The 101,736-nt window shown below is 30.7% G+C and overlaps 1 protein-coding gene across 13 annotated transcripts; it reads left to right on the top strand.

Moving 5' to 3' along the window:
• Positions 1-870: 870 nt before the first annotated feature.
• Positions 871-93,015, top strand: LOC129907413 (bromodomain adjacent to zinc finger domain protein 2B). 13 transcript variants are annotated; one of them, XM_055983601.1, is made up of 22 exons: positions 57,740-58,201; positions 58,903-59,088; positions 64,504-64,880; positions 67,416-67,649; positions 67,847-68,256; positions 73,759-74,288; positions 74,486-74,503; positions 74,741-74,826; positions 74,896-75,797; positions 75,859-76,131; positions 76,201-76,557; positions 76,679-76,744; positions 76,908-76,952; positions 78,999-79,040; positions 79,737-79,906; positions 79,968-80,116; positions 80,182-83,720; positions 86,789-87,444; positions 87,502-87,819; positions 87,915-88,788; positions 88,953-89,074; positions 91,990-93,015. In XM_055983601.1, exons 3-22 carry the CDS (start codon positions 64,751-64,753, stop codon positions 92,147-92,149), a joined length of 9,081 nt encoding a protein of 3,026 aa, XP_055839576.1. In that variant the 5' UTR covers positions 57,740-58,201; positions 58,903-59,088; positions 64,504-64,750; the 3' UTR covers positions 92,150-93,015. The 13 variants fall into 13 exon arrangements, with proteins under 13 accessions (XP_055839579.1, XP_055839582.1, XP_055839576.1 ...); XM_055983604.1 differs by lacking the exons at positions 57,740-58,201; positions 58,903-59,088 and adding an exon at positions 871-1,083; XM_055983607.1 differs by lacking the exons at positions 57,740-58,201; positions 58,903-59,088 and adding an exon at positions 30,742-30,760.
• Positions 93,016-101,736: the final 8,721 nt, after the last annotated feature.

The raw sequence follows: 101,736 nt of genomic DNA, 5'->3' as shown, positions 1-101,736 counted from the left end.
TCCTTCTATATCATTCCTATAAGACACCTATAAGGCGTACCTACAAAGTTTCTTCTGAAGCCAGTAATTGGACACTCTTTTGGAAAAAAATAAACTTGAAAATATCAATTTATAATTATATTCGCCGTGAAAATAAGTGCGAAATACTTTGATTTAGTGGTTAAATCGATTTAATCCGATAGATACTTTGGTTTTGCTAAAGTTTAGAGGATTTGAGTTGGTTTTTTTTTCCTCTCGCAGATATAACTCTGATGCTTTTTGGTGGTGGAATTGGATTTTTGAAAAATCGATACGCCAGTGCTTCGTCGCTCTATTTTTGGTCTTCTCGGTGTGTTATTATTATTATTATTTGTTCGTTGTTCTTCTTTGTATCTAGATACATTTGCCGAGAGTATAGTTGTATTTCTTAGTGTATTTTAGAGATAGTTCCGGTTGTTGTTGAGAGTTGAGGTTGAATATTTGTTGTAGACGACCAACGAGTACTCATTTTCTATCTATCTATTTCGTTTCCAATTCGAGTTTTAGATTTAATTCAATCTTTTTTTTGTATCTTTTTTTTTCGTTGTTTTCTTTGTGTCGCGCGAATCGGTTTTTCATCCGTTCGGTTTGGTTTTAGAGTAGCAGCCAAACAGAGTGTGTATGGTGTTTTTTTTGCTATTGCTATTTCGCTCTGATGTTTGCCAGTTTAGCACAATTAAGTACTAAAGTCTAGTATAAAAATAGTGTGGAAGAGGTGTAATAAGAGTATTATATGAATAGTTGGTCCGGAAAAACATGAAATAAAAAGTGAAAAAGTTGATTTTCCACTTAATTCTCTTTTTGTTTGTTTTTTTTTTTTTTTTACATATTCGTATATACCTAATAGCGATAAAATAAAATTAATTTATTGGATTACACCTATGCCTGCATGTCGTGAAGTGGTTGAGTGTGTCGCACGAATATGTCGGGGTGGTTTTTAAAGATAAAACAAAATAAAAATTGCAAAAAATAAACGATACAACGCAGCAGAAAAATTTTAAAGAGAAAAAAATAAATAAATAAAAAAAAATATCTTTGGAGTATAGTGGCGGTGGCCTGACAAAGGTAGGTTATAGGATTTTTATAGTAATAAATTGTATTTCTATTTTTAAACACAATTAACATAAATTTTTATAAACAATTTAATTCAATTTATAAATTAATAGTCTCATGTCAATTGTAGGCAAGTGTTGAATAATAATTTATAATTTAAATCATCATTTTTATATGAATATTTTTTTTTCCTCCAAATGCAAATAAGGGTTATCAAATATTTAAAATAAAAAAAATGTAAAGGAATTTTTTTTTTTTTTAATTTGTTGTGTAAGTTTATTAATTTATTAGTTTAAACGATGAACAATTAGTGTCACGAATAGGTACACCTATCTCATAAATTATTTTGATTTGATTTTAATAGGTATAGTGTGATATTTTGTAGGTAGGTTGTTGTTGGGTTGAGTATGGAATGGAGGTATGTATTTATTTGTGTGTTTGTATGCGTGTTTTGTTTGTATGTGTGCATTTTTTCAGTGAAAAAAAAAAAATAATTCTTATAGGTAATATGTTTTGAGGTCACTCAAAAAAATGGGACAAACAATGTTTGTTGAATAGAAAAAGAGTATACAAAAAAAGAGAGGATTAACAATAACGTCTTTGTCATATAATATGGATTGCTTCAATGGGTTAATTGTTTTTTTATTTTTCTCATTACATATTTGGTAATTTTATTTATTTTATTTTTAATTAGTTATTTTTTTTAATTTTTTAGGTGATATGGGTCAAGATTTTAATAATATTTTGAGTTTCCAGATTTTAGACACAAAAATTAACTTGGATTGTAACTTGTCATTACTATGCCATGTATCGCTCTTAATGACTACTTCACTTACATTAAAACATCGGTTTCTACTATGCCAATATTAACAATGAATTTTGAATGAATGAAAACAAACAGCCACCCACGGTGGTCTTAAAAACGCGGCAGGTTTTGTAAAAATGGATCCCAAAAGTAATGATGCAGATTTGTTCAAAATTATCTCAGGATTCCAAATTTGTAAGTTTCAAAATCGTACCTGATCCCTTTTTTGAGTTACAGGCATTATACATATATATACATTTGACTTGCAATGAAAAAAAAAAAAATTAAACAAAAAACATAAGCACATTATAATGTCCTATACCTTTTTGGAAAGCTAAAATATACTCCTTGAATTTGATGTTTATTTGAAGTTGATTGAGTAAATAGTTTTTGAGAAATTTAATTTCAAAGTCAAATTAAAAAAAAAAATAATAATTTTTTTTTTTTTTGAATTACAAGGTACAAGTTTTTTCAAAATTGAATGTTCTTTAGTTCTTAGTCAAATCCTTAAAAAAAGATGCAAAAAACTATTCTAGTTTTTCAAAAATGGAAAGAAAAGATAGGCACTTTTATTATTGGTTCATTTGTTCCTAAGGAAAAATGTGTATAATGGTTATTTAATCAACAGATTTGTAAGTTCTAATCACACTAAGTGTGACTCAGAATCAACCCCAAGAGCGAAGTGGTATTTTGGCACCTTTTTTGAGATTTTTTGTTAATTTTTGGTGTTTTTTTTAAATGTTTTTTTTTTCAGAGTTTTGTATTTTTTTTTTTAATTTTTATATATTTTAAAGTTATTTTTATTACGTTCTGAATATTTCAGGACTATTTTTGAAATGTAAAAGTTATAATATTACGTATAACAGAAAAATATCCCATATTACATAGATTTCAGGACAGCTAAGGTCCTCAGGGACCACAAAATCTCTTCTCGATTTTCATCGTGAGAGCCATTTTTCATGAATCCTCGTTGACTTTTCGCGTTAATTTAAAAAAAAAGAAGACGTCCTGATCAGCAGCGTGTTACAGTGACCTTTTTTCCATTTAATTTGAGGCTAATTTTTTTTTATTTGAAAAAAAAATTTAAAAAAAGCTAAAAAAAAATTGGAGAAAAGATACATTTTTCTTAATTCTCAAAAACTAAGATTCTTTTAAACATGCGGTTTTTTGTTTTTGACTTAAAATCAATGAGAGCATTGATTTGTGTAAAAAAATTTTACCTTTTATTAAAAACAATAGAGTAAAATAAAGTAAAAGAAAAAAAAAATATTTTTTTTCTAAAATAATAACTTTAAAATTAAATTTCTCAAAAACTATTTACTAAATCAACTTCAAATAAACATCAAATTAAAGGAGTATATTTAAGCTTTCCAAAAAAGTATAGGACATTATAATGTGCTTTTGTTTTTTGTTTAATTTTTTTTTTCCATTGCAAGTCAAATGTATATATATGTATGTATAATGCCTGTAACTCAAAAAAGGGATCAGGTACGATTTTGAAACTTACAAATTTGGAATCCTGAGATAATTTCGAACAAATCTGCATCATTACTTTAGGGATCCATTTTTATAAAACCTGCCGCGTTTTTAAGACCACCGTACACCATCAACTGAAGAACTTTATAAAAATAGCATAACTTAAAGAAAGAGTTAAGAATTTTAAAGCACTTGTGGCATTTTCCTTTCAGAATGATCTTATATCATGTTAAGTAGATAGAATGATCAAGTGTTAAAAGGAACTAAAAAAAAAAATAATGATACAAAGTTAAAAAAATACATACAATTTAAAGACTGAATAAAGAATGTTTTAAGTGTCATACATAAATAATATTATTTTGTATTTTTGATGAATGCGTTCAGTGCAGAAAAGACGCTAATGTATAATAAATAAAAACCTACCCCAAACCGTTTTATGATCTGACAATTTATGTTCTGTTTAATAACTTATCTACACACTTTTCGGCACATACTTTTGATGCATTGAGGTAGGCAAAAAAGGAGGTAAGTGAGAAATGTTGCCGCATACATTTGGTCCCTAACTTCCTAATATGAACCAAAATTAAAATTTATTTACAAATTGATCACCACCTATGACACGACACCAACTTAAAAATTTTGAAAAACGTACTTTAAACAATAAAACTTTTCTTGAAAAACCTATACCTACATATATAGCAGAAAGCTCACTTTAAAACAAGATGATACTCATCTTAAAACCAATCTACTTAAAACAACAAGATTTCTTATTAAATCAACTTCATTTAAAATCCGCTAAGAACGTTAATGTTTGATAGCTATTTTTTTCTAACAGGTACCTACATTGTTTAGTAATCCCTTTAATTTAAAACAGATTCCATTAATTTTTATCATGTCTTTTTTCTGCGTGCGAGGATCATATTATAACTTTTAAAAATACTTTACATTTACTTCCATCATGTATAGAATGCCCCAAATAAAAGTTCATTTAATAAATAAAAAGCACTTTTCATTAATGATAAAGTCTTAACCGCTTAGTTGAAAATGTTTAAGTTTATCATTTTTTTAATTTTTAGTTTTTGAGAATTGAATGAATACCTCTGGTCCTTTGCCGTTTACGTTGTGGCTTGACTAATCACTGTAAAATCTAAGGAACACAAGTCTTCTGCCTTCTTCATAATATCAAGTAATAGTAAAAATAGATAAGAAATAATGCAAAATAAATTTTAAAATAGCTTTATTTTGAAATTTATTTAGTCAATTTGAATTTATTTGAAAAAAAAAAATATAGTTTTTGGAGATTTTAGGGGACTTTGAATTTTTCAGTACAATTTTTTGTTTTAATATCTTCCTTAAGTATGGTGGAAAAATGACAAAAATGTGAATTTTTGAAAAAAAAATAAAATATTTTTCAGGAGACTTTGAAATTTTCATAGGTACACTGTGGTGTATGCGTAACTTTTGTTGGGAATTTGAAAATTTGTATTTTTAATATCTCCTGAAGATAAGGTGGATGATTTTTGGTTTGGGATGGCCGTTTGAATATAAAAACATAAATTATTTTTTGGGGGTTTTGGAAATTTCAATTTCAATTTTGTTATCGTTTACTTAACACTGTAAGGTAGTGAGAAGCTATTATTACAAATATATAAGGATAATACAAAATAGTTAAAAAATTTCAAAAGCAAATTAAGTTAATTTTAAATAAAGATTAAACATTAATAGTCGTATTTATTAGATTTTTGTCTACTACACTGTATAAATTTTTTCAAATTGTTAGAAATATGCTTTATTTAATAAAAATAATAATCACATTATTCGCGGCAAGTCTTATATTCTTTTTTTTATATATTAGGTTGTATTTTGTATAAATATTTTTCATTAAACATTAATTTTTAAGCTTGATATTTAAAAGAATTAAGTTCACAATCTGTGATAAATCTGTGACAACAAGGTTTCTAAGGTATCTAATCACATTTTCCAAATTTAAACAGTTGTATAAAGTTATACGACGTTTATAAATACTAGGATAATTGTTTGTAGGTTACTTGTCTGTTCAAACATTTTAAGATGATATCGCGTTTAAGATTATTCCATAGACGAACACTATTTATAAAAAACTGAGGTTCCGATGTTAAGGATGAGTATCGTAGATGTATAAGTTGATGGGATCTACTCGACAACGCCATTTGTATTCTTTCATACAGAGCAAGATATCGGAAAATAGAAATAGAGGCCGCAGTTCTGGCTTCAGGGAGCTAAAAACTTCGCAGTTTCTACGAATTAAATTTATAATTCATTAAAATTGTGATACTTCCTAAATAGGTAGGTGCCTACCATTATTATTTTTTCCCTTTGTCAGACACGAATAAAATTGAAATGACTTTTGTTTATCAAACTAAAAAGTGTTTCTGAATTTTAAGTCGAACTCACTCCTTTGATATTCAAACAAATTAAAGAAAAATAAGAAGTTCGAAAAGTCCCAAGGTTTCATTCATTTTTGCGACATTTCTACCATATCTATCCATCTATCCAAAAAAATAGGAACAAAAATAAAATTCCCTCGAAAAAAAACAGGGAATGAGATATGAGAGACAGGACACAATGCAACTTTTACCCATTTAACCGAAATGAACCACCATGTTACCTACCTCTATCCTATCTCTACTCGCTCTAGCTGAGCTGACATATTCACCGCACCGCATTTTATATCTTCTAAAGAGAGCGGCCGACAACGATTGTTGTATTATTTTTTTTTTCATCTTTTGTTTCCAATATAAAACTGTTTGTATCTGTATCTTTTGTTTGATTGTATTTGTGTTATATGTGCACAAATTCAGTTTTTCAACAAAATTATATTCTCTTCGCATTTTATTTGTAAATGTCGTGTCGTCGTCGTCGTACGACGATTGTGTCGTTTATTTTCCCGTTTTACAATATAACAAATCCCACCGCACCACACCACCCTGTGCTGCTCTGTAGTGTTCCCCATCAGTGGTACCTCTACAGTAAGTAGTATAAACCCGTGGGCTTCAATCTCAATCTGTGTATTTTATAAGCGCTCTGATGTACTCTCGTATGTTAACGTTTTTCGTTTGTGTGTCGTGCCGTTCTATAGCCGTGGTGCTCATTTAATATAAATTGTACGACGAAGCGAGTAGAGGGTACATTATATGGTTTTTCTGTGTCCGTTTGTTTTGCCGCAGCAGAGAAGAGTATAAAATTTATATCTAGATGTGTACTCTGACTGCGTTCAACTTCCATCCAAATCCACAATATTCCAAATTCCATTCCAACCAACCAACCAACTTCCATTTCCATTCACAATCGACCGACCTCTCTTCCCTGTTTTTTCACACACAGTTGAAATTTTTATCTCGTAATGGTTAGGAGTAGGTAAAGATTTTTCCTCATAATTCTATCGGATTAGATACAATACGGTCAGGTGTTTAAATTAAAAAGATACAAATCAATCCAACTTAAATGTACTTAAGTTAATCCATTATTAATACTCAAAAAAAAGTACTCAAAAGTATCTTTCTTTTTTTTTTGCTAAAAAGTGATTTGAATTGAAAGTATCTAAAATGAGCTCAATAAAACTAATCAAAATCCATTTATAGTCTTTAATTGAATAGAGTTATAGATACAAGATAAAATTTTTGCTGTGCTCTCATAACGCCGCGACACAATAAAAATATATATAAAAATCATCTTATCCCCAATTCAAGTCGAATCGAATCTAAAATTCATATTTGTATCTTTAAGTGGTAACGCTGCTGCCGTGGTTGCCGGATAAAGTGTATCTTTTTTATGTTTTCTTAATTTTTATGAATTTGTTTTTATTTTTTTTTGTTAATTTTATGAGAAATTATAAACAAAAAAAAAAACAAAAAGACAAGAGTTGAGTTGTTCGAGTACAAAGTGGAAATTATATTTCTTCTTCTCATGAGACAGATACAAAAGTAGCGAAAAGTGGCAGCAGTTGAGTAAAGTGAGTGAGTTTTGTGGATGCGAACGAAGACGTTGTGTGGAAAATTATAGGCAAGGGGTATATCTTCTTGCTTTAGCTACCTACATAAATATTATAGAGAATAAAAGATACAATAAAACGTTGTATTGTATCATATCATCATTCTCACAGAGAGAAAGATATTGTGTGTGATTGTTTGTTGAACGGTTCGGCCCGTTCGTCATTCGTCGTAATCGTTGTCGGTTGGTCGTTCAATTGGGTCGCCTTGAGCGCATTTTGGTCGATGCGTCGTCGTCGTTGTTGTTGTATTCGTCTTGGTTTTTAACGTCTTCTCTATATGGTAGTCGTCATTGTCGTTTTGTTGTAAAAGTAGCCAAGCTATCAGCGTGGTCTGTCTGTCAGTTAGGAAGTCAGTCATTCAATCATCCGTAAGTCGGTGACACGCAATTGTATATACATATACAACTTATTACCAACCTACATACATTTTTTTTTTGAAATTATAATTAGGCATACAATCACCTCGAAACTATACATAAAAGTGGATTAATAAATTTAAAATGCAAATATGATGGGATTACCTGTGCATTTATAAAAGAAATAAAAAAAAAACAATTGGTAAGTTCATAGAAAAAAAAATGTATATATTTTCTACACTTATTAAAAGGTACAAAGGTATATTAAAACTACGTTTATACTTTTTTCTTGGGTTTTTTTTTCTAGGTAGATAGGTTATGTGTACTTGTTCTTACTTGGATGGAATTTTTGTTTTTTTTTTCTTTTCTTCTTTTTTTTTGTATATTGTTTGGGAAAGAGTGGTGGGAACGTGTATTCCATACCTACCGCTATATCTGTCATACATAAAGTACATTTGCCTTCTTTTTTTTAATATTGTAGGTAGGTACATATTCGAATATGTTGTGAGTGGAAATAAAATGTACGAGGTGGATTATGTTTTAATTTTTTTTTTACATAAATTCGGTATGAATTGTCGTCAACTATATTTACTTTTTTGTATTTTCTGTTGATCTGAACTGTGTGTCTGCATGTCTAGAATTTACCCTTTGCCCATATATTCCCAATAATGTTGTTTGGTCAGTGCTGTCGATTTAGTAATGAGGATAATTGTTATTAATATGACATGCGAAGGTTACTTATGGATTTTAAATAAGTGAAAGTTCACAATTGAAAAATTCGGTTAAACATGTGTATTTAATAGCTCATTAAAAAAATAACAACAATTTCACAACTGACAAAATTATAACGGTCTCCAAGCGTATGAACTTCTAAGTCTTAGAAAAAGGAAACGAGTCTAAAAAATTAAGTATTTTAATACCTCTTTGGGACCAATTGCAGATTTTACTGTCTCTTCGAAAAAAAAAACACCCTTTCACCAAAATTTTTTTAAATGAAAACTCTTTATTCTTGCTTTCTATCCCAAAATCAATGTTTTTACCAAATTTCATTAGGGTGACCCATCATTTTTGTTTTCACTAAAAAAAAAAAACACCCTTTCAACCATGATATTTTTATAGACACTTTACATTCTTGTTTCTTATCTTAAAAGTAACATATGTAATTGCTAAATTTCAATAGGGTACCACTAATATTACTCTTGTAATGCACACTTTTTTAAATAAACCCATATTTTTCTTATTTAAAAAAAAAACACACTTAAACATAAAAAAAAATTATAGACTTACATTATTCGTAATTCCCATGGGAAAGAGAGCATATGTATTTAATGAATTTTGTAAGGGTACCATTTATACCATTGATTTTATGGGACTTATCGCGGATTTTTCCCTATTTCCCAAAAAAACACCCTTTAACCTAAAATATTTGTATAGACTGTTCGGGTTCTTGGTTTCTGTTATAAATTAAACATTTTTACCAATTTTCATTGGTGTAACAATTTTTTCCTAGTTTTTGTGGAACTAATTTCGAATTTCATCATTTCTTAAAAAAAAAAACACCCTTTCACTCAAGATAATTTTGTGCACTTTATAGATTCTTAATTCTTATACCAACCAAAACATTTACACCAAGTTTTAAAAATTAATAAAACTTAAGTCAGCTGTTATGATACCTTCCTCACACACAACTTAACCCATCAAAAAAACACCCTTTCACCAAAAATAATTTTAAGATTTTTATGAATCCCTTCCTGAATTTTATCAGTGTAGCATGTTTTTCACATGGGTTTCGGTTATATTTTACCTGTTGAAGTAAAAAAACAAGCACCCTTGTTTTTAATCGGCAATAACTTTTCTTAGAGCAATCGTATTGACTTTATTTATTATGTCATTATTATGTCATTAGATTCAGCATCAAAAAATACCTTGAAAACATGTGTCATATGATGATATTCGACAAATAATTTTTTTCACTATATTTTTGACCTTCAACCCCTCCCTCTTGTCCGCGAAAAAACACCCTTCCACCCAACTTATTTTTATAGACTTTTTTTTGTACTTGGTTCTTATCCCAAAAGCAAACTTTTTGCCAAGTTTCATGAGTGTAACAATTTTTTTTTATTTCTTGATTTTATGTACTATTTTACTAGTGAAATCAAACAGAAAAAATCAAAGTATATTTTTCTAATGGTTTTTTGTGCGCTGAGCTCGAATCTGAAGTCAGAAAAATTCTATCACATCACGTTTTTGACATATTGCCATGCCAAAAATCAGAAAAATAGAATTTGGGACGTTCAAAATTCAATATCTCAAAAACTTTGCACGTTAGAGCTATTCTAGTGCTATTCTATTCAAATTAAAAAGGTCAATGACCATTAGAAAAGTATGGTTTGGTTTCTATTTCTCGCCAATATTACTGTCATTTACGGAAAAATCAATTTTAAAAATCGTTTTTTTGTTTTATTTCAATTTTTCCCAATATTTTCTAAAACAAAAGTATAGTTTTTCCACACAATCCTTAAAAAACGGTTTTAAGCTAAATAATTGCATTCTAAACTTCAAAATCAAAATTTTTTTCGGTAACTTTTTTGATTGAAAAATAGGCTATTTTTCAAATTAAATTCGTCAAAAATCCAAAAATTAACTTTTTGCTCAAAAAACATTTTAAATAGATAGAAAACATAACAAAGTAATTTTTAACCAAGTTCAAACCAAATCAAAAAATCGTATTTTTACATTTTTTTCAATATTTTTGAGGTTATAGAAAAAAATTGTTTGAGTAAAAGCTGTAGACATTTATACTACCTACAACTTTTGCATTTGACTTTTTTCGATAGGGCTTCTAATTTTGAAAGAAATCGTAAAAAAACATGATTTTTGACACCCACCCCACTTCTTCGCCCACCCACCCCCTTTCCCCCAATTTTTTTGTGGGCAATTTATTTTTCCCCTTTCATATACCATTTATCCTAAATTTTCCCACCACCCATATGCTGCTAATATATTTTTTATTTTCAAAAATTATTGGCACTGGTCTATTATTTATGGATGCACTCAATGATGCTTTATCAAAACTCATGCTCTGTCCACTTTGGTCTGTTAACTTAAAGAACATAAAACTGAGAGAAAAGTTCAGAAACTTAGGTAACTCTTTGGCAAAATATACTACATCATCTTATAACTTTAGAGCTGCTTAATAAGCTTATTAAGAAAGAATGCCGGTCCAAAAACTTTTACTTCTACGAAGATATGAGTGAATATCCAACTGTTTCAAATAAACGAAAATGCGCAAAAATGAGAAAAATGTACCTATGTTTTGAAAAAATGCCAAGAAACACAAAAAAAATAAGAAAACAAACAAAATTCTTTTTTTTTTCATTTAATTAATAAAAAAAAGAGAAATAACGGTTTGGATAGTCGGAGCATAATTTTTTTTAGCAACATCGTCATAATGAGAGTTTGGATTCCTGTGAACCCGAAATACTCTTTCTTGGCAAATTAATTTGTGTTGCTCTTCATCGTCGAACGAAGATGACCAATATTATTCTAAATAAAATGTCGCGCAATGTCGAAATTTATTTGTTTCATTTTGTATTTGTAACTAAAATGTTACAAAAACAAAATATCAAGTTATATTCACTTCTTTACTGCATCTGATCATCTGATGACATTTTTCAAACTAAATGAGCCAAAAATAGTCATTTAGTGTTAAATTAATTGTTTAGTTTAGCGTTTGAAGGCTTGTTAAATTTAAAAGTACTTGGTTAAACAAAAAAATCTCATTTTAAGGTTTAAAAACATGTTAAATGTTTAATTCTGCCCGTTTTATAATGTCCATATATTTAGTTCCCAGCATTTGTGTTTTATCAATTCTAACAATGCCTTGACATTCCATCTATCAAATTGTAAAGAAATAAGATGGAAATAGGTGGAAACTTTTTCAGTTTAATAAAATGCCAAAAGTCATCACTGTTGAATTGGTGGTTTTTATACCTACTGCTCTAACAATTGCTTCAAAAATCAGCTTGAGGCAGGTCCTTTTACTGACCATTTACATTTACATTTTACATTTACATTTATTGATTGAAAAATGATTTCACATTAAGAAGAATCTTATAGGTAGTGAATGCTTTACAGTTATATATATTTTTTTGGAATTTAAATTTAAATTAAAATTAAATATTATGTTTAAAAATACATTATTAATTGATAAAAGCTTGAGCTAATAAAATAAATAAATAAGATCTATCTATGTATCACTGGCCAAGTGAATGAAAAGGTTACTTTTAAAATTACTCATGTTTGTACTTCTCCTAAGTGAAAGGGGTAATGAGTTCCATAAAGAGACGGCGTGTACGAAGAATGAGCGCTCCGATTGCAAACAATAAAAACGAGGTAGAATAAAAGAAGATGTTCTTTGCGAACTTGCAAAATCTAATCTGCTGTACAAATAGTCAGGTTGCTTAGTCTGCTTTATATTATAAAAAAGTGTTAGAGTTCTGAACTTTAAGAGGTTTTCAAAGCTAATGCCCATGATCTGCATGAAAAAGTTTGATATACGATCGAACAAGCGTTTTTTGAAAATGTATCTGGACAGATTATTGTAGACAACGTTCAATTTCCTTCTAGTAATAGAGTCGACACAGCAAAATATCTCGCATCCGTATAACAAGATTGGCAATAATAAAGACTTTACAAGTAACATTTTGGTATTGGGAGGCAATGAACTTTGCGTGGACCATAAAAGTCGAAGACCACTGTAGACCTTGCCAATTACAGCCGAAACATGATCAGTCCAAGTGAGAGAATCGTTAAAGATAATTCCAAAGTTGCGAACTTTAGATACATATTCTATAGAAGACTGACCAAGTTTCATAGGCGGAAAAAGTGAAGTATCTAGTTTTCGCTTAAATATGCATATGGTTTTCGACTTTGCTGGATTCAATGATAGATTATGTTTAATTGCCCACTGTTGAATTATCTCTAAATGTGCATTCATTTTCTGGATAGCGTTGCAAACACGGTCTAAGTTGAAGTTAAGATAAAGTTGGACGTCGTCCGCAAACATATGGACGGTGCAATACTTAGTGACTTGAGGAAGCTCTTTTACATAAAGTGTGAATAGTAGCGGCCCAAGAATAGATCCCTGCGGGACTCCAGCCGGGACGCCAAGCAACGATGAAATATTATTTCCTACAGCCGTGCATTGCAGGTGACCATTTAGATATGAGCTTATTAGTTTCACTGCCAGGGGAGAAAAACGAAAGGCATGCAGCAGCTTTTTACAGAGGAGAGAATGGTTCACCGTATCAAAGGCTTTGGAGAAGTCTAATAAGGTTAGAAACGTAGAGCAGTTGTTGTCCAAGCTTTTGCGGATATCATCTACAACAAGCAAGAGGGCAGTTTAACAACTCCTTTGCGCTCTAAACCCAGATTGCGCTGGGCTTAAAAGTGCGTTGCTTTTGAGGTAAACTTGCATTTGTTTCAATATAGACTTCTCAAAAACCTTAGATAAAAAAGGCAAAATTGCTATAGGTCTAAATTCAGAATTAATTTGAGATTGAGATTTTGATATCGGAATAATCTTAGCCCTTTTCCACGAAAGAGGATATTCACACGTTGTTAAAATTTGATTGAAGATGTGAGTGATATATTTTAGGATGATGACCATGATCTCGTCTGAAATTTCTGATTTCTGTAAGTTGAAAAATGATATCAGACAATATGTTCCTAGCCTTCTGTTTCCAAAACATTTTGTAAGTTTTATCGTTTATCCTTGTGCATTGTTTCTTCAAAATTCAAGCTGCACTTTGTTAATTTTCAGTATTTGTATCCACACATGTTTGGAACTATGCAGGTACCTAATGTATGAAAATTTTCGTTAAGTTTTGCATTAATTCACTTGAAGATGGTTTTATGACTTACCTTTTCGTTTTTACTGAAATTTCTAATAAATATTTTTAAATGTAAATACATACAATATCAATTCGATGAATTTAGTAGATCTAGGTACTTACTATATTTGGTTCTTAAAATGTTTTTATTTTAATAAAATTAGTACCTACTTGCGATTAAGAAATGAGATGACTTTATCTCTTTTTAATTCATCACTTCTCAATAAATTACCAACATTATAAATGATTCCATAATAATTACAATTTCGACAACACTGTTCTGTGTCACTGTGCATGATTTTCATATTCTTCGTGTGCACACACATTCTTTTTCATCGCCACCGACCAAACCGAGCCGACCCAACCTCCGACCGTCCCTTCGTTCGCTCTGCTTAACGTATGAACAAAACGGATAACCAGCTATAGCAATAATAAAGAAAAAAAAAAGTATCTTTAACTGGATATCCATCCAACGACAATTTCATAAGTGCATGAGTGAGATAGCGGCAACGAGTTCGAGTCGAGTCGAGTATACAATAAATCGAAGATATCGAGGGAGACCAAATAACCAGAGACAGAAAATATAAAGCAAAAACCCCCATCCGTACCCGCATCATGCCGAGTCAACCAAGCAAGCGAAGCATTGCCCGTGCGAAGTTTTTTTTTCAAATTGAATGGATGATTCTGATTCAATAAAAGTTAATAAATTATTGCAATTTACTTGCAAGACTTACGAGTATAGTAGATACCTCAACCTACTATAACGACGACACGACACACGGGTATAAGTTACGACAAGTTGCTTCGTTATGAGAAAAAATTAAAAATAAAAACTGGACTTTTTAAACAAGAAACAAATTAGATTTTATTTTTTTTTTTTGCAATTTGCTGGTTTGCTGGATTCAAATAACATGACTTGCGCCACCTCCAAGTAAAAGTTGCATCAGATTAATCATGACAAATAAACATTGTTTGAAGAAATTCGTATCCATCGAATCTATACATTTCTTATGACCATTTCCGTATTTCCAATTAGATAGAAGCTATTCCAATATTATATTCTCTCATCAAAAACATTGCCAAATATCAATAATCTTAAGATATATCCAAGAAATAACCACACCGCTGAATTGCTTGTAAAATTCTACCCTAAAATGTGGTATCATACACCTAAAGTACCTCGCACTGGCATCAAGATGTTGTGTATAGAAAACAAATCTTCGAGGTTATGGACATCTCAAAAGGCAAGCAGCAGCAAGCTACACATAGCGCGCGCAGGGCACACCACACACATAAAATGATTCACACAGAATCGGAGAGTAAAAGAAAATGAGACAAACATAGAGAATTCCACAGTGGAGAGAATGAGAAAGAATAAATGAGCGAGTGAGTTTCATTTGAACAAAGAAAAAAAAAAAAATAAAAAGTAAAAGATATTCATTTTTGTCCACCACCACCGTCCACCCCCTTTGTTCTGCTCCACCTTTTAAATTCCCCCTCATCTTCATGTTCTTATATGTCTTTTGTTGTTGGCTCTGCTTTAGTGCTGACTGTGTATAGGTTTTTCATATCCAACTTCATTTCGGTTCGCGTATCTTTGAGATAAAAATGAAAAAAAAAAAAAAAAAACATCGACAATGTTTAACCAAAGAAGCAAAAGATACATTTGTCGGTGATGGCAATGTCGAAGAAGACGATTTATATAAATAATGGGAATGCGCGATGGTACTTCTGTCTGCTCGATGCTTGATGTGGATGTCGTCTTTTTGCCCTGGTGAGTTCTCTATGCTTGAGGTGTAACGCTGGGATATGTCGAATTATAGAGTCGCTTCGATTGCATATACATACGTTCCACATATTTTGTTCGGTTGACTAAATATATTGATGACGATGCCATGGTGATGTCAAATTGTGAGCCGATGCTGATGTGTTGTTTGGTGACGATGACTATAAATGCCAATTGCACCCCCTTTATTTTGTACACTGTATACAGGCCCGGAGGTCAGCAGCTCATTGTATTGCTTGTTTTATGCTAGCTATGGCTATCTACCATCATTATACACAATAACAAAAACAACAAACAACAAAACTTCTCAGCTCACTCATCAACGAAATAAATTGCGAGCAAAGAGCGCACAATGAACATCGATAGAAATCGGAGAAGCAGCAGCAACATGATGTATGTATGTTAAATGTGCAGTTTACCCTGTTTGATGCAATTAGGGTTACCAGCGTTTTTGTTAGAAGAACTTCAAACATTATGCATTATGTGTTGTTGTATCTCGAATAATCTTATAGTCCAAAATAATCCAATGATTCGCAGTATTCGCATATAAAGTAGCAAGATTTGATAGCAGAAAGACAAATTCATCATTCGCGCACTATCTATTTAGCATACGGACTTTGTGGAAACGAATTCCTTATTGGGCGCATATTATTTTCGGAAAAATTATAGGGGTTAGAAAAGTCTCAAAGATTTTGAAGTTTTGAAGCCACCCGTTTTTCAGAAAAAAAAACTTCCAAGTCCATATTTCGAAAGCCAAATTTGAAAAAATTGAGGTACAAAAAATGCACTGAATCCGAAGATAGTAGGTAAACAAAATCATACTTCACTTTTCCTTTATGATGGAAAAAAATTTAATAACTTTCCCAATGCTTGAGCACGTAAATAATATCAGGAGGATTATTCGTTTGTATCTTAACCCTCTGTCGGCACACGGGTGCGAATTTGGCAGGACAAAAATTAAAAGTGGTCACAAAAAAGTGTCTTTATAAGGGTGAAAAAGGGTGAGACCGAAAAAAGTTCTAGCGACATGAAAAAGTATAAACCAAATTCGCAAAAAAGAGGTGTGCCTACAGAGGGTTAATAGAGACAACAGTACATGAAGTTCTTGATTCAGTTTTTGTATGTCTATGTATTAATTTTGTATGTATTTTTTCACGCTGGGAAAACCACTTGCTAAGCTTTTCCATCTTTCCTTTTTGCAATAAAAATTATCCATATCGATTGACTAAATCGCTTCTTTTTGTTATCTTTTTAAGGTCTTGTTATCGGTCCTGATATCACCGAATTAAGTGTTTTGAATAACGAAAGCTTCTTAATAAATCAAAAGCAAGACAAAATAGTGGTGACTTCTAAGACTTTTTTATATTATGCCTTTCAAGGCGGAATTCTAGCTGCAATTGTATGAGAGCTAGACAATTATTTTTTTTTTGTTCAGAAAAAGTTGTTTCGTATAAATTGGGTTGATAAACACTCAAAACCAAACTTTTATCCACCTTAAGTTCTTTATACTTATAAACAAAAATGTTTGTCCAACCCTGTTTAGGAGATCTTCAAAAAACAAATTAAAAAATGCCCACATTTTTTTTTTTTTTTTTATTTGAACTGCAATCGTTTGACCATCTGCACTAAGGTTGAAAAATGATAATTTTTAATATTTATCAAGATCTTGAGGTGGACGAACGTCCACCACGCAGTTTGAATTTTTGAAAAAAAAATTATGATAAAATACATTTTTGAGGACAATTTTCAGCATAAAACTTGTATTTTAAATTCAGCGTATAATATTCCTTCTAGCGCATAGAATAAAAAATTGATTAAACTTTTGAGAAAATTAAAGGTTGATTATTATTGAAAAATTCTTCTTTTAAAAAAAACAATAATTGTTGAAAAATGTATTCTCATTGTTAATTTATTTTTTTAAGCAAATAGAAAATAGAAAGAACAGCATTGTGTTAAAAACAGCATTATGTTAACATTCTTTCGACAAATTGAATAAATATTTTTCAAAAATGGACACACTAAAAGAGAAAAAACTTGCTTTAATTTTTTGTCACTATGCATTGGTTAAAGTTTTGTTCAAATATAATTTATAATTTGTCTTTTTCAACATTTTGTATGTTTCATTAATTTTATCGTAAATTTCAGTATTTTTTTTTTTAAGATCTCATGAGGCATAGTACATTTTTTCCTCCCTTTTACCTATTTAGAAAGAAACTTTGCCAGAAAAATAATACGAAGAGTAATATCGTAAAAATTAAGTTTTTTTTTTACGAATTCTGAAGACTATTAGAAGAAATCGTTTGGAAGTGCTAAAAAGTACTTTTTAGAACTTCATAAGTGAAGTTCCTTTACTATCAAGCTTGACGGAAATTGCATCCGAAAAAACGGAATTCAAGTTTAGAAATTAATCCAGTCAAATAAGGATTTAATGAATAAATGTTAGTAGAAATTTTTTTTGCTCAATATCTTCCTTTTGCCATTCTATAACATAACTCAAAAGTCTAGAAAAATCCGCTTGTCGCGATTTCAAGGTCAAATCGCGAAATTAAGATTTTCAAAATTAGCAAAAATAGGCTATGGTATTATATACACAATATGATACATGATTTCAAGGTATATTTGCTGATTCCAAAAAATCTAAAATCAAGGCAATCTGAAATCTCTGAAAAAAGTTATACCTGTTTTTCATCTTTCAACCCATATTATTATAACAGTTGCTAACTTACTACCGAAAAACCCTTAAAAGTAATGGTAGCGGAATCATATTTTGCATGAGGGTTTTCATATCCATTATCATTAAGAATCAAAACAATGCAATGCAAAAAAAACATTTATATCTATGACAAAATGGTATTTTTTGAGAAAAGGGGAAATTTTGGGATGTGCACTAAAAAACATCCTGGTACAATCTTGGAATTAGTGCTAATAGGCTAATATTTTTGTTTCTATCTTTGTTTGGATATTCTACAACTAGTGTCAAAAATCTAAAAAAATCTCATGACCGCAAGTTCTTATTTTCCAGGTTAAACTAAGTTAGGTGCAGATTTAAAAAAAATAATAAGAAAATTTTAGATTCTTATATGTATACCAACATAACCCATATCATTTCAAGGTATTTTTTAACGCTGATTCCAACAAAACCCACAAACAAATCAATATGACCATCGCTGAAAAGTAATGTACCTTATTCATGTTGATCTGACACAAATATCTGAAGAGTAGTTTTTTTCAATTTTTTCAAATCTGCACCTTATCTTCAAACCAAGAAAATTAGGACTTGCGGACATGAGATTTTTTTAGATTTTTGAGGGTAGTTAAAGAATATCCAAACTAAGATTAAAATGAAAAAAATAGCCTATTAGCACTTATTCCTAAGATGAACAAGAATCTTCTTTAGTGCATATCCTAAAATTTGCCCCTCCATCAAAAAATACCATTATTTTGTAGGTATATATATTTTTTGTAATGGATTGTTTTGATTTTTAATAATGATGGATTCTAAAATCTTCATGCAAAATTTGGTTCATCTACCATAACTTCTAAGGGTTTTTCGGCAGTAAGTTTGCAACTGTTATAATAATATGAGTTGACAGATGAAAAACAGGTATAACTTTCCAGAGACGTCACATTGTCTTGATTTTAGATTTTTTGAAATCAGCATTAAAAAATACCTTGAAATCATGTATCATATGTGTATATAATACCATAGCCTATTTTTGCTAATTTTGTAAATCTCCATTTCGCGATTTGACCTTGAAATCGCGACAAGCGGACATGAGATTTTTCTAGACTTTTGGGATATGTTATAGAATGGTAAAAGGAAGATATTGAGCAAAAAAAATTTCTACTAACATTCATTCCGAGATTTACCCCTTTTTTCTCCTTATTTTACTGTATTAAATCGTCATTATTCGATTCGAATTCTGAAACGTGATGACCAAAACTTTTACTCATTTTAGTTTGAACTGTGACCCTTGGGATCTCCACGCAGATTAAAAAAAAAATGGATTTTATCTTTGAATTAATTTTGAAAAAAAAAAAAAATAGTACCTACTTATAGTACTTTTTCAAAGATTTTTGTTTAAACTTTGTACTTTCTACTTTGATATTAATATAATTTTTAAAATACTGCCCAGTCTACATTCTGTTTAGCATTCTTATCCAGAAAGCCCGGTCGGTTATTATAAATGATCACAGCTTAGGTAATATTTTCGAAAAAGTCATTTTCTTTTTTCTTACTTTTTCAATTTCCATTGCCAAAATGCATTCTCAAAACTGTTTCATTTTCATGAAATAAGAAAACATTTCATTTCAAATCTAAAAAGTATGAAATTTACAAAATGGTAACCCCTTTTGCAATATCTAAACTACATGGTGTAATAAAATGAGTATCTATAGAAGTCTATCAAATGAGACACATAAAGATATACAGACAACAACAAAAACAAAACAACAAAAAAAAAAACCATCCTACTTTATGTTTGATTGTAGAGATGGTGTGTCGCTTGTTTTTTTCTGATACAGAAAATGCAAAATACCTCATTCAATGCAACAACACAACAAGCAGCAAGCAAAAGTATATCTAGATAGAGAATGCAGTGTGATTGTGAGAAAAGAGAGCTCTATAAACGAATAGTTCAGCACATTCTAGAGTTCTAGAACTCAGCATACAGCAACTATACACCAAGAAAACTGCCTGCTTCAAGATCTTCGTATATAGTGATGGATTTTACATGTTAATAGGGCAATAAACTTGAAATACACTACAAGAGAGACTCTGAGCAATGAGTTGAGGTACTGACTAAACTGACTCTACAAAATTGAGTAAGCAACACACATTGCTCTATCTTATACTCCCGGTCTCAATCTTAGATTTCTCCATATAGTTGCAGTTGGGGAACTCTTTTTTAGACAGGCTTTTGGATTTCATATTGTGAGACAAATATTTTAAATCAATTTATAGATGCAGCCAGCTACTTAGTCTAAAGTTGCTTTGTTTGCATAACTTAAGGGCAATTATGAATTCATTTCATGACTGGTGTTTGAGAGCACTTTGTTCACTCTTGAATAAAGTGTATTTATTTACAAGTAGCTTGCTATAGTATACATACGATATTTATATATCATATCTATCAATCTATCTATAAATGTTTGTTTAAAAAGAAAACAAAAATAATAGTGAATGTGAATAGAGGGACATATAATTATGATATGAGTCAAGTAGGTATATGGTTCGAGCAGTGCAACGATCTTGTTTGATGATGTTTGAGTTAATTAAATAAAATTCGCTTCGATATCAATTATTTTTTTAAATTTTTTTGTTCCAAGTGTAATTACATAAATTGTCATATAGAGTATATATATTTGAGACAGATTAAGTTGCGATTGAGAAATCACATTTAGAAAAATATTTACGTAAATCGTTCTTTATAAAAAGGAAAATAATATTCATACTTATGAGTTATGACGGTAGATACCTACATATTGTGTGATCTGTTTTAAAAATGTAGGATATATTAGAAATTTTCATTGTACCAAGTGTTTTCGTACAAGATCAAACAATCTACAAATTGTGAAAAAATTGTTTACACCGAGGTAATCAAACAGTTTCCAAGATTTTTTAATAAGTTTTAATGAAATACAAAATTTAAAAGTGCCAGTTATTAGAAGTTTTTTTTTTATTTTATTATTTAATTTTGTTATTTAAAAGAAAGAGCAATGAATCCATAGCTAGGCAGTTGTTTAAGTTTGTTTTCTTACAGCGGTAGTAATTTTTGTATCACTTTTCATAATTAAATAATAATAATTAAAACTTTTTAAAATGCTCTCTATGGCGTATACGCAACTTTTTTTTTTTTTTGGTTAAGAGAAATTTTAATATTTGTTAAATATTTAATGTAACCATTAACCATAACCGTTTTCACAATTGAATCGGTGATTGTTAAAACAACAAAAGAGAATTTTAGATCTTTTTTACAGGAGACACAAAAACTCATATAATATTAATATTAGGTACATCATGTGGTCAAATTTACAATGCACTGGCAATATTCAACTTAAAAATTGACATTTAAAGATTGATACTGACAATTTTATCATTCAAATCGATAATTGTAGTAAAAAATTATATACCTATATTCAAATTAAACTACTCAAAACAAAATTGGGCCTTATTTTGAAATTTGCCTAAAAATTTCTTAGTTGGTAAATATCGTCAAAGTGAAATCCTGTTTTGTTGAATTAAAATTATAATATTTTTATACTTTTTTTCAAAACTGCAATACCAGGATAAGTTTTTAAAATAATAAATGAATGTCACAACATACACTTTTTTTTCGGCATGTTGCTCTGAAATAAAAGTAAGAAATTGAGTTTTTATAAAACTTGAAACTGTTAATTAATTTGCAGCAAAATAGCGTATGATATAAAAAAAAGATCATGTGTGCAATTCACATGTGGTAGAAGTGAAACCTTAAAATATCATTTTTCTTGCAAAAAAAAAATCGAAAAAATGTACCTTTTTTTTATTCCATCACCTTTAAATCCATATTTTTTATATGACAACCTATAATAAATTTTATATTATCTAAAAGCTTTATGTTTCAGCCCAAGATATTTATATCGAACATGTCTATACAACATCTACAAAAAGAGATAGAATTTTTTTAACCCAATCACTTTTCATCAAAAAAGCAAACAAATCAATCAAACCTATAATTAATTTCATATCATGTAAAAGTTTATTATTTCACCTTTTATATGACACTTCAATCAAAAAAATTAAAATTTTTTAAAGCCAACCATGTCGAAATTTCAAACTGAGATTACGGTACCTCGTACACTGCAGGCTGGTCATCGACAACAGATCTCAACAACAGATTAAGATTGTGCAACTTTTAGAGCACGTACCATTATGTGTGATATATCAAATGAAAGGTAATATTATCAGAATTTGTATAAAAGTTAAATAATATGTATAAAAAAACATCTTTTTACCGTTATCTCAGGGTTTTAAATATGAAATTAATTGAAATTTTGTACAATTATAGCTTATCCTATTATCTATCTGCAGTACAAATTTCATTCATCTATTTATTAAAACAAAAAAGTTATAATCAATTGATTTTTCCTGTCGCTTTTTCGTTTCATCTTGTTTCAAAATACTACGATACTAAAGAAGTTGTAACTTCAAAAATATTTTGAATAATTAATTGTTTCTTATATTATTAGTAAATGTTTTAGTGAAAGAAGTAATTTTTTGGAATTTCATAGGAACTGCATTCAATCGAAAACCGTAAGGATATCTTTTTATCAAAGCGGTCGGCACCGTTGGTATCCATTTAAAATTTGAATACTCTATCAATATTGACGTATATAACAGTGGCGAAAAGATTTTGTATACCAGTTGATTCTAACCACACAAGGAAAAACCATTATGAAATGCTCATCGATTTTATAAATAAATTTCAATCGCACCAAATCTAAAATTACATCGTCACTTTTTCAAGATAATTTAATTCAAAATGCATTTTGATGTTCCAATATCTCGAAAACGTAAACGTTATAGATTTTTACTTGCGATATAGGTACTATATATCAAGTTATGCATTCGTACAAAAAAAAAAAAGTTGAGATAGCATTTTTCCATAACATTACGATGGTAGATAATGCCAAAAAAGTGGGTCCCGGAAGTCCGTCTGTCAGTCTGTCTGTCTGTCTGTCTGTCTGTATAAGGAGCTACAGCCTAAACGGATGGACCGATTAATGTCAAACTTGGTATGTAGCGTTATTTAGCGACTCTCCAGAGGGGTTTTTGGAATTAATTTTTTTGGACCAAAAATAACGGTACTTGTCATATACCGATTTTAGTAAAATTGAAATATCTCGAAAACGGCTCCAACGATTTTGTTTAAAAAATTCAAATGTTAGTTTTAAGCTAAGGTCTATATTTCAATGAAAATTTTTTTTTTTGAAAATCATTATTAACGGTACCTGCCATAGAACCGTTTTTTTCAAATTCGAATATCTCTGAAACTTCTTATTCGATTTCAAGGAAACTTTTTGTGAAGAAGCATTTATATAATTTAAATATAAACCAAAAATTAAATTTTCAAAAAAATAATTTTTGGATTTTTAAAAAAATTTTGAATTTTTTTTTTTGAAAAATCAAATTTTCGATAACGGGACATTGAATTTTTTTGAAATTTTGTTTTTAGATGTTGATTAGTGATTTCTACAAAATGGCATACCAATTTTATTTTAAAACTTTTTTTCCAAAAAATTATATATACAAAATTGTTTTTTTTTTAAAAACGGCTGTAACGATTTTGAAAATTTTTTTTTCTAAAAATGCACGTTAATACATCAATCAAAACTGCATACTTGTTTTGGAGGGCAATTTAATTTCAGATTTTATTTTATTTTATTTTTTTTTTTTAAACGAATTTTATTTTTTTTTTTCCAAATTTCTATATAAAAAGTCTTAAAAATTTAAGCAACTTTAACTCCAAGAGCAAGTTCGTGCGACCCAGTCGTGCATTTTATTTTTTTCTGGTTTCAGATTATAATTCAGTAAAGCAAAGAAAAAAGTATTTTAATTGGTTTTAACTTCAAAAATTAAATATTAAATTTTGACGAACTTGTTAAGTTAGCAGGAACAAGTTCAGCAGAGTAATGTTATGTTACTTAATTTAAAACCTATTCAATAAAGAAGCCAAGAAGTAAGTGCATAGCTAAAAATCAGCAGAGCAATAACGGGGAAATTAAAATAAAAAAAAAAAAGTTAAAAAATAACTGGGAAATTAAAAAAAAAACGTTCAAAATCTGTTTTGGCAGCTGCTTTTAATGAAGGCCCTCATATGACAAAAAAAATATTGTTTAACAAACAGGTCAATTGGTAAAAATAACTTAAATTTGAATAAGTAAAAAATTACTTTTTTTGGAAACTATATGAGTCTTTAAATTAAATGAAAGATAAAGAATTATTTTCTTATACTCATATATTATATGTTGTTTATTTAACAAACGTTTTCGGGAATTCTTCCCATCTTCAGGTTCAAGCAAATAATAAATATTTTAAATATTTTAAATTTAAATTTACATAAAAATCAATTTATCAAATCTCTTAAATTAAAAAAAAAAATTAAAGTAATTTTTAAAAAATATCAAATAAGAATGTATGAATTTTAATTTGGTTTTAATACAAAATAAGATAAATGAATAAATGCGTTTTAGAATTTTGTCTCAAATATGTCTTTAGTTGTAAAGGGTTTCAAAAATGCATGTAAGGAAGATCGTTCAAATAATCTGTTTTTATTCATATTATTCGTATGCATTTAATAATTTTGGGTTATTTATTTGTTTTAATAACCGAAAACCTGCTAGGTTATGATTATTGCTAATCATGTGATCAGCTGGTGTTGATTGATCAACTGGATAGATTTGTAATGTTCTGACCATCTTATTTTAGCCGTTCTTCTCGTTTGACCAATGTAAACTTCATTACAATCTTGACAAATAACGGAATAAATTCCAGATTTGTAAAGAGTGTCAGTCTTGTCTTTTACAGTGCCAATCAAAGTTTTTACTTTATTACCAGTACTGTTCGGTGATAATTTAATTGAATAATTATTAAGCACTTTCATCAAAGAATATGTCAACCTTTCTACAAACGTACCACCCATGTAAGTGATAGCTTTTTCTTTATTAGATACTAAAGTTGTTAAGTCTCTCAACTCCTTTTTTCTCATATGTTTTTTCAATAAAGAATTGACAATTTGTATGCTATAACCATTTATTGTAGCTATTCTATGAATAGTGTCCACTTCTTTGATGAAATTGTTTTTGTTAAGAGGAACATGAACAGCACGGTAACAATAAGAATTAAATGCTGCAAACTTAGTTTGGTTTGGGTGGTAAGAATTTGATGGAATACATCTTTCAGTATTTGTTGGTTTTCGATAAATATCAAACTCAATATAACTCTCAACTCTTTTTACCATAAGGTCTAAAAATGGTAGACAAAAATTCACTTCTGTTTCAAATGTGAATTTTATTATACCATGCATAACATTGTTCATATAATATATGAGTATAAGAAAATAATTCTTTATCTTTCATTTAAAAATAACTTATTTTAAAGAATTTAAGGGTTGTTCTAGTACATTCAATGCAAAACTAACAAAAATGTTTGTACTGCTTCAACTTCAAAATAATTGTTTAAACTTTAGCCCTTTACTAATTCTTTCAAATATTGACAACAATAAACCTAAAAGATCCACAGCGCCACAGCCGTTGAAATGAAGCTATGAAGTCAATGGGGCATATTCATAGTCGTTTTTAAACTCGAGTTTGAACAGCTACGAGTACGATTAAAAAAGCGTCTTTCCCAAACATATCTGACTGTTGCTGTAAGACTCACCCAATTAGGGAAAAAGGAACTCTGAATTTAATACTCAACCGAACTTATGACGGCTACTGACAATAATCCTCCTAATCAATTTTTATGTTATGTCTCCCCGGAAAAAGTTATTACAATTTTCAAATGAGTCGATTTTCTTATTATTATCGTATTCGGTCAAGGTCGACTACCAAAAAATCGATGAACACATAAATTCTATTCAAGGATGAAAAAATATTGTCTTGACATACCCAATCTAAATGAACACGAACAAAAATTGCAAATTTGGTAGGTATTGAAAAATTTATCAAACGATTTCAAGGAATACGAAATACGTTGATTCTCTGGGCAAAAAATTAAATTTGACTACCAAATGAAAAAACACCAGTACTCGTACTGGTTGGTAGCCTTTATGTAACACCCTTCATTTTCCATTGCTTGCTCCAAATTCATTTCTTTATGGTTTGGTTAACAAGCAGGCAAAAAGTTAAACACCGGAGCAAGTGCAAGTTCTTCTAAAATTGTTTCTTCCCCAATCCTTTCAGTTTTTTTTTCGGGGAATGTGAAAAAGAATTTTTTGGGAAACTGCATCAGCTTCAGCAGCTTGGTGTTGTGTTTTGTGTGTTTGTTGGAGGTATAGGATGCTCTTCCACTTTTTTTTTGACTGATGGGTATGGAAGATGCAACGGACAAACGGCATGCTCCAACAAATGTTGAATTCAAAAAAAAATATAAATACATTTAAAACAAAAACGACAAGAAAACAGTTTTTTAAAGCATAAATACCTACAACTTGCACACACTCCTCAACACTTTATGCTCAAAAACTCATAGCTCTATGGCTCTGAGGTTGTGTGTTGTTGTTTGTCCCCTTCCATATAGATGGGGCTTAACTGAGCTCATGCTCAGCAGCTCAACCGACCTGCTGCTGTTGCTAGTGGTGGGCCTCGCACTCACCTCCTCTCCTCAACCTCCCCAGCTTTGGAAACATAAATTACACATGAAACATAGGTACTTTTATGCATGCATCATCCAGAAGAGACCCAGGCCCGCAGCAGCAGCACAATAATTCTACATGTGAGAGAGGCGGGTGGATGGACATGGATAACCAAATGGACTCGGCGTTTGGTGGGGTATAGAAAGGATAGTATCAGCAGCTACAGGGTACAGGGTACTACTACCTACACCCTGGAACAGAGAAAACCCAGGGATAGGGACCCGGGGAGTTGCAAAAAGCACCTCATTTCGGTGCACATGCATGGTCTATGATGAAGGAAAAACCAATGATGATGATATTCGTTTTGTGTTGGAGATGGAAAAAGGAGAGGATGGCAAATGGACATGGGGTTTGGGTATGGAAGGCGCGCATAATATAAAATATACGAACTACGAACACAACATACATCGGATTTAGTTCGTTCGGGGTGCTTGTTGGCTGGCTGGCTCTGGGTTGTGTGACTCTCTACTCTACTTCCATTTCTACCTTCTACCTCCTGCTTTGCTAGTGGCGTTTTTGTACCTTTTGTGAGTTTTGTATCTGTGAAGTCGTCGTCGTCGTCGTTCTCGTCGTCGTCATTTGTTGTGTGTACACAGAGTATAGAGAGTCACCACCATCGAATTGGAATCGGAACAATAACAGAAAAAAAAAAAAAATTATTATGAAGATAATATAAAAGTGGTTTTTGCTTTAGGAGTAACTCTGTGCGCGCGTGAGAAAGAGAGAAATGTACACATTTTCCAACAGCAACTCGGGACAGGATTGCCATTGCTAGCTGGTTGGTAATACTGGTGCTTTTGGTTCAGTTCTTTGGGAACAAAAATTGCCGCGGCAGCAATGTTGTTCATGATGATGATGATAGTGGTGTTCCACACTGCTTCGTGTATATTTCGGTACGACAACGGCGGTGGTGGGTTGACTTTTTTTTTTTTTTTTATTGTTTTGTATGCTCTGCGGCAACACAACGACACAACGGCAACGATGACTTCTAGAGCGCGTTTTGTAGTTTAGTTTAGTTCGATAATTCCACATGAAAGGAAGAAAAAATTATAACAAAAGCGAAGAAAAAGTAGGAAAAAAGAAAAGATACTTATATGCAGACCTAACCCCAATTGACACCTACCCCTTCATACCCCCACCTCCCCTTCTTCGTGAGAACAAAGAAAATCTATAATAATTCACATCCAAACAACAATAATAATTGTGTGTGTAGGTTATTATTTATCGATGAATTATTTCCGGTTTGTGTATTTGATAGAAAAGTTCATATTATTATAAATTGTATCTATTACTCTTCAAACTGATGTATCTTTTGCACTTTCTAATCGATAATAATTAAACGAAGGAAGAAAGAAAAAATTGTCTCTCATCGTCGTATATATATATAATCGTGTGTGAGTGCAAAATTGAAGAAGAAAAAAAAAAAAAAAATAAAATACAACAAGAGTTGGAATAAATTAAAGAAAACCAATAAAAACGACCTCAAGAGCAAGTGAGAAGGAGCTAGCTAGCTTGTACAGAGATCACCACTACAACACAAGGTGTAGAATAGAGACTCTGTGTATAGTGTTTGCTTGCGCTCCTCTGTGTCACATGCACACTTAAGCAGAAGCAGCAAGAAAATCTTTAAGAGTTTTTTTTTTGTGTACTACACTAGTACATTTCTTCTGAGATTCAGATACGAATTTGGATTCGGATTCAATTTTTTTTTTTTGTATTGTCGGTTGTCGTATTCTTCGGATTCAGCCAGAGACGCGCAATCCACAATTAGTCCAGTGCATTTATATTTTGACCCAGCAGTTTGTACCACCCCCAAATTTTTTTTGCTCATTCGATAGAGCACTGGCTGAGTATCATTACCCTGATTTTTCGCACTCGTGAAATTCACCTTTCCGCCGCCATCTTGGATTTTAGTTTTTGTTGAATATCTCGATTTCTATTTATCCTACATAAAAGTTGTGTATACAAGAAACGTAGGCAATTAAATTTCGCGTCTTTTATATTAAGAACAATTTTTCGATATTCTGAATATTAAAAAAGTTACAAGCCAAAAAAGTAAAAAAAAAACAAAAAAATGACAATTTTAAAGTTTTGAGCACTTTTTATCAAAATTATGAAAAAACGTTCCGAGAAAAGATTATTCACCTTAAAATTTTCTATAACTCTGCTCTACAACTTTTTTTTCTATCTCTATAAATACAAAAGTTATTAATACTTTTTTGTTAAAAAATACCCCTTTTTTACGAAATAAAGAGACTTAAATATAAAAAAATTGCAGATCCTGAATTTTCTCTTGTAAGATAAAGCTATAAAATACTCACTAATCATTTAAAATTTAAGATTTGGTAAAAAAAAAATTTAAGAAAAAAGTAAAGATAAAAAACACAAACAAAAAAGAGCATTTTTAACAAAAAAAGTATTAATAACTTTTGTATTTATAGAGATAGAAAAAAAAGTTGTAAAGCAGAGATATAGAGAATTTTAAGGTGAATAATCCTTTCTCGAAACGTTTTTTCATAATTTTGATAAAAAGTGCTCAAAACTTTGAAATTGTCATTTTGTTCATTTTTTTTTACTTTTTTGGCTTGTAACTTTTTTAATATTCAGAATATCGAAAAATTGTTCTTAATATAAAAGACGCGAAATTCAATTGCCTACGTTTTTTGTATACACAACTTTTATGTAGGATAAATAGAAATCGAGATATTCAACAAAAACTAAAATCCAAGATGGCGGCCGAAAGGTGAATTTCACGAGTGCGAAAAATCAGGGTAATGATATTCAGCCAATGCTCTATCGAATGAGCAAAAAAAATTTGGGGGTGGTACAAACTGCTGGGTCGTCCATATATGAACATCCTAAATGCACTGGACTAAATAAGATACTGAGTACCTACATTTGTTTTGTTTTTTTTTTTTTTTTTTTTGTATAAAAAAAAAATTGTACTAAATTTTTTTTTTTTATCATTGTTGGATACTTATCTTTTGGATTCAGATGGATTGTTTTTTCTTCTTAATTTGTGTTACATTTGTCTCAGAAGTCGTATCTAATTCGTCGGTTGGAGTAATTTAAATTTTATATATCTTTTTTGTAAATTCAAGCTAAAATAAAAATACCTAAACGCCCTGAAGAAGAAGAAGAGACACGATAAAAATTATTATTTTAATTTTAATTTTTTTTTGTCTTATTTGGTCTCGCGTGTATCTGTGTACATCTTTTTTTTTCCCTGTAAATTGGCTTGGATTTTGTAGTTTTTTTTTTTTTTTTTTTAATTTCAAATAAATGAGTGATTCCGATGGATGGATGTAAAATAATGTTTAAAAAATAAAAAAAAAAAAGATATATAAAAATTAGTTTTGTGTAAAAATGTGCGTTGTTTGAGTTGTTGTCGGTTTTCGGTCTTCATCGGTATTATATAGTTTGATGTGTTGATGATGATGATGATGATGGTCAGGTCATACACATTTATATAGATAGAAAGATAGATATTGTATCTGTTGGTTATATTATTTCATTCAATTGAAATTTTTATGTAATTTTTTGTGTGTAAAATTGAAAAAATATATAAATTCGTGAAATGGCGACATATTAATATTGTTTTTTTTTTTTTATTTTTTGTTTTAAGAGGTGATTTTTTTTGTGCAATTTTTGTAATAAAATATTCACTCATTGAATGGTTATTTTTTTTTTTTATTAAAATAGTGTGAGTGCGTATGTTTAAAGCTTCTACTTAAATAAAAGATACATATTAAAGCAAACAAGCAAGCAAATAAAAAATAATGCATAAAGTGGATTACACACATACTGGATTTGCAAATCAAATCAAGTTATTTTTTTTTCTAATTGGATATAAATAAATAATCAAACAAAAAATAAAAAAAAAAATCAACAAGAGAAGGAAAAAAAAAATCAAATAAAAACATCAAAACCACAATTTGATGAGTAGGTATGTATTTTTTTTGAGTGACTACAGTTCTTGTATTTTTTTTTTTTAAATGCGTTTATACATATTTTATGAATCATTTAGTTTCATAAATATTTTTTTTTTTGATATTTTTAATTTTTTCTTGGTTTTCTCTTCTCACTTCAAAATGTGGTTTTTATTGTTTACTTAATAATGAAAAAAAAAATATAAGAAATAATTTTTTTGGTTGTTTGTTGATAATTTTTGGTTTAAATAAGAAAGAACTTGATGATTTATGGTATCTTTTTGAGTGTTTTTTATTTTTTCTTACGAATTTGGGAAGATGAAAGAATATGAATTTTTAAATAATTTATTTGTATAGATTTTCTACTTGTAGAAATAACGGTTTTATGGGTTTTTATTGTTGTAGAAATTAGAGCGTGACAACAGAAGAAGTGCAAATTAGTCATTCATCATTTTGTATTATTATTATTTTTTTTTTCTTTTTGAAAGGTTACCTACTTCCTACTTAGTATTGAATTTTTTTTGATGTCCTTAGGTACCTGTACCTACCTAGTTTTTTTTCTGGTTTCGAGAATTATTTATTATTTTGAGCTTGTTGTTGTGAGAACCGTTTATGGTTTTAATACCTAGTTGTTTTTTTTTACTGGATATTAATGTGTAGTTAAAGACAGAAATATTTCAGGATATTGTTTGTTTCCTGGTAGGTAAAAATGCCCAGAATGTTTTTTCTCTGACAAATTTTGATGGCAATTAATTAGATGACTTATTGATTTCTGGGAATTTCAATAATGCTATATGCACATTAATCTATCAGATTTTAAATTTGATCGTTGGCAATTTTTAAAGCAGTAATTATTCCAGTTCTTGTGAAATAAAGGAATAGAGTATTTGCTTGTGGCATTTTTAAAGAAAACGTCAATGAGATAATTTATTGATTCAAATATTGCTAATTCTTTTAGTTTATTTTCTCCTGAAGATCTTCAAGTTGAACGAACTCTAAATTTTCAAACTGCTTGTGTAGGTGAATATTATGTATTTTTTGTGTGTGGGTGGATAAACGTAAAATGAGTGCTCATTGGAATGTGAGATTTTTAACCCTCCATATCCCATGACCGGATCTTTAATTGAAAATTCGGTTTAAAACAAAAATTAATAACAAATTTTTCACATGTTTTTCAAAAAAAAAAAAAATAAAAAAAAAACAAAACAATATTTTTTAATGGAGACATACGAAATTTTTAACTTTTGAAAAATTCTTTAAGAAACTAAAGTATCGCGTGTAATTTTTTACAATACGTTCGGCATTCGGCAATCAACATACCAAAATTTTGCATCCTGGGCCAACTTGTCTTAGGTACTTGTGACAACGTCGATTAAAAGGCTGAATTAATTTATCTCAGTTATAATTTTTTTTCTGTGTTCTATTTTCATTACAACATTTGTTCTTTTTAATTTTATCCAAATTTGAAATAATTTTCTCAAACAATCTCTAGTCGATTCATATGATAAATATTTTCAGATTCTGACCGTAATCAATTTATTTATTGTATAAAAAGTGTCTTTAATATTTAAAATTTAAAGTTATTGATTTTTTCTTTAATTTTTAGATTATTGTATTAACATGTTTTTACATACAATGTCACACCCGTTACATTTTTTAATATTTATAAAAAATACAGTTTTTTTTTATAAATTTCCTGCAAACGTAATTAAATCTTCGTTCATATTGAATTCGATATCCACGACTAACCATTATAAAATATGGCATCTAAAAGTCACTGAAGCTGACTGAATCGATTTTCTAACGTCACACACCTGTTACATCTTATCTTAGGTGTTTTTGACATTGAAATACAAGTTAGCAAAATGTAATTTTAAAAATATATATATTAATAGCTGCGTTCCTTTGGAAATATTTATCTACTGCTTAGTACTTAAAGCTGCTTTGAACTACTTTTTCAGTATAGCAAAAGTAGTTCAAAGTAGTTTTAAGTACCAAGCAGTAGATAAGTATTTCCAAAGGAACGCAGCTAATAACTAAATTGAACTAACTTATTAAGTGAATAGTACGCAATCCAGAAACGAAAAAACTGTCACACCACAATGGATATACCCATTTGTGGTAAAAGTGCAGCATTTATAACCGACATTTTTACAATAACGCTGATGAACCCCATAGATAACTGCTGGTTAGAAAAAAGGAAAACACCCTGTAATTTTTGTATTTAATTATAAAAACATTTGCAATTTAAAAGAAATTTAGACATAATATTCTTGATATGTTATGCACTCATTTAAAAAAAAAAAAACACAAAATTTTAAAACCTTTCCCTGACGCACAGTGCGTTGATTGTATGGAGATGTTGGAAAAAAATCAAATTTTTAAAAAAAAGTTGAGTTTGGAAAAAAAATTGTTTTTAAATGTAATAACAACACGTTTTACAAACTTATTATATCTAGAAAACGGCTTGCACAATTTGAATAAAATTGAAGAAATTTGATTATCTAGGCGAGTTCAAAAGTACAAAATAGTGTCGACCCTATTCGCCCCCTGCCACGCCTACTTTTGTATACATGATTCGATCCAGGAACTTGTATGTATGGTAATTCGGGAAAAAAATAAAAAAAACAAGTGTTTTGCTAAGATTTCTTGATTTTCAGGCTCTAAATTTGATTGCATATTTAGTTTTGACTTCATTAACTGCAAAACACCACGCCATCGGGCTGTTGGGTTGGAAAAACAAACATCAAAAAGCTCCCTAGCTGAACACATTATGTAAAAAATACTCGTAAACAAACACTTGTTGCAAGAGAAAGCGCAAGTTTCTGCAGACAAAACTTACTTTTTTTAAAAGATATAATTGTTTTCTTTCTTTAAATAAAAACACTTTTTTCCCATCTGACCTCTCTCAAAATATATGGCTTATCAAAGTTAGTACTTACCACGAACAAAGAAGCTTTGATTTGGACTCTCAAAAAAATTTAAATTTACATGTAGAAAAAAAAATATGCAGAATAATTATATTTTCTCTCCTGAATGTGAACCTAGCAAAAAAAATATCATATGTTCCTTTTTTCTTCAGTAAATGGTCTTTTAACCGGTAACTACAAATCTTACTCTAATTGTTTGTTTTTTTTTTATTGATCTTCTGAGGATCTCTGACAACAGAAAATTGAACTTTATCATAAATTAACTGTCGATTTATTCATTCAGACTTATTACCTTGAATTTGGCATACTTGCTTCACATTTTGGGCAAATTCTTTTTTTTGATTTTTTTCCACTAGTCGCCGCACTGTGTGGCGTAGAGATCAAATTTAAATTTGATGGTTGAGTCTTGTATCTCAAATTGATTTTCCTCAATAAATTAACATTTCATTTATGTTCTTCCAAAATTATTCGTTATTGAAGCTTTCTAAAAAATAACAATTAAGGAGATTAAAAAAATGTTGCAAATGAAATTTTTTGACCAGTTTTTTGCAGTTTGTATGGAAACCGCAACTCATCGGTTTTTAAATCTTTATTATATCAAAAAAAGCAATATGTTCGTGCTATAAGTTTGAATATCCCGGCCTTTTGTATTTGCTTTGTTAAGCAGGATATCTATCATCTCAAAAGTGTTGATAAACTTTTCTTTTAAAGTACCAAAAGACATTACACTATTCTTTCCCTGTCCTTTGTTTTGTATTGATTTTTATTTAATTTCTATTACAAGTTATGAAACATATTCAGGTACTTGTATGAATAAAATCAATTGAAAATCAAAGTAAGAGTTAAAACAATTCCAATTCTATGAATCTCATTATCAGATAGTAATAGGGTATTTTTATTGCAATTGCTACTATTGCTACATTTAAAAACTAAGTGGAAATCAAAAAGTACGATAACTATTTTATTGTTTGATTGTTTCGCCTTGTTATATTGATATAGAATTATAGATAAATATCAAATAGTGATAAAAAACTACTTGAATTATCTCTGGATTTTTCATTTGTTATCTGTGTTATGAGGAAACAACTTGTTCACAAAACTGCCAGTGCCAATGTCACACAAATTTTACCACAATTATTGTATTAAGTTGTTGACAATTTATTAGAAAGTGTGTCGTTTTGTTTTTTTTTTTATTTGTAGCATCTGAGATAAAATGGTTAATAAACTTTTAAATACAAAGTTAGAACAATTTTTTTCTTTTTTTTGTTGAATATTTCATAACGGTTGATAAGAAATACTTGTTTATGCTGATTTTGATCATTGAATTAACAAAAGAAAAATAAGATAGCGAGTTTTGATGTAGAATGAAACTTAAATTTCTTACAGAATTTTTTTTTCGAGATTTATCGAAATTCTAATCCGACCTATTTTTTTTTTCTAAGCCAAGTATCTGACCCCGAATTCTGTAAATTCGACTTCAATATTTTAGTACCGAATAGATAACCATCAAGAATTTTGTTCACAGCAAAAGTAAAATTCGATTAGAGATTATTTCAATAAACTCGTGCATTTCCATCAAAACCTCATGTTAAACTTTCTATAAATATGTCCATTACGACAAAAAAAAAATAGCTTATAGCTAATTCAGCACAAACTCTGCTATAGGGGTGACTAAAAGCCTAGGGTTTATACACAAATACAATTAAATTTTGTGCAAAATAATAAAAACAAAGTCCACCCTCATATTCCATCTGTCAACCCTGAATTAGTTAACATACTGACTGTCAACTTGCGCCTGGCCTGGCTTGACATGAGTTTGGGTTGGGTTTGGTTCCAATCTAACCATCCATCCATATGTGAAATTGTGGATTGTTGGATATCTATGTATATATTTTTATAAATTATGTACCTTTTCAGATATTTTTACGTAGTAGCATCGATTTGATACCACCTATAGGTATTGGAAATAAAAACCAACAACAATCAATTCGACAGTATAACAGCAGCAGTGCAAGTTTGTATGTAATTAAACGGCCATATATACAAAAATTGGTATTTATGTGTATAACTCTATCGCTACCTACATTTGAATGTCGTATTTTCATTTAACGTGGCAAATATAGATTCAAAAAACATTTATAACGGAATATATACATATATTTTTTGTTTTGTAATCATTTTCGTAGATATGTATGTATTTACTCTATAGCACTTTGGCGTTCGGCGGCGTGTTTGAAAATTGTCATCAATATCAAATGAAGGGGGTGCATTTAAAAAAAAAAAAAAAAAAAAACGGGTACATGATGATGGTGCACAGATATTTATTGATTGAGAATAGAAAATTATTTGAAATTGCAAAACTTGATTAATATGCAACAGCGTTGCCACTTTACAAATGGCGCAGACCCACAACATTAATACAACTAATGCCACTAATTAAAATCTACTGCGTTATTCATTTATTATTTGCTCTCCACAAAGTTGGTATGGAATGCTGTCTCTCTGGTTTATTTTTACGAAACTGATAGTTCCTTTTTTCTAGGAATTTTCGAATTAAGCAGAAATGAAGATTAAATTTGGAATCACGTAGGTAGTCGTTGTTTGAACATTTGGGGCTAAATTGCAATTTTGTCAAGTTTTCATAAATCCATTGAGATGGTTCAAGTGAGGACAAGTATTGGCTATGAAATCATGGAAAAAGTGATTGTAAGTGTACCTACAGTAGACCGATTAAAAAAAATTTTTTTTTTTTTTGTTCAAAGTAATACCGAAAATATTGTTGGAAATGACGAAAAAAAAATACTGTAAAAGTTTCAGCTATTAATATTAACATTAAGTACCGCCGCATCGCAAATTTCTATTTCCCATATGGTTTACATGGGAAAGATTGTGTTTTTGAGTTTGGAATTTTATAACTTTTTAATGGTTCATCAAAAAAAGGCTAGATTTAATAATTTTCTTGTATACACGCTCTACAAAATTGCATTTATAAAATTTAAAAAAAACCGACTGGAAAAATTAATTAAAATAATGAAAAAATGAATAATTCGAATTTATTGAAGACATCTAATATGATAATATTAGGGGTTTGAGAATTATATAAAAGGATCTGTGTAACCAAAACACAACATAGAATACAAATATTCGAAAAGTTTGCAAAATTTTTTAAAAAACCTAATAGTTTCGTCAAAAAATTGAAAAAAAAAATGAAGAAAAAATTACATTTTATATTTTAAAGTTGAATAACTTCGAAACGGGGGAGTTTATAAAAAAAATTTACAAGGGCTTTTTTTTAGAGCGTTCAATTTGAACGCTTTTGATGAACCATTAAAAAGTTATAAAATTCCAAACTCAAAAACACAATCTTTCCCATGTAAACCATATGGGAAATAGAAATTTGCGATGCGGCGGTACTTAACGTTAATATTAATAGCTGAATCTTTTACAGTATTTTTTTTTCGTCATTTCCAACAATATTTTCGGTACTACTTTGAACAAAAAAAAAAATAAAAATTTTTTGAATCAGTCTAACCTACACTGTATCGTCTTATAGAACAAAAGTGAGTGAATATGCGTATTGAATATGCATTCATTATGAACAAAATTGAACTACTTTTTGGTGAATATTCATTCACTTTTGATTCGCATACTGCAGTTTAATTACGAAAACTTGACAGCTGATTGTATTTCTCCAGTGATTGGAGTGAAGTCATAGCTGTTCAAATAATTGAAGGGATTAGTGCCAAAAAACCAATTTATTCTAAAAATTTAAAATAACAAGTTTTGTTGTTCATATATCGCACTAGTATTACAAAAACTGTTTATTTACAAACTGTTCCAAATAAAAAAAAATATTTTTTTATCAAGTTTTTTTAAAGAAATAATGCAATTAACTTTTAAGCAATTATTTAAAATATTAGCTACTTATATACATATTAGAGCGTTTGTTATATATGTTTTTTTTTCGGGAATCAAGTTCCTAAGTGGAAAAACTGTTTCTAAATAATAAATAATAATAATATTTTGACGCTAGATGGCGCCCCAAGAGGGTTAAAGTTTTTTCTCATTTGAAATAGGTATATGATATGTTGACTTATTAGGCCATTTTTTTTAGATATAGCCTAAATGTAAAAATGTTTAGGTACCTTTTCAAAAAGGTATAAACCATTTTTCTAGGACTAGGGGTTTAGTCAGGACATGCATGACTTTTTTGGGTTTTATTTTATTTTTCATGCTACTCATATGCTTGTTTTAATAAAACATGCTTTGTTTAATAAACCCAAAATAATAAAAATTAACTCAAAAATCATATCTAAAAAATAATTTTTCGAAATATGGCTTTTTTAAGTTTTTTTTTTGTCCTAGTATTCGGGCTATACCTTGACTAATAAATGACCAATCTGAAGAATATAAATGTAGAATATCTTTTCAGAAAATCACTTTTTTGACGTTTTTAATGAGAAGATAAATTCAAAATCTTTCGAATCCTCGAAGTTTTATATAAATTCAATTGATGGCAAAGAAAAAAAGATACTTTTGTAGTCCGGTCAAATTAGACCAAAATAAGAGGGTGAGGTTACATTAATTCCCAGCAAGCTGAAAATTGGTAGGATTGTTGGAAACACCATCATAAACTAAATCTAAAAAAGTCCTCATCGATCCGAGACCTGGAAAGAATTTTACTTGGGGTCAAAGGTCACAAAAAATGGTTTTTCACGATTTTCAGCAAAACGGTAAGTCTTATCAAAAAATTTTCAATGCAAGAATTGTAGACCAGTTTATTATATATAAAAAGGATCCTGACACTTTTTTCCTAAGACCCACCGTTTTTTAGGTATAACGATTCAAAAAGTTGAAGTTGATTTGTAATCGTCATAATCAGGCCTATTCTGAAAAAAAAACTCCCAACTGAAAATCTCTTGAAATTTCATTATTTTTTTAGCTTGAATTTTGTTTTTCAATGGTTAAGAATATGGGGAAAGCAAAAAAAAATGAAAATTTTCACGATTTTTCCGATTGGGGCCCTTCTCCCGAAACCATTTCCCTGGTAATTTTTGTTTAGAATAGGTCCGAATATAATACAGGGTGTCCGATAGAGAATGGGCAACCCTAAAACGGCTGATAGCTACACTTATGACCGTTCTAAAAACAGATAGAAAAGAGTTCTATCGCAACCAGTTCGGAAAATATTGGCTTTTTTTCGTTCAGTGTATTTTAAATTTTATCAATTTATGTTTTCGTTCACTACAACCATGAATGAATGAATTTTATTCATTAATTTTTTTAAATAATTTTCTAAAATAATTGGATGAGAAACACTTTAAAAATTTCATAGCTATTGCACATTTTATTTGAAAAAAATTTGAAATCTTTTTTTCGATGCAAAATGTAAAAAAAGTATTTTATGAAAAATTTTAAACACCTGTGGTATGAAATAAATCTATAGAAACCTAGGTGGCCAAATTTAAATTCCCATTAAAAAACGAGCCTTTTCAAAATTCTAAAATATAACCTATGAAAAAATTATAAAAAAACTTTTCTCCAAAAGTAAAAAAAAACACATTTTTGATGTCTTAATAAGTATAAAGTGCCTTAAGAGACATCCGATTCAGCAGTGAACGGTTCAGAAATTGAAGATCACTCAATAGTTGGAGTGATTCCACCCATTGAATGAAGGAAATCAAAGGTCTTGAAAAAGAATCACACATTTTTTTCGGGATTGGATGGAAACGAAGTCCGCTTTATTAAAGTTGCTCCCATTGAGTGAAAAAACGAATGGCCTATGTGGACTTATTTCTCCTTACCTGCCATAATTTACAAAAATATACATATTCCAAGTAGCTTAGCACCCTTTATAACCGCATGTTACGCGTATTAGGTATGGGATCAATTGGGTCACCCACTTATACATAAGTTTTCCCAAAATGATATTTTGCTGAAAAAATTGAAAAATCATTCTTAAAACCACACTTTATAACATTTTGAAAGTAAATCGGTAGTCACTCGGCACTCCTTTTTATAGTCATAATCATCATTATATTTCATTGTTATCTTAAGTTCTAATTTTTTTTACGCACGTCGGAAAATCATACACCTGGGAGTTTTTGAAACACTCTCAAGTGAGGAGAAAGAATAAACGAAGTATCGTTCTTTTAAGTATGCAGCAGACTTAAATCAACAGTTTCATGTTTTTGATAGCCAGTTTTAAGGAAGCCGTTTGGTTGCATTTTGTTCTCATTATCAAATACTTTACGGATTTTACTATATCAAATGCTGAATAAACAGTAAAAGAACTTTGTCGGACCATTTAAATTTTGTGGGGGTGGTAACGCCGACATAAACCCATTTTAGCCTCCCATACGGAGAATTAATGAAATCATATATACTCCACTCTAACCTTAGGCTATCGAAATTTCCCACTCGGAATTTTCGATATTTTCATAGCAAAACTGTTTCGATTTCAATTTTGGAATTGAATAAACTGTTAAGCGAAATGGAAAAAAAAAAAACACAAAAAAGGATTGGAGCACTCTCATCCAACACTGTTGTGTACAACAGCGACACTTCAACGTCATTACCAATTCAGAAGGAATTCTCAACTCGAAAAGAGACGAGTTTACGAGTCAGAGCTGTCGAAATTAATTCACAAAATAATACAAAATAAATTGATAAGTTTTATTTCATCTAATTACTACAATTTTATAAGTAGATTATAAGTGGCTGTTATTATAAAGGTGGTTGTTATAGGTGTAACTATGAATACTACCTCACTAATAGGTGTTTACTCAAGTACTTAATCTCTTGTGGAATTTATTAAAAACGACAGCTCTGGACAGAGGACATTCTATACAACATTATTTAGCTGTGTTATGTGATATAATAAGGGAACATTGGGAAACAGAAATAGGGACACACGAGCACGACACACGAATTCATTTGAAATAAGGATTTGTGTAATGGTTCTGTTTTTTTTTTTTTTTTCTGTTGATTTTCTATTGCTTTTGTTGTTGGTATCACACAGTGTGTCTCTTTATAATTTCTACTGTTCTCTCGCTCATTTCCTATACAAGCACAAATATCATCCAAAAAGAAAGAAAAAAAAAAAAAGGAACTACGACCGCATCAAGAGGGAACAGAACATTTCAGCTGAAGTAGCACCAGCAGCAGATATAGAGGTAGAAATATGTACCGAAACCGTGGCCGGGGTCCGTAGCAAGGCTGTGTAAGGTGGTGGTAGGTAATCCCAATCCCATACAAAAAAAAAACAACAAAAATACACACATACAATAGGGACACAGGGAGACAAAAGGGATATAACCATTGAAGAAGAGAACGAAAGAAATAACACAAAAAAATAAAAAAAAACAAATTTATTTTGAGTATACATCTGCTATAGTTGGACACGTTCCACAATGCAACGAAATGGAAACAGCAAAACTATTCCTTGATGTATTACCAAATAATGCAGGAGCAGGAACACTCTGCCTGATGCCTGCTCTGTACCTCTTTCTTTCTACCGAAAAAGGGAAAAAGGGAAGAAAATTGAATAAAGTGTATATACAGGGTGTCCCATAGTCACCGCCCCAAACGAAAACCATGGATTCCTGAGGTCATTTTAAGTCGAAAAACTTAAGAGGTAATTTTCTCGTTTTCGTCCCGTTTTCGAGTTACCACGGTTTTTATGATTTTTGTTCTCTTTTTCCTTATCTAGCTATATCTTTGCCAAACTACGTTTGATTTGAAAATTTTTTTTTACAACCAATCAAAAATTTATTACAGTTTTAGTTTGTCTCAAAACTTTTTTTTCTGCGGACAACCGTTTCTCCACAATTTGGCATCAAACACAATTTTCTTCGTTTTTTAAGTTGGTTTTTACACTTTCATATCATTTAAGTCAAAAAAACACGTTAATGAGTATTAATTTTTTGTGCTTTTTATTAAAACCCAGTTTATTTTCATAAAAAAAATAAGTTTTATTTCATAAAAAAGGCTACTGAAAGTAATTAAAAAAAAAATAAACAAACTGAGTAAATTAAAAAAAAAAATAATTTTTAAATAAAAAATTAATTTAAATGAATTAAAAACTTTTTCTGAGCTATTGTGGTTAAGAAAAGAACAAATAAATAAAGCTCAGAAAAAGTTTTAATTCATTTAAATTAATTTTGTATTTAAAAATTATTTTTTTTTTTAATTCACTCAGTTTGTTTATTTTTTTTAATTAATTTCAGTAGCCTTTTTTATGAAATAAAACTTATTTTTTTATGAAAATAAAATGGGCTTTAATAAAAAGCACAAAAAATTAATACTCATTAACGTGTTTTTTTGACTTAAATGATATGAAAGTGTAAAAAACAACTTAAAAAACGAAGAAAATTGTGTTTGATGCAAAATTGTGGAGAAACGGTTGTCCGCAGAAAAAAAAGTTTTGAGACAAACTAAAACTGTAATAAATTCTTGATTGGTTGTAAAAAAAATTTTTCAAATCAAACGTAGTTTGGCAAAGATAAAGCCAGATAAGGGAAAAGAGAACAAAAATCATAAAAACCGTGGTAACTCGAAAACGGGACGAAAACGAGAAAATTACCTCATAAGTTTTTCAACTTAAAATGACCTCAGGAATCCATGGTTTTCGTTTGGGGCGGTGACTGTGGGACACCCTGTATTTGTAGGTATGTTTGGTAGGTATCCCGTTTTTGGTGCGGTTGAAGGAATGCCAAAGGATCGACCGGACGGACGGGGGAACGGGAGCGAGAGGTCGGACGAATATACAACGGGCGTGCACTGTGCGCGCAGTAAATAAAATATGGAAAATGCTGCTGAACTGAATGCATTAAAGGTGGTGTTTCTGTTTCTGTTTTGGTGTTGTTTGGCAATAAATGTTGTGTCATAATAATATGTAGATAATGTACTATACTCTAGATATAAATTTAATAAATAAAAATTGAACAACATACAAAACAATGGAGATATACTACCTACCAACAGCAGCAACATTGATATATGAATCCTTGATTGGGAGTTACATAAGTATTTCATTTTTGATTATGTCTGACAGGTTTTTGTTTTACTTGGAACGAGATTGTTAAAATATGTACAAGTTTTGTTTAAGGAAGAAGTTCTCAAGGCCAATAGCTAACAGCTTTTTATAAGAGTCACATAAAAGGTCCTTCAGCAAGGCATACAAATTTTTTTTGATATTGGGTGTGGGGAAAAGTTTTGAGGTTAACAAATCAGCAATTTTCAAAATATACATTCAGTACATTTGTATTGAATATTCATGACATCTTTTACACTTCTTATTTTCATGGAATCGAATTCAACGCGCAGTACCTACAATTGTGGACGAATATAGGTATTACATACATATACTTTCGTTGTGTGTTTTTGGGGGGATTAATAATAAAATCGATGAGTCTCTTCTTGTCGATGGATTAGACTTTTTAGAGCAGTTCAATAAATGTTGCACTGAATATAAAGTCAAGAATCCATTTTAATTCGTTAGATTTTTTTCGTAACGTTATCTTGTTGAATATTTCTAATCATTTTAAACATTTCTGTCAAAGCTCCACAATCAGTTTATTATACGAGAAAGAATGCTTTTATGAAATTTATTACAATCTTGACATCATTGATTTAGAATAACAAGGATAATGCGAAGGAACTTAAAAAAAATTTATTAATTTTTTAGTTTTTAAAAGGTGTTCTCATCTGATGGTCAGGTGTCTCATTAAGCATCAATTCCAACAGCTTTTATAGCGGCTAAAAACACTCTGGTCGTTGAAAGTATATATATATAGCACGTTTAGAAAGATAGTATTACAACTAAAAAAACATGATTTTTCAGGAAAAGTTAAAATAAGAAAATCATAAAAATAAATTTACATATAAAACAGATGAATTTGATAAAAATTTGGTGTAGAGACTTGACTTGGACTCTTCCAGGTCGCTTACTTTGTGGCCAATTTTTGGCGGCCTTAAAATAAAATTGAAAGTTTTTTGTACTTATTTCGCATGGTTTTAGTTTTTATATTTAAATTTTTAGTTTCGGAAGTGCACTTTTTAAATTTTTAACTGCAATCAAAATTAGCCCATTAGGATAGGTTATGTTAAAGTGGCTGTCGGGCTACTTAGACCTCTCCCAGACGGAGTTCTCTTTTATTGGAGAGATCACGGAAGGTTTTCTCTTCTTCTTTATTCATATAGTTCCTGCTGAAGTCATTTGAGAACACACCAAGTCGTTTGGTCTATTAAACAGTAGCATAAATATGCCTTAGGGCATTTACAAAAAAAAAAAAAAATTGTTTGATTTTATCGTAACCAGGCTGAAAAGTTTCGTTTAGACCCAAAAGAATGTAGGTCCCTGAAAATTTGAGCCCTTAAAATTAATTCCGCATCGCACTTTTTGATTTCACATAAAAATAACACAGACAATTTTTTTTTATTTCTGATTCTTATAACTAATGAAAGATAAACACCACTGCCATGCGGACTTAAGACTTTTGTAGAAAATTGAACGCTCTACAAAATAGATATCCGTGGTTTTTCATTTAACTAACTCAGTCAGAAGTTATTCGAGGTCAAAGGTAAACTTATTCTTAATACATTCTAGTCGTAGATGGGTGGTTGTTACCTTTTTGCCAAGTTCCTCTATCTTACAGATGACCGGAATGTCTCTATGACCCGGCACCCTTAAAAGGTGAATGTTGAACTGTTCAGTTATCTCCCGTAGAAGTATTTCAACGACCGTGATTGATTTTTAACCGGTATTTTTCTTTTTTAAACTAAAAAGCTGTAACTTTATAAACAAAGTTCTTGCAAGCATTTAGAAAGATACAAGTTTGGATCACAGTCAAACAATTTTTTTGGTCTTTACACTTATTTTAGCAGAGAAAATTCAATAAATCAAACAAAATACAAATTATATATACATATTAGGGTGGATCAAAAAAATTTAAATTCTTTTTTTTTTTTATTTCGTGCTCCGAAAAATCGATTGCTAGACACCTCTGGAATATACAAACAAAATATGAGCTATTTATATTAATGAGAAGGTCCTTCGCTTTGCAATTTCCCATTTTTACATCAAGCTTCTACTAAAAAAAATCATTTTTTTATAAATCGACTTTTTTGTAGATTTCTTTACATATTGGAAATTGAACGCTCTACAAATAAGGCCTTAATCACTTTTTTCGTTTATCTAACCGTTTAATAGATATTTGAGGTCCAAAAATCGAGAAAATCTTTAAAAATTCGTTTTTTGTTCTTAATTTTGTAACAAATTGAAAAATTATAATAATCAAACGCGCAAGACATATTCTTGTAGGAAATAGATTGTTCCACAAAATAAAAAAAAGAATTTAGATTTTTTTTGACCCACCCTAATACATATGTATAATATTTAATATTTACAAATATTGGAGTTACGCAAACATTAAGTATTTGATTATATTTCAACCAAAGTAAGGGAAGTTATAAAACTTATTATAAAATTAATTTAAAACAATTCATTAAATTAAAATTTTTCATTCATTAATATTTCCATAAAAGCCTTTAACAAGGACCAGCACTTGTATTCAATTTCGATTGGCCATTATACAATATTAATACTTATAACAAGATCTATTGGTTGCATCATAGTTCAAGAAAAAATGTTTTCTTCATATAAATAAATTGTGAAAAAAACATTGTTACGTATACGCCACAGTGACCGTAAAAATTTAAACCTTGAAAATTTGAATGTAAAAATAATAATTAAAAAATATTGATCAACTCAAACGTTTGTAACTGATGGCTTTTCTTTATTTTTGACATATATAATCAACAACAAAAATTTGCAAAAATAAACAAAATACAAAAGACCTGAAAAAATTTCACTTTGTTCTTCAATATTGGCCACTTATGAAGTGTACTCATAAGTACACTAAATAGACTTACACAAATTTATCTTTTAATTCCATAATTCGGAAAAAATTAACATCTTAAAATAAAATTATTTAAATCATTTTCAGTATTAATTTTTGAGAACGGAAATATTAATAAAATAGTATTTAAAGGAAAGAGATTAAATATTATTTTATTAGAAACTGATTTTTTTTTGTTGCCAATCCAAAGTTTTTTAATGCTTCTTCTTGTGTAAAATTTTCAGAAGCAGTAACACAATATTCAGTGAAGTGAAGTTGCTTGTCCAACCGACCTTTCGCAATCATAAATTTAGTGAGGCAATCACATGATTTCACACTCTACTTCGCGTCGTCTTCTATATAAATCTAGCTAATACATTTTCTACAATTGCTTGGTTTTTTTATTTTTATTTTTTTTTTTGTATTCCTACTTCATTCCATGTGTATGGTCGTTGTATGAAGCTTCTTACTCGAGGAGGTAATCGTATAGGTTGTTGACCCCCATGGGGCTCATGATATTATCTGTATGGTCGCACTCGTGTTATAAATAATGTAAATAGGTTCTTTTGTATGGAGGCCTCTTGTACCTCACCTACCTACCTATCATATACCTTTTCATATAATATAAATGAGTAATAATGGAATATATTTGTTGTACAGTTATAGTTTATTTATGTGCCAGAGGAAGTAGAAACATACACTTTTGTATTCATTTAAATTTATTGAAAAAACAAAAAAAAAATCATGAATTTCACAGAAAAAAAAAAATAAGCATTCAATTATGTATATGTGAATTACTCATTCTTTCTCTCACTCTTGTGCCATTATGCTTTAAAAATAAATATTTGCTTTGTAAATTAGATCAGGTTTTTAACAGTTAGTGGATAAACAAAAAAAAAATGTAGGTATTGGAAATGTTTTCGTTTACTTTTCACTAGATAGTCGCTTGGTTGACATAAAGTTGCTGTATTAAATAGTTTGCAGTTTTTTTTTTTACAGATTTTTGTTAGACAACAACTATTAATATTTCCTTACTAAAGCACTCTTTTTTAGGAAATCAAAATTAAGATTTTTGTAAAAAAAAAAACAATTTTTTTCCAAAAATTTGTTTGAATTTTATGAGTTAAATGATTTCAAAAGATTGCCTAGGGTTTTCTTAGGAAACAATTATTATAGAGTAGATAGGGACAATTTTCAATCATTTAATCGGTAGAAGCAAATTTGTCGTAGAATCGAGTCACACAAGTCTGGAAACTCATCTTTTTTTATAAGTTCGATTTTCAAGAGTTGGAAGTTATTTCAAAGTTCGCATGAGTATAAAGTTTTTAAGACAACCGTATTTTGCCGATGACTATCTGGACCAGCATTTTGTTACGTGCATTACTCTAGACCAAGTTTGGGATTCTTTATAAAAATTGAAATCGAGGTTACAATCAGAAATGGTATAACGATGATAGAGGATGCGAAAAAAGTGCTTCCCGCTTTTCTGTGTCGGTTTTCTTCAAACTTAGTAATTATGAGTTGGGAAATTCACTTGAGGCGAAATTTAACTTTTATTCTTAGGATTTAAATTTACGGTACCAGCCATATAAATAAAATAAAAAAATGCTTGCTTTTCTCAAAAACGGCTCTAACGATTTTTTCGCTAATAAGATTGTAAAAAAAAATATTTTTCAAACCTTTTTAAAACGAACCTACCTGTCATAAAACCGCTTTCTTCTTCCGACAAACTCGTCCCCAATTGAATCGATTTCAATGAAAAATTTCATTTTCATACAAATTTTTGAAAAAAAAAACATTTTTTTTTATTAATATTTTGTTTTTATCGACTTCCAAAAAGGCAACTGATTCTATAAAAGCAAGTTTATGCGACCAAGTCTTGCATTTTATAACAGTACCGTTCAGCTCTACAATGTGCCTCACGCTACTTTCAGTGGTATTTCGGGGTTATTGGTGTGGTTGAATACGAATTCGGTTGACAGATGTCAAAAATTGCCCAGGGTTGCCATTCCTTAAAGAAATTATCATAGTATACTCAAAAGGATGTTATGCAAACAAGCAAGATTGATTAGGTATAGGGTAGAGTTGCTTGTAGCCGGCGCCTTAAGGATTCTGTCTCATAAAATAAAGCACAGTAACGTCAAATATCAACATTTTCGAATAATTCTTGAAATAAAATGTACTTTTTATAATAATTTTTCAGTATGTTTAAAAAAAATAGTTAATAATAGTTCCCAAAAATATTTTATTTAAGTTTTTGTATAAAAAAGTCCGATTCTCCTAAATCCGGCCTTTGTTTCCTATTTTCGGCCATCTAGTGTCCCATTTCCGGCCACTGACTTTATAAGGTCAAGCTTAAATAAATTGAATGTTTTTTATTTAAATTTTTGTGTTTTAAGAATTTAGAAACAATTTTGATTGTTAATAAGTTATAACATCAAATGATTTAAAAATGTATTTATTTTTCCCCATTTTTTAAACTTTTATCAATAAAAGGGGGCCGAATACAGGAAACTCTTGAATTTCAAAGCTTTTTTTTTGTTCTATCTCCGGCCCCCCTTAAAATTACCAAAATTCAAATCTTTTTCCTATTTAAAACCTATTTTATTTGAAGAATAATATATATTTAAAAGCATTAGCTCTGAAATTGTTTCCACAAAACACTAATTACGATAGTAGCTTTCGGCAGTAAAATTTAAAAAAACCATACCCGATTGGATCACTTCACAAAAACTTATTTTTTTCTAAGAAAACTGAATAACAAGAATAATAAGAATACTGTAATTTTAGGAGAGACATTTAAAAGAACAGAATAAGAGTAAAAATTTGGAATAAATCCTACGAAATCAATAGTTATAAGGATTTTTCTGAAAGGTGGCCGGCTACTGGAGAGGGCCGGAATTAGGCAACTCTACCCTATTAGTTAAAAAAAAAACAACAATTATACAAAGGCGGATCTGTTTACTTCTGTTAAGGCGGGAAAAACAGTCTTCTTTAAAAATGTCTGGAAATAGAAAAAAAAAAAAAAAGAATTAAAAACTAGCTAACGAAAAATTGGACATAAACTAAAATCAAGGGGTACGGTAGTGCCCAGCCAAGTTCTCTAGTAACTTTGGCACTACACCCTTATTTACAGGAAAAAACTCAGGCCATTTTCGACCCCTATCCAACTTCAAACTCGCTTTATTTATTAAGCTGGTAAAAACCTCCTCACAAAATTTCAGCTTCTTCTAAAAGAAATGCAAGCATAAAAAGTACTGAAATATAAAAGTGCACCGAGTTCTAAGGCTTGTATCAATTAAATTTTGATTATTTGCTTGACAATCAATGATACAAATTTAAAGCCAAGCCTTAGAACTTGGTGCACTTTTACATTTCAGTACTTTTTGTGCTTGCATTTTTTTTTAGGAGAACTAGACTTTGTTTTAATGTTTTTGTTGTGATATAGTTTTCTTGAGGTTTTTGTTCTGAATTTGGCATAATAATACGAATATGTCAAGTTTTTTTTAGATACCTTATACCTACGTTTTTTTTTTTAATTCCCAAAAAAAAAAACTTAACTTTCCCCGCTATTCATCGACTTCAAGAAGGTTTGGCACCAGATATAATAAAAACTCATTGTTAACCTATGGTTTTTCTAATATTCTTTATATATCTTAAAGCTCACATTTTTATTCAATGAAAATGTGTTTCTCTTACTTTAATAGTATTTCCTTACATTTTACATTAAATATGGCAGAATTACTAAAAGACAGATAAACTGGTGTTAAAGTTACAAAGCATATAAGTTGAAAAGTACCTACAATTATTATAAAACCTATAAAGAAAAAGACCAATTTCAGCTCCCAGATACATTGTTTTATCGATTAGTTTTTTTTTTTTTAAGTGATAAGTTAACTCTCGATACAACTGAAGGATTAGTTAGATGCTCAATCCTTTGTTTAAATGTGGGTTATAATTCACATCAAAATTGTATTTCTTTCGCTGTTTATTAATAGTAACCGGAATCAGACATGTAAGTCACTTTGTTAGGTTAACCGGATTCCCAGGAAAAAAAAAAAAAAACTCTTATCAAACTTACCTAAACTTCTCAATTATTACTTTGATAACTAGGTGGGTTTTGACAGTGTCTATGTATTGGTAACGTATTCAATCACCGTGTGGCATGTGTGCGGAGGAGCAGCATGGACGACACAAATATTGTGCACTACTAGATACACATTGAAATGTTTCTCTTCCACATCGTCTTTTTCGTGTATAGTATAGAAACGAGAACCTTTACTTTCCCAAAGGGCTTTTCATCTTGTTTCTGACTCTGATGGTGTTCTGTGTTCTCCACTGAATAATTCCAACTCTAAATGTGAATATACTCAACTCAACTATCTTCTTCCTGCATATGTATATGTGTTTTTTCAAACATACATTTATCTACCCCCAAATCCCCACACACCGCCGCAACAATTGAAATACCGTCGGGTGCTTGGTATTTCGGTAGATATTCTTATATAGGATGATGTGGATCGGTTTTTGAGTTCTGCTGAAGCTGCTGAGGCTGATGACTGACACTGCTATTGCTCCGCAAAAAAAAAAAGATAGATACACAATTTTGATTTCCTCTTTCCCAAGGAGATTCTTCTTTCAATTCAGTTCAGTTCTGTGTTCAGAGCTGCTGACTTTTGTGTGTCCTTTACCTTCCCTGTGCAATCATAAATGACATCCCATTCTTCCCCCATACAGTATGCCAGATGCCAGTGAAGAAGGTACAGTGTATTCACATTATAGTGTTTCTCTCGAGATTTTTACTGGCTTGTTTTTATTTCTTTTTTTTTTTTTATCTTATCCACCATGCAGAAGTAGAAACCAGCAAAAGTGTCTCTGCTGCTGTGTTTCGATTTTCCAATTTTTTTTGCCAGCTCATGGTGGATCTAGTAGATACCTACCATAAAACAAACGCCACTTCTAAAAGTAGGTAAATTCATTCAAAAAAGTCAACACATTCAAAGTTTTATATCCAAATTAATAATTCATAATAAATTTTGGGGTTTTTCATTGTAATCCATATTGTGGTTTTTGAGATATTGTTATTTAATTATGTCAAAGTGACATTTGTATCTCTAAAATATTAAATGGACGCATTCACACACAGAAAAGTGTTATATTTGATATTAAATTTTATTTGTAAAGAAGTATAAACGTTCAAAGTTTAAATCTTTTAATGATATTCATCATCATTTGTTTTTTTTTTTTGTTTTATTTTTTTTTTCTGTCGTTTCATTGAACTGTGTGTGGTAAGGTGACAATGACAAACTCCCTCTCTCCTCTTATAGACAGCAATTAAAATAAATATAATGCGCGATGATAAAAACAACAATAAATTGAAGCAAATACAAATGAAAAAAAAAACAGAAGAGAAACAAAAGTGGATGAACACAAAAAAAAAAGAAATAACTTAACAAGATTCCATTTAAAAACCACCACCTTCATGCATTCTCACAAACTGAAATTAACAACAACAACAACAATACTATACCATACCATTTTGAACAACGATGTATAATATTTAACCAGGGTGACCATAGTTATTTTGTACCGTTAGGAAACAAGCAGTATGTGTATTGTGTAAGGAATGTGTAACATTACAATCAATGATACTATTTGTAGGAATGATACGGACGTTTATGCATCAGGACCTCGGAAGTAGTATTCACCTGATTTTCAAAAATTTTTAATTTTGGTTTTTATTTTTGTTTTGTTTTACGACTTATGGTATGGTTCTGAAAACCACCCCTCTATACCTACATAATATCTTTGACTTTCATCCTGGTTTGTGAATACCTATCTTAAGGTGAAATATGTTTTTGAAAGTGATAGTTTTTGCCGAATAGAACCAATATTTTTTAGATAAGATGTAATAATAGGGGTATTCATTCATGAAACCGAATCCGAAGTCTATTTTGCGTATCATGCCAGGTTTTAGAGATATCCTCAAAAAATGTCAGATAGGAACTTTTTTTTTGAGTTTTGACTTTTTTGAGGATATTTCAAAAACCTGACGTGATACGGCAAAATAAATTTCGGATTGGGTTTCAGCGACCCAAAAACTAAATGAAAAGCCTAGTCGCAACCCCAGATAAGAACTTTTGTTTCTTTTGGTTTTGACATTTTTTTAAGATATCTCAGGAACCTGAGGTGATAAGGCGAAATTGACTTTGAATCTGGATTCAGCAATCCAAAAACTATATGATTAACATATTCGCACATCCTCATCAAAGAAAACAAATTTTTGTTCGTGACATTTTTTGAGGTTATCTTCAAAACCTGACGTGATGGGGCAAAACGGACTTCGGATTCAGTTTAAGCGACCCAAAAATTATATGAAAAACCTAGTCACAACCCCAGGTCAGAACTTTTATTTTTTTTGTGTGGCTGTGTAATTAGATCAAAATGGTTACATTGCACTTGATGCATTTCGATTCACTTTTATTTACGGTAAACGAAAACCTTCAAGTAATAAACTTATTGCAACATATTGTTACATAATGTAATACAATTTACAATTCATAACAAGAACACAAATTTTTATCAAATTTTTTTTTTCGTGACATTTTTGGAGGTTATCTCGAAAACCTGACGCGACGTGATGGGGCAAAACGGACTTAGGATTCGGTTTCAGCGACTCAAAAACTATATGAAAAACCCAGTCGCAACCCCAGGTCAGAACTTTTATTTTTTTTTTGTGTAGTTGTGTTATCATTCGACGGTGGCAAACCAGCACGTTTCTATTAGGCGAAATAAGTTTTTAGATGAACGATGACCTTGAATCAGTAATAGTAGATGGAAGTGATGACTTGCAATATCATAGGATTATTGTATTTTAAACATCGTTCATGATGTAGAGAAGAAAGAAAATTACAACGTAGACTAGGAGAGTTCCATCTTTTCTTGATGTCTTTCCCGGCAGATCATGTTGAGAAATATCCAACCTTTATTACTATGTACATAATAGTGGATCCAATGAAGTAAACAATACAATTCAAAGTAGAAAAATAGAGTTTGACCTGTTATTTCAGAAAATAATTGACGATTTAAATATTCCAATACTCTCAATATCTGGTTTTCATTGTTGTCGTTCAATACAATTATGTCAGAAACACATGTTTATGATCTATGCCGGTTTTCTTATTTTTCAACGTTATACAAAAAACATAAAATAGTATTTCAATATCGTAAAAGCAGTTATCGATGTTAAGGTGATCATAACTTTCTTATGTGTTGACTTTACACTAGTGAACTGCCCGTGGGTTTGCTGGATGGGGTCGTCGGGATGCGACCCAGGGTAAACTATAAGTGGGTATATATTTATATTTATTATATTTAGATATTCCCCCAGAGAACCACAAAAACACGCTTTTTTGCTGTTTTCGAAGTTATATTTTCATGTAAGGTAATCTTTTTCTTATAAAAAAGAACTTGTTTCTTTCTCTTAAATTCATTTTGAATCTTCTTAGGCCCAGGGCTACCTTTAGGCCTCTAAAGAGGCGTTTTTCCTCTTTTTTTCACCCAATCCACTTTCCCTCCACTTTTTAAAAATTGTCAAAAAATCCCTCTTTTTGATATTTTGGTTCCTCTTTTTTAAAATTATGTACGTTTGATTAAAAAAATTGACATTTTTTTTAAAAACCAAGGAAAAGGTGACCTATACCACTTTCAATTATAACGACTCAATTGTAAAAAAAGTATACGTTACTGTTGTTTAGCGCTGATTTGATCTCTAAAGAGGCGTTTTTCCTCTTTTTTTCACCCAATCCACTTTCCCTCCACTTTTTAAAAATTGTCAAAAAATCCCTCTTTTTGATATTTTGGTTCCTCTTTTTTAAAATTATGTACGTTTGATATAAAAAAATTGACATATTTTTGAAAATCAAGGAAAAGGTGACCTATACCACTTTCAATTATAACGACTCAATTGTAAAAAAGTATACGTTACTGTTGTTTAGCGCTGATTTGATTTTTATAAGCTTATTTTTGATAAATTTTGGGTTCTTTTTTGAAGAAAATATGTACAGGCAATGTCTTATAAAATTCATTTTATTTTTAAATTGTATGAACAAATTGTGTTAAAAGGTTTGTCTTGTGGTTCGGAAAAGGCACAAATGAGGTATTTCGTGTGACTGTCGTACTTAACTTATTCTATTTTCACATTTTTTTATTGGGGCCTCTTTTTTTGCCTCTTTTTGAAAACCTACGAAGGTAGCCCTGTTAGGCCGTGTGTGAACTGGTTTAAATATCACTGGTGGGCAAAAAACAAAAAAAAAAGTCGGGAGCAAGAACTTTGTTAGGTGATTTTAATTGACTTTAGTGTGCGTTTTGCAAGATAAAATATAAAGGTGATGTAATTCGACGTAATTCAAATGCACCCAAAAAACGCGGTTTGGCCTGTTAATATTCAAGTATTTCAAAAAACGTGACGTGTCAGTGAAATTTTGACCTGGATTCGGACTCAGCACACAAAAATCCTTTAGAAAATTATAATTTGGTTCAAGCTCTATTTTCGTTGCCGACCAGTGATTTAGCCGAGGATAAATTTTGACATTTGTATGTCTGTTGAATAAAAAATTTATCTTTGGCTAAATTTAGCTGTGTGAATACATTTTTGAATTGGCTAAATATTTTTTTAGTTCCAAAACAAAAGAATTAATGGTGTTTAAAACATTTATAAATATTTACAATCGTGAATTTTATTTTTGTGTTTACATAAGGCGTGTTTTTTTGGAATCGCTATCTGCAGCCAAATTCGATTTCCCAAAAAAACGTATCCGCAGTTGCCCATCCGCAGCACTAAGCACTTAAGGGTATATTCCCCTTCGTTAAGCGGGGAGGGGTAATTTAAAAAAAATTGACTTAATTTGGAAAAAAATTATTTAAAATCAACTGTTACACCTACAACAACGTGATATACCTTTTTGTAAAGCCAAAACCCTAGTCTTTTACAAAAATGTATGTATTTATTATTTATGTATATGCTATGCTACTCTAAAAGGTCAACCGAATACAAAAGATTTAATTTCTATAAACTACTGATATTTTTCAAAAAAAAAAAAGATATACCCTGATTCGCCCCCACACAGTCACAACTTGTGAGAGTCACAATTCTTCGTTTAGTTGTTGTGAATTGTGATCTGCTCCATAGGAGATCACATCTTTGCGAATTTTTGTGACTGTCATAAGTTGTGACTGTGGGGAAGAATAGGGGTGATAGATTCAAGAAATTCGAATCTTTCATAAAATATTTGAAAGAAATCATCCTCAGTTTCCATCAAGAATAAAAGTTAAGTAAACGTTTTGGTTTTCAAGCGGACAAAATCTTGCCACTTACAGAGCTTTTACCATCAGCAATTTTTCAGCAATTTTTCTTTATCCCAAAAAAAAAAGATTCAACTTGTGGTTAAATTGATTAACGGTTTGGTTGTTGGCTTTAATAGAAGTAAAATATAAACAAAATGATCAGAACAATGTTGCCAATTTTTATGGTTCTATTAATTTACAATTCAGTTTAAAAAAATGGTTAACAATCATGAATTATTTAGATAAAATTATGATATTTTGTCCTGCACACCGAAAATTGACAACGGTAACCCTTAATGGTTCACATAAATGTAACTGCTGGGTCAACGCGAAACTGCCAAAAAGCGTTATGAGAACAGTGTGAAATATTTCCTGGGGTGGAATCGGTTAACGCTATTATAGTCGATATTTAGTAATCAAAATTTTTTTAAACTAACTGTCGATTTGGATTATCCAACTATCAACTATAGCGTAGTCGATTCCCCCAGAGTCATTTTGGTAGCAGTACTTGTTTCACTTGTTCTTAACAAAATTAACGACTTAAAAAAAATTTTTTTTCAACCAGGAAGAGATCTTTGACCTCACTTTAATTATGTCTGTCAATTATAAAATTTGGCATACCAATGCAACTTATCATACACTTTACCTAGATCAGGGATGGTGAACCTTTTTATAGCATCGCGCCATTTAAAAAAATATTTATTTGAGGTGCCTTCGGCGTGCCATACAATTTTGATCTAGTTTTTTTTTGTGACCACTAGAAGCAAAAATAATTAATTTTAAACTACGCAGCATTTTATTTGTAAACACACTTATTATTTTCTATTTGAACATAACAGATTATTATTGTAGGTAGTTCGTTTTAATAAAAAAAACAACATTTCAGATTAAAGGTATAACTAAATGGCCACTTTTTGCAAAAAGTGGGAGATTTACAAAATTATTATTTCTTTATAGCGCTATTTGTTTAAAAAAATTAAAAAAAACTACAAAAATTGTTTTTGGAACCAAAAAATAAAATTCTGCATCATTGTTTCAAATTTTCCGTTCGGAAAAACTGAGTTTGAAAAAAATGAATTTGAAATTTTTCACTTTTCAATTTTTAGATTTACCTACCTTAACAAAATAAAACAAAGAAACAAACAATAAAAAGTGAAAGAAATACATATCGTCGGTGAAACCAGAAAAGTGTGTAACTCCAAATTTTCTGAAAATTAGATTTGAATGCCATCTGTTAGACAAACCTAATATCTACCGTTCCTTAAACTCAGAATCCCCTTAAAGTTTATAGTTTTTATTCTATTACCAAATTAGAAAATGAAAACTCATACAAATGCCTTCAAAACGATTTTGTTTTTTTGCTCTCCTATAAAGTTTGCTAAAATGGAGTTACACACTTTTCTGGTTTCACCGACGATATATACCCTTCATATATTATATGAAGGGTTCAAAGGAAAAACGGCACATGTCCACTTTTTGTCAAAAATAAACTAATGATGAGGTCTTGTAGTATTTACTGAGAACTATCTGATGGCATCCTTACTTTTATAAAACAATTTTAAGCCTTTCTGAAAAAAATAAACAAATTGTGTGCTTTTTGTACTAAGTTGTATGGAGAACAAAATTTTAACATGCGTTTTTCACGAAATGAGCTGGAATGGACTTGTGCTGTTTTTCCCCTGAACCCTTCATATCGTAGTGTGACTTCTCTTGTTGTGAACTCGAGTAGTTAGTTTATTTTAGGGCTACGTTTCGTCACTCTAAGCAAAATGCAGGCTGAACTGAAAGATAAAGTTGGAATCATCTGACAATCTGTTTAATGTTATTCATTTGGACAAATTATATTGACTCACAGGCGTAAGTAGGTGAAAATATTGCCAAGATCTCTCATGTTTCCATTAATTTGGAATTGGAATTGTTTGTCGTATTGCCCTCTACCCTCTCTAGTTCGATTGATTCTAACTCTTTCCTTGTTTCGACTAATTTTTGAGTCGATATCGGACAAGATTGAAATTCGTTCAGCTACATTTCAATTTCTTCAAATTTCCTACCAGTAAAATTTAGACATGTTAAGTTTATCAAAGGATGTCGTATTAGGGTCCATAGTAGACCTAGCATTTCCGATAATAATTCTTTAATTTGTGAAAACCTAATTAGGTACCTACCGAACAAAAACTGTTCAGTTAATTTTACTTCGTCTGGTTTTTCATGTAAATTCAATCCGTTCTTCAGAACGTGAGTTATATTCTTCTGAGAAGAAGAGATTTTTACAGTTTTACAAAATCTCAAGAAAAATTTTACTGGAAAAATGGTTGAATGTCGCTCAAATGGCAATTGAATTACTTAATTGATGGCGTTCCGGAAATATTTTATGGCGTTCCACCAATGGCACACATTTTCATTATGCCCTTTTAAAAATATGACTAAACAAATCATTAAAAAATTAACAAAAAATGAATTATGAATTTAGTCCCATCATCAAACCAAATGCAGCTTTAACCTTGATTTATTTTTTTTTTTTTTTTTTTTCAATTACCATTTACGCTTATTCCAAACTCTTGAACTTTCTGTTCATCAGAATTTTCGGAACCGAAAAAGATATCCGGTTGATATAAAATTCGAATTTACCTAATTATTATAATTTCTACCTGTCTGCATAAATCAACAAACATACATAATTAATAATCTCTGGTCACCCTAAACACACATAAAATAACCAAGAAATCGACTCGACTCGACACGACATCCAACAGAAAAGACAAACAACAAAAATAATAAAAAAAAAAAAAACATAAAAATAACGAGAAACCGTCAGAAACAAAAAAAAAAAAAATAAAGAGAATAAGAAAAAATAAAACAATTCTGTGCGAAAACGAAAACTACAAATCCCCACTACCACACCACCACACGACACCATACCGATACCACCTCTCTCGCGCTGCTGTTTGCTGTACTCGTCGTCGTCATCGTCGTTGTCGTACTCTGTGTGCTTGCTCTGCTGTGTGTTTTTTCCCTCCGCTACACACTCTTCGACCCCCCGACCCGACACCAATTCCAACGATATACTCTATACCCTGCCTTGGCATGGCCATTCCTATCCTCGTAGACAGCCAGCAGCAAGTTCGTTTCGTCGCCATCTTGAAAGACGGTCTACCATCCAATATCGCGCTGTGAAAAACAGTTAAATTATCAATAAATATTAACAAATTCAGCCGGAAAACATAAATAAATTGTTCACTAAGTGATGCCGCCTCATGGCAATGCACTTTTTTACCCCTAAAATGTGTGTAAAATGCATAAAATAATGAATTAAAAGTTTTTTTCTCATCATCACTTTGATATTCGTTCGGTTCGAGCCACACCATCATGAAAAAAATTCTTATAAGCGTTTATGTGTGAATGTGTGTCCACCATTGTATATATGCAAATTCTCAGAGAAGAAAATTTGTTAAAAAATTATTCATTTACAACAAAATAAAAACACGAAAACAAAAACAAACTTAAAAATCTTTATTTGAGAAAAAAGCAGAGAAAATAATAAAAAAGTGTTACAGTTAAAAAATTCTATGAGAAAAAAAAATCGAATAAAGAAAAAAAATTTAAATGATTGAGAATTGGTGGTAGTATGCGTGCGTGTGTGTTTTGAGAGTGTGTTTGAATTCGTTGTATTGTGGGAAAAAAAAGAGAGCGGCGTGAGTAAAAACACCAACACACGGCTAACTTCTGTGCGCTCTGTGGAGAATCTTGTATATGTTTGTAAAGTGTCAGTTTTGTTTTTCTTTTGTTTCTTTTCTTCCAAACAAAAACGACATCGTCGCTCGTCGGTGTCGACGGACTGGCAAAGAAAAAAAAAAACAACAAAGTGAATCAAATTGTCAATGCGTGGTTTTTGCCGTTGTGTTTTTGTAGTGTGTGTAGTGGTGTTGGTATGATGGTGTTCGATACAACGATTTGTTTCTCTTAAGTTGCACTCATTCTCTTTAGTTGGATGTCGTTTTGTATCAAAGAGATGAGAATATGATGAAATAAACGAACGAAAAAAGAAATTCTCAAAAATAAAAATAAACAAAAAATAAAAATGAACTAGCATAAAAGAAAATGTCAAACATAAATTGATTTTTTATTTGTTACCCCATTCTTTTTATTCTTCTTCGTTCTCTGGAGAGTAGGGTAAGTTGGATGACACTTGGGTTGTTTGGTGTTTTTTTTCTCGTTTTTTTGCTGTTTTTTTTTTTCATATCGTCGTTATTGTTGTTCTTGGGTATTTTTGTTGTTGTTGTTGTTTTCGATTTCGAATGACCTTCTATGGGGGTTTTCCATGAGTTTACACATTTTTTTTTTTATTAAATAGTAGATTAACTGAGTGAGTAATAATAATAATAAATAAATGAAATAAAATGAAAAAGCGCGTTGTTTTAATAATTAGTTGTTTTTTTGTTTGTTTTATACTCTTTGTTATTTGTCTTTGAAAATATTTGTATTTATAATGGGAAATACAGTAAATGTTAACTATAAATAACTTAAGGGTATGGTGACATGTAGGTGTTTTTTTTTATTTATAATAATTGTGATAGAGATCCTGTATTATTCTAATGAAGACGGAATTAAAAAGTTGTTCAAATCAATTGTTGATTTTTTATGATAGAATTAGTTAAATGACGTGTGAAAGTTTGCTGAGGTCAAAGTCGTGAACAACACAACCGGATCAGTAGTTATTCTCAGTTAAGGTGCATGGAATGTGATCGGTTTTTTAGGCCAAGGTCGAAAGCGATAGAATTTAAACTTTTTGGATCGCTTTCTTGTTCAATAAAAAGAAGATATCAATGTAATTATTAGGTAGTAACGTTAAGATACAGTTAAGTACAGGAATACCTAGCTGATAAATCTTTTCTGCCTATTGATTCAACAGGTAAAGTTATTCTTTTTTTTTTAATAAATGTATAAAAAGCGGATGTATGCCCATCAAAAGTTTCAGTTGATGAGATTAAATTAAAACCTGAGTTGACTGACGAAAGTTAATAAGTTAAGTTTTGATCAACTCATATTTTTTTTGCTTTTTTTTTTCTCAATGTAAGATCCTTCAGTAGATTACTTCAGTTAACTTGATTAAATTATATCTAATAATTTCGAGCACTGAGTGAGCTAGCGCTAAAATGAATGGGTCCTTAAAAAACACTTGAATTGGTGATTGTTAAAACAACATAAGTAACATTTTTATTTTTTTTTTCAGGAGAGACAAAAAACTCCGTACTTTTGACAATTAAAGCTTTAAAATTGGTTTAGGGTTAGTGCTGAGAGTTGTAACTAGCTAAAATTTTTCAAAAAATATCTTTATCAAAGGAGATTTTTACAAAAATTACTGTATATGTTGTTTTAACACCCAACGTTTTATTGGGAGTCAAAATAACTTAATTACTTGAAGATATGTTGTTTTGACAATTATATTACATCCAAAATATTAGAAAAAAAATGAAATGAATAAAAATGCATTATTAATTCAGCAATTTTATAAATATATACAATACAAGAACATAAAACTAAATGAAGGGAAAATTTGTATGGATCGTGGACGTTCCGCGAGTCATCAATGAATTTATTATTTTTTGACGTAATTAAGTCTTATTAACATTGTGCAAAAGTTTTATTCTTGTGACGTACCTAGGTACTTCAAAAACGGATAAAATGTATTTTTGCATTTTACACTTTTTATTGATTGCCTCAATGTTGTCAAAATTGTAATGTTTTTTTGAAGTGCAAAATATCATGGTTTGTGATTATAAATGAGTTTGAAGACCTTGATCTTGAATATCAAACCAATAGAACCCAAACTACACTTAGGAGCAAAAAAATGGAATCAAACTTTTCGTTCTGTTTAAACGATAATAGGTCAGGATGTAATTGACATACATGAATGTTAATTGCACCATTAAAAAGCTTGAAACAAAAGCTTTAAATCAGTGCTAGGAACTTAAAAACTCGTTCACTTTATAAAGATCCAATCAACATAAATGAAGCATGTAAAGAAAAAAAGACTGAAACTGAAACAGAGAGTATCTGGAAAATTAAACATTTTAAAAATTTTAAGTGCATTTTATTGACAGATAACGTCAATAGTAACGTAAGGAAAAAAGACTGAAATTGAAGCAGAGAGTATCAAGAAAATTTAACATTTAGAAAAAAATGAAGTGCAATTTATTGACAGATAGCTATGATACTATCGTATGCATTTATAAGTTTTCACCAACAATTAAAAGTAAAAATTTCAAGCTTTTAAATGAGGCCATGAAACTTGAAGAAACATTATTTTATCCATTGCAATTTTTGTTTTTAAAATAAATAATTTTGTTTGATTCTGTTTTTTTGCTCTTAAGTGTAGAAGCCTTTTAAGACAAGATTTACGAATTTTTTTTTTTATAGTTTGCATTTTCAATTCTTTGCTTGTATTAATAGCTTGAAAACTCTAGAACAAAATGTCGAAGTTAATGGCTCAAAGAAAATAATAGAGCATCATATTTTATATTCGAAATAAAAATTAAATTCAATATGTCCTTCACACATTGTAAGATGCATTACCAATACTAATATTGCAATATCTTACATTTTTAATCCAAATGCAGTGAAAAATTCATAGTAAAATTTTTTCCTAAAGATATAGTTTTTTCATTTTGATACTAATTTAATTTATTAACAACAACATTTTGAAAGATTCAATTCCACTCGAATGACTGCGAACAACTGACTGACACTAAATCATCGAAAAACTGTAAGAAACAACAGTAGTTTACTTACTTCGTTTTTCTAGCGTGGAATGTAAAAAAAACAAATTAATATGAATTACTTAAGGTGTTTTAACAATCAATTTCAAAATTGGCAGAAGAGATAAGTGTTGTTTTAGCACTCAATGCGTATTTTAACCTCGAAATTTTATATGATCCAAATATAAAATCATGTTGGTTTTGCTCATGTCTTCCTCTTGACTTAACGCCTTAGGATCAATTTTTTTTAGTTAAAAATTAGTGCAAATACAAAGGAGTTAAGTCAACTTACGCCCTTTGTACCACACAATTTTAAAATTTTTTGACTTAAACCCTTCTCACGAAGCTCCGTACCGATCATTTTCTCCTGAAATATTGACGGAATTTCTTTATGAAAAAAAAAAAAAAACAGTATTTTTACTAAAGCGAGTTCAATGTTTGGCTTTAGTTCAAGAAACTCGAAAGACTTCTCTGAACCATCCACTCTCAGGTCAATTTATTTTTGATATATTCCATCTATATTAGAATATTTTTGTATCATATGGAACTCGCAAGAATTGTAGAATTGTTCTACTCGTGATTCTAGGGATGCTCATCAGTGAATTTTGGATGTACTGTTAAGTGCAGAGATTTTTACATCAGCCGCTAAACAAGAATGTGAAGTGCTAACTTTTTTTATTCCTCTGGAATGCACTCAAATTTTATAAGGCAAAAAATGAAGAGTTAAATTTTATAAAGTAATCCAAATTTCAAGAAGATCGGACAATATTTAAAGGTTATATCTTATATGTAGGTATATAATTTTTATGCCGCCTAGTATTTTACTATTGATTCAACCGTTTATGAAGAACTGAAATAATGCATCAGCATAAAATTTAATTTTTCTTAACTCGGAGAACTAAATCTGTATCATGGGATGCTTAAAACTTTACACTTTCGTGTAATTTTTACTCGATAAATAAAAATTGATTGATCTAAGAAACCAATGTAAAAATTATGGGGAAGGCGCTAAACCAATTTAGCTTAATGTGTCCTATATGAGATATAATTTAAAAAAAAAACAAAGCATCATATCATCAAATTAAATTTAAGTGTAATGCACCCGACGATCATTATTAAACAAAAATAAAAAAAAACAACATTTATTTTAAACTTCTTAACAAAAAAGTGAACAACACCAATAGATTTAAACTATGATGAACATCTTTTCGTTGGTCATTTCTTTAAATTTCCGAATTGTTATCATAAAATAAATTTCAAACAAAATAGGTTGAGACATTTTCGAGATATCGTCGGCCTCATAAGGAAACCTCGTAACTCCCAAAATCAAAATTTTACAGGAGAGACAAAAGAGTAGAGAAACAACAGAGTTCCTAGTTGGGGAGTAAAGGCTTTACAAAATTTGAATTTAAGTCTATTTAGAGTTTTCGGAATGACTTCAAATTTCTGGGTAGCTCCGCTTACATATTTTCTAAAAAATGGCATTCAAAAGTCCTTTTCGAAAAAAGGTGGAGTTACGAGGTTTTCTTATGAGACCGACTATATGTCGATAGAAATAGTTTGCAGAAATAATTAAGATTTTCAGTTTTAGTTTATAGATACGAGCTGTTTATAAATATTTTATGACGAAGTTCGGCATAACATGCTTTAATAAAATCAGATTAATTAAAATTGATGAATCTATTCCCATGAAAATGTCATGATTCTCTTAAACAAAACACAAAAACACGTGCAATGCATGCAGTGGTTTCATGGTTTTCATAAGAATTTAAGATTTAATTTGTTTGGTTTACCTACATATTTATCAGAACAATTAATTTTATTATTCTTCATCAGAATAATAATTGTGTTTACAAAAGTAATTCGTGTAGGTATAACCGATAAAGTAAATTTCCAACACCTCAGTTTGTGGATGTAATTAAAGTAATAAAAATCCTCTCAGGCCTATAAAACATATTTTTAAAGTATGTAGGTGGTATGAAAAAAAAAACTATTTAAAAAAAAAACTTGTTGATGATTTTTAATTGACTCCGTCTAACCCCCAACTCTCGTAATAAAATTATAATTTTACAAGTGTAAAACCACCCACGCTAATAATAACAACAACAACAACACAAAAAAATATACAAATTTGCACAGAAACAAACAAAAAAAAAATCATTCATTGTCTCTTTTCTATCTCTTTCCCTCTCTTTTCATCTCTTATCTGTTACTATATTTCTCCTTTTTACATAATCAAATTCAAATACCCACCTTTTTGCTATGTATTAGTGTGCTGCTGCAAGTAAGCAAAAAAGTATGAATGAAAAATGTGTAACTAAAGAATGGGGAAATCGTAAAATCGAAAAAAAAATTGATAGTAAAAGAGAGTACAATATTGCGCAAAGAGATTTTACTCTCACTTTCTGGAAAGTACTCTTTGCTTTCCAATGAAAGAGTATTTTGTTTGAAAGTGTTGGTGAATTGGATTGTAAGAGAAAAATTTACACACACACAATCAAATCAAATAGGCGCCAAAGATTCTCCTATTTTCTTTGTGTCACAAAGTTCTCTCTCTTTTTTTTTTTTTTTAATGAGGGTTAATTGATTTAATACACTATTGTCATCTCATTTTATCTAATGTGTGTATGGAAATTCACAGAGTTTACCGCAGTTTTTTATCATCACGTTTATGGTACCTATGCGTCGAAAAGAGGGTGGTCGATGGGGGGAAAAATATAATTATTTAATTTTTGTATTGCATATTTAATCTTTTTAATAAACTTAAGCGATGTAAAAGTGATTTTTTTAAATCCTAACCTCTTATCTCTTTTTTTCTTTTTTTTTCCAGATAATTTAAATGACATTGCAGATTCTTATCAACAAAATATAACAGAACCTGTCACTATGTAACCAACTATAGAATACTCTCAAATCAATATGGAGACAAACATTCGAAGAAAACAACCAAAACCTAACTTCTGATAAAAACACGCACATATTTTTTTTATTAGAAGTTTTCAAATAGTTTTGCTATCACAAAAAAAGGCAAAATAGCGAGAACAAAAAAAGAAATCAAACAAATCATAACAACAACAATGAAGAATATGGATAAAAATAATGATGGAGGAGATGGAAAGTCCGGCGGCGGTAGCAAGTCGGGCTCTTCGAGTGGTGGTGGCGGTGCTGGTCACGATCAGTCACTTCTTGACGCAGCCTCATTATTTGGTTAGTTTTTTGATCCAAGAATTGATAACGGTTTTTTATAGAGGGGTTCAATACAATCATTTTTTACTATGGGAAGGGGGGTCTATCTCCCTCCGTTTAGGCGGGGTTTTTTAAAAAATTACGAAATATAAAAAAACAACGGCAACGCTTACAACACTTTGCTACCTTTATCAAAAGCCAGAATTATATACTTAAAACTAGTTTTTAAATCAAGTCATTTTAATTAATAGTTTTGGAAATAATTTGGGAAAAAAAAGTTTAAGAAAACATATTGAATACTATTTTTGTAAGTGCTGCCGTTGTTTTTTAATTATTTTTTTTAGTATATTTCGTCATTTTTTTATAAAATTAAAAAACAACGGCAACACTTACAGTTATGAATGATACCTACGGTGACCATATTTCTAGAAGCGAAACCCGGGACGGGTAAAAAATCATTTTGAAAATATTGATTTTTCAAAAAAAGAAAAACACACTCCTGCTCAAATTTAACGCATTTTTTTAGAAAATTAAAAAACAACGGCAACACTTACAGTTATGAATGATACCTACGGTGACCATATTTCTAGAAGCGAAACCCGGGACGGGTAAAAAATTCGTTGGATCATTTTGAAAATATTGATTTTTCAAAAAAAGAAAAACACACTCCTGCTCAAATTTAACGCACATCCTATTAATTTTACAGTGAAGTCTTATATTAATTTATGCCACAGTATCATGGTTATTTTCTCAAATGAGACAGTAGTGATCTTAAATTCAAGGTATGGAATAAAATGTTTGTGGGGACAATTTGGAGAGATTTCTTGAAGTCTGTCTGTTAACCCGCGAACCTTTTGGAGAAGAGTAATAAACTTTTATGGAGTAAAATCTCCTAGACCTACGTTTAGTACCCAAAGATAGTTGACTGATGTCCTCGAATAGCATCCGGTTCCAATCACGCTTGGATTTCGTCCACAGATTAGTGTGATGCACGTAAATGCATGCTAGAGTGGTTTGAGAATATCTTCAATATTTAAAAATGCCACCTTTGGATTGGCCACACAGACATCCGGATTTGAATTCAAAAGAATATGTCCAAGAAATATTGAAAAGATGCATTCGCGACCGAAATCCACCTCCAAGCAGTTTTGATCGACTGAAAATTGCAGTGAAAGAAGTGTTACAACAAAACCTTCAAAAGTTACTAATTAGTGAAATGAACAGACGACACCAGTCCAGGTTATCTTTTGCGCTAGAGGAGACAAAAAATTATTGAAAAGAATTTGCTTTACTTTTTTTTTTGTAAAAAACTAAAATTATTTAAATATCAGTTTTAAGTCCTTAAGTTGCTAGGTTCTTCTTTTTTTGGTTGATAATACTGTTGCAGTTTAGCATTTTTTCGACTTGGTAAACAATAAGCAAACACAAAAAAATACACAAAAGAATTTCAAAGCCATTTTAAATGAGATACAGGGGTAAGACTAAAGAAGAAAAAAGTGTCCGTTAATTTTGAGCAGGAGTCTATATACAAATTTAAATTTTTGAAAGACTTTTCATAAATTTTCTTTATTTTTATATCAAGATTTAAACGATTTTATGGGAGCATTTTCGTTGAAATAATTTAAGTCGTTTACGAGCTGTTTTATAATGTTAATAACTTCTAAAAAAAAAATGTTTTCAATCAAAACCGTGAGAGCTGTTTTTTAACATTATAATTTTATTTTAAATGATTTTGAAAATATACAATCTTTAATTAAACTTTCAACATGTCCTTATAAGTTTTGAAATTTACCTGGGTTCTATACTCTTCCATTTTAAAAACTTAAGCCTAGAGGCGAACCGAAAATTTTCGTATAAAGTCAGCACAACAAAGTGGTAAACGAAAATTTTGCTTTTCGTTGCACTTTACGCAGCTTAACCAACGAAATTCTTACCTGTTTTGTTACTCACATTTAACTGTCCAGGTAATTTTTCTTGCTCCAAAAGAGTTTTTTGACTTTGGAAACTTAGGAAAATTTTCGTTTTGGTTCAGTAGCATCGTACAAGTGCTTTTATCCCAAAAACTAAAAAAAAAAACTTTAAATTTCCAACCACTGTTTTTCTCGTTTGTCTTACAAAATTTTTAAAATTTTGAAACAAAAATCAGAGAGTGTGCAAATACGGGACACTTATACGTCCCGTGTTTCTTAAATAAAACCCCGGGACAAGCTTTAGAAATACGGGAAAGTCCTGGGTAAACCGGGACGGATGGTCACTGTAATGATACCTTTATCAAAAGCCACAATTATATACTTAATACTATTTTTTAAATTAAGTTATTTCAATTAATAATTTTCAAAATAATCAATTTCAAAAGCTGCGTTCCTTTGGAAATATTTATCTACTGCTTAGTACTTAAAACTACTTTGAACTACTTAGATAGACCCCTACTCCCACAGTAAAAAATGATTCTATTACACCCCTCTAAAAAAAAAACCGTTATCAATTCTTCAAGTCTTATTGTACTCTCCCCGATACATGATGATTTCTAATAAAAAATCTATTACTTTCTTTTAGCATATTGGGGTAGAGATCCAGCGGCAGCTGCAGCAGCAGCATCGAATCCACTATTTAGTTCTCAATTTAATGCGGCTGCTGCCGCTGGACTTGGATTGTTACCAAGTCCAAGTTCATCGAATGATCGTTACTCAATGGCGGCAGCAGCTGCGGCCGCTGCTGGTCATCATCATCAGAATACAATGGCCGTTGCTGCATCACAAGCCGCAAGTTTAGCAGGTTTGCATCCAGCAAGTGAGTTTGATAATCCCCCTGTCCGAAGGGATGATGTAGAATTGTAGTGTGGTATTGTAAGGGAAATTCGTGTGAATATTTTTATATACACTCCCTCTCCTCTTGTGTCAAAAAAAGCTTTTACTATTGTTTTTTTTTTTATTTCTGTTCCATTGACCTAAATTTTGAATTGACTTTGATATCATCCATTTTTGCAGGTTGGTGGTCAGTAGCTCAACTGGCAGCACAAGATTACTTTAGTCGTTTACAGGCATCCGGGTTGTCACCATTTCCTCATCCAGATTTGGCATCAGCTTTTCCCTCGGCATTGGGATTAGCTGGAGCTGGCGGTGGTGGTGGTGGTGGCAGTGGGAATAGTAGCAATTCAGCTGGTGTATCGGGTGGCGGCGGTGGTGGTGGATCATCATCGTCGAATAGTAAATCAAGCTCAAGTAAAAGTCGCAAAGAAAAACGCCAACAACAGCAACAGCATCAGCAGAATCTTTCAAATAGTATGAATAGTGGTGGTGGGGGTTCGTCAGCGTCTGGTATGCATGGCCTTGGTGCAGGAACCACAATAACACCAACATCGGGGTCTGGATCGGGTGGTAGTGGTTCATCGTATAAGGTAAGTCATAGAATATAGTTACATTGTTTTTCTTTTTTTTTTTTACTGTGGATGACATTTTTCAATTACATACAACTTTTTTTTTTTTGATTTAAGTTGGGATGAATTTTTATAATATATAAAAGTGAATAAGGTTGAATGTTCTACATGTTGATATGTCCGCGGTTTTATCTCAATTTTTGTATGGTCCTTTTTTTTGGAGCTACATTTCAGTCATTACGCCATCAGTCACCAAGTTATGTATTTCTTTCGAGATTGTTTTTCAAATTTCTAGGAAATAGAATTTCAACTATTCTTTCAAAACCGCATCTGTGTCCAAATTATAAATTATAGGAGTAATTCATGGCTTATAATATATTGCACTGAAAAGAATATCAGGTGACCACTAGAACAGAATAGAAACAGAAATTCAGTCAACAACTGAATTTTCTAATTGAAAAGAATAATGATTATTCCTTTTCTTAAAACTAGGGAACAAAAATGATCATCAAAAGCTTCCCTCGGAAATATATTGGTATCGGCAATTCCAGGAGAATTTACCAATAATACAATTTTTTTCTTCCCGGTAACAAATTTGGGACAAAAAATTCTCCTCGAGATTTATATTAGGCCCATTTTTAGTCTGCAATATTGTAAGATGGATATTTGAATAAAATCCAGATCAGAAGAGAAATATTTCTTTGATTAATATGAGGAGTTTTGCAACAATGTACATATTTATTAAATGCATTTATTCAGCTGATGGTTGTCTAAATTGCATAAAAAATAGTAAAAACTTGTACAAGAGAATTAATAAGTATAAACTACAGTTAAATTGTCATATAGTGACGTTGGTTATAACGACATTTCGGTTTTAAAGACAAAATTTTAAGAAAAAGTTTGATTAGGCACTAAATTGTTTACAAAATGTTTCTCTTTCGGATTTAGCGACATCTGCTTATAACGACAGAAAATTTGTCTCCCGTGAGTGGTCGTTACCAACGCTTTCTATAAACGTTTTCTGGATTTGGATTGTTTGGAAAAAAAGTACTGACCAAATTTTTCATTGTCTAAATCCCTTTATAGTTAATAACGGGTAGGGCCACTGATTTGTCCAATAAAAATCGCTACGTGAAAGATTACAAAAAAAAAAAAATTGTTAGACAAGTCAAAAACTTCTAATCATAACCTTTTTAATGCCGAAAGATTCATTTTTCATAACGACTCTGTTTCGGCACAAAAAAATTAAAACAGGCTGTGTTTACTAGTGTTAAATTTTCCAGGTTTCTTAACACCAGTATTTAGGCCTTTAAGAATTCCAGATTGTTACTTTTAATATACTGCTTGTCCGTAGGATTAAAGGGAATGAACTGAACTAAAATCCTTCAAAAACTTAGTGGCTTCTAGAACTCTCTTTTTTCTTCAATTTATAAAGTTGAATTGAATGCTTAAGAGCCTTTATTAAATGTATTTAATCGCTTGACTGTTCTTTTCCTGAGACCAGCTCAATGGAAATTTCGTTGCATTTGTTTAAAGTCTGTCTCTACTTCGGAAGGAACGTAACAAGAACGTAATTTGAACAAGTTTCTAAGGACATAATTCTTTGTAAATGAAAGTGGGTCGTCCAATATTTGTCTTCTGCTTTTTTTTGTTTTAACAGACAACTACACTTAAAAAAAAAAGTCATTAAAACACTTTTTCTTTAATACTTTTTGCCTTGATTTTTAACCATGAAAAGTGATCGTAAGTTTAGAGGTGACTGTAATTATTTACATAGTTAACACTGTTTAAGTTGTTCAAAATTTTGATAAACATTTGAAAGCCATAAACCAAAAATTCTTATAATGTTAGTTGTCAAGTTTACACCAAACACCACAGATTTAGATGGGATTGGAACCAACTTGGTGCAAAGATCTCACTGGTGACATTGTAAGTTGAAGAATCTATTTCAGACACAAAATCGCAACTCTTAACCCTCTGTCGACACACCCCGTTTTAGTGAAGTTAAAGGCACGCGGGTGCGAATTCGCTATAACTTTTTTCGGTCTCAATATTTTAAAGGGAATATGCATATTTATGACATTGACGTAGAATTTTTTGAAGAATTCGAATATTGTATTCGCAACTCTTAAAAATATATTTTCACCATTATAATGAGAATGTTTTGCGAACACTTTTTTAAAAAATCGTTAATTTTAAAATTTGTATCCTGCCAAATTCGCACCCATGTGCGTACAGACCGAAATACGAATCATCCTAGCATATTGTACAGTCTGTTTCAATGGAAGAAACAACAAAAAAAGAGTTCCAAATCAAGTATGAGCTTAAGGTACATTTTGGCATTTGATAGCATCTTTTTCGCTAGAATTAAACAATATCCACTTAAATTCTTCAGTTTAAATAACAAATCAATGCCAGTAAATAGATTTTTTTGTGAGTAAAGTTTCCTTAATTAGTGTAATGAGATACATCTAATTTTTACTTTTTACTGAACTAGTTAATTAATTCAGTTTTTTTTTTTGTTGTTGTTGTTTATTTTTATCATAATCCCTAAATATCTCGATTGCATTTTAAGCTTTTATAAGTTTATTTACAATATTTATTTGCATAGATTTTTTTTCATGAAATTTAATTTTTTTTTTTTCGTTTGAAAATTAATTATGCAGTATCCTCATAATCAAATATGAAAAAAATTCATTACAAAAACTTTTTTTTTTGGTGGTTTGTTTAGCGATTACAAAACAATAACACATAATTCGTCGCTAGAGGAGTTAGTTCCCTTTTGTGTGATACATGAACACAACAAAATTGCATGTGTTTTTATAGAAATTTTACCAACTCAAACCTAAAATCATATAAAATGAAAATCAATATCATTTACATATATGAATATAATCCAGTAATTAAATAACGAATATTTGCAAAACCAAAAAAGGTATAGAAAGATATGTATATATCCTTTCGACAGCTGATTTGGTTAGCAAAAACCCATGCCATACTTCTAAAATACACAGACAGACAAAATATTATTATTATTAGATATAAACCACAAATAATTGGATATTTCGTATTGCGATTTGAAACTTGTGTCAAAATAATTCAATATTGGAGAAGTTGGAACATTATTGCTATATCTCCCCCGTTTCACCATCCTCAACTCTAAATTGTATATTGCTGCTAAACACCACATTTCATTTTGTTGTCTGAATTTATATGCAAACAAATCGAGTTGGTTGTTGTTGTTGTTGCTTTAACCTTTTGTTTGAATTATTTAAGATTTATGCACTGGGGGGTGTATGTTTGTGCCTAAAAATTTATAGAATTTTCAAATTAATCATTCCGCATTGTTGGCCGAGGGTGGTGGACTACGTATGTAGAGTTTGGTTGAAGAGAGAGAAGGTGATGAAGCAGATATTGCACCTGTAATTTGGTGTATTGTCGTTGAATTTGGTCAGAAGGGGAGGGGGCAGGGTAGATAAACGAATTGGAATCGGTTTGAATCAGTAATTAATATTTGTGAAAATTATTATTAAATGTTAATGCGGGCAGGCATTACTAAACATGGTTACACTATTGCATGTTCATAGCTTCATACCTACCTACATGGGTATGGTAACAACGAATAGTACATAGTCATGATTGGACAAAAATGTACGCTTGTGTCACAATGTTTTGTGTTTGTTGACAGCCTTTTCACTTAATTTAACTTAAAAGTGTCAAAGAATAAAACTATGTTTCAAAATTAAACTTGGTTAACTGAAAATTTTAGATTTATCATGGTTCATGCACCATTTTACATAATTCTCTCGCATAAATTAATTTGACCAATTGAAATTCAGTAAAGTAAATTAAAGAAAAGCTATTTTTACTGAAACAACAATTTCCAATGTGCTACCATGATGTCAAATGCCTAAAATTATAGAAAATATGTAGGTTGTGACAGTTGGCTTATGAAAAAAATCTGGAAATTTCATTCACATTTCGTCGTTTCTGTAAATATAATTCTACAATAAATCAGTAAGCTCGTTAGAAGCGCTTTGGCGGAAGAATCAATTCTACAAAAACATGTCAATAAATATGACTTACTTATTTAAGGTGACCAGCTCTATACTTATGTAGCTAGCTGCTTCTAGTTTCACACGTCATGTGAATTGGAATCTCCTTTCACTAACCTGCTCCACATCTTGTACTGGACCGTTCTTAGAGTATTTTTGTTCATGCGCTTCACGTATTAATTGTTTTGTTTTTCTTCTCAAATTACTATTAATTCAGACGGAATTAAAAATCACCCAAAGAATTTTCTCTAAAAACAATTGCAAGAGTTTTAACCCACCTTTGTCATAGTCAATGTTTCTGTACAATAAAAAAGAACTGTAACGATAAGTTTTTTTGTACAGTAACGCTTTAGATGCTCGAGAGAGAGGGCTTTTGTGGTCAAATATATCAATTTTATATTCACTATTTGTTTCAAAGATCTGCCTTTTATGAATATTCGGTCGTTGGTTGACTTTCGTGGTGGTCTAAACCAAAGCCATACTACTATGAACTTCCTTCACTTCGTCCAAGTCGGGAACCCGGAATTTTTAGCTTTTTTCGCCTAAATTGAATACTGTTATCTGTCTTTGGGCGGAGTTGGACTCTTCGTCAGTTTGGAGAAGTGATTTTTCCAAATATCTGGGATGGCTTACTGCCGTAGGACTTTTTAAGAGATTATCTGAGACGCGATCGCCCTCTTAGTCGTCCGACGTCGAATCTTTATTTATTTCCTTGTGTTTGCGATGGTATGGATATCTTCCGTACTATCGATCATAAACAAAGATCAAAAACTTTCAAAAGTTTGGATTTAGTTAAAAGATTAAAGGCTTTTGGCTTTAAAAGAGAAAGTACATCTTGGATAAAAATTTCATTATTATAGTGCTTTTTCAAATCACTTGATTCTTTTGGACGTTTGAAACATTTACATAGTTCCATTCCTTTCTTTAAAACAAATCAGGGATTGTCCTTGCAAAACCGCCATTAGACCTTACAGCCTAACCTAACCCTTTTCCGAATCAAGGTGTATTTCTGCTTTTGCAATTAAGGGATATTTTTTAATCATGGAATCGGTGATTTCTAAGAACGCAAAATGACCTGTGATCTGAATTAAATTTTTGAAGGAAATTATCTTATATTTAGCTATTTTGAGTGGAATTCATTATTGTCACTCAAGTCAAAAATTTTCTCAAGCACAGGTCTTAGAAAATTTTTTTGAGTATATGCTCAAGCATTCACTTCAGTATTTCCTGATTTGCTATTCATGTAAGCGTAAATTAAAGAAACACTTTGATATTCTTCACTGGTCAAACCCAAAACAAATGTTCAATTTAGAAAAATCTTCACTTGAGTAACGACAATTAATTCCGTTCTTAATCTTTTCTTCCTTTGGAAAGTAATGGTTAAAAAAAGTATCCACAACTCAGATTTTGTTTTTTTTTTACGCTGATAAAATAGTTTTACTTTAACTTTATTGATATTTCATTTCAGCAGTCCTCCAGTTATGGTAAGTCATCATTAGCTAATATGCAACCAGCTTCTTCGTCAGCCTACGATCCAGTTACTTTGCACAAAGAACTCATGGCCATGCAAGCGGCAGCTGCTTCGGCAGCAGCCTCTTCACAAGCATCATCATCCTCGAAAAAGTCCTCATCATCGTCACATCACTCGTCCCAGTCGCATCAAGGCCTTTCTGGCAACAAATCGGCATCATCGTCAAGTGGTTCGTTATCCCATCATCATATGGGTGGTTCAACGAATACCGGCGGTGGTCACCATAGCTCAATGATGGGCTCCCATTCTTCAGGTGGAGGAAATAACAGTGGTGGCGGAGGCGGTGTTGGTGGTGGCAACTCATCCAAAGATCGTGACAAAAATAACTCACTCAATGCCCTCAATTCACTCTCGCAACTTGGCAATCTTGGCCTGAATCCCCAACAGAGTGTTCAAGCCGCAATGAATGCCTGCCTCGCTGCCAACACTGGCAAAGTGAAGGACTACATGCCGTCCGGAATTTTGAGGTGAGTACAAGTAAAAACTAAAATTTAGTTCCCCGTCTCAGGATAATCACTACAACAGCTCTCCGAGAGAGAGTATGAAATCGCGCTCTCTCTCTCTCTCTTTAAAAAAACACAACACATTTGTTCCAAAATCATTGTTCATTATGTGATATTTTTTTTCGTATACTTTTCTTTTGCCATTGTTGAAATATACAAAGTGCTGCACTGGAAGGAAAGTAAGCTTCCTTTTGATGTTCACAATTGATGTTTTATGTTAATTTTTTTTTTAATTATTATTTTATAAGTAGTCTCTCTCTTACTCTCTTTTTATGTAAAATAACTATTTTTCATTTTTTTTTTATTTTGTATGTGTGTATAATAATCTCCTCTGTTCCTCTCATGCATTTTATTTCAATGAAACTAAACCCAAAACAATATTTGTTTGTTTTTTGCCCGTATTTTCCGTATTCTAGTGAACCATCCTTGCTGGGAGTCCGATTGCCACCCGATACCGAAATCATCAAGTACACCTCATCTATAGTTGGCCCCAAAATTCCTGGTACTACAAATCGCGGACGCAAAAAGACAATATCTCTGGATCAATCAAATCCTCTGCTTGCATTTCCAGGCTTAAGTCCAGCTAAACGGGCACGTCTCGAGATGGAGTATGCAGCCATGGCAGCAGCAGCTAATGCCGCCCAGCAACAACAACAACAACAACAACAGCAACAACAACAATCATCATCTGGTAGTGGTAGCAGTTCTGGTGGCGGCGTTGGAGGCTCTGGAGGGATGCTTGGTCTATCTGGTTCAACGCAGTCAGCAACGAATTCTGGTTCTAGTTCATCATTACTGGGCGGCCATCTGAGTGTTCCATCAGCAACAGGTAATTCTGGAGGTATTGGTTCATCATCATCATCATCAATGACATCCAACCGTGGCAATAGTGGCATGGCCACTGATCTAACTGGTAGCGCTGATCGTGTTGAAGTTATCAAACTACCCCCAACTATCACATCCAACGGGGCTTATAATCTTACTAGCAAATCTAAAGATCCACATGATTCCGATCATATGAGTATGATTGGTTCGGGAGTGAATCTCAGTATGAAAACAGCTCCACCCATTTCGGCAGCTGATGATTTTGATGCTCCTTTGAATTTATCCATGAAGCCAGACAATAAATCATCAAGTAATGATTATAGTAGTTCTAATATGGGAACAGCTTCCACTGGTGGTAGCTTAAATCTTACCACTGGCGGCAGTGGTGTCACATCAGCTGGTGGTGCATCGAATAGTTTGCAAAGTTTAAGCTCAATCACTGCTGCACTGGGATCTGGTAGTTCGAGTGGAAGTGGGGGTAGTGATCGCTCCCAACCGCAATATAAAGAAGGACGTCCCAGGAATCTGGGTCGGGGAGTGTCAAAGCCGAAGAAAAACACGGTTGCGTCATTGCTAGCTCAGAGTCGAGCTGTTGGTATAAAGCCCATGTTGTCCACACAACAACTTATGCAACAGGGTGCTGATTTTGTAAGTTTCCTTTTAGAAAAATATTTGGAAGATTTCTGAGAATGGTTTTTTGTAATTTCAGGAAAAAATTCGTCAGGCTTTAACAGAAGCTAGTGCTCAGTTGGATGTATCCACTGACTCTGAAAGTGTAGCCGCTGAGAGTGGACTCTCTGAATCAGAGGGAGAAGACTCACAAATTATCAACATCACCGAATTGCGTGCACCCTTAGAATTGGGATGGAAACGTGAGACTGTCATTAAAGGTCTAACCAAAGCTGGACAGATTCGTGGTGATGTATGCTACTATGCTCCAGGAAGTTCCACGAAATTAAAGACAATTGGACAGATTTTCTCTGTAAGGTTGAATTAAACACTATTTTAGGACATTTTTAATCTAATTTTTGTTTGTTTTTTTTTTTTGCAGTACATGGAAAAGAATCCATCAAAATTAAATCGTGACAATTTTAGCTTCTCATCGCGAGCTATAGTTGGTTCATTTTTGCAACCTGCACCTCCACCATATGCCAATGATGGAGAATACATTCGTATGTCAGATGCTGATGTAGCAAAGCGTTTGGAAGATTTGAAAATGTTTACCCGGCAAACATTAAATGTCGAACAGCGAATTGAAATTGCAAAACAACAACAAGCTATGCGTGAGGCAAAAAAGCTTGCAAAAGAAGAACAAGCTAGAAATAAGGAAAAAGCTAGACAGGAAAAAAACGAAAAACTTGAACAGCAAAGAAAAGAGAAAGAGCTGAAGAATCAGCAGGCGATTGAGGTGAGCGGTGTGGCTCTTTTTCTTACTAATATCGTTGTTTTACAGAATTAATAAAAAAAAAAATAATGTTTATTTTTTGTAAATGATATTAAATTATTTATTTTATTGATTTATCATTTAGGCTCGGAAAAAACGCCAAGAAGAACTAGAACGTATCAAACAAGAAGAAATTCTAAAAAAGCAACAGGTATGTTTTTTCTAGTTTCTTTTATTATTAAAAACAATTTCTCTCTAATTTAATTTTATTTAATGTTTTTTTTTTTAAATTTAATTTTAAATAATTTTTAATTATATTTAAAAAGAAAGAAAAAAACTCTAATATTTCGTTTGTTATTATTATTGTTTTATAGGAAAAAGAAAAGAAAAGGCAAGAAGCTATTTTAGCTAAAGAACAGGTATTGCATACTTTAAGTCATCCATACTTTTAGTAAAAAAAAATCATTTCTTAGTAGTAGACAATATCTGTATAAATTAGTATGATTTTTGGTTAGTTGCGATAGGGTTTTATGTTTCATTCCTTTTTTTTGGTATTTTTTTTTATGAAAATTTTGTTTTTTTTTTTTTCTTTTAAGTTATCATCGCAACTGATCATTTAAATAAAAAAAAAATGTGCCTAATTAGAGTCCAATCATGTTATTTTATTTTTTCTCGAAATCTCTATCTCCCTTTGTGCTCTCTGTCTGTTTTTTTAGTTAAATTTTATTTATGTGATGAGTGTAAAGAGTTGTTTGGTAGTTTGGTGTTTTCGTTAGACATTCTTTTTAAGGCTGTGAAGGTGAGAATTTTTAGTGAATTCTTAAGGGTGATTCTATGTTAGAGTGTGTGTTTTATTTTTGTTTTGTAGATTTATGCTATGATTTATTTTTGTGTAAAGTACAAAATCTATCAAAAAATTGTTGGATAAATTCAGATAAATTAAAATATATTGCATCAGAAGTTTCCACTCTAACACGAGCCCGTATACAATTATTGGACTAGGTATCTTCGTTTTTCAAATTTTTCACACAATAGCCAATTCGATGTCTAGAAATTTGTCTTTGTTCCTTAAAGCTTCAGCATTTATACATATTGCTAAACACAGAGCAAGTATATTCTGATGTTTTTCTGCCGACTTTAATAATGTAGGCGTTTATGGAGGAGACCAATCTGTTAGTTTAAACCACACTTCAAAAATTAACTATACATATTGGAAAGCAATTACGAAAAAAATTGCAATCGTACAACATCTTAACTTACTTTAAAAACAGAAAAAAAAAACAATGCACTCCGCGAAGCCAAAGACTTTTCAGTACGTAAAATGATAAGATTTCTGACAGTGCGCCATCCCCACTTACTCCACGTTACCTGAACTAGCTCCATAAAAAAGGTATATTTGAGAAACAGGTTATGATGATAATAATTTGACAAATTAAGTGACCATTTAAAAAGCATTTTATCAATAGATGAAAAGGGATTTACGATTAAATAATTTTAAGTATTGCGAAACAAGAAGGGAACTGAAAAAAAAACCTTCTTCTTGAATCTATTGTCAACAAAATCTAGGACGAAAAGTAAAATTGCCTCAGCAACTGCATCTTCAGGTATTTCTGAAATTAATTGTTACAGAATTCATTTCATTTCTTAGAAAATAAGAAATGAAATAGTTTTCGCTTGCTTTCAAAGCCTGATTTCCAGGGTTAATTTTTTGTTTTCTTGTTAGTTAGTTAGATATAATGAGCATGTGAAAACCAGAATTGATTTTATACCCTTTTGAAAAGTCACTCCTTAATTATTGTTTATATTTTCCATTTGTAATCTGTCAGGAGTTGGTTGGTTTTTATTTTTATTTTCGAAAAAAGGATTTAACAAAAAATATTCAACTCATTGCAAAAAAGAGTTGCTTCTGGTATATTAAATATAAACCACAAATATGTATTTCCTCGCTTTGTTGACCATATTTCAACATCTCAAATCTCTTGTGTATTTTCGCAACGACTCTACATTTATATTGTCGTATTTGTTCGTTCCTTTTCATCTATTACCTATTTGTGACATTTTTGAAAATGGTAAAAATTCCAGGTTTTCCTAGTTAGTAACAAGGTAAAATTTTATTTTTAAAAAGCTTGTTCATTGTACTGATTTGAACCACCTTCTTTATTTCATATTCTATCCCCATGAGTTTTTTTTTTTATTGAAGAATAAGACTATTAATCTTCTATGACCTAAAACTTTCAATTATGTATGTATGTTAGGCAAAACAAAGACCGTTTGTGATGACCCACTTAATAACAAACATCCATCTTTCTACTTTAACTCTTAAGAACCTTTTTTTTTACATAATAATGATAGGAAAAGTTTGACTATGCTTTATAACTATTAGTTTTATTATTATTGTCCTTAAAAAATATTATTATTTTTGAAATTTAAATATATGTAAAACTGACACGCAGTATTATCTGCAGGAACTCAACAAGCAGAAGGAGTTACTCTACGCTGTCGAATTGGTATGAACAACAAAAATTAAAATTTTTAAATTTCTTTTTTAACGCTTAACAAGACTAAATTCCATAATCCAGTTTTTAAAACCTAGTTATGGGTGTTGTGAATGAATATGTCATTATATTGAGTTTTGGGAGGTTACCAAATAGTTAAGATATTAAGGATGGTTCGATTACGATCACGTCTCCTTTTGCTTTTAACTTTGTTCCCTCCATTTTAAAACTCATGACCAAATGATAAAATAAAATAAAATAAAATGATAAAAACAATCACAAGCTCTTAGGGCCGGTTTGTTGACACTCGATTATCTTTTAATTAAGGATTTTTGTATGGAATAATCCTTGATTAAAAGATAATCGACTGTGAACAAACCGGCACTTAATCTAGGTCTTAACGTACTAACTTATTACAAAAGAAAAACATTCTGATAAACAAAACACATGAATACAGTTTTCCATATACATATCATAATTGTTATAAAACATGATCTTTTGTTTTTCAACTTGAACACATTAACTCCTTATTTTTTAAAACAAGCTACAACAATAGTGCATGATTTTAAACATATTTTTTTTGTTGATTTGTTTTGTGTTTTGATTTAGTACACATAAATTAATAAAACTTGGCCAGTTTGACTTAAATTCTTAAATTTGATTTTTCTATGAAATTGGATTTTAATTCTTATCAATTGCAATGAATAGGAACGAGAACGTCGCCGACAGCATATGACACTCATTCGGCAGCTAGAAACTAGACGAAAATATGAAGATCGTGAAAAGAAAAAGCATCAATTGGTACTAGACAGACTGATTTTACGTGAAAAACGAGTTGCTGCTCGTAAACGTGATGCTGAAATACTCAATCAAATCAGGTAGGAAATTCATTACTTCTTGTTTAAGCTTCGTTATAAACTTTTTTGTTGTCTTTATTAGAAAACCACAAGAAGATTCTGAAATATCTGATCAAACTGAATTGCCTCAGTTAAAGAGAATCGCTGGTTGTCGTCTACCAGGTCAAGCAATGGCCGACCTACTAATGGTCTTTGAATTTTTGCACAATTTCGGTGAAACTCTTGGTTTTGGTAAGTTTCATTTGGAAATCAAATTGAGTTTATCACATAATCACCCTCTCACTCCTTTTTTTTAGATATGGAATCCCTGCCAACCTTGCAGAATCTTCATGACGCCCTTGTGCCCGATAGCAATGTCGAAGCCGAAGAAGAATTACTCTCTGTAATGACACATTTACTCGTTTGTGCCATCGAAGACCCGGGCATTCCGAATCCCGGTCGACACACAACACTTTTGGGTCAATCACTCCGCAATGCCGATATAACTAATTCAAATGTTTCTGAAATATTGCGAATATATTTGTATGCCACATCAACTGGTGAGGTACGTCAAATGCATAACATCACGCTCGACCGTGAGAAAGAGAGACGCATCCCAGATCATCATAATATGGAACCTGATTGTCTAAATCTTACCACTAGCAAGAATCAGCAATATTATGAATTGCTTCATGAAAACGATACATGGAAGCTGTCGGCTTGCTTAAAAGATCGACCATTTGTTGCATTGAATCCAACGAAGAAAACCCAAATCCTAGCCCATCTCTGCAATGACTTGCTAATGAATAAAGCTGTACTCAAACAAATCGATGGTAGTCTTGAGTCGTGCGCACAAATCAAGAAGGAGAAATACATGACTGATATGAAAATTCGCAAATACAAGTCGTTGCATATAAGAAAGACTCGTCTGGAGGCCTATGAGAAGGCTCAAATTGAACGAGAAGCTGCTATGGCAGCTATAGCTGCACAACAACAACAACAGCAATTGCAATTGCAACAACAGCTAGAAGAGCAACAACAGCAACAGCAGCAGGAACAGCTAGCCAGAAAGGAAGAGGAATCTTCTGCTGCAGCAGCAGGTTCGGAAAGTGTTGGAGCAACTCTTGCAGAAGGCGAAACTAACAACAACAGCAGCAACAAAGACGAATCAGAAAAAATGGATATGGACGACTGTCAAATTGTTCCTTTAACTGAAACAAATGTCACCAAGGAAGCCGATTCGGATGCTGGTGTAGAAATAGTCGAACCACCCAAGCCCGATCTATTAGTCCCACCATCGACACCAGGCGAGAAAGTAACCTACGACAGCCCATCAAAGAGCAGCATTGACACACCAGTCAAATCGAAATTAGAAGAATCATTGACTTATCAAAATGGAGCAACTGTTCCATCCGATCTTAGCCAGTTGGTTAACAAAAAGAATAACTCACGATGTGATGATGCCTCGACAGACGTTGGCATGGATGATGACCTCAGTGATGTTGAGAGTGAGATGACTAATATCGAAGAAGACGAAGATAATCGCATGACTGCCGACGAAGTGCAAAAGAAGCTAGAGAAAATGATAAAATCTGCTTTGAATTGCAAGGAATCTCTCGAGAAGAGTACCAATCAACTGCGAGCGTGTTGTTTTGGACAAGATCGTTTTTGGCGACGATATTGGAAACTACCAAAAGCTGGAGGCATTTTCATCGAAGCATTGGAATCGGCTCAAAATGATATTTACGAATTCAATGAAATGCTTGAAAATGCAGCTAAGAAAGAAACTCCTTTGGCTGAAGTCAAGGAAGAGCAACAATTCTGCGATACATCGAAAGACGAAGAAGATTTAGAACATCAGCAGGAGAAACCAACCGAAGTTGATATGAAACCGAATCCAGAGACATTAGTAAAAATGGATTCATCCGAAATTGAATGCATGCAAGTGGATGAGAGCAACAACGAGACGTCATCGCCGCCATTGTCAACCCATGCAGCAGATGGCTTCACTCCCAATAACCCACCAAATACTACAACAACAACGAGTTGTTTAACGAAAAACGATTCTGAATTACTTCCACCACCCCCACCACCGCCATTAGCAGCACAAAATATTGTCGTCGATTTGAATGATACCGTTATGGACAAATTCGACTCACTATCAACGGCGACAACGCCAAGAATCGAAGATAACGAAGAGAAAGTCTGTGATATTAGCAATCGAGAAATCAAATCCGAAGCCGATGTCAGCATTATAAAGAAGGAGGATGATGTTGTAATCATTAGCGATGATACAAAACCGCCAACTTTGCCGGTTGCTGATCGATGGTTTTCTATTGCCAACCGTGAAATGCCACTTACTACTACAGAGCTCCAGTCAGAGACTCCATATTTTCAGCGAGTCTATTCGAATATACATTGCGGAAGTACTATTCAAATTCAAGGCCATCGTTGGGATATTGCTAATAACGCGCAATATTTTACAGTTCCACTAGAGAATGGCAAAGTTGACTTGAATTTTGACAGTGAAACCATACTCACGCTATCAGGTCTCGATGATAAAATGGTTGAACAGAAGCTAAGAGCTTTGAAAGAAGCCGTTGCCGCTGCTGGAGAGGATGGTGGTGCCCCTTTACATGACAATAGCTATGATGTGAAAGAGCAGAAGTTTTTTCCCTTTCTTGATGATACCTGCGGCGGTGGAGGGAAAGGTGAAACTGGAGAAGTAATCAATACCAATGCATCAACTAATGCATCAGGGGCTGCCGCCGAAGTAAAATCAACAGCAGCAAATCGTGTTGAAATGAAACTCGATGAAGCAACTGGGATATCGTTTCAAAATTTAGCCAACATGTCATTGGGAAACATTAGCGCTTACATCACATGCGACATTCCAACCCCTCTCTCAATGACACCGGACGAACATCGTCTGCTAGAGCAGATAAAAAAGGAGGGGTTTCCCAAGAAGTTAGAAAGTAATTTTGTACCAACCAAGTATCGTCATGGGTGGTGGAAAGCGGACACTCTGGAGATGATCCAGGACGTAATAGACAATCTCAATCAGAAGGGTTTGCGTGAGCGGGAATTAAAACAGAGTTTAAGTAGGATTTTGTCGGAAGAAATGGAATTGGCAACACCATATTCTCTAACAGCCAAGGAAGATGAGAATGAAGAAGAGAAAATAGTCCGACCAGATGGACCCAATGATTGGAATCCAAAAGTTGCGAAGCGTGTTGAATTGGCTTTGTTGGAACAACTTGAAGCTTTGGAAGATAAAATTGCCAGTGCATCAATGCAGATTAAACACTGGGTTCTACCACCACGAATAGAAAATGAAATGTCACTCGATCAAGAGGACATAACCGAGGAAGAATTTGTGACAATAATTCCAATGATTCGTGATCGTATTGCTAGTTTAGAGGCAGCTATCGAGAGAAGATATTTAAAGCCACCATTAGGCAGTCAAACGGGTGACGCTCATTTAGCTGTGATTGCACAAAATCAACAAAATCAGAAATCTTCTTCATCAACGTCTTCTTCATCGGAGAATAATAGCACGTCCATGGGACAGCAACATAATAGTAATGCTAGTGGTGGTGTTAATGCTTCGGGCAATAGCAGTGATAATGGAGGACAGCAGCAATCGTGCTCTGTCAGTGCATCGGGAGATAATTCTGGTGCAGCTTCACCAGCTAGTGTTTGCGATAGCGAAAGAGACATGCCCCAGGAGAATATTCCTAAGGGTTTGGTTTCATGGCGTGAAGCAGTTTCTCGTTCGCATACTACAGCCCAATTGGCTATGGCATTGTACGTGCTGGAATCATGTGTTGCCTGGGATAAGAGCATTATGAAAGCGGTAAGTGATGATTAATACTTTTTCTTTTTAACCCTTAAACCAAAAAAAAAAACAAATCCTCAATATAAGTAGAATAAAATTAATTTGCTTCTTTTTTTTTTATTAAATTATGAGTAATTTTGAATTTGTGCGGGGTGCTGCAATGCTTTTTTTAACATTGTTATAGAGTTGCTTATTTTTTGCTTTTTGTGTAGAATTTTTTTATTTTATTTTTTTTCCCTCTATAAGTGTGATGGTTCTTTAATATTTTTTTCATTCATTGATTTTTTGGGGAAAAACTTAATATTTTATTTACTTACATAGAACGTAAACATATTTACGTTTGTTTATAAAGTTGTCTTGTCTTAAGATTAGTAATATAAAAAAAAATTAAATTAAGATCGAAGAAGTGAATTAATATCACAATTTTATTAAAAACAATGAAAAAATGTTTTCACTTACAATGACTCCTTGTTTGATCTTCTATATTTGAATCAGTGATGTGTCTCAATAAATTTTATAGTGTCTCTGCTAACTATTAAAACTTTGATTTCTACAACGGAAGAATACGTTTGTAATTGATGCTTCTTTGATCTTAACTTCCTTGTTTCTTGTTTGACACGGGGGTCAATTTGGCATACAAACTTTACTTGGCACTAGATTTCAGAGCCTATTTTTGTTTTACAAGCCCGGTCGAGAGCTAGCTTCTCCAACATAACTTAGAAAGTCAGTATAGTTGTAATGACTCTTTTTACTTTTTACAGAAAACCTACGAATAATTTGCCGATAACTTCATCATTTCAGATGAAAACGTTAAAAACTATGTATAATTCAATTGTATCAGTAATGATGAGTTTTAAAAAAGCTGTTTTTTAATAATATTGGAACCAAATTGAACATTTTGAAGCAATAACAGCTCATAGCAAATACTGGGTGTGAGTGATATCGTGGCGGAAAGCAAAATTGTTCTAAGTCACAAAAAGCTAATTTTACAGGGGACGATTTTTAAGTTTCAAATTGATCGAAAGCGATATTTTTTTGCTCCTCTGTAATTCATATTATGTTTTTTTTTATAAAGTTTATTCTTTCCTTTTGAAGAAACCATACAAACTTACTTCATTAGTAAAGTCAGTTTATATTATTTTTTAATATTTTTAAAAACTAAAAACCCAAAAAAGACATAGAACAATTCCTATACAAGAACGCACTTTCCTTAAATAAAAAGTGGACTTAGAACAATCAAGAATACTCGGGTCTCATTTTCAGAAGGCTACTTACCTGTTTTTATTGTTCGATGGCCCATTAAATTATAAGTATTATCTGCTGAAGAAATTTTTTAGACAAAAACGCTTTTCAAATTCGGAATTAGTAAAACTGCACCATTATCTCATTTTCGGTATTAGAACAATTTTGCTTTCCGCCGACGATATCTAAATAAGAGATTTAAAAAAAAAAATGTCTTCAATTTTTATGTACCTATGAGATGTGCTGTTCTTGCAGGTCGTATGGGGACACTTGGAAGTTATTTGGTAGTTGAAGTGGCAACAACTTTGTAGCTTATCAAATAATTGAATTGTTTATTTTGAAAAAATGATAAGTCCATTTTAAAATTTTTTTCCAGTCACTTTTTTTAGAGGAATTCACGAGACTGTTCTTCAGCACGTGTTGCAATTTCTTATAACCCATTTACAATATGTCAAAGCAAATCTGGTGCAAAATCTTTAAAAACCAAGTTCTGGCCACTTTTTGTAGAGCATGGAAAGTGTTTTTTAGGAAATATTTTTTTTTTCGGCCATGATAAATTATTCTTCATATTCAGTGGTTTTTGTTTTGGGCCACTAGTTTCAGGTGTCTTTTAGTAGCTCTTTGCATTCTAAAAGCGGCTTTAATTCCTTGTATGTTTTGTATTCAGTTCGAGGATTTTTTATTGGATATCCCTTTTTATCCGTAGAATGCTCTCCGCGGCTAACTTAACAGACATACCTACTTTTAAAAAATTGATTTCCCATTTGAAACGTTGTTGGTTTTAAATTTGCACTCTCTCAACAGCTAAGAGAAATGACACCCAACTAACTATTATAACAGATACATATATGATACAAAAAAATTGGCACACAGTTTTAAGTTTAAATTCCTAAAAAAAATATGTTTACAGTTCAAAAAACCTGTTAGAAATGCCCCTTATCCAAAACGAAACTTTCGATAACAATTGACATCGTTTTGAAGATTATGACTATGAGCTTTAACTTCAAACAAACTCAAATATATTTAGCAATTTGAAATGTGACAAATCTTCTGAAATACGTCCAATGTTTACTCAAATATTTCACCCTACTAACTTTTCAAGCACAAGTAATTATAGTATCTCCTCACACGTCCCTAATAATCTTATTTTTTTCATGTTTAGTGTTTGTTGTTGTGGTTGAACTATCTGCACTTATAGCATTAAGTTTGTTTTATACGTATTTTACTTTAATTTTTAATTAATACTGATTCCTATGTTTTTGACTAATTACATTTTTTTTCTTTTTTTATTTTCTTTCTTTTCCGCATTTAAATGTAAAATTTATTTGGATAAAAATATTATATTAAAATTATAAATGTTAACGTGGCTATACAAAAAAATAAAAAAAATATAATATAATTATATAAATTGCCTGCCTGCTGAATATCCTTAAAAATAATTTAAAAAAACAAAAAAAAAAAAACGAAATACGTATCAAATGAAACATTATATAAAATTCTCTACATGATAAACAATTATATGTATTTTTCTGCACGCTAATATTACAAACAAAAATACAACAAACTTAACAAAAAAACACACACACTCACACTTACAAAAAAAAAAAACACAAAATATTCGATTTAAAACAACAACAAATACATAAATGGTGTTTTTTTTTTCTTAATTTTTTTTCTATATCTTTGGTGTATGTGGTACTTCTTTTCTGTTTCTGTTAACGCTTCTTGTGGCTTTGAATAACATAAAACTTAAACAAAAAAATCCATTTAATTGTCTTAAAAAAAACTAAAAAAAAAAACTAAAATTAAATTTAAAAAATAAACTATATATAAAAAACTGTTAGCTTAATAAAAGTAAAAAGAAAAAATCAAAATCGAAATCAAAATCGAATAAAAATGGTGACAGTTGTAAGCCTACCAATACCACTAGTACCCCTAACAATAATAAGGAGAGTAGTACGACAACAACACCAAAAGCAGACAAAAAATCCTCATCCACCTCGTCTTCGAAAAAATCAAAAAAATCTTCGAAAAGTAAATCGAAGACAAAATCACCAAATGCAAGGGCTAAAAAAAATACTAAAAATCTTGACCAATCTCAAATGATGACCATGACGAATGATGATGATGATGATCTTCCTCCAAATGAAACGAAGACGACACCAACTACAAATCATGGTCAAGAAGATAATGTGTCCTCGTTTGGTGGAATGATGTTGTGTTCTACTACTACTCCTACTTCTTCTACTACTAACCACAAAATCACGAAGATGTTATTCACTGAAACTACTACTAGTACACCAACTACTACTACTACAACAACCACAACAACACCAAGCACAAAACGTACTACAATTTCCCAAAACAATTACTTACAGAATTGCCAGTTCTGCACATCTGGCGAGAATGAGGATAAGCTGCTATTATGTGATGGTTGCGATAAGGGCTATCATACATATTGTTTTAAGCCGAAAATGGATAATATCCCTGAAGGAGATTGGTAAGAGATTAATTAATTATTTAAAATTCTCTTACTAACGATTTTCTCTATTTCAAGGTACTGCTATGAATGTGTTAATAAAGCGACAAATGAACGCAAATGCATTGTTTGTGGTGGTCATCGACCTCCTCCAGTGGGTAAAATGATTTACTGCGAATTGTGTCCACGTGCATATCATCATGATTGTTATATACCGCCTTTACTAAAGGTACCACGAGGTAAATGGTATTGTCATGGGTGTATATCAAAAGCACCACCACCCAAAAAACGTCCCAGTAAAAAGCCTGCCAATAAGGAATTAAAGCAGCACAATTCATCACAATCATTGAATTCATCACACGATGAATCGATGAATTCTATTGTTGCGCCTTTGAGGTTAGTAGTTTTTTCTTCTTAAAAATTTGTTTAAGATTTGATTTAAAATTTGATGAATGTACAAAAAAAAAAATCAAATTTTAATTTTTATGTAGTCCTGCACACTCAGTTGCATCAACGTCCTTCGATGAACATCACAACAATTCAGTAGATGCTTCTCGTTTTCCAGCTCAAATGACACGTCCATCAACGCCGATGGCCATCAATAATGACTATGTAGATATAAGTATGGAAGCAACGCAATTGGGAGGAGTTGGAAGCGGCAGCGGCGTCAACATGGGAATAGTAGGTGGCCTTTGTGCTGCACAAGCCACCACCACCAATCCTATTCCGACTATGTCACCGATGCAACAACAACAAATGGTACATGCATTATCTCCGCAACATATTGGCAATCAGAGCAATCAACTATCTATGATTATTCCACAACCACCAGTGATGTCACAGCAGCAGATTCAACAACAACAACAACAGCAACAGATTCAACAACAACAGTTTCAACAACAACAACAACAGCTTCAACAGCAACAACAGTTACTTCAAGCACAACAACAACAGCAACAACAAGCACAACAAATGCTTCAGCATCAACAGCTTCCACAACAACAACAACAACAGCAGCAAATTCATCAACCACCCCCTCTGCCGCCACCGCAGATTCAACAACAACATCAAATCCAACAACAACAACAGCAACCAATAGCACAGCCACCAGCACCGCAGCAACCCCAACAACAACAACAAATGGCAACATCACCACCCCAACAAATGCAAACGACTCCACTAGTTCCCCAACAACAACAACAAATTCAACAACAACAGCAACAGACAAATCAACAACAACAGCAACAACAACAAGTCATAAATGAGGCTAAAGAAAAACTTAAACAAGAAAAAAAGGAAAAACATGCCACCAAGAAGCTAATGAAGGATTTAGCCGTTTGCAAAACAGTTTTAGGGGAAATGGAGGTGAGTTTTCTTGTACATACTTTTTTTTTGTAAAAAAAAATTGTATTCTTTTTAAACTTGTTTCTGTAATCCTTTTGCTGCACAAGTAAAATTAATTCAATTTTAAGTGAAGGACGGATTGTTTTGTAAAATGGAATATATTTTTTTTTATAAACTTTTTACAGTTACATGAAGACTCTTGGCCATTTTTATTACCTGTGAATACAAAGCAATTCCCAACGTATCGTAAAATAATTAAGATTCCAATGGATCTATCAACAATCAAAAAACGTCTTCAAGATTTAAGGTGAGTTTTTTTTTTTGGGAGACGATAATTGCTGATCAATTATTATGTTATGGGTTATGAGAGCATATAATGCATATTTTTGTATGCTTTTTGATTTTATTTATTTATTTATTCCTAAATTAAGTATAACACGTAGTACATAATTATATTAATTGTTTTATTGTTTCTAATATTAAGAGTTTTCTAACTAATGTGCTGTCTGAGAATATCTTCAAATAAAATATAACGGGGTGAAGTTAGAAAGTCACGTATTATAAAACTTAATTTAGTGAATGAATAAATAAATACATAAGATCATAAAACATACACAAATGTGCCTATGTGCTTTTATGGAATTATGCCGCATTCCTTTCAATTACATACTTGCAGTCGCTTTTAAATACAAAAGAGCTACATATTTAGAGAATTGAAAAAAAAACTATTTGGTTTTGTGAATGTATGTGTGTCCAAGTTATGTTTATGCACTTAGAATAGGAAAAGTACTTTTTTTTTGTAAAAATATTTTTTTTATGTTTCCCCACAAAATGTTTTATAATTCACAAATAAACATAAACTGGGGTGGAATCATATATAATATGATAGTTGATGATCAAAATATTTTTTTTGTGTTTTATGCAAGATAGTTAAATAAAAAAAAAAGCTTTTTTGTAATGATTTAAAGTGATGCCTAATTAGTGTTCGTTTTTATACAAAAATATGCAATTTTCATGAAAGTTTGAATGGTTAATTCGAGTTGAAAAATCGATCTAATATCAATTGTTATATGATTCCCATTCCACCCCTGGCTCCGGTTTTTTTTTACACAAAACCAAATTGTATTAAAGAAAAAAATTAGCACGCATCCCGTTCGCATTCGTTCATTTTCCCAATAAAAATCTTTACTCTTCAATCAAACTTTTCAAAAACCATGTTTATGAAATTAAAAACTAATTTGATGTGATGAAAAATATTCTAAGTAGTTTCGCATTATAGTGAAATGATTGACATGAAAATGTAAATTTAGTGATTACACATGCACATGTTACAAAATCCAATAAGTCAATTCCAGTTATGCTAGAATTTGTAAAGAGGGGGATTGCAATTACAGCTAAAAACGATTGCAAATCATGTGAGGCATTCAAGAGGAGTACTATGGCATTTCTTATCTTCTTTTTTTGCAAAAATCTTTTCGTTGTTGTCTTCCAGTTTGGTTGCTTAATTTTCTATTTATTTGGTTCTTTCATACTTCCCTTTCTTATAATTAATTTTTTTTTAACATTAACTAGCTGAATACAATGGTGCAAATGTAGCTACAAAAGTTGGCGGCAGATGAGCAAAAAGTTGAGAATTTTTCAACTTGCGCTACAAGCTACAATTACACCATTGTATCCAGCATTTAAGACCTTTAATTGTTTCGTGTTTGTTAACTTGACTAATGGCGCTTTAAAACGCCTTTATTGACCAGTGCGTTTATTTGACTCAGCAGTTTGTACCACCCCCAAATATTTTTTGCTCATTCGATAGAGAATTGGCTGAATATTATAACTCGGATTTTTCGCACTCGTGAAATTCACCTTTTGGCCGCCATCTTGGATTTTAGTTTTTATCAATAATCTCGACTTCTATTCATCCTAGGTAAAAGTAGGTAATACTAAAAACGTAGACAGTTAAATTTCGCGTCTTTTATGTTAATAACATTTTTTAGATATTCTGAATATTAAAAAAGTTAAAAGCCAAAACAGTAAAAAAAAAAAAACGAAAAAAAAGAACATTCTTAAGTATGTACTGAGCACTTTTTATCAAAATTTTGAAATAAACGTTCGAGAAAAGGTTTTTCACCTTAAAAATTTTCTAAAACTCTGCTATACACTTTTTTTTATATCGCTAAAAATACAAAAGTTATTAATACTTTTTTGTCTATAGCCGTGTTTTATTGGTAACTCAGTACTTAGCTCAGTAAAAATTTGTATGGGAAACAACAACAAATGATTACTAAGGATAAACGAAAGTTTTTTATTTGTTGGTTTACAGAGAATTTCTTTTTCTAAACTTATACATTTTTGATCCTTTAACAATAAAGGATTATTAATAATAAATAAAAGTAATCGTTTGTTGTTGTTTAAAGGATAAAATGTTTACTCAGTAAAATACTGAGTACCAATAAAACACGGCTTATGTATCTTTCTTACTTTTTTCTGAAATTTTTTTCAACCAAATCTTGAATTTTAAATGCTAAGTTATTATTTTATAGCCTTGTGTTATAAAATAAAACTGAAGACGTTATTTTTTTGTAATTTCAGTCCATATTTCCGTAAAATCGGAAAAATCTCAGATTTCATGATTTATTTGCCACTTCAAATTCAAAAAAATCGATCAGAGATTAAAAAATCTGAATCTCGATTTTTATCAAAATTCACACATGCACACGCATTTTTACACACGCTCCTCTGTTTGACATTTGCTTAAACATTTGTTGTTGTTTCTTTACAAGGTTTTTAATATCAAGATATTTTGCACACAATTACAAAAATAGATTTCATCTTCTAATTTCCAGGAAAATTTGACATAGAAAATCTACAAAGCGAATTTAAAGCGACATTAGAGTATTATTTTTTTTTTTATTTGTTGGGGTCTAATATAAAAAATTAAAGTAACATCAGAATAACGAAATTATTAGGCAAAATACAGGAACAAGTGGAACAATTTCAAATATTACAGTAAACGGTATTAACAATTATGCAAAATTTGCTACAATGCTCTCGGTGTGTTAATTATCGAACTTAAATTTCTGTTCATCTAAGCAAAAAGTAAATCTCACTAAATTTTTTTTTTAATTGATCTAAGGTGGATGAAGAACTACTATTTCAGACTACATTCATCTTAATTTTATTCTTCAAACAAACTTTCCAATTTTAACATTTTTTATTTACTTTCAGTTATAAAACCCGTGAAGATTTCTGCGTAGATGTGCGGCAAATCTTTGACAATTGCGAAATGTTTAACGAAGATGACTCACCTGTCGGCAAAGCAGGACACGGCATGAGAAAATTCTTTGAAGTCCGATGGGCTGAACTGACTGATAACAAACATTCATGATATCAAATGCATCACCTAAAGTATTCGAATGATTAGAAAGCTTAAATAGTATTTATAAAAAAAAAATCACACACAAATATTAAAACAAAAAAACAAAAAAAAAATTGATTTAGAAATAGCATTAAAACAAATCTTAGTTATAAATTAAATTAAATAAAAAAAAATACAATTATAAAATGTAAAGCAAAGCAAACAAATTATAAAAATATTAATAATAAAATACAAAAAGAAAAAAACAACAACAAACGTATTCCAATTCGTATGGAAAAAAGATTTTTAGTCTTAAAACATTTTTAAAAATATATATATTTTTTATTTTCGTTCGTTTGTTTATTTGTTTAAAATAAACCAACTTCTGTTCTGTAAATAGCTTACTTTTTTATATTTAAATAATTTTTTAAAACAAAAGAAAAAAAAACTTAATTTTTAGTAATTGATGTATTTTTTTAAGCTAAATAATGCTTCGCTACACAAAATGAATATTTTCCTATAATTTTAGTTCACACTCAAGCAAACCCAGAAATGAAAGCAGATGAAAATATTTTGAAACAAATTTTTTGTACAAACTTTTTAGAGATTTTACTTGACAGTATTTTTTTTTTTTTCATTTTTTCTTTTGCTTTTGTTAAAATAATTAAATATTATATTTTTTACACACGAGAACAATAATAATAATCTACAAGCATACGAGCAAGGGAAGACTTAAACTTTTACGTTATCAAAAAAAAAAGTAGAAAAAAACGTCTTTCATGCGGAATTCGCCCCCGCTTTTAAATGATATTGTCACTAAATTATTTTAATTTGATTCTTTTTTAAATTATTATTTTAACATGACATCATATTTATCATCATTGTGCGCATTTTTATTATTTTTTATTCTTAACAAAAAAATAATAACGTACTTATAGTTAAGAGAATGAAATTGCTTCACTTCAAAGCAGTTTTATTTTTTATTTTAATTTCGTTTTATTTTTTTAAGAATAACCTAAAAAAATATATATCAGTCCTTTTTCTTTTTTTTTATTATTTTTTTTTTACTTATGTGTATTAAATATTTATATAAATATATTTTGTATGTATAATTGGTATTTTTAGAATAATATAACTTTATGTCTATAAAATAAATATAGGAGTGTATAATTTTTTTCTTCATATGTGTATCGACGAGATTGTTTTTTTCTTATATAGTTTTTTTTTTTTTTTATTTCCTAATTTATTTTCCATGCATTGTTCTAGTTTAAGTTTTAAATTCTTTGAAATAATTAAAAATATATATATATATATACACAAAAATATTATATACACTTAAAAAAAGAAAACTCATAACGTTAAGAAAAACAAAAACGATGTTCGATATGCAAGAAATATATTCGTAAATACAATACTGAAACTATGAAAAACTAGAATGATTGGAAAGTGTGTTTTATTTTATTATAACTATGGGTTTTTTTTTTTTTTAAAGAGTTTGAAGAGGCCTTTTGATTCCTCGTTTTTGGAAGAAAAATTTTTTTTTCTAGACAAGGGTTCTCCTTGTATTTGGATGCTTTCATAAATGCATGATTGCGCAAGTCTAACAAATGCAAAGATTTCATTAATGCAAATGACAAATTTCAGGTATTCTGTAAATGTAAAACGCAAATAAATATTTGCAGCGCAAATGAGCAAATGATAAAATTCTCATACCAAGTGAATTTAAACATAGAGAAAGAGAGAACATGATGTAAAAGATGATAAAGCTTTTCTTTATTTATCATATCTGTCAAAATTTTGATTGGAAATTCAAAGTTCAAGTCAAAATAACAAAAACATAGAAATGATAGTATTTTTCCTAAAGGATTGAATAATGATGATTCGGATTCGACCTTAGCGAGAGGTCCGTCGGAGCGGAAATATCTCCGCTTCGAGGTGTGCTTCCGACAGGTAAAAGCTCTCCGATTCGTATGAAATCGGAAAAATTGCCGCTCCGACGGATAGATATTTCGCTATACCCATTATATTTGGAAGCATAAATGTATCCACCATTATGTTGTCGAAGAGGCAGAATTGAAACTTCAAAATTTTGACATTTGACGCAAATCAGAAAAAAAATTTCATACAGGCGCAATTATGAAAGCACCCAAAACTTAAAGAGACCCTTTTTTTTATGTCTCACTCGAGGCATTTGGAGTAGGTTCCATTTTCAAAAATTCCTATACTATTTATTTATTTCCTATTTATGTAGGTAGGTACATATTTTGTGTTAATTTGCTATAAAAAAGAGTCGTTTTAAATTTCATTTAACTGAATGCAGTCTATGAAACGGTTTTGATGTGAAACGGTATTTTTCAAAATCGTTTTTTTGTAGTTACTAAACCACAAATAAAGTGGTTGTTGTATTTGGTAAATACCTGTAATAACCGATTTTCTATCTTTTGCCATAATTCCAATATTTTACCATACAAACGGTTTGTGTCTAGAATAGTTGTATAAGAAAAAAAGTAATTCACCATTTTGACACAGCCATTGTCATTTTTTTTTATAATATTCTTTTGAAAGTAATGCCCCTTTTACAAGAATGAAAACTTGACAGTATTTTTGCCATTTTATTTTTCGTCTCATAAAGGCTTTGCTATATTTTTTAAAATGCCAAAAGAATGAACCTGCTGATTATATTCTATGCCAGTTTTGACAGTTAAGTATCAAAATAACCAAAAAGTTGTCACTCCTGTAAATGTTGCATATCTAAAGGAATATAAGCTGCGTTCCTTTGGAAATATTTATCTACTGCTTAGTACTTAAAGCTGCTTTGAACTACTTTTTCAGTATAGCAAAAGTAGTTCAAAGTAGTTTTAAGTACTAAGCAGTAGATAAATATTTCCAAAGGAACGCAGCTATTAGTCCAGCTCAAAAAGACAAAAACTCTATATAAAAAACGTTATATATTTAAATCAGTCACAAGAAGTTTATTTGAGAAATTAAGCGAGTGTTATAGTGGAGTAACTTAAGCAAACAAAATGGCAATATTAGGTAGGGAACCCGACCGAACAGCTCTGATTTTTACTACCTTTTTTTTTTTTCAAACGTAGGTAATCAAAAATTTATCCTCTATACGTTAAAAATTGGACGGTGTTGCCGATTGTCTAGGAAAAAAATGAGAGTGTGGGGCTTCTATCGTTTAAGCGATAGATGCAATTTTCTCACAAATTGGCATTTTTAAAAAGCTAGAAGCTTATTCCTATTTGTAAAATTAAAGTTAAGTCGTCAAACTCAGAATTTTGAAAACAAAAATTATTGAAAAGATTTTAACATGTCTTTAAAAAAACAGTTCGTAGTGAAATATAGATTTATTTTTCAATTTCTTTTTGGCCATATTTATTTTTGAGTTTATAAAAAAATATTAAAAAGTATTTCATTTTCAAAGAGCCTTTATTGTTAGGTTACATAGAGAAAATTTGAAGGTCTTGTTTGTCAAAGTTGTTTCAGTACAAAAATTCGATTTTATTAAAAAAAAATCGATGAAATTGAAATAATTTTTTTGTTTCGAAACTGTGATGTAAAGGACCTTTTCCTCTTCTGAATACAAGTAACAATTAATATGATAAAAAAATAGTTTAAAGATAAATTCATATTTTATTACTAAAATTTTTGAAAAAAAGTGTTTTTTAATAATTTTTTTTTTTCAAAATTCTGAATTTGAGGACAATTTTTCCGAATATTCTTCATTAAATTTATTTTATTTAAATTCAACAGAAAGGAATAAACTTTAGCTGTTTAAAAAATGTGCATTTAAATAATTTAAGTGTTGCCGTTGTGTTAAAAATATTTGTATTGTGTTTGAATTCAAATTGTGAGGAAATTGCATCTATCGCTTAAACGATTGAAGATTGTCCCTCACTCCCATATTTTTTCTTTCCTTAAATTAAATAAACAATCGTTTGGTATCATTTAATTTATAGAATTTAAACAAAAAAATTGTTTTTGTTCACAAAGAACTTAATTTTAATTAAAAAAAATTAATACGAAAACATCGGCAATTTTTAATATAATTAATTAATTATATTAAAAAAATTAATTAAAAAAAAGATAATCAACATCGGAGCTGTTCGGTCGAGTTCCCTAATAGTTTGCTGTAGTTTTTCCACTATTTGTAAATTCAAATTTCTACAAAATTAATTTGAAAAAAAAAAATAAAAAATAATGTCTTCTTTTTCTATTCCCTGACTAAAAATTCTGGTTCTTTAAAGCCTTACAGACAGAGCCGGTTTTAGGGGGGGGCAGCCTGGGCCGTCGCCCAGGGGCGCAAGAATTGAGGGGCGCCACAGGCGCCCCGAACTTTTACAAAAGTTATATAAATAACGAAGTCTTTCCAATCGATGTTTTATTTTTTTTTTACATTCACAAAAGCGCCCCAATTTGTTTCTATTTTTCATTTTCAACGGCGCTCGTATTGTTTGTCCTAAACTTTTTGAAGAATAAAGGCGCCCCCCAATTTTGGGTTAATTTATTTGGCTTCCGGAAGGACAATGGTGTCCAAAATCTTCGTTCATCTTTGAAGAACAAGGCGCCCCAATTTCTTTTGAAAGACTAAAGCAATCCTAATATTCCTCCTATTAATTTAATTTTTGCAAAGGTGCCCCTATAATAATGAATAAGGAAAGAGAAGGGAGACGGACAGAATCCCGAAATTAAAAATCCAGAAAGCCCAAAATCCAGAAAAACCTAAATTCCGAAAACCCAAAAACACAGAATCCCGAAAACCCAAAATCCAGAAATGCCAAAAATTGACAGCTTCTCCATTTCTTATTAAAACTACGTTTGTGTGTGAGAATAAAAAAATAGGTCTATTCGTTGTTCCCCCCTCCAAGGCACTCTAAGTCATTTCAATTAACTGTGAAAAAAATCTGAGTTTCTCGGGTTTTCATTTTACATCGAACACCTCAGAGCTTTAGTTTCATCAGCGAACATCGAACACAGAGGAAATAACTCTGGTTGAAAAAGGAGCTACAAAAAACGCTTGACAACGGATTCGGAGCGACCCAGAGTGCCCTAGAGCTCACAACGAACAAACCTTATACTTATAAAGGTATGTTGTTTTCGATTGGCAGTCCGGAAGCGCCTGGAATCATTAAGAAGCGTGCTGCAAGTTTTTTATTCTCCTAGTGAAAAAACAAAAACAAAATATTTGATTTTTCACCAATACAGATATTAAATTTTAGAATTGGGTGGAAGCGATTCAAAGTTTTTTATTGGATTTCAGAATGAGTGAATCATTGAGTGATTCCAATCGAAAACGACATTAATGTACCTAGTTGAAAAAGTTTTTGAAAAAATATTGTTCAAATAAAACCAACTGTACCTAATCTTTAAATGTGTTTAAACAAAAAAGTCAGAGATAAAGGTAGTCTTGTCAATTGAGCCTAAATGACATGAATAATTAATTTTTTTTTTAAGTTAACCTTTTTAAGTTAATACACTGCACATTTTTAATAAATGCATTAACAAGTATATGAGAGGTAAGACATAATCTGCTATTGCTTTTTTTCGTGATTTTAAAAAATTGTTTTTAGATGAATTTTTTTTTAGAGGCGCCACTTGCAATCTTGCCCAGGGGCGCCGGTAGTGCTTAAACCGGCACTGCTTACAGATGGTTCCTACTGACTGTAGCTCCTGTAAAGCTTAATAAAAAAATTCTGTTCGAATGTATGTACATGTGTACCAAATGAGTAATATCGCTATTGATTTTATTCAAAGAATAAATTTGAATTCTTCAAACCTTATAGGACTCAAAATATCTTTCCAACTTTTTTTGACACTAAACCGACCAATTTGTGTTAACTTGATTTAAATTAATTGATCAATGAAAGCAAAGTCAAGATCAATATTTTACAGTTAAATTTTATCCAAATTAATTTTTGCCTTCTCAACACAAAAGTTAAAAAAAAAAAAAAACAAAAATTATGAGTTATGACCCATCAGTCAAAAAACCATACAAAAATGTGTTGGTTTATTGTTTTGACAGTTCTTTCACAACATGTCAGTTTTCTGTTGTTATTTGAGCTGGCTCTGATGAAGGATAGGATACCACCAAAAATTATATTTTTCAGATGAAAAAGTAAATCGTAAATCATCTGACAGCTAACATGATTGAAGGTGGTTAAATTAGCAAGACTTTTTTTTTTGTTTGTTGTTTCTTTTATTAATCCCCTAACATAAAAATACAAAAAAACCAACTCTTTTAAGGAAAGCGTTAATGTGTGAGCTTTAAATGGGTTCCTCCATTCCTGGTAATAAAGCATTAAAAATTTTTGAATGGTACCCAATTTGATTTTTTTATGATTTTTATGAGCTTATAAATTATTATGGTTGCGGATTGATTGAATTTCTCACTAAATAGATATACCAAAAAACGTGATGAATAGAATTGATAATTTGTCGGCACAGACAAATTCGTTTTGCTACTCGTTGGTTGAAATTGAAAAGTATCCCAATTTTTTTTTTGCGGAGGAGATCAAAGAATATGGTTTTGATTTCTCACGGCGAGAGATTAACCTAAATGTGTGGTGTCTTGTTTATTACACTGGTCTGCAAAATGTATCTTTTTTTTTTCAAATAATTTTTTGAAATTATGAAAGATTTAGCTTTTTAGAATCTAAAACTGGTTTCAGAAAAATTCTAGCACGTACCATTTTCTTAAAATAATTTTTGAAAAATATGAGTAGTTTGTAAAAAATAATCCTTTTGGATTCGGTTGACCTTGTACAAAAATTAAACTATTATTCTTATTCATCTCAAATTTTTAGGACTTATTTCTCATAACATGACCTAAAGTATGACACCAAATTTGTATTTAATAATAATTAAAGTTTACACAAATTTTAAATACTAATTGACAAAAACAGCAAAAAGATTGAAAACCTGCAGTTTTTAGTAATTAAAGAAAACGTAAAATCTCAACACCGGTTATATTTAAAAAAATCAAATATGTAAAGAAAACTGTCATAAAATACATTAAAACAAATTTATACCTACGTGTAATTTTATGTACTATTTTTTTATTTAGAAATATCTTATTTGTGATAAGCCATTCGATAAACTGCTTCATATTTGTTTCTCCTAGGAACAAAAGTATACTTTTCTTATGGTTTTTGCTGTGCTGAGTTCGAATCTGAAGTCAAAAAAAATCTATCACGTCAGGAATTTGAGACATACGCATTAAAGAATCACAAAATTAAGTTTTTTTTTATAGAAAATATCAAAAAAACTACTTTATCTCAAAAAACCAGAGCTGAATTCGGATTCAAAATCAGCACACTAATTAGAAAAGTATACTTTTGTTCTTGGGAGAAAGAAATATGAATTTTTAAAGATCAGTTTCTTTATGGTAAGATAAGCCAAACCTACTATACTTACTTAAATTTAGATATCTCGGAGAAGAAAAGAGATATTGAGAAGATTAAAACTGAATTTGAAATAAAATAAAATGCACGACTGGGTCGCATGAACTTGCTCTTGGAGTTCAAGTTGCTTAAATTTTTAAGACTTTTTATATATGTAGTTTAAAAAAAAAATAAAATAAAATCTGAAATCAAATTGCCCTCCAAAACAAGTATGCAGTTTTGATTGATATATTAAAGTGCATTTTTAGAAAAAAAAATTTCAAAATCGTTAGAGCCGGTTTTTAAAAAAACAATTTTTTATAAATAATTGTTTAGAAAAAAAGTTTTTAAATAAAATTGGTATGCCATTTTGTAGAAATCACTAATCAACATCTAAAAACAAAATTTCAAAAAAATTGAATGTCCCGTTTTCGAAAATTTGATTTTTCAAAAAAAAAAATTTCAAAATTTTTTTAAAAATCCAAAAATTATTTTTCTTGAAATTTAGTTTTTGGCTTATATTAAAATTATATAAATGCTTTTTCATAAAAAGTTTCGTTAAAATCGAACAAGCATTTTCGGATATAATCGAATTTGAAAAAAATGGTTCTATGGCAGGTACCGTTAATAATGATTAAAAAAAAAAATTATAAGAAGATAGACCTTGCCTTAAAACTTACATTTGAATTTTTTAAATAAAATCGTTGGATCCGTTTTTGAGCAATTTCAATTTTACTAAAATCCAGGGGCGGATCCAGGATTTTTTTCTGGGGGGGGCACAAGGGCCGGATTGGCAAAAAAAAACAGCAATAACAGTTAGAAATAAAGTGAAGTGCCATACGACTGACTAACAAGCAGAAAATTTTAACGACCCACAGTGGTCTTAAACCTGGCCAAAAATATTAGGCACATTTCCCACATCAAATAGGTACCAAATGACCAAAAAGTTATTCGGAAGGCAAAATTTTCATTTTCTTGTTACAGTAAAAGCCACTTTAGTGCTAACCCTCTTACTCCTGGATTAGCCGGAAGAAAAAAAATATAAAAAATCAGAAAATGAACGTACAATTCTGTGCTATATTAAAGTTAGTAATCTATTCTTTATTTCATTTTTTGACTTAAGTTGTTTCACCAAATAGTTTTTGAGAAATTAAGTTTTAAAGATGAAATTTTGAAAAAAAAAATGTTTACGTTTTTTAATTGATTTTGTATAAAATTTTGCAATATTATGGACATAATTATACCATTAGTTAATGACCTAGTAGTTTTTAGTCAAATACTAAAGACTTCATTCTAATAAATATTAAAGTTCCTAAGAATAACAAAAAAACTGAATCATACTTTTTTTGCCGGGAAACCCAGTTTTGTTTTTTTTTATTTGCATTAACCTTTTGTAACCCAAGGTCGTAAATTTAAAAATTAATAAGTCAATCGATTGGCCTTAATCTTTAATAAAACACGTATTTTTTTAAAATTCAATAAAGTCATTATTTACTTAGTTATTTCGATATTTTTTGAGTAAAAAAAGTTTAATTTATTTTTATATAAAAATGCAAAAATTCAAGCAAAAAACTATCTAATATTAATTTTTAGGCACTTTTCTAAAATCCAAAAATAAAACCCCGTGGGGTTTACTAACAAAAACTATTTTTTTTTCTGAATTTCGTAGTTTTTACACAAATTTGCTTATTTTCAAAAAAAGCCCAACTTTCAACATTAACTGTCAATTAAAAACTATTGGTGCTATTTATTAGAAATTTGAAGTATTATTTCGATAAAGCAATACTTAAAGATTATAATATTAGAAGCTTCAAAAGAAAAAAAAAAAATTGTTTGTAGAGCTTTTATGCAATCTTTTTCGGTTTGTTACAGAAATGTCACATGGAGCTACAAGGGGTTAAATTGTTTTATATCTCAAGAATATTGTGTTCAAATTGTAGGTCTCTTGGAGCCAAACTGACCAAGTTATGAGTATTTTAATACTTCCCTTAGGAACGTTTTAGTCTTTTAGTCCAGAGTTCAAAACTTTAAATTGTTATCCCCACAACTAATGTTTTCAACGCCGGTACTCCTCATAACTTCAAAACTACTGCACCGATTCTTTTGAAATTTGGAACACTATTTTTTTTTTACATATTTTTAAAGGTATCCCTGGAGAAATTTTCTAAATAAAATAATATTTATAAAAATCTATAAGTAAGGGTCGCTTTTGAGGAGTTTTTTTTTCAAGGG

Source organism: Episyrphus balteatus, chromosome 1, assembly GCF_945859705.1.
Source record: "Episyrphus balteatus chromosome 1, idEpiBalt1.1, whole genome shotgun sequence".
Taxonomy (NCBI): Eukaryota; Metazoa; Arthropoda; class Insecta; order Diptera; family Syrphidae; genus Episyrphus; species Episyrphus balteatus.
The sequence above is the reverse complement of the archived record's forward strand: the minus strand, read 5'-3'. Positions and strand labels throughout refer to the sequence as shown.

Bases quoted from the DNA above. Each gene is read 5' to 3' on its own strand.
- LOC129907413 (XM_055983604.1), top strand. From the start codon at position 64,751: ATGAAGAATATGGATAAAAATAATGATGGAGGAGATGGAAAGTCCGGC. The intron at 76,558-76,678 runs GTGAGCGGTGTG...TTTATCATTTAG, and splicing joins AGAATCAGCAGGCGATTGAG to GCTCGGAAAAAACGCCAAGA. The intron at 88,789-88,952 runs GTGAGTTTTCTT...AACTTTTTACAG, and splicing joins CAGTTTTAGGGGAAATGGAG to TTACATGAAGACTCTTGGCC.